Here is a 122094-nt window from a genome sequence, read left to right as displayed (position 1 = left end):
ACACGTATTATGTAGTGAGCTTAGGTGAAATGCTGAAGAAGACACAGAATCACACCTAAGACCCTGCCCAATTGGAAGACAGCCAAGAATTACCTGCACCCCAAATGGGGCGCCCTACAAAGGCCACAGAGAAGACCGGTTCCCCTTAGAGACTGCTACTTATTTCCCACATTGTGGGGGGTTCCTAACGAATAAACCAATAAATAAGTGTCTTTATAATTTTCTATGTGATTCAGAATCAGTGAAAGAATAAGCCTTTGGTGCTTATTTATGGAGGACATATCACAAATATCTGGTGTCCCAAACAGCTTTTCAGAGGAAAGAACATTGAACAGTTGTTCTAAGGCCTCTTTCACTGACCTAATCTTCTCGTACGATTCCAAAAACATTTTTTTTAAAGATTTCATTTATTTGAGAGAGAGAAAGAGAGAGCGTAAGCATGCACGAGCAGGGGGAGGGGCAGATGGAGAAGCAGACTCCCGGCTGAGCCCAGGACCCTGAGATCATGACCTGAGCCGAAGGCAGATGCTTAACCCACTGAGCCACCCAGGTGCCCCAAAAACATTTATTAAAAACAAACCTAGATGTGAGCAGAAAACTGCTTGAGTCGAGGTGGATAAAGAAGAAAATGGGAAAAAATAAGAATCACAGATAATCCCCAAAGCTCATTTCAACCATTAGGATTCTCCCCGTTTAGATATTTTGTGGTTAATAATATAGATAGGATGATATAGATGGATAGATAGAACGCTAATGAGTTGTCAACGATTACTTTATTGAGCATTGCAAGGTGCACAGCATTGTACATAGCCTGAAAATGTCAAGTTGACTTCTGTCACACCCTCTGTAAAGGCTTCCCTCATTTCCATGGTTTTGCGGGCTTTCTTCCCGTGCTCCAGGGAGCACGCTGCTAGGATTGTTCTTGCAGCGCTCACCATGCTGTGTTTCAGCTTTCAACTGCACCGTGTGTTCGCCCCACTAGATTTCTGAACTCCTCCAGGACGGGATCCACATATTGCTGATCTCTGCAACCTCGATGTTCAAATACATGTTTGACAGATGAATGACTGAATGAATGACGAGTGCTTCATTCTAGGTCTTTCTCCCAACTCCCTAGTCTGCGTTTAGGTGGAAGTGCTGATGGTGAGTGAGAAGCCAACATTCAAAAGGCACAATGGAAAAGAGGAGTGTCCAAAGGCATGGCTCATCCACAGACTAGAAATTAGCTCCATAATAATGAACAGTTGACCTCCCCAGGGCCTGAGAACATAACAGAGCCACAGAAAAATCTTCAAGCTACAGACAGTGTTCATCAGTCCAAATTGTCACCTCAAAGTGAAAGTAGCTTATGGGGGCGGGGGGGGGGGGGGGGAGCAGTCCAGCCACCTGCTGGAGCCAGTTCCAGTAAATCAGGCTCAACTAACCCTATTGGTCCAGAGCGGATGGGCTCAGCCACCTCACCTTAAGGATCTATCTTGCTTTATTACCCCTTCCCAGATTTCACAAAAGGCCACACAAGAATAAATAAATAAAACACTAAACAACTCGAAGTGAAAAAGAAGGCATTTCCAAGCGGCTCTCAAGAAGCAGTTTGGATGCCCTGTTCCTTGCATGGTGCCAAGGGGTTCAAGCTGCCGTGGATGCCCTCTCTGGGCCTATCAGCACGAAAATACATACTGTGAGGGAACAAAGATTCTGTGGGGGGCAGGAAGCATGACGCTGTGCATGGATGGCTAATGGTTTCATCACTTGGGCTCAATCCATCCAATTGAGGAGTCAGGGCCTAGACTCTGTTTGATGGACGATGGAGAAAACCCAAGGAGGCAGCTGAGTGGTAACGCACACACCACATTATCTGACATCCCAGGTGTGATGGGACATGTGCAAAAGACCTTGGCTCCTGATCTGCCATGAGCCAGCAAAGAAACTAAAGGCAAGACTGGTGCCTCCCTGTGCCTCAGTTTCTTCATCAGTTGGGGGTCTGGCCAGACCATCTCTCTGGTTGCTTCGAAGATTCTCTTCCTTTCATTCAACAGGACTCTTGACCCCTCAGTCCCAAGGCGAACCCTCACCCTTCCGTGAACCTCCACGCTGCTGAGATGAAGGGAAGGCCCACTACAGGGTCTCACTCACAAACAGAAGCATTGCTAAAAGACAGCTTAGGATTCTTGGATAAATCTAGTGCATATCCCCTACCATGGACCAGTCTGGTGTTCATAATCCCCAATATTGCCTCACCAATTGACCTTCTACTTTGGGTGCAATTCAATTATTTTTCTGCAACATGGAACTCACTACACTCACATTTCTTGTCTACCAACCCACTGGAAGTATTATTTCTCTCCATTATTCTCTCCTTGTTGCCTTTCTGGATCCCAGGTGTTTACAACTAACTTTCAGATGAATGGTACTCTACCCCCCCAAGGACAGTATTTTACACGTGGCCCATTTCTACCTCACGGCAACTCTTGAGGACACTCAGAAAAATCCAGATGATTCCATCTCAGCTGTGGAAGGTGGAACAAAGTTTGGAAGATACTGCTTTCTCTTTCAGGGCAAGATTTAAAATAAATTGATCAGAAAAATGGGGGTTAGCTCTCAAATCAAACTTGCATTAATGGGAGAGTTATGCTTTCTAACCTCAAACACACTATAAAAGTAATTTCCTAAGACATGGTGATTCTTAATCAAGTTTATGCCTATATAAACATATATGGATATGGATTTTTTTTCTGAGATGGCTAGAATAGTTTTTTTTCTTTTGTGGCTCTTCTGTATACATTCATACCAAAACAATCATTTAAGGACAGAGGTCAAAGATTTTACTGTAATGGGTACTTGTCTGAAGAATAACAAAGACTGATCTAGAATGTTGGAGGGTACAAATTTTCATATTAGCTAAATGTCAGTCTTTGAGTTCATTCTTGCCAGCCAGGGATTTAATATACATCAAGTTAATCCAAGCTTAGCTAAGGATGTTCTCAGACCTATAACACCTACTCACAGCAGGGCTCTGACTCTTGCAATCTCTTCTTTATACCTGAGAGGACTGTGCTACACTGTTCAAAGGGCAAACAATTTGCCCTTGCATTCAAACTTTGTTATGCCACATTTAAAACAAAATGCTTATCATTACCTAAAAGAAAAATGCAGCAAAATTCATCTTGGGAGGAAAAAAGACAAAAAACAAAAAACCCAAGCAACCTTACAGGTCCTTGGAAGCCATGGAAAGCTCAGGGATATTAGCAAATTCTTTATCCCTAAGAAAGTTATTTCAACAGGGAAGCATGTCTGCACTTCACCAAGGTCAGATGAGTTGGAGAGGAAGAGAAACAAATGAAAACGAATCGACCAACAGCATTTATATAGGTCTTGCCTTACATCTCATAACAGAAACAAGATTCCTTTCCCATTCTCTCTGAAACTCTTTGGATTAAGGTTGTCTTCTTCCTAATTCTTCCCTTCTCTGTAATTCCTAGTTATCACAAATGAACACCAGCGTATCTCAGGCGGTCCATCTAGTAGCAAAGTGAAGAAAGATTCTAATGGTTTGGAAGTTTGCCCATATCCCACAGATGACCTACACATAATCCCACTCTCAACATCCCTCTTTGCTCAAGTCTAAATTATACCATCTTCGTTTGCAAAAACATGCAAATACCCCTACCAAAGGCCAAGATATAATGGTAATTGACAGTGAACACAAACCCATTGTAAAGACAAAATATTCCAGCTTTCTCTATTAAAAAAAAAAAAAAAAATCAAATTCACTGTAACTGGACCCTCCTAGTTTTTTTTGAGTTCTATAACTCCCCCGAATTGTCAAAAGTAACCCTGTAGCCAATCCTCTTGCAGATACTAAAAATAACCTGAAGCAGGCTACCCATAGTGCCAAAAGCAGCATCAAAGAGCAGAGAGATGGTGCCACCAAGGCCCACCGCAATGTCCTTGCACACAATCGGAACCGCGCTTATGGTGTGCATGGGGAAAGTGGCCACGTCCACGAGGACTCGGACCGGAATGCCCAGAACGCGGCAAATGGCCTTCAGCAGACAACAAAGGATCCGGAGAATGGCCCTGATGATTTTGACCATGACTTTGAGTACCTTCCAGGGAATGCTCGCCAACTCTTCCCCAATGGCCAAGAAGTATGAGATGGTGGCTGAACCCAAGCGGTAAAGGCAACTTTCTAGGCCGTTAAACACCTGCTTGGTAACAAACCACAGGACATATATAACGTTCTTCAGGATGCCTACGGCAGCGTAATAAAGTAACTGGAAAAGCCTGATGATGGGGGTGGCGAGGAAGCTCCTCAACTTGCCCAAAAAGCTCCTCCTCTCCTCAGATGGCTCTGGAGGTAGCAGAGCTGACCCCTGGTCCTTGGTGCTAGAGAGGGGACGAGTGCCCTCTTTCGCCTGTACCATTCGCTCTTCATCCTGGACTTGGTTAACCACTTCCAGGATTTTTTTCATTCTCTCCGTGTCCTGTTCGGTTTCGCCACAGTTGTCCCGGAAGAGCTGGGGGTTGAATGGAAGCAGCTTCTCGAGCTCTCTCACCATCACGTCCTCTATGACGTCACCGTCCTGGGCGTGCTGGACAAAGCCCATGGCCCAGCCGCCCCCGGGCGCGGCGCAGCAGGCTGCCAGCCAGACAAACGCAGGGATGGTCACTCTGTCCTTCAGTCTGTGGTCTGAGGGCACAGCGCCTGTGATGATATACAGGTCTGCCCCGCTGCCACACTGCGGGGTCAGGGCCCGCTCCATCAGGCTGTTGAGATTCAGGTACCACCGCTCCCGGAAGGACGGGACCATCGGAGCTGCGTTTGTGAGAGCGAACGTGGCCACTTCGAAATCCTTGCTAAGGGAGAACGGGTACAGCTGTCCTCTTTGGTAATCAGAGTCCAGGTAATCTGTACTCAGGGCTTGCTTGCTTCCCAGGCCACTCACAGAAGTGATGGCATCAGCTTCATCAATCACCTCCTCGAGGGGGCTGGTGGGGTCGTCGATCTGAAAGAAGAGAGCAAGTACTGAGATGCATCCTGTTCACTGGAGAGAGGGTACACTGCAATCACTTGCACTCGAAGCCAAGGCTCTAGAGAAGTCCCTAGGGCATGAACCCTCCCAGCGCCCAGGTGTGGAAGGGCTTGGCTCTCTGGTGCACACACACATCATTCTAATATCCCAGGACCCTGGTGTTTGGAAGCAGGTGCCAAATAGGCTGTTTCCTATTCTACTCCCTGTGTACTCCGCCCCTCCTCTGTGCTAACAAACCCCCCTCAAACACACACACACACAAACTGGGTATTCCATTATGAAGTCACTCTACCATATCATTTATAAGACATTAAATCCCAGGGTCTTATAATAGCCTGCTCACTGACCTCCACTGACAGACATGCCCATTATGATTCCTGCTTCCTGTCTTAAAACCAGTTTTTTAACCTATGACAAAACTTTCTTCTGCTCCCAGGCTGACGGGTATTTTAATGTCATGCATTAAAGAACCATCTGAATAGCTAAATAAAATCAGAATAACAGCTCCCTGTCACCACCACCCTTACTTAACTCTACAGAACAGCCCTGTGGGTCTTGGTAGCCTTCACTTTCTGAAGGAATGTCACTGTGTATGTAACTAAAATACCAAACTCACCTATGGGAAACTGGACTAAAAATAGTAAGTATTTGATTTAGAAAGTCTAATATATTCTTTGAAACATGGTCACGTAAAGGGCAGATGTATTTTTCCATGCTCTCTGCAGACACAGTTTAATGATCTGGTTATTGCCATCATAGTAAATTACTGACAATGCCACACCCTGAAGACAAAAATATGCCTGTGACGTAAGACGTAATTTCAGATTACATTTCTGGGTTACACCTGCCCTTCTGCGAGCACCACTAATCTTACTCTTTGGTTTCCCAGCGGAACCTCTGGACGGAGGGACAGGTACAAAGCCCTCTCTGTGTACTCTCCCTCCCTGCTGACCTGGTCCCCCTGGGCAGCCCATGTCATTTGATACAGTTCCTGTGTTTAATGGAAAATTTTTTTCCTAATCACAACATGCTAAGTAGGTTTTAGAAAAATGAACTCTCGGGGCGCCTGGGTGGCTCAGTTGGTTAAGCGACTGCCTTTGGCTCAGGTCATGATCCTGGAGTCCCGGGATCGAGTCCCGCATCGGGCTCCCTGCTCGGTGGGGAGTCTGCTTCTCCCTCTGACCCTCCCCCTCTCATGTGCTCTCTCTCATTTCTCTCTTTCAAATAAATAAATAAATAAATAAATAAATAAATAAATAAATAAATAAAAAGAAAAATGAACTCTCTCCCTCCACCAGCATCCTGCCCCATAAATAATCTTATAATAAATTCCTTTTCGAATTCAGTACCAAGAAAAAAAAATGGTTTCTCTCAATGAGTTGGTCTCTATATCGGACAGTAAAAGCTATTTAAACCCATGGGGTTTCTTTTTGTTTTGGAATTAAATGAAAGCAGACTTTCAGTTTTCCTGCCAACATGCATGTAAGAAAAAGAGACTGATAGAAAATTGCAAAGGACGGCGCCTGGGTGGCTCAGTGGGTTAAGCGTCTGCCTTTGGCTCAGGTCATGATCCTGGAGTCCCCAGATGGAGCCCCACATCGGGCTCCTTGCTCGGCGGGGAGTCTGCTTCTCCCTCTGCCCCTCACCCCACCCGTGCTCTCTTTCTCTCTCAAATAAATAAAATCTTAAAAAAAAAAAAAAGAAGAAAATTGCAAAGGAGGACTGTAGGGGAAATACTCATCCATTCAACAATATTTATTGAGCAGATATTACGTGTGACCAGTACTGTAGAAGGAAGCATTCGCATTGGTAACAACCACCACCCCCATCAACATTTCTTGAGCACCATATGCCGGGCACTCTTCTGAGAACTTCACATGTATTAAATCAGTAAGTGGCTATGCTAAGTCTTCACTCATTCAAGCTTACCCAAAAACTAGGTACTATGGTATTATCACCTTTTTGATAAATGAAGACACTGAGGCACATCAAGATTAAGCAGCCTCTTCTAGGTCACAGTGAGGGGTGGGTGGCATCACCACACAAACATGGCAAGTCCAGCCCCATGGCTGGTGTCCTTAATCATTGCTTTATGTGCCTCAAAATAGGCCTTCACAAGAAGAAATGAACCGTCTATTTGGGAAAACAAGACACAGATACAAAGTTAAATAGGAAGCCAAGAGAAAGATAACAGTGCCATGCAGGTTACCCCAAATGCTGAATAAGTGATATAAAGAAAAAGAGCACACGAATTTCAAAGGAAGGAAGGGCACCATGAATGCAGTCATGGATGATGTCTCACTTCTTGGAGAAGACAGAAGCTGAGGTGGGATTAGAAGGATGTGCAAGACTTCGATAAATGTAGAGACACAGAAAGGTCAGTAAGGCTTAACAAGACTTCTACACCAAGGCATGGGGGCAGAGACCAGCAGCCTGTGAAAAGGGGATTCTTTCTCTCTCTCTTTTTAAGACTTATTTATTTGAGAGGGGACAGGGCAGGGAGAAAGAGAGAATCTCCAGCAGACTCCCTGCTGAGCACGGAGCCTGAAATGGGGCTCGATCTCACGACCCTGAGATCACAACCTGAGCTGAAGTCAAGAGTCGGATACTCAACCAACTGAGCCATCCAGGCGCCCCCGAAAACAGGATTCGAAGTAAGGAAAAGTGAAAAGCTTAATTGGAAAGGACAGCAGGAAGCAGAGTATAAATGATCTGATATACAGATAACTCATCATGGGATAATTATCACTACCAGTGAGTGCTCACTATGCACCAGGCACCACGGAAAATGCTCTACATAAAGCATCTTTTTAAATCCTAATAGGATCCCCATCACCTCAGATATGGCAAAAATTGTAAAGCAGGTTTGCAAAGGACTACAATTCAGAAAGCACTGCCCTGCTGCATTTACTCTTCACATAACCCTCTGGGCGAGGGATTATCTTCATTTGACGCACAGGAAAGTGAAAACTCACATAAGCAACGGATACAAGGTCACCCAATATGTAATATGGCAGGGCCAAGGTTTATAGCCAGCTTCTCAGACTCCAAAGCCCCAGCCCCGCGCCTCTGGGTGAGGAAGGGAGCACGAGAGCCCCAGGGTGGCCATGCTGGAGGACAGGTGGAGGACTAGAGACACCTGGGCGACACGGAGCCGCAGGAGAATCAGGCACCTGGGGTCACATCAGAAGTCAGGGGAGGAGAAAGCTTTGGCTAGAGAAGATCAACAGCGTGGCACCCGCTGCAGAGAAGAAAGAGAAGGATGGAGACAATGACCAAAGCCTTCGATGATTTGAGAATCCTTAGTGACACTTCAAAAGGCGATTTCCACTGAGGGTTCGGGAAGGAAGGCTGATGGTGAAAGTGACTGGATATGGGCAAGAGTGGACTGCAGACACAGACGGCTTGTTGAAGTCTTTAGGTAAAGGCAGGAGATGAGCAGGCCCTTCGCCGAGAAGCAGGGCTCCCAGGGATCAGCAAAGATGGTCTTCAAGCCCCCACACACGGCCCAGGGCCAGGGGCATTGGGAGGGTGGAGCTGCTGAGTCTCTGTGCATGCAAGGAGTATTTTGGGGCTCGAAGGCATCTCAGGGGCATAGTGCCACTGAGCCCCGGCCCAGTCCCTGAGCGTTTCTGGGCTGCGAAGTCCATGCAAACCTTAGGGACCTGAGGCAGCTGGCACAGATTTGCCACAGCAGAGTTTGTCACTGAGTGGGGAGGAGGAGCTATTTGTCAACAGTGACAATGGTCTGCAGAACTCAAACACGAAGCTTCAGCACTCGGCAGCAGTACTCAGCCCCCTTCTTTCCTCCTTCCTCTCGATCTCTTCTCAACTCCTCTGGGAGTTCACAAGCACCTTCTCTGTAGCAGTTCAGAGGCCTGGCAGGTACAGGGGAGACCCCTAAACCTCCTTCCCGGTATCAAGACTGCACAAGGATTTTGACGAGACAGATGACCCCACAGGGCCAGAAGACCAGAGGGTCCCAGCCAAGACCTCCAAGACCAGTTGGGGGACTGCGCCATGGGGCAAGAAAGTGGCAGCAGAGGGAAAGTATGTGTGTGCCCTGAGAGTGTGCACAGGCACAGAATGTTCCAGAACACACAGCTGCACAGAGGCTTTGCAGAGGGGTGGGATGCCAGGTGAGGAGGAGGGGAAGGTGGGAGACGCTCATAACTAGTCACCAGGATTAGTTTTAAAGAGCACACACAATGGATCCAGCAGAAAGAGATATCGGGGTGGGGGGATGGAGGTGTCTGCATGTGGATATCGGGCTCCTGTGCATTTGCTTCTTATATTTTTACAGACTGCAAGTTCCACAGACACCGGGATCGCCTCATACTTTCGCCTGCCTAAAACACGATGAGGATGCTGCATATGGTAGGTTCTAGGTAGGTGGTGGCTGATTAGTATGCTGGTGATCACGAGCACTGACGGCACAGCAGGGTGGGACAGCAAAGGGAATGCTACTGGGAGCATGTGGAGAGGAGTCAGCCGGGACGAGAGAACCTCTGCTGAGAACACAGGGGAAGAGGAAAGGGTCCGTGGGGAGTTGGGATTGGTGAGTTCTCTGCCATCATTGGGGACATGGAGGCAGAGCCTAGGGAAGGTCTGTAAGCCTCTGGAGGTCACTGTGCCGGGGAATTCAGGAGAGAGGCAAGGAAAGATGCTGGAAAGAAAGGGAGGCTCCGTAGAGGCCAGCCAGGATTAATGGGACAGGCCAGCTCTGCTTAGGCCAGGATTGTCGTTTTTGTACTTATTTTACCCACAGCCACGACCCATACTCCGAGAACAGGTTCAGAAACAGGATGAAAGGGACAGGGGGGCCTTGGCATCAGAGGCCAGGTGGGCAGGGGCCAACGGTGGTAGGTGACAGCTACGGGCACTGCTCATGAAGAGACTGAGTGTGTGCGGGTGAGGAGCAGGACAGGCTCAGAGGACGTGGACCAGGGGTCATCTAGGAGGATCATCAAAACAGTTAAAAAACTTTGCAATGATTCGGGAAGGGTGGAGTTTCCTCCCCCAGGAGAATCTGAAGCTGGGGCTAGACAGGCACTTGCGGGGCTGCTTCAGATACGATCCTATCATCAGGAGAGACCTAGTGGGCTCCTACCTAACTGGGGACAAAGAGGCTATTTCGTTTGGGGAGTTGTTTTATTTTCAACAAGAGCTAAGTCATCGAATGGGCTGACCCGTTGGTGTTCCAATTCTGTTTCTGCCCTGAATTATGACAGACAGACAGACAGACAGACACACACACACACAGACACTGAAAAGATGCTATCATCCCACTACCCACCATGGAACAGTCAGAGGGCCCCTCCTACAGGGAACAGTTGGAACATCAGATGATCTTATCAGACCTGGAGCTGGCTGGCGCAAACAGGCCCTCTCCACAGTCGCACACGGGAGAATAAACTAGACCTGAGGCCTTGGGTGAATCCTGAGAGAATGCACTCACCACGGAAAATACCCAGCTTGAGGAAAGTGCTGCCTTTCAGAAAAGGAGCGGGAGGCTGGTGGGACCACGAGAGCAGATGAAGGGTATTTGAGGAGGAATAACCCATAAGGCCTTGCAGCTCTCGGGAAAAGGAAGAAACAGAATTCCGACCCACCCACTGAAGAGAGAAAAAAAAAAAAAACCTCCCTGTTTGGCATCCAAAATATTCTTTATCCTCTTGGGAATAGAAACAGCTTTAGAAGACTTAGCAGGATTTTTTTTTTTTATTTTAATTTTTTCTTTTCTTTTCTTTCTTTTTTTTTGAAGGAGAAATGCAGGGCTTTCCACTTCCTGACCAGCCCTTCAGCACTCAGGCGGGCTTCCTGGTCCTCTTGGCCTTCCTCCCCGTGAATCACCCTTCCTCTGGGCCCCCAGGGCCACTCACACACCTTCCTGTGGCGGGGCGCAGCAGGCATTTCTACCTCCGGCCGCTGTGCGCCCTGTAGGTGCCCAGCATGGGTCCCCCGACCCCAGAGGTGTGAAGGCAACCCGGTGAAGGGTTCTCCCCTAAGTCAGAGGATGACAGAGCAGAAGAAAGAATACAAGGCTGTTCCAATTCCATCTCAGACTTTCCTTTGCCTTGGAAATTAAAAAAAAAAAAAAAAAAAGTCAATAAAAGGGAGGGATTAAAAAATGCACCAACCCTGAACAGCAATACCTGCTGGGAGGGGAGGCCTGAGGGGAGGCCAGCCGGTAGCCTCAGTGGCCTCGGGGACAAACTCCCCACGGGACTCCTCTGGTTGCTCCTTCTCGTACAAAGCGCCAAGTTTCAAACTCCTTCTGGGAGCCTACAGAAGTGTGCCGACTCCTTTAAGACCTTTCCAGAAGTGCAGTACCTTCTCAGGTTACATCATCCCTGCTCTTCTTGGTTTCCTTCCCCGTTACTCACTGAAGCCTATTTTCCACTCTCTACTCTGCTTTCTTTTCCAGAGCAATTATTCTTAGCATGTGACTGTGTGGTACAGAATTCCGAAAAGTCTGTTAAGCTGAGACATTTCCATTTCTAATTTTTTCCACCTTCTGGGTTCAGACCAGATTAGCGGTGCTCAGGTCCGGCTGCAGGTCATAATCACCGGCTGCAGGTCAGAAAGACCCTGAAGACTGTGAGACCATTTGGCTTCTAGAAGTTTCCCAGCTCTGGTTTCTTGGAGGCCTGTGTGTACCTCGGTTCCTATGTCTGTGAATCTACCAGTGATCTGTTACAACAGCCCTGCCCTTCACCTGAATGCACCTGAATGCCCTGACTGCACCCGACGTGCAGGTCAGAATATGTCTAAGCCTCACCCCGGACCAATGAAATAGGAATTCTGGGGTCGGGAGAGGGCTAGGAATCAGGATGTTTTTAAAGTTCTCCTGATGACTCTAAATTGAGAACCCACTAGGCTAGATCTTATCAGATTCTCTTTTATCCTATCAGTCTCTGGTGGAATTAACTCCTGCCCAGATGGCCACTACCAGAAATTAGTGATGTCCCATTAAATTAGTTTTCAAAATTCAGTTTATATTAGAAGCACCTTGGTCCTTGTTAAAAATGCAGATTCTTGTGCATCACCCCAGAGCTATATTCCGTAGGTGTGGAGTGGGGCTCAGAAGTGCATTTTTACCACCATCCCAGGTGAGGCTGATGCGGGGTGGGGGGCTCCATGAACCCCACACCTAAAAACAAATGTTTAAATCACCTTTGGGTAGTGCCCCCGCCGGGCTTAAGTGATTCACATGATACTTGTGATTTGTGAGAGCATTATCCACAAACTGCAAGAGCTCCGATGATAACACCAAGGGAGAGAACAAAGGATTATAGGGCCATTTAAGTCTGCCTCCTATCGGACCAGTTAGTGTTCTGATCATAAACATGTGTAAACGTGGATTTCCTGCCTTATTCATATATGGAATGAGAAGTCCATTTTTGCTATGTATACTCTTTTGAGCGTATCTCACTAGTCTAACATCTTTGATAGAATCCTATATTTCCTGGGTAAATGACAAACAGGCATATTTGTAAGTCCCCCCCCCCAACACACAAAACTCCTCCAATCTCTTCATTCAAATCTTCCCTTACATTCAACCAAAATAGGCCAATCTGTCCCCAACCATGTGAGTTACATGGATGTCATGTGAATGCTTCCCTGGTTCCCTCTGCACCTGTGACCTCAGGGGTGGGGGTGGCGGCGCCTCCACCATTCCTCCCCACTCCTTGCCTTCCACCTGGGTGCTCGGGCCCAGCCCCAGCCTCACAGCCTCCCATGCTGGGTGGTCCCCTTTGGCCTCCCAGATCCATTCTCCACTCTTCTCCGCCCCGCTCTGTGCCCCAGGAGGGTGACTTCTAGGGACCACATCATCTGAGCTCTCGTGCCCTCTGGCTCAGCCAGGGGGCAGGTGGGGGAGACAGCGACCGGAGTATTTATTCTTTTGCTCTCCCTCCAGCCGGCTGCAGTGTTTCCAGCTCTGGCTGAGTTTTTCTGCCATCATGGCTCCCACCAGGCTCCCACCTGATCCCACAGCTTGGGATGGTGACAGCTTCCTGTAAAAATGGCTGGGCCCTAGCAGCTTTACCATATCTCGTTGACTCTCTTAATTCTCTGTAAATAATTTCTTCATTCAATTCTGTTGGTTAAGCTACTTTGAGAGTTCCATCCAGTTTCCTGCCAGGACCCTGGTTGATAGAACCTTCAGTGAGTGCTTTCCCGAGATCGGAACTCACCCAGTCTTGGGAGATTAATTGCACCTTGGGGCCTTCGTGGCCTGAGTTACACACAGAGATGGTACAGAACCAGTTCTGCTGACTAGTGGAGGTCCCTTGAGAAGTCAAATATGGCTGCGCAGGCTGGACTTTCCCAGACCACCCCCAGCCATACCAGCCCTGGTCGGTCAGTATGCTATAGTTAACTTCCATTTTTAAATTAACTATTTCAGATACTATCTCTGGAAGAGCAGCACTTCTTACCACATGATCCCCTCCTACCCACCTCCTTGCCAGTCACATCTGGCCAGCAAGCAGTCAGATGGCTCTCTCCCGGGTTTTCAATCCAAGAAACTCAGAGACTGCCAACAATCAGTGTGAAGGCTGCCATGTGCAGTTTAGGGCTGGGAGCCAGGCTGACCCATGGGAAAGCAGGAAAACCCTTAAAAGATCAGGAGGGTAGGATAAAGACCCTGAAGACTGTGAGACCATTTGGCTTCTAGAAGTTTCCCAGCTCTGGTTCCTTGGAGGCCTGTGTGTACCTCGGTTCCTATGTCTGTGAATCTACCAGTGATCTGTTACAACAGCCCTGCCCTTCACCTGAATAAGCTTGGGTAAGCGTGTGATTCATGCGCCAACTAGCCTGAAGCAAGTGCCCTGTGGGAGTTGGGGCAGGAACCTTATAGGCATGGAACCTTCCAGACACCTGGATTAAATTTCAGGAGCAAATGAAGAGATAAGGCTGTCTTGGTTCCAGAAGTCTGGGAACAGACCGGAGGGGCACCCCATGGAGCAGAGAGAAGGAATTTCTACTGAGTTCCCCAACAAAGAATGTATCAATGGGCAAAGTAACATGGAGGACAGTGTACAAGCCACCGAACTCTGTGAAGAAGCTGAGGCCAGTCATAAGAAAAGTAGCAATGGAGGGGCACCTGGGTGGCTCAGTCGGTTAAGCGACTGCCTTCGGCTCAGGTCATGGTCCCAGGGTCCTGGGATCGAGCCCCGCATCGGGCTCCCTGCTCCGTGGGAAGCCTGCTTCTCCCTCTCCCACTCCCCCTGCTTGTGTTCCCTCTCTCGCTGTGTCTTTCTCTGTCAAATAAATAAATAAAATCTTAAAAAAAAAAAAAAAGAAAAGTAGCAATGGAGCAGGAGTATGGGTTTTTGTTTGTAACCAGCTCAACAGTTTTATTACAGAAATCCAGGATTACACAGCACTTTAGAGTTGGCATTGGGACCCTTCTTTTTGCCAAAGGTGAGCACAACACTGACGAAGCACTGGTTTTGCATCTGCTTGGCCTCACCTGTCTTCTCCCATTTGGCCACCTGGAGAGTCTGACCTCTCACTTCCTCAGCACAGGCCAGGAAACGATTTGAGCAATAATACTCAAGGCAAACATAGGAGCCTGGGGACCCTTAGCCTGGTTGTCTCCAAGGCGGGCATGGTCGGGGAAGCCAAGGGCACTTGTTCGTCCCACATGCTTAATATACACGTACTGAGTGCTCATGTTACAATGCAGAGGACCTTCTGCATACAGTGTGACACCATCTTCCTTACTCCCCTGTGGAATAGGGACAATTTCTTAGCCCATGTCACAGAGAGGGAACTGAGCTCCACGAAATTCAGTAACATTTCCAAGGTCACACAGCTGGTAAATGACAGAGTTAGGACTCAACCCAATTTTGTCCCTCTGTAAGACCCACCTTCTCAACCACTCTGTGTGCTCGCTCAGTCCTTGCCCCTTTGGGCCTAACAGTCTAGTAGGAGAGAATTCAGTCACGGTCACGATCTGCCTCCCTGCCTTAAGTAACAAGACACCTGCGGGAAGGGACTGGGTCTTGTTCCAGGGCCAGGTCTGAGACTCCTATTTCTTGGCTTGGTGCTGAGAACTCAATAAACGGTTTTGATGTGGATGAGAATGGCAACACCGATCACAGTGTCCATCAACAACTGGATGTCAACTCCTCCACCCCTCCTTCTTTGCAATGCTGAAACTCTAGACCCACTGACCAGGAATAATAAGTAAATGAGCAGATAATGAACAAGATGGACTTGTTTCAACCACTGCAAACCCCTATAATCCCACACCTACCTCTTAAACCCCAATTCACCGACAGAGAACAAATTTATGATACACCCTGGCCTCTGGTTGATTGTGATCACATTTATTACGTACGTAAATGGGAGGAAATACTCAGGGGCTGGCCTGTGGCAAGAACGGAGGCACAGAATGGGACCCAGTACTGACAGCAGCAAAAACAAAAAAACAAAACAAAAAAAAACAGTACCGCACCTGGTCCGTGAGCAATATAACCACTGTCAACCCAATTACGGAGTTGCCCTCATCGGAAAACTGGGAAAGGCTCAAAGCCTGTCTCCACACAAACTGAGAGCTATAAGAAATAGCCTTCCTCTGAAGCCAACTGACAAATTTACCCTTCATTTTGAAGATCATTAGAGAAGGGGACCTGACAGCCCCTAAACCCTTTCCCACAGCATAGTAACTCTTGCTATTGGGAAATGGCTTATTTGCTTCCAACCTAAACCCTCCTCGAACTATTAAATCTTACCCTGTGTCTTCAGCACAAAAAAGACAGCATGTACTTCTCAATGTTGTGTAATAAATATGATTTGAGGCTAGTAAATTCTGCCCTCAGGCAAAATCATTTCCATTTGTTCAAACTTTTCTCCTGGGCTTTATGAATGTCATTTTTTTTTAAGATTTTACTTATTTATTTGACAGAGAGAGACAGAGAGAGGGAGAGAGCACAATCAGAGGGAGCGGCAAGCAGAGGGAGAGGGAGAAGCAGGCTCCCCGCTGAGCAGGAGTTCAATGCGGGGCTTGATCCCAAGACCCTGGGACCATGACCCAAGCCGAAGGCAGACGCTTAACCGACTGAGCCACCCAGGCACCCTGAATGTCGCTAATCTTCAAGTTCTTCTAAATGTGAGACTATATGGCAGCAGGGCTTAGGAACAGAACCAGATTAGAAATGAGGAGACTGGTCAGCTCTGCCACTGACTGGCTTCCTCACATTGGGCAGGCCAGTGAGTCCCCCATAAGAGGACAAGGATCACCACTGCCCAGGAACACAGGAAGGGGCAAGAAGGTAAGATTATTTCAGGCCACCCATGAGTTATCTAGACACTGACTTGAATAAATATGATGAAGTAGACTTTGCATGTGAGGGCCCCAAGCATTCTGTCTTTTCTTTTCTTTTTTTTTTTTTTTTTAAAGATTTTATTTATTGATTTGAGAGAGAGAGAGCAAGAGCAGAGCAAGGGGCACAGGGAGAAGCATACTCCCCGCTGTGCAGAGAGCCAGACATGGGGCTCCAGGATCATGACCTGAGCCGAAGGCAGACGCTTAACCGACTGAGCCACCCAGGTGCCCAGGCCTTCCATTTCTAAATTAAATAAATTATTTCTATTCATGTGCAAATCCACTCATCAAGAGCCCCTTCACTTTCCCACTCCATGGGTATGGTTAGCTGTGGCTTGGGGATCCAAAAGAGTGTTGAACCTTGTTGACTAGAATCAAGGGTCTGAGAGCCTATATGTGTCTCTATGTGAACAGAAATTTCTGGAATGTTGGGGCGCCTGGGTGGCTCAGTCATTAAGCGTCTGCCTTCGGCTCAGGTCATGATCCCAGGGTCCTGGGATCAAGTCCCATATCGGGCTCCCTGCTAGGCAGGAAGCCCACTTCTCCCATTCCCCCTGCTTGTGTTCCTGCTCTCACTGTCTCTCTCTGTCAAATAAATAAATAAAATCTTAAAAAAAAAGAAATTTCTGGAATGTTAGCACATACACATACACAAACTGTAAAGGTTAGCTGTCTGTGAGAAATGAGATCCTTTTCTTTATAGACTTCTAAAATGCTCAAAAAATATTTTTACCATAAGCATATATTACTTTTCTAATTCTAAAAACCCTTAGTATTATAAATAATGGCCATTACTATATATTAAAAGGGTTAGTTGAAAATTGTCTGTAGGTCTAGATCTAGGACTGCTGGGCTGCAACAGGACTAGGATTGCCCACGTTTCAAATTTCACTGTTGCTGTTCAGTCCATATTTGCTAAGTGCTCCACACTGAGCAACATTTCTTCATCACTTATGAACTGCTGGCCTGAAGCAAGACCAGGGGCTGGCAAGCTACAGCCTGTGAAACTAAATCTGACCGACCACCACTTTTCATAAATAAAGTTCCCTTGGAACACAGCCACGTTCACGTTCATTCATTTATGTATTATTCTCTGGGGCTGTTTTTGTGTGAAAACAGCCCAGTTGAATAGTTGTGTCAGAGACTTTATGGCCAACAAAGCCTAAAATACTTCCTATTTGGCCATATACAGAAAAAGTGTGCTGGTCCTTGTGTTAGAGACTGAGGCTCAGACAGTGAGCAACGAGAGCCCTGCACCTTCCCTCGTGGAACTTCAAGTCTCACTGGGTGGCACTCAGTTACACAAATACATGTGTAACTGTGACACACTAGCAAAGAAAGGTGAGGTCTGGTGCTACTAGAGAGTATTCTGGGCAGTTGCCCTATTCTGAAATATCGTGAAAGACAAAATGCAAAACAAAACAGCAGATACATAGGTCCTTTGATGGGAATTAGGAAAACAGCGGCACCACCCTCATAGAAATGAGCCGAAGTGGCTGGAGGTAAAGGACTCGCAATGTGTGTGGCCCCAGGATAAGGCTGGGTGGGGAGTGGGAGATACACATGCAGGACTCTGGACATCACGATAAGGACTCATCTTTATAGGAAGAGAAATGGGGAGCCCTGGAGGCTTTCCAGGGAGGCTGTTGGAGGCACGACAGGATTGATGATCTGAGAGGATTTCTCTGGCTCCCAAAGGGAGTAAGTTTAGAGATGTGGGTAGGAGGAATTAACCAGGGAGGAAGCTGTTTGTAGAGGCCTAGAGGAAGATGAAGGGAGCTTGGACCTCTGCATGCAGATGGCCGGGATCACAGGGGGGAGGTCTGTCCAATGAAGGAAGTGCAAGAGCAAGTTCATCAACCATCCCGAACAGTGCCCTTGGCCATGAAGGAGGCATCTGTCATCATGGGTGGTTCGTAAGCTCGCCTTTCCCTTCCCCAGGCTTCCGTGCATCCTGAGACTATGGTGGATGACCAGTCTTTCAGAAACATCAACGGTGGCCATTTCCTTACCTGGCCCTGTTCAGTCATGTGTCCTGGTCAATTCACTCAAAACACTGATGTGATATGGGTCAACTTCTTCCCTCAGTTATAAATATTAAAATGATGATAAGGGGACTTCCTGAAACCAATGCTACCATCTCCCAGACACAGCGGGAAGGCTCATTTACCAAGCTGGGTGAATGCCAGGTTACCTAGGACATAAGGGCAAAGGTAAGAATGTGCACTGGGGAGAGGATGTCAGTTTACTAACAGCCATAAAGGAAAAGGGAATTTCTGTCCTTTCAAGGACGTGGGGTGTGCTGAGTTGGAGAGAAGGTCCTCTCCTGGTCCCAAAGCAGGGTGTATGACATTACCGGGGTATGAAGTTTCAGAATGTGCTGGGTTCAGCTGCCTTTCCTACTCTGGGGAACCAGGCTGGGGGCATTGGAGGGACTCGAGCTCTCTAGGCTGAAGGATGGATGAGTGGGTCCTCCCTCTCTGTTCCAGAGGTGGGGCTCTGGAGGGTGTGCTTTGCTTGCACCGCCCCCCCCCCCCCCGCCCCGGGGCAGCTGGCACCTGGTCAGGAGCTGGGCTCGCCTCAGGCTCATGCATGGCACCCAGCCCACTTCCAGCAGCAACAGCTCCACACCCCCACAGATGCAAGAGCCCTCCCTTATGCTGGCCACACTCACTGAGATGCAAGGGACAATACTTGTTGCCAGACAGAGTTTTTAGATGATCCCCCCCACCCCACCAACCCTATGGAGAATGTCTGTCTGCATAATGGCCATGGGCAGTGCTCACGATGGATGGACAGATCAGAACAGAGCACAACTGCAAAAGGGAGCCAACAGCACCCTCCACCCAGCACAGCGCTTACGGCTCCGGTAACCTGCCGTGGTTTCAGCATGAGTGTGCACCTGGAGGCCGTGAGCATCACGGTCATCGGCACACGGCCGTGGGGCTGGGAACATGCTCTGGTCTATGAAGTCCTGATAAAGGAATCTGTGAGCTTTGCAAAGAGGAGCTTCACTCAGAAGAGGGAAATAGAAACTCCCCCGTATGTTAACGGGTTTGCTAAGAGAGGCAACTCCATGGGCTCTCTGATGTCAGAGAGCCCCAGTCCCACGCTTCCTAGCTGTGTGAGCATGGAAGAGTAACCCACCCTCTCTGTGCCTCAGGAGCCTCCTCTGTCCAAGGAGGATAATGACAGCCCCATTTCCTATGGCTGCCCTGAGGATTACATGAGCTCACACGTGAATCAGGCCTGGAAGAGCACCCAGGGTGGTAAGTAAGCATGAGTGAGCACCATCCTTCAGCCCTACCTGAAGCTCTGCAGAACACCGAGAGGCATCTCGTACTTAGCACGTCTAACACTCCTTCTCCGGGATCCTCGTCTTATTCACGGCAACCCCATTCTTCCAGTTGTTCTGGCCAAAGTCCCTGGGGTTGTCTGCCACTCCTCCCGTTCTCTCATTCTTGGCTCTCCCTTCAAATTATACCCAGAACTAGACCGCCACCCCCAGTGGTCCAAGCCTCCACCGCCTCTTGCCAGATATTGAAAGCTCCCATCTGGCCTCTCTGCTTCTGCCTTTGAACCCACATGGTCTGTTCTCAATGCAGCGGCCAAAGTGATCCTATTAAAATGTAAGTCAGAACACATCAAACCCCACCCCCCAAAGTCGGCAGAGTGGCGTCCCGTCCCACATGGAGTAAAAGCCAAATCCCTTACAAACAGCCCAGAAGCCCTACATGGTCTGTTATCTCCCACCCCACCTCTCTGACCTCATCTCCTGCCTCTCTCCTCATTAATCCTTCTTGTGCCACATTGGCCTCTTCCTCAAACATGAGGAACACTCCTGCCTCAAGGCCTTTGCACTTACTGTTCTCTCTGCCTGGAACATCCTTCCCCCAGATACCTGCATGACTGGCTTTGTCCCTTCCTTCAGGTTTGTACACAAAGTCACCTCCACAGTGATACCTTCCCTGAAAACCCTTTGAAAACTTCACCTTTTCCCTGATAGCTCATATCCTCCTGCCTTGCTTTACTTTTCTTCTTAGCACTTTCACTATTTAACATGTTATGTTTTTTATTTATTTATTTTATCGCCTGTGTTCTCTGTTAGATAGTAAGCTCCACGAGAGAAGGTATTTTTGTCTGTTTGATTCACTGCTCCATTCCCAGGGCCTAGAACAGTGCCTGATACACAGCAGATGCTCCAGTAAATATTTGTTGACTTGGGGAATTCATTGATAGAGGACCCAGGGCCTTATTAAAGCATTAGGCGTTCCTGCCAACTGAAACTCAATCAAAACTCAAAACCAATCATCCCTAAAATTAAGGTACAAGTCGACTGGAACATGTAATTTAACTTTTATCTTCAAACACTATTTCAGCCACCTGTTTACTCTGCAAAATGAAATGTACCCATATTTTTCATCTTGATTCAAAGTATAGGATGTCCTCAGCCTGACCTCTTTGGATGGAGCCACACTCTGTCCAGCACTGGGTCAATAGAGGCATGACTGGAATACTAATGGTGCTTCTATTTTTGGTTCACGCCATGAGTCAGTTTCTTTTCTATTTCTCCTTCCTTTCAGTGGCTAACTAGATATATCAAGAGGCAACAAATTATGGCTGCCACAGATACCACGTTCCATGGGGCCGATAGGTTACGTGGCCACTCTGGAGACATGATATACAACTTGAAGGGGGACCATACTCTTGAATGAACGGTAATTCTAGGAGAAAGACCAGATCACAGGAAGCGAAAGCTACTGGCGAATGGGAGGATTTATTTTCTCATATTCTTACTTGTTAAAAGTTTCACTGACAGTTTAAAAGGAAGAGAAATCTGAAACCCAAAGAATAAAATCTTTATTCAGGGAAAGCTCCATTGAATCACCATGAGCTCATAACTGAGCTAAGAATAATCTGAAGCCGAGATTTTCAGAATGGCCCATTCCAAAGCAAAGCCACAAATCATCCAAAGAACTAGATGAATTCAGTAAAATGAAAATAAACTAACAACCCTAGTCAGTCAATTTGGAATCTGGAGAGAAAATACGAACACCGTCACTGGAAGACCTCACACTCGAGTGGAAAGGAGAGTAAGAGCTTGGGAATCGGGCAGCCGTAACTTCCAATCCAGGCTCTGCATCTAGCAGCTGTGTGACCATGGGTAAGTGGCTTCACCACTCTGAAGCTCAGTTTCTTAAACTATAAAACATGGATCACAATATCTAGTTATATGAATGGGTTAATTTGTGAAGACCCTTGTCCATAGTGAGGGAATCAGTAAATGACATCTCCTTCCCTGGACTGTCCAAATTTCAGTCTGAACTGAAAGAATGGTGTACAGCGATGTCACCCCTGAACTGTTTCAGGACAAAAGGGCCCTAAAATGTTCTGCCAATGTAGGGCAAGTCCCTTAACTTGCTCCTGAGAACGACCACAAATCAAACAGAAACACTGAATTCAAAGAGGAAGAAAAACCTAGAAGAGGAGAAAAATGCAAGGAAAGAGAGCCTACGTGACTTCTGTTTTTGCTATGTGCACCCCAGTGAGGAAGAAATTGTGAGTGATTGACTTTGGAATCATCCCTTTGAGTCAGCCGCTTCCCAGACTTACCCAGACTCAGCGCCATCGATTGCAGTGCCATTGCCATTGCTCACTATTTGTTTTGTGACAACACACCTCTTGGTGACTCAGCACAAGGAGGGTGGAGGTATCTCTGGCACCAATTTTATTTTTGTTCTTTCAATCACCCAAATCCATCCATTCATCCATCTATCCATTCAGTCTCTCACCAAAGCTCTTTCTAAGCACCTGTTGTATGATATGAAATATATGCGGCCCAGTTTGAGAAGATACACAGATGCTTTACATTTTAAGAGAGCTGTAGGACTGTAAGAGTCACCTGTCTAATCCAACATTCCATTTGTGTGTATTTGTGTATGTCTTACACCTATATATTATGTGACTCTTGATCTCGGGGTCATGGGTTCAGGCCCCACAATGGGCACAGAGCTTACTTAAAAAAATTAAAAAAAAAAATTTTAAAGGTAATAAAAAAGGGGGGCTGACTCAGTCAGCAGAGGACGCAACTCTTGATCTCAGGGTTGTGAGTTCAAGGCCTATGGTGGGTGTACAACTTACATATATTTGTTTAATGTAAAAACACCAGGGCACCTGGGTGGCTCAGTCAGTTAAGCATCCAACTCTTGATTTCAGCTCAGGTTGTAATCTCGGGGTCATGAGATCGAGTCCCAAGTCAGGCTCTACACTGCGTGAAGCCTGCTTGGGATTTTCTCTCTCCCTCTGCCCCCATCCCCCGCACTCTCTCTCTCTAAAAAAAAAAAAAGTACTAATACCTATTAGAGTAAGACCTTAGTAAAGTAGACACATTAATATTTCCTAAGACCTTACCAGATTCCAGGTACCATGCTACAGGTTTATGTGTGTTACTTTGGTCATTTGTCACAACCACTACATGAAATTAAATACTGTTGTTGCCTCTAATGAACAGATGAGAAAAACAGGACTGGAAGAATTTAAGGTCACCATAGCCTATAAGCAGCAGAGCAGGAGGTCTGAATTCAAGTCTCCTAACTAGAAAGTATGTATCAGAATTGTCCTGTTTGCTGCACAGGGATTTAGGTGTATGATGTCTTCGATGTATCTGTTCTCTGACACAATGACAAAGGGACTGATGTTAGAATAAAGGCCTGTCTAACAGTTTCAGGGTGTGTGTAGGCGAGAAGCCACTGATAGAAATTAAAGATCCAGAACTTAATCAAGGTTCTAACTTGTGATCACTGTTCACAGGCATTGACTAGGATTTGAAATATGGCCTCATGGGCGCTTCAGGACAATGCTTTTGTAGTTAACCAGAATCTACCCTTCATTCCAGAGCCACTGGCACCTAAGCAACATTTATGTGGCCAAATTTGTGCTCCCACTTGCCCTACTAACTATTGGAACGAGAAATGAAGTAGAAATTAAGATCCCCATATAAAAGATGAGAATTAAAAACCTATGGCCATTAATGCAGTGGATTCCCTATGAAGTCAAAGAATCTCCATGATATATTCAAAGAGCACTGGACTAAGAGCAAATAGTCATGAGTTCAAACCCAAGCTGTGTGACCCTGGGCACATCACTTAACCCCTCTGAGCCCATTTCCTCATCTCTACAGTGAAGACAATGACATCTACCTCAGAGTATTTTTGTAAGATTAAAGAAGTGTAAGCTGAATACGAAGCCAGATCCGTTCAGCATTCATCTTTATAAAATGGTAGAGTCTTCTATGATGGCCTCCAGCATGAACTGACAATGCACTTTGGTAACGCATCACTTAGACTTCACTCAAAAATTCTTCCATTAAATGGAAAGGAATTGAGAGACTAAAAGGTTTGAGGCTCCCTGTACTAAACCAGAACCCAGTTCTCAGGTCTCTGAAGTCTTGACTAGAAATCTTCTAAAGCATCTCCACCATGCTAATGGGGGAACATTTTCTCACCTTTTTTTCCTTTTCCCCATTCTCTATTTATTTATTTACTTATTTATTAAGATTTTATTTATTTATCTATTTGACAGAGAGAGAGAGAGCATGAGCAGGGGGAAGGGCAAGGGGAGCGGGAGAAGCAGGCTCCCCACTGAGCAAGGAGCCTGATGTAGGACTTGATCCCAGGACCCCGGGATCATAACCTAAGCCAAAGGCAGACATTTAACCAACTGAGCCACCCAGGCACCCCCCATTCTACCTACTACAGCCCGCTGTTCTCTGCTTCCTCCAGAGTTCTCCTTCTGTCCCTCAGAAGATTCCATTTAAATTCTTCCAGTGTGGGTGGACATGGGATCCTGTGTCTGACACCAAAGAGCTATTGTCCAGAGAAGAGATCCAAATCATTTGGGGTCATTCCAAAGGCCAGAGCTGGGACTAATGGGGTGGACTTAGAAGAAAGTTCCAGCTCTGCATATGGAACATGATTGTATGAGCGGCTGCTGGCCAGCTATGGGGCAAGCCTCTGAAGCAGTATATGTCCCAGCAGGAAAGCTCAAGCAGAGCATCGCACCCGCTGCTGCCTGACCTAGCTCAACAGCAAACTATTTTGTTCAACCCTTGTTGAGAGACTCTCTGTGTCCCCGGAACTAGTGACATAAGCATGATGAGTGAGGTGCAGCGTTCACCTCTCAGGGTCACACTGAGGAGACCGACACACAAGCAGGTAATTATAAAACAATGTGGGCAGGGACGCCTGGGGGGCTCAGTCGGTTGAGCATCTGCCTTCGGCTCTGGTGATGATCCCGGGGTCCTGGGATCGAGCCCCACATTGGGCTCCCTGCTCAGTGGGGAGCCTGCTTCTCCCTCTGCCTGCCACTCCCCCTGTTCATATTCTCTCTCCCTCTCTCTGACAAATAAATAAATCTAAAAAAAACAAACAATGAGGGGAGTACAAAAAAGAAAGAAATTATCAGAGTACTGAGCCATGGAGCTAAATCAGGTGCGCAGTTCTTTCTAGAAGAGATGGTACCTCGGCAGGCTTAAAGGATGGGGGAGGGGAAGAAGTGAGGGGCAAGATGGGGCAGTACAGAAAGGGGATTCGGAGCAAAAGGATTGAGCATGAGGACAGAAGCAGAAGTGACAAACAGTACAGTTTCTGAGAGGCATGCCCGGCAGCGGGATAATGCTAGAACATAAAATGTGAGGGCGTGGAGGAGTGAGAACCAAGGCTGGAGCTGGAGACAGGAGCCAGGACGTGGAGAGCCTTGTTAAACTGCATCCTGCAGGATAAACTTGGTCCGGTAGGTGTTGGGCAGCCAACACCTAGAGGTTTTAAGCTCAAGAGTGACTAAGTTTCTGTGATCTTCAATTTTGGTGTTTTTTCCCAAGGGAAACTGCAGGACAGCTGTGAAAGCTGCTGAACTGGGCTGAGGGAGCCCCCAGGGCCAGCACAGCCCTGCCTGACTCATCGCTCAAAGCAAGTACTGAGCTCCTTTGGCCTCCCGCCTCTTCCTTCCCTGTCTGCTGGGCCTCTTGGTAAAGCTGACTTCAAAAAAAGGTGATGTGGGCACAAGGCAGCTCAGCATTACAAAGTGCTCTGAAGAAGTCCACAGTTAGCCCTGAGTGGGGACCTTGGCTGGGAGGCAGGCCTTGGGATGCAGGCTGCAGGGGAGAGGGGGGGGTCAGGTTTGCTGCAGTGTGTTCCAGAGCCCGCCTGCATCTCATCTTGCAGCTTTTCCTCCCTCTCTCCTTCCACCCCTCCTTCCTGATATCCTCTGGCTCCTGACTGAGGCTGGGGTAGGAAGGAGGCGGACATGAGCCCATCGTGCGGGGAAAAGCATCAGCCACTGCCACCATTCTGACCTCCCCAGCTGGGAACTCAATGGCCTCCTGTCCTTTTCTAAACCACTGTTCATCTCCCCTCTCAAGCTGCCATTTGGAACAATGTCCCCCCTCCCTCCCCATCCTCTTTTACCTCCCCAGTGCCATTCCTCATTTCCTGCCCCCAGGGGCCCAGGGTCTCCTGTGCCTCTGTAACTTGGTTCTACCCCCAAAACTTGCTCCTTTGTGACTCCTTCTGTAACTGCATCAATGGCTCTGCCTCACGAAGCCTTCCTTGATTATTCCTTCATACCTGCCCTCTCCCTTCCGTTATCCCCCTCTGTTTGCAACGCTTGAGCAGACTGTCACCTACATACTTCTACTAGTTCAGGAGCTCCAACCACTCCCCATGCACTAATCCCTGAATGTGCATTTCTCACTTTTGGTGTTCCCTCCAAAACATCAGGAGGCTTGGAATGTCCTCCTCCTCTTTGTCTCTCTTCTGAACTCTCTGCTTCCGCCTCCAGGCACAACACAAATGTCACCCTGACCCCAAGGCTTTCCCCTCTCACCTCCAAGAGAGATTAAATCTAATAGGACTTTGTTTACCTTTATGAAAGTATAGGCTTTGCTTATGTCCTAATAATAGGTAGGACTTATGTGCCAGGCATCTCTCAGAGAACTTTATATAGTAACTCATTTAATCCTCAAGGCCACCCTGTTATTAGCTCCAGGATAGCCTGCCCAAGTTTACAGCTCGTCAATAAAAACATTCTCGAACCCACATTGCTTGGCTCTAATCAGTTGTTTTGCTCATCTCCACCCAGCAGGCTTCTTCACCTGCACACCAGGAAGCCTTGGAGTCCAAGAGCTACCCTCTCTTCTCCTGGTTCCCTATGTGCCTGGCACCCAGCAGGTGATTACTAAATGTGCTCTGAATTCAATGGAAATTTAGCACGCATTCCTGTGTCTTCCTCACTTGTATGTTCTATCTCCTTGAGCCGTCCAGAAGATCCTCAAGGAGAAAGGCCTAGGTCATCTGTTTCTTGACAGGCCCACAATTGTGATGTATAATGAATTGCGGGATACGCAGAGAGCTTGAGGGGTGCAGCTGGGGACAAACTAATTGTAGATTAATATATGTCTTACATGTGTACAGTTTACAAAGGCTTTTTCACACATGCCTGATCTCCTAGGTCCTGACATCAAGGAGACAGCTATGGATTGGACACGGACAGGAAGAGAAGACTGAGGTGTAAGATGACGTGAGTCCCGGCCAAGCTCTCAGAGCTAGAAATACCTGGATGACATACAGGGATTACAACCCAGGGCTCGGAAAGAAGCACCTGAAAGCCACAGTCTGTTCACCCATATGGTTTTAGCCAGCTTTGGCCATCAGGAGTGGGTGGGCTCAGTGAGTAGCTCTGCCCCCTGCCAAGGTGGTCTTGACGGCTGGGACAGGTACAGGGTGGGAGGAGGCGGGTGAGAGGCGGAGAACACACCCAAGGGGAGCCTGGCTGGGTCTGCAGAGAGGAGGCCAGCTATGCAGAGGTGGGGCAGGATGCGTTAAGGCAGGTTCAGCAGGGCCCCTGGGGACCTTCCGCAGTGTTTGGTCACCCTCGCCAGCCAGTACAGAACACTCACGACATGGTTTCCAAGTGGTCTGATAATACAGATATGAAGAGTCGGGTAAAACTAGTTTGCCCTTCCCACTAGCTGGAGATGGTCAGTTTCCCTATTTCTAACCATCCCATGGCATTTCTAAAACTATGTACCTTGATTGTCCTAACTCAACAGAACTTCAGGTCGAATTTACTCCATGTCCTGTGCACAAGGGGTTTTCAGGTTCAGGTGGCCTCTGCAGAAGAGCAGCTTTTCCATAAGTAGAAAGGGCAGTGAACCTCTAAGCCAAAACACCTGCCCCAACTTACCAGCTGGGCAGACTTCCACAAGTCTCTTCACTCCCTGGGCCTTGATCGCCCCTTCTGCAAAATGGGCACGAAAACGCCCACCACCTACCCGGGGGGGGCCCAAAGAACTATGGCAACGACCTGCGCCAAGGCCTGTGGGCTCCCAGCCTAGGCTTTCCGCTGATCTGAACTGTCCATCTCACGCTCCTCACCGGTCAGGAAATGAATGAGACACCGCAGACGTCTACCCCGAAATGTAGGGGAGAACCACCTCCCACTGGGGACCGCGGGGCCCCCGCGGCTTAAGCGGAGGCTCGCGGATCGCCAAGCCCCGGCTGCGGCTTAGACAGGGGTGCGGCGGCGTGGCTCGGAAACCCGGGGTTCCCGACCTGGCCCCGAAGGCGCGGGGGCTGCCTTTCCCCGCCCCCGGGGGCCAGCCCCGCGCCCGGGCTCGGGCTCGGGCTCAGCTCGCTCACCTGCGGCTCCACCAGCCAGCGGGGCTGGGCGCCGGCGGCCGCGGGGCGCGCGGCGCGGAACGCCGAGTACACGGGGATGCGGTCCCGGCGGCTGTACAGGGTGGCGAAACGCTCGGCGCCCTCGAAGCGCTGACAGACCTTCACGTGGGCCTCGGCCGCCAGCCCCGCCGGCGGGGTCCCGGCGTAGAAGAACCGGTCGCATTCGCCGAAGCCGGCTTCCTCCTCGCCCACGAGCCGGCCTTCCAGCAGCCCGGCCAGGGCGAGGAGGCTGCCCAGCGCGAGGCAGCGCGCGGGCCGCATGGCGGCCTCTGCGGGCGCGGCGGGCCGAGCGGCGGCTGGGGCGGGGTGGGGGGATGGGGGTGGGCGCGGGCTCTGCGGGCCGGGCGGGAGGGGAAGTCGGGACCTGGGCGCGGCGCGGCGGGAGGAGCGCGCGGAGGCGTGGGCGCGCGGCGGGGCGAGCGCTCGGCGGGGCGGGGCTGGGCGGCCCGGCGGCGGGGGCGGGCCCGAGCCCGAGGCCGCGCCTCCCTCCCTCCCACCCGCCCGCGCCGAAGGTGGCCGCGTCGGCGGGGGGCCGGGGGCTCGGGGGTGCGGCGGCGGCCCCGGCTCCCCCACCCCGCGCCTGTCGCCGCGCCGCCTCGCCTCTGCAGGCCGCGGGGACGCGCCCCAAGAGTGGGAGGCCCGAGTCGGGTGGGCCTGACCCGAGGGGCTGGGAAGGGACGGTCCCCTGGGCGGGGCGCCCGGAAGCCTCTGGAGCCAGCGCGCTCCGGGAGCCGTCAGGGATGCCGAGGGGCGGCGGGAGATGTGCGCGGAACTGTGGCTCTTTGCGGCGAGTGGGCAGAGACCCGCCTCTGAAATCCAGTGGAAACTGAAAGGCTCCACCAGGCGCACACGTATAAAGCTTTGATGCCCTGTTAGCGGATCAGAAGCCCCGAGCCTCAAACTGAGAAATCCTGTTATAGCAAGTTCCTAACCAGGCAGACAGGAGAGCCCTGCTGTGGTTTACTTGGCGCAAGGCTGAGAAACAAAACCAAAACCAAGAAAGGACACCAGCGGGCATCCTCGGTTAATGTGTTTATTTGATTCATTGTTTCATTCACCGCACCGAGTGCCTTCACGCTAGCCTAGGTTGGGCACAGGGGTAAAGCCAGAACAGGGCTCCCGTGGCATGAAGTCAACAACCTAGTGGGAAAGCTTGTCATTAATCACAGAAGCATGCTATTAAAGGAATAATTAAAAACGGAATATGGAACTTTGAGAAACTGACCCCTTCCAGTCTGTTCGCTTTCCTTCCAAAGGTAAAATTTTGTTACAAGATTGACCTGCTGACTTTTGTAAATTACACATGTCCTCGCCCCAAGAGTCTGGAACAAACTACAGGGTTGTAGTGCCTGGATCTAACTAAAGATTTTGCTGCCGGCTCATTCCAGGCTATGGCCCTTGTTAGCTAGCTGCGTGTTTATGTGCGGTGCCCAGTGCATCCACCCATCACTGCTCTCTCCCCATTTGGTCGCTTCTGGCCCCTCTTTTCCACTGACTCTCTTCTCACAGGGGAGGGGACTTCAAGCCAGATCCTCTTGGGCTTCTGCACTCATACCCCATCAGTGGAACATCAGTAGATAGCCTTCAGCAAAGGCCTGAAGAGGAAAAGTGACGGCCGGTGTGGAATAAAATGACATTCTACTTATACTTCTGCCAGTTGGTTGGTTTTTTCCCCCAGTTTGTTTGAAATCGGGAGGCAAACTAGACACTTCAACCTCCATGCTCTGATGACAATTCATCCCCCGCCCCCCCATCACCACGTTAGACCAAGCCAGCGGAGGCTCACACCCAATTTTTATCCCTTCATCCCCTCCAATCCATTCTCCAGCTGGAGTGACTTCCTAAAATAAATCTGATGATGTCACTCAACTCTTAAGAGCTGTTCAAGTGGAGACTTGCCTGAGGATGCCGCTTGACTCCCTGCCTGACCCCATGATCACTGAGATCTGGCCCTCCTGATTCCTCAGCTCTAGTCTCCCACCAACCCCCTAAACGCTAAGTAGTATTGGATTCTTTGCAGTTCCTCAAATGACAATGCTCTCTCTTGTGCCTGAGACTTTGCGTCATAAACTACTTCTGCTCCCCTGGATTTCTCACCACTCATGCATTCCTGTCCCTTCACCCCTTTCATTTAGCCCCCCGCCAATGATCCGGTTAAAATTAGTTCCACAAATCACCCACTTTCCTGACAAGCTTACCCTTCCCCCTCCTCCCCCACATGAGGTTAAGGGCCCCATCTGATCATGCCTGCCAAGTCCAGTATATCCCCTGTATCTAACGGTTATCTCCCCCCTTAGAAATTCACATAGTGCCTGTCATAGGGTAATGATTCAGTACAGTGAGGGAGTAAATGATTGAGTGAAAGAAAAAACACGCTTCTTCCATGAAACTTTATTTGGATTCTCATTACTCTAGTTCCTTCATTCATTTTCAAATGTTTTTAAAACATCTACCATGAGCCAGCCATTGTGACTAGATCAAAGTCAGACCTGGTACTTGCTCTCGTGGCGCTCAGGCTAGCACCTCGAAGGGCTGCACAGGTAATCAGGATAGAAAGCAGAAGGATCCTGGGTACTTGCTCTGCCTCAGACCAGAGAAGGCACTGCTGGGAACTTTCTGGAACGTGGACTTCATTCCAATGCAAGACTGACACGCACTGGCCTTCGCACAACAGAACTTAAATAGGCAGGGAAGACAGATAAGCAATTACAAGACAGTGGGGGAAGTGTGATGTGCTATGAGGGGCGAGAAGGCTAATCTGGGAAGAAGTTCTAGAAAGACAATGCATACAGTGGAAAATCCCACTTCATGATGAGACATGTTGAAACAGTGGCTCACAAACTAGCACAATAATTTCTAGCCAACGTCTTTGGCTTTTCTCTCTGTGGATCATCTAGCACTTGTACAAAATTGACAAATAATGAGGAAGTTAACCTCTTTCGGATCACTAGGAGCGGTGAGGAGGCTGAGAAGTAGCTCCTCTTCGGGTTAGAATGCTCAATTTATTTTCCTAATGATGACTACACCCAAGAAAGCAGGACTGGCTCACCACTCCAGTGAGCGGCGGAAGGCCGCTGAGTCAAAAGGGCTGTTGACACCCACACCAGCAGGAGACTGAGTCATGCTCACCTAGATTGGAGGCAGAGCTGTCTTCTTTCTAGCAAAGCTAAACTTTGAATGATGTCTAAAAGTAATAATTAGACAACTTCTGTTCTCAGAGAAGCAGCATCCGTGGGGCGCCTGGGTGGCTCAGTCAGTTACGCATCTGTCTTCGGTTCAGGTCATGACGCCGGGTTCCTACGATCCAGCCCCCCTCCTCTGGAAGACTGCTTATCCCTCTCCCTGTGCCCCTCCACCCCCACCCCACTTGTGCTCTCTCCAGCTTGTCCTCTCTCTCTCTCAAGTAAATAAATAAAATCTTAAAAAAGAAGAAGCATCCATGTTTGCACATACACATTGGCTCCCCATTAGCCTGCACCTGGCCCATGGAACTGCTGGGCACTTCTGGGTTATTCAACTGCCTTCTGGGTATTTGTCCAGACATTAAAGGATTAGTTCAGGCAGGAAAAACTTTGAACCCATCAAATGGAGAAATATTTAAAATAATTTATCTGATATATCTCAATAAAAAAATGGATAAAATAAAAGTAGATTTTTCTGAAACTTTTTTTGGCTTTCCATATCTATAGAGAGAAGAGTGTAGTGGTTATGAGCTTGAACTCTGGAGAGAGACTGTCTGGCACCTACCTCCTAGTGTTAAATGTTAAATGCATGAATACACCATGTTTCATTGAGTGTAAGTCATGCATATGCCCACTGAACATTTCTGAAGTTGAGGTGCATTTTACAATTGATAGTGTGGCAGAGTTTAATTGTCTCAGGGCTATGTAAAAATAATTGTGCATCTTTTTTTTATTATTATGTTCTGTTAATCACCATACATTACATCATTAGTTTTTGATGTAGCGTTCCATGATTCATTGTTTGTGCATAACACCCAGTGCTCCATGCAGAACGTGCCCTCTTTAATACCCATCATCAGGCTAACCCATCCCCCCACCCACCTCCCCTCTAGAACCCTCAGCATCTTATAATCAGTGTTGTCTTAGATGTGATGAAAATCAGGATACAAAAAAGAGCTTAGAAAAGTGCATAGCCAAAAAAAAAAAAAAAAAGTGCATAGCACACAGAAAATACTATATAAGTATTTAATAGATTATAGATAAAAAATATAAATATAGTTCCTCTAACTTCATCAGAGCCAGTCAGTATGGCTCATTTTAAAACAGTCGTCCATGTTGGCAATGGCAGATAATGACATGACTGACCCATTTGCCAGGAAAGAGAGAAGCTGCTCTTAACACCTGGCTTGGAGTTGGAGGAGACATCTGATATCCATCCCTGTGTCTTAGCAAGATCTCAGAAAAATATGTATCTGAGAGCTGCTGAGACATGGGCACCCTGAATGGGCTAATAATGTGGCACCGCTCTAGGTCAATATTCTTTATCTAATTATTTATTGGAGAGACTGGATGCTCTGACACACGGCAGAGAAGTAGGACCTCTGACAGTGGGGCTCAGCAATCCAGCTGTGGCCCCAAACCTGCATGTACCAGGGAACACACCAAAACTGTATAGCTAACCACCACCTTTAGAAGGGTAGTGACCATCTGACTACTCAAGAGGGCCCTTTGGAGATTTTACACCCTCCCCAAGGGGCTCATCAAAGTATTGCTTTCCAATCATATACAGCATTCTCCCCAAGAGAAGGTTCAATAAATATATGTATTTTTAAATATCATCACATTTCTGGTAATGCTTTAGCAAACCTTGGAGACTCATCCTATGAGTGACTCCCATGCCTCTTCCCATCAGCCATAATTCAGCTCAACTTCTGGGCCTCAAAAGGCCCAGATGACAGGCAGGCAGACGTTAAGTGGGTGTTGTATATTTAGAGAGGGGATCAAAAGCAGCTTCTGTTGTCTTTTGTTTCTTGCTGATTACATGTTCTCTTTTAAAATGTATTCAACTGTCAATGTGAGAATGCAGAACATTCTGTGTTAAACTTTCATTATTTTTCATTTTCTTCATTGTGAATAATTCGTATATTTCTACTTATCTAGAACAAATATATATTTCCTTTGTATTAAGAAAGTTAAAAAAAAACTTTCCAACAGCAATCAGAAAAAGGAAATAAAGGCATCCGAATTGTTAAGCAAGAAGTAAAACTCACACTGTTTGCGGATGACATGATACTATATAAATGAAACTCTAAACACTCCACCAAAAAACTACTAGAACTGATAAATGAGTGCAGTAAGGTTGCAGGATATAAAATCAACGTACAGAAATCCGTTGCATTTCTATACACAAATAATGAAGCAGCAGAAAGAGAAATTAAGAAAACAATCCTGTTATAATTGCACTAAAAATAATAAAGTATCTAGAAATAAACTTAAGGAAGGAGGTGAAGGATCTCATGGACTGGAAAAACCAATATTGTTCAAATGTCCATACTACCCAAAGTGATCTACAGATTTAATGCAATCTTTATCAAAATACCAACAGCATTTTTCACAGAATTAGAACAATCTTAAAATTTGTATGGAACCCGAAAAGACCCTGTATCACCAAAGCAATCTTGAAAAAGAAAAACAAAACTGGAGGTAACACAATTCCAGATGTTAAATTATATGACAAAGCTGTCATAATCAAAACGGTATGGTACTGACACAAAACTGGGCACATAGATCAATGGAACAGAGTAGAAAGCTCAGATAAAGCCACAATTATATGGTCCATCAATTTTCCACAAAGGAGGCAAGAATATAAAATGGGGAAAAGACAGTCTCTTCAACAAATGGTTTGGGGAAAACTGGACAGCAACATGCAAAATAATGAAATTGGACCACTTTCTTACACCATACACACACACACACACACACACAAAAAAAAAAACCTCAAAGTGGATTAGGGACCTAAATGTGAGACCTGAAACCAAAAAAATCCTAGAAGAAAGCTCAGGCAATAATTTCTCGAACATCGGCAGTAACAGTCCCCCGAGAAACAAAAGCAAAAATAAATTACTGGGACTACATCAAAATAAAAAGTTTCTGCGCATCAAAGGAAACCACCAACAAACTAAAAGATAACCTACTGAATGGGAGAAGATATTTGCAAATGACATATCCAATAGAGGGTTAGTATCCAAAAGATATAAAGAACTTACACAACTCAACACCAAAAGAAACCAAATAATCCAATTAAAAGATGGGCAGAAGACATGAACAGACATTTCTCCAAAGATGGCCAACAGACACATGAAAAGATGCTCGACATCACTTATCATTGCAAATCAAAACCACAATGAGATATCACCTCACACTTGTCAGAATGGCTAAAATCAAAACCACAAGCAACAGCAAGAGTTGGCAAAGATGTGGAGAAAAAGGAACCCTCGTGCACTGTTGATGGGAATGCAAACTGGGGCAGCCACTGTGGAATAGAGTATGGAGGTTCCTCAAAAGGTTAAAAATAGAATTACCATATGATCCAGTAATCACACTACTGGGTATTTACTATGCCAAAAAAAAAAAAAATACAAAACACTAATTTGAAGGGATATATGCACCCTGTGTTTATTGTAGCATTATTTATAATAACCAAATAATGAAAACAGTCCAAGTGTCCATCAATAGATGAATGGATAAAGATGTGGAGATATATACAATGGACTATCATTCAGCCACAAAAAAGAATGAAATCTTGCCATTTGCAACAACATGGATGGATCTAGAGAGTATAATGCTAAGCAAAATAAGTCAGTCAGAGAAAGGCAAATACCATATGGTTTCACTCGTATATGGAATTTAAGAAACAAAACAAGTAAAAGGGAAAAAAGAGACAAACCAAAAAATAGACTCTTAACCCTAGAGAACAAACTAGTGGTTACCAGAGGGGAGGAGGATGGGGGGATGGGTGAAACAGGTGAAGGGGATTAAGAGTACACTTATTGTGATGAGCACTGGGTGATGTATGAAATTGTTGAATCACTGTATTGTACGTCTGAAACTAATGTAACACTGTATATTAACTACACTGGAATAAAAAAAAAACTTTCCAGGGAAAAAAGAAACTGAAGTTCTATTAACATGTTGATAATAGGAAGAAAAATTAGAAAACAAGAATAAACAATTGTATACATGAAATGATCACACTGTGTGAACATACGCAAAAATAAAAGACTGAGAATTCACTAATTGTCTCCGCGTGATAGGATAAGTAAAATTATTTTATTCTATTTTTGCATATTTCAAATTTTAAATAGAGAAAATATCTTACAAGAGGAAAAATAAGAAAACACCTTTTTTTTTTTTTAAAGAGAGACAGATCGATCTTGGAGGGGTGGGGAGGGGCAGAGGAAGAGAAAGAGAGGGAGAGAATCTTAAGCAGACTCCACGCTGACCAAGGAATCAAAATCAAGAGTCTGACGCTTAACCGACCCAAGAAAACACATCTTTAAAGCAAATAATATTAGGGGCGCCTGGGGGGCTCAGTCGGTTGTGTCTGACTCTTGATTTTGGCTCGGGTCATGATTTCAGGGTCATGAGTTTGAGCCCCCATTGGGCACCATGCTCAGTGTGGAGTCTACTTAAGATTCGGCCCCTCCCCACCCCCCACTGCTCCTGCACACCCATGCCCACATACTCTCTCTCTCTCTCTCAAAAAAATATAAATAAGCAAAGCAAGTAATATTAAATTTAGAAACCACTAAATTTAGTAAGTATAAATTTTTAAAAATCTCTCAGGAGGATTTCCTTTCCACTAGTTGTTCATAGATCACCAAGGCACCTGGTCATTCTTCTCTATAATACAAACATGACTTGGAAGCTCTGATGAAGCAAGAAGACCCAAATCCACACTCTGCAGATACGGATAAACTGCTAGGCTTGGTTGTCTTACCTAACAAGACAATTCAATATTATTACTAAATTGATATTAGTGTTACTAATGTTAATATTACCTAGTATTTGAGGTAGTCTGTTCAGGCTGCTGTAACAAAATACCACATACTAGGCGGCTTATAAACAACAAACATTTATTTTTCACAGTTCTGGAGGCTGAGAAGTCCAAGGGCAAGGTGCCAAGAGATTCAGTGAGTGAATTTCATCACATCCAAGACACCACTGATTATCAGATGCACCACTAAGGCAATTAAATTATTCCACATTCATGCTAAAACCCAAGAGGTTCGTGGTATGTCACCACCCTCCTTTGATTTGTCTAAAAAGGCTTTATTGAGAAAAATGGAAAGGAGCAATAAGAACCATGACATTGGCCATAGTCATTGAACTGTCTCCCTTGGTTTGTTAGCTAGTTCCCCTAGGTCCTAAATTTGGCCACCAGTGGTGATTAGGTGGCATCATTTTTACCAGACAGTATTATTGCTTGTCTCGATGTGGAGATGCCTCTTCTTCTTCTTTTTTTTTTTTTAAAGATTTTATTTATTTATTTATTTGAGAGAGAGAGACACAGCGAGAGAGGGAACACAAGCAGGGGGAGTGGGAGAGGGAGAAGCAGGCCTCCCGCTGAGCAGGGAGCCCGATGCGGGGCTCGATCCCAGGACCCTGGGATCATGACCTGAGCCGAAAGCAGACGCTTAACGACTGAGCCACCCAGGTGGCCCGGAGATGCCTCTTCTTGATGCTTTGTGCCCCTGCCTGCATCCCCCAAGAGCTCTGCCTCCACTTCCAGTGGCATTTAGACTGTGGATTCGGATCCCAGGTCTCTCATAGGCCTGTCCCTTCCACCTTGCCCAACACTGTGTGAGCCCCTTGCTGTTGCAGCAAGTCCTGCTATTAAAGTCGCTGGGCATTTGAGGCCTTGTCTTGGCTTTATTAATCTGTGCCACATGGACCCGTGGCCCAACAATGAGAGCATGCATCTGTTGCAATTCTAATATTAGCAACAAACACAAGTCACATCATCTTGTATAAAGAGAATATTGAGGGAGAAACATTTGGTCACTAGCAGAGATGTGGCAACATAAAACAAGGACCTCTGTCAACTGCTGGGCTGTCTGTTATTCAGGGGGGGAGAGATGGAGGAAGAGAGAAGAGTTGAGAGGATAAATCTTCCCCTCCTCCCTTCTGTTCTGCTGTCCTAGGGAAATGCACATACTCTGAGCAACTCCTGCACCGTCTGGCCCCAGGGCAGGCAGAGAGGAGCGCTGCCACCCTAGGAGGACAGAGGTCTGAGATGATGAGTCAGAAGCAGCCGTGCTTAGGTGTAGGAATACGGAAGGTGTGCAGACGGTCTACTGAGCTATCAAGTCATCTGAATTAGACACCTCTGGTCACATAACTTAGAGGACTCCAAGCATCTCACCTTTTTACCAGCTCCAAAGGTACCACAATTTTGTACTCCTGCCACTGAAATGAAACTGGGGGGGTATGGGGAGGTTGTCCACACATCATTTAGGAGAGTCTCCCTGACTGTGGGATCTCTGCAACCCAAACTGGCTGTTTAAAACAGGGAGCGTGTCTCAGATATCAATGGGCCAACTCCAGAAATGTTTCATTTGGCCTTTAGGGCTTTTAAATTTTGTAATTAGCTGCCAAATTTTAAAAACCTGAAGATTTTTTTTACTGAAATTGCAAGTTGCCAGCTACTCTGGAAAATTCGGAAAATGGCAGCCCCATGACCCTCATTCCCACAAAAACGATAGAAGGCGGGCCCCAGGGAGAGTCCTTGGTCTTACTGCGGGGCATAAACCAACATCTCGACAGTACCACTCACTTAAATAACTCGCATCAGCCCCGTAGGAGGGTGGATTTTCCACCAGGGGTCAAGGGTCTCACGGGAAAGGTCAGGAGATCTCTGGCCAGGTTTTCTCCAACTGAGCAGCCTGTGGGTGCCATGAGCAGTGGGCAGGAATGGATGGAGAGAGAAGGACCCCACCGCAAAGAAATACAAACTCCCACAGCTGAAAAGCCAAGCCCCCTCCGCACAGTGACTTGAGTGAAGGGGACAGTAGGAGCCAACACAGCCAGGACACCCGTGAGTCGCAACAGAGAGAAACAGAAACGTTGGCCAAGAAGCCTGCACAGAGCCTTGTCACATGTGCTGTTCCCTGGAATGAAGACGGGAATGGCGGGGGCAGGGAACGAAGAATGTGTCCTCTCTGTGTCCCTTCCTACTTCCACCAGACCTGAAGAGAAAGAAGACAAACCAGAACTCACTGGCACTTGCCGAAGAAACTGAACTCCCATCCACCCCTGCAGCCGAACTCCCCACGGACCGAATGCTAGATGGGTGAGCCTCATCTTGGCTGCACGTGGGCGTGGCCCAGGGAGCTTTCAAAATTTTGTACTCCTGCCACTGAAATGAAACTGGGGGGGTATGGGGAGGTTGTCCAGACATCAATATGTTTCAAATATGATTCCAAAGGGTTGAGAACCAGTGCACTGGAACTTGCTTGTCAGCCTTAAACTTGCCCATGACTCACCTGGGATCTAGTTAAAATGCAGATTCTGAGTCATAGGTCTGGGCTGGAGTCTGAGCTTCCACATTTCTGCCACGCTCAAAGGCCATGTCCATACTGTGGATCCAAACCATGCTTTGAGTGACAGGAAGCCACAGCCCTTTTCCTCTGTCATTCTGTTTCAAGTATTTTAGCAAGGGAGACTGACAGCCTGTCACCTCCAAGTCTGAAATGCAGGTAAGAGCAAAAAAATGAATAAAGGTAATAATAATGTTATTAAAGTAATACAAAATAATAATAAGAACATCAGTAATAGCAAGACTTTGTTGTGTGCTTTTTTTTTTAAGATTTATTTATTTATTTTAGGGTGCCTGGGTGGCTCGGTTGGTTAAGTGTCTGCCTTCGGCTCAGGTCATGATCCCAGGGTCCTGAGATCGAGCCCCACATCAGGCTTCCCTGCTCAGCGGGGGAGTCTGCTTTCCCCTCTGCTTCACACTCTGTCTCCTGAATAAATAAATAATATCTTGAAAAAAATAAAAAAATAAAGATTTATTTATTTATTTTAGAGAGAGAGAGAGCACACAAGTGAGCAGGGAGAGGGCGCAGAGGGAGAGAATCCTCAAGCAGACTCCCTGCTGAGTGGGATTCCCTTCTTCAACCTCGCCAGGCTTGATCCCACAACCCATGAGATCATAACCTGAGCCAAAACCAAGAGTCGGACACTCAACCGACTGAGCCACCCAGGAGCCTCTGTTGTCTGCTTTTTTGCCAAACCCTGTGCTGATGTTACACTTTTTTAAAATGCATATATTCAACAAGAAGTTGTGAATAGCTTGTTCTTAACTTTGAGCTGGTTACTACTGAGTGTTTTACTTACGGTGACTTATTTGATCTTCCCGACCCCTTTTGTTGTGGTTACTGCTATGATCATTTCCATTTTCGGGAAGAGGAAGCTGAAGCAGAGACAAGGCAGCTCACCAAGGTCACACTGGGTAAGCGCAGTGCGGGCTGTGTGCTGTTAAGCACTCCGTTAGACCATCTCTCCAGGGAGCTGGGGCCTCAGAGTTGTGAGTCACCTGCTCACGGTCACGCTAATCAGTGGCAGAGCTCGGCTTCAAATCTCCATCTGCTTGACTCTGCAGACTGACCTCTTGGAAGGAAAAATGAATAATGTACATATACTGCAAGTCAGTGTTCTCGGCACACTCCCAATATGGTAGCTGTATCTGCCTGTCTCTTTAGCTCTTTCTTTTACCTTTCTCCTAGACAACCAGGGTGAACTCTAGACAAGCAGTTTGGGGGGGGGTGTCTTTGTCCATTTGGGCTGCTGCAACAAAATATTATAAACTGAGTGTCTTAACCGTTATTTCTCAGAGTTCTAGAGACTAGATGTCTGAGATCTGGGTGCCAACATGGCCGTGTTCTTGGTGAGGGCCCACTTCCCGGTTTCCAGACTGCCACCTTCTTGCTGTATCCTCAGATGGTGGAGAAAGAAATCGTCTCGCTCAGGTCTCTTCTTAGAAGGGCATTAATCCGTTCATGAGTGCTCTACCCTCATGACCTAATCACTTCCCAAGGCCCCACCTGCAAATATCATCATACAGGGGATTCGGGTTTCAGTATATGAATTTTGAGGGCATGCATTCAGTCCATAGCTGGGTGGGGATGGGGGGGCAGATAGTGGGAAGACAGAATGGAACACAGGAAATGGAATTTAAATGACCCAGCTCTCTAAAGGAGCCAAGGAATGTCAATGCCATGGGCAGAGGAAGGGAGGGGTCTGACAGTAAGCCACATTCACTTTCCAGAGTGAAGCAGCCAGTGGGGAAAACTCAAAGCCAGCCCCCTTCGCCCTGCAGAACCAGGGAGAAAGGAAAAGAGATGTCTGGTGCAGTCATCATTCCCCCCCAAATGGTGGCAAGTGTCCATTTGCCAGGCACCATTGAGAAAAAGCAAGCAAGAGGGCTACCATGCGCCCAGGAACAGACAGAAACAGCTCTGAGAGCCCCACGGGGCTTTGGCCCTGAGCTTGAGGCTGTGCACCCCCCCCAAAAAAAGTTCCATCTCTCAAGGAGCTCTAAAACCAGCGGCTTGGGGAGAGCCTGGATATTGTTACGGTTGCTGAGAAGAAGCTGTGGCATGGAGAAACTGCTTATTGCTTGTCTCTGTCTCCAAGAAGATCGTAAACTCCGCATTATGTTGTTTTCTGAGCACCTACTTAGTACAGTGCCAGCCGGTGATGGTGCTTAACAGTGTTTGTCGAATGAATGAATGAGTAAATTGTATTTGGAATATGAGACACAAGAGTTTAGTCTCTGGCTCTGCAAGTCATTTCAACCACCTAGCTTAGAACTGGATATCTTATTTTAAAACATAATCAAAATGGAAGCAATAATGCTATCATAGAGACTGCTTCTTTATTTTAGCAAGGCCCCACCTGCAAATATCATCATACAGGGGATTCGGGTAGGAATCCCGAATCACAGTTCCTACTGTGAGTCCAACACACGCCAAGTGAGTGGATACAGCAGGGAACCGAAACCTCTAGAGCTCCTGCTCTCAGGTTTCTTATGATGCTAACCCTTTTCTCAATTCTATCGATGGTTTTGAAGCATTTATTCATTCAACCAACGATACTCATTGAGTTGCCACCACACAGAGAAAACCAAGAGAGATAATAACCAACTGTATTAATCTGGTGTAATCCACAAGATAAACCAGAGGTAAAATAAAGTTCTTCCAGTCCTAGAGGGTCATGGGTAAGTACAGTGGAGGTGATATCACCACAAGAGGAGGAAGGTTAGGCCAACTGGTTCCTAAGGAGTTGCTCAGGAAGGAGAAACTTACTCAGTAGACCTTTGACATTCACAGGGAATGGACCCCGACACCTTCACCAATTCCTAATGCTGGTGCTTTCCTGAATATTAACCTTATCTGGACCTGGGGTTTTCCTGCGCAGAGCCTCACTCTAAATCTACCACCTGTTCAACTCTCCCACCGGATCATCCACCTTCTAGCTGTTTTGCTAGAAAACTCCTGCTGTGGGTGCCCTAGGAGCAAGGGGTCTCCTTCCTTCACACTAGCTTCATAGCCCTCTGCACTATTCAAATATGGGCCTCAGCAAAGCTCCAGAACAGTGACTGCACGCCATTCATCGGCGTTGCTCATAACTAGCTGAAATGGCTGTTAACTTAGTGAATGCCAGGGACCCGCTGAGTCTGCCGGAGTCCCTGCTAATGACAGTACACATTTAAAGTTCCTACTGTGAGTCCGACACACGCCAAGTGAGTGGATACAGCAGGGAACCGAAACCTCTAGAGCTCCTGCTCTCAGGTTTTGCATTTGGTAGGAAAGACAGAACCGTTTCCAGTGATTTCAAAGGCTCTCTGGTCCCCAAATTCTTCTATCCCCAGCTCCCCTAAAACACCAACCACCACAATCACTTGGTAGTCTTCTAGAGCGGTGTGCATTAACTCAGTTAAGATACTCTGTGCCTATTCCCCACCCCGATCTCCTCCGAGGCTCCCACTCCCCCACTTCCACTCTCCTGATCCGTAAGCACATTGAGGATGCTCCCACCTCAGGGCATTTACACGTGTTGTCCCTCAGCCTGTAAAGAGGCCCCCACGTGCCCATGGCACACTTGAAGACCACAGCCCCAAGAGACCTTCTCAAAGTCTCTTCCTACATCCCTAAAAATGCCACCCCATCAACTATAGCAACCCTGTCACCCTCTAACCCCCTAACTCTGCTTTTTTTCCCCCTATAGCCCTTAGGACTACTTGACGTGTTACTGTATGTCACTTTTTATTTATTTTAAAGATTTTATTTATTTATTTGTCAGAGAGAGAGCATGAGTGGGGAGGGGCAGGGGGTGAAGCAGGCTCCCCTCTGAGCAGGGACCCTGATGGGGGTCTTGACCCCAGGATCCTGAGATCGTGACCTGAGCCAAAAGCAGACACTTAGCCAACTGAGCCACCCAGGTGCCCCTGTATGTCACTTTTTATAATGAGAATCTTAGTTCCAGGAGAGTTGAAAGTTTGCCTTTTTCACCGTTATGTTCTCGATCCCAAGAACGGTGCCTGGCACACAGTAGCATACTGACTGACTGAATGAATGAATGAATGGGCCTGAAAGGGCCATTCACACAGGATGTGGATCTTTGGAGAAGAGGCTGTGAGAGATGGGACAGAGAAAAGACGCTCTCTGAGGTCTACAGGCCTGGATGTAGAGCTGGTCCGGGCGGGAGACCCTGAACATTCGGGCACAAGGATCCTGGAGGCCAACAAATCAGAGATGAGGAAAGAAAATGCAGAAGCCCAACAACACAAATGTTAGGTCTGTGTAGGGTGGCCCCTCCAACCACACATCCTTCCCCTGCAGAGCTCAGCTCTGCTCCTTCCTAGTCCTCCCTGAAATCCCCCTGTAATCCCCGCCACTTACTGAGGGTTATAATGAGAAGGGTAGCACTATCACCCCGCGGTGAGGGGCAGGAGGGACAAGAGCACGTGAGGAATTTCAGGGTGACAGGCTGGTGTGCAGCACGGGACGGCCAGGCCCCCGGAGAGAGGGGCTTTTCCTCACCCTGGTTCTGTTCAACTCTGATAGGTTTCCTTTCGGCTTATCTCTGTGGCCAATTCCTCACAACAGTTTGTGGTTTCCTACTTCTAGTGATGACAGGTAACCCAAACACTGAGGCGGGGGGGGAAGCAACTTCAAATCCATATATAGCCACAATCCAGTGAAATAAATATCATGCTGCAGGTCGTTCTGAATATCTGGAAAGGTCTCCATTCACACGCGGAGACTGAAACGGTGTCGTGGCTAATCCTTCTGAATAAGGCAGAGTGTCCAGATAGACAAATCCATAACTGAAACATTTTAGTAAATCTTACGGGAGTCCCAAGACCCAAACACCAACTTCTACAAGTAGTGGTCAAGTGGTTTCTTCTGTCCGTCTCATAAGTTTGGGCTTGTAAGTAACAACGATACCAGCTAATATTTCTCTAGCATGAGTTATGTTTGCACTGGTCTGAGCTGGTTGTGGGCGGCCTCCAGCGCGGTGCAATGTGCTAACAGCCCCCTTTGCCTAAGGAGGGAAGCAGAGAGCCAGAGGAAAGAGCCGATTCATTGACAGATTACTCAATACATCAGTGTAGGGGTCTGAATAAACATTGGGTCTTCTGGTTCATGAGCCTGGATGAAATCTTGACCTTGCTTTGGTAACATTACAACAAGGCCAAACATGACAAGGAGTGGAATTCGCAAACAAGCATATGTGACCTTTTGTACAAATATGTGGGAGATCATGAGAAAAAAAATAATAAGTTTTCTACCAGGAAAAATAATGGGAGGAGGAGAGTTGGGCATTTTCTTACAAAACTAAATATATTTTTACCATGTGATCCAGCAACTGCATTCCTTGGTGTTTACCCCAATGAGCCAAAAAAGGCCATCTACACAAAAACTTGCACGAGAATCTTTAGAGTAGTTTTATTCATAATTGCCAAAACTTAGAAGATGTCCTTCAGTAGGTGAGTGGGTAAATAAACAATGGCATATTCATACAATGGGATATGATTCGGCACTAAAAAGAAAGGAGCTATAAAGCCACAAGACACGGAGGAAACTTAAATGTATATGACTAAGTGAAAGAAGCCAAATCTGAAAAGGCTACATACTGTATGATTTCAACTAGATGACATTCTGGAAAGGGCAAAATGATGAGGTCAGTACAAAGATCAGTGGTTGCTGGGGGTTTGGGAGGAGGAAGAGAAGAAGAGGCAGAGCAGAGAAGTTTTAGGCAGTAAGACTATTCTGTGCAGTGCTAAGGGTAGATACACGTCATTATACATTTGTCAGAATGAACACCTCCAAGAGTGAACCCTAATATAACTATGTAACTATGGACTTTGGGTGATAATGATATGTCAGTGCAGAGTCATCAATTCTTTTTTTTTTTAAAGATTTTATTTATTTATTTGAGAGACAGAGAGAGAGCATGCTCATGAATGGGAGGAGGGGCAGAGGGAAGGCAGAAGGAGACTCCCCGCTGAGCAGGGGGGCTGACACAGAGCTTGATCCCAGGACCCCGAGATCATGACCTGAGCCAAAGGCAGACACTTAACCGACTGAGCCACCCAGGCACCCAGTTTCATCAATTCTACCAACTCTACCACATTGGTGTGGATGCTGGTGGAGGAGGCTGGGAAGGGGTATATGGGAGTCTCTGTACTTTCTGCTTCATTTTGCTGTGAACTACTCCAAAAAATAATAATAATAAAGTCCATTAATTAAGAAAAAGAAAAGTCATGGGTAAGCCTGTGAGGGTGCTGATGAGGGAAGCGGTGGAACCAAGCAGCTTAGAAAGAGCATCCGAGAGCGCGTCCTTGGCCTCACGCTTGCCCTAGAGGCCGCGAGGGCGTGTGATGCACATCCAGGTGAACTGAGCAGCGCAAGGACATCCCGCAGCATTGCACAGAAACCTTGCTCTGTAATGTTGGCACAGAGAACATCAGTGAGTGCTTGCTGCAGGTCGCCAACTAGAAGGTGGCAAAGGACAGGTCCAAATGACATTCTCTGACTCTAAGACCGGTTCTCCCCTCTCAGTCACTGCCGGCAAGGGAAAAACAATGACTAGGGAGAGGTTTGCTTTACCAAATACACCATGCTTCAGAATCAGCTTTGCACAGATGCAGCCGGAGCAGGTATATCGATGAGCTGAGTTTGTGGATGGAGGGAAAACATAAAGCCACCTCAACAGCATGATGGTTTCTCTCCTTTACCATCAAAAGAAAAGTCAGAAGCTACAGGGGCGGAGGTAGGGAAGAGGAATGGATAGAGATTGATGATTACTCTCCAGAGTGACAGCCTTCCCAGAATTTCCGAGACCAAGGACAGAAGGCCATTTGTAATGGACCAGCAGAGTCCCGACGTTCCCCGGAGTCGCCCTGGGGAGTCACTGTCTGTGGTGGTGAGGAAGACGAGCGTCTGCAGGTCTGGAGTCAGGCCACAGCGACGCCGTGCGGAGTGGCCCAGGCAACCTGGCTCAATTGTCACAACCAGCTTGAATCAGCCTCATGTTCCGGGTTTACTGGTGGGAGGGCTGAGGGGGCCATCAGGTGCACAAATGCAGAGGGGCAGGGGAGGCAAGCAGTGGGAGAAGCCGGAGTAGAAAGCGTTATGCTGTCCAGGACTAGGGTCTCACTGCAGTGCCTTTCATTTGCCAGCCGCCTGCCTGAGGTCCAGTCCAGCAACTCCAGCTCCCTTCTTGGTGTCCTCACTGTAGTGCTTTTATCTTTTAAAGTTGTATGTCACATGCTGCACGATGTCCTGTGTAACTCCAATTACTACGGAATTTTCTCTACCCACAGGACCGACCGTCTTCCTTGGCCAACAGCAAGTCTCAGGGCCCCAAGATGTTGTGTCACCCACTGTCCTGGGGCCCATCTTACACCAGAAGCCCAAACAGGAGGCAGGCAAAGCCCACACAGCCCCCCACACCGGGCATTTCCAGACACCAGAGTCTCACTCCACAGTTCTGGTTGTATGTTTAGAGAAACAAGTCCTGCTCTGAATGTCCTCGCCAGCATTTGATGAGGAAAAGCAGAGCCTTTTAGTTTAGTAGCTTAGTTTAGTAGCTAAGTTTCCCAGATCCCTCTAGACCCAGGCAGGCTTCCTCAAGTCTCCTTTCTTGTCTTCCGTGCATCCCAGGGACTAAGGCCCATCTGCCCGCCTCTTCATGGCCACACCATCTCATCCTTCTGCCTCCAAGCCTGGCTGGAGAAAATCTCCTACCTCCCTATTTCCTAGCTGCTCCAGGAAAACAAAGGCTTCACTCCTTAAGGCTGCAGGAGAGCAGAAGGAGGCAACACACACACTCACACACTCACACACACACACACAAACTCACACACACGCTCACATGCATTCAGTGCCTTACAAAGCTCTTGTCTTAATGTCATTCGTCTGACTTTCCCAGATGGTAATTATAGGTCTCCTTTGGACTTTCTCTTCTATTTTTCTTCTATTTTTATCTATGAGTGCTCACCTAAAATCTTTCTTATTCTGACCCAGACTTTTCCAAAGGTGATGCAGAACCCGTATTCCCAGGTGGTCCCTACAGAGGCAATCAAGAGAAAATGTTAATTACTGTTAGTTGCGTCTATGGTAGTATATGGTAGGCGCTGTTAAAAGATGGTTTAAAGCATTAGCTAATGAGATTCTCAGGGCAATCTGTGAAGCCTGACGCTCTGAGAGGATGAATTAACTTGCTCAAGTTCCATAACTTCTAGGGAGTGACAGAGCTAGGATCTGAACCTGGTTGATGCCAAGCCTAATCTTTTTGACCACAACAAGCTCAGAGGTGCAAAGGAAATCAGGAAATTATGCTACTAATTGCCAGGGATCCAGACTTCAGCAGCGTTCAGGAGCATTTTTGGAGAACTCTGTCAGAAACATAATAGCTTTTTGCAAACTCCACTTTGGCCCAGAGCTGGAATGAAAATGTTAACAGCGTTAACAGGGGCCGTTCAAGGACTCTGAGCTGCGGAAGCCTTAGCACGAGGACAGGTTGCAGGGCTCAGGTCCCCAGCGCTGTCCTGGGGTGGGACCAGCCTCCGGGTTCCAGAGCTGTGCGCACTGTGCCCACCGAGGCGCATCCTGGCCCCGGGCCGGGCCGGGCCGGGGCAGCCTACTCCTGAGCCCCTGTTCCCGAGGACGATGACTGACGACGACCCTGTCTGCCAGTTGGGTGGCTGGGTGGAGATTCGGGGCAGACCTCCTCCAGGCGCTCAGCTCCTGGCTGCCGCACTCCCGCTGGTTCCCAGCTTTCAGAGTTTTGATCATATAAAGACACTGGGAAGGGTATGTGCTATGGTGAGCGCTGTGAATTGTGCAAGACTGCTGAATCACAGATCTGTACCTCTGAAACAAATAATGCAATATATGTTAAGAAAAAAAAAGAAGATAGCAGGAGAGGAAGAATGAAGGGGGGAAAATCGGAGGGGGAGACGAACCATGAGAGACTATGGACTCTGAGAAACAAACTGAGGGTTCTAGAGGGGAGGGGGGTGGGAGGATGGGTTAGCCTGGTGATGGGTATTAAAGAGGGCACGTTCTGCATGGAGCACTGGGTGTTATGCACAAACAATCAATCATGGAACACTACATCAAAAACTTATGATGTAATGTATGGTGATTAACATAACAATAAAAAAAGTAAAAAAAAAAGGGGGCGCCTGGGTGGCTCAGATGGTTAAGCGTCTGCCTTCGGCTCAGGTCATGATCCCAGGGTCCTGGGATCGAGTCCCGCATCGGGCTCCCTGCTCAGCGGGAAGCCTGCTTCTCCCTCTATCTCTGACTCTCATGAATAAATAAATAAAACATTAAAAAAAAAAAAAGCCGCTGACTTTTAATGCCATAATTTTGGTCGTTTGTATAAGAGTTTCTTCAAATATTTTCACTCCAAATCCTCATAATCCACCTATACCTGGATTTGATACTTGAGCTTTTCCCCTCCAGCTGGCAGGGGTTTCCCACAGCCCTGCCTTTTCTTTCCGGGTGTTTAGTGAACAGACTCCCCTCCCCCGCGCCCCCTGCTGGACAGGAGTGGCTATTGCAGCGGTATAGGACGTTTCTGGTTTTTTCCGTTTCTCGGCCAGGCCTCTTCTGGGCCTGTGTCTGGGCTGCGTGTTCCACGTAAGCAACGTATTTCTGAAATATTGAAATATTTTTCACCACTGGATGAAATTTCATTACTGTAAAGCTTAGATTCTAGATGCCATGTTCCTGAGATGCTATGGTTTCAAATGAATAAGTATCGGAGTCCTAAATCCCAAGCTCTGTTCTGGATATAGCCGAAGTTGCTGGACATCCACATGAAACCACAATCGTATATGGGGCGCCTGGGTGGCTCAGTCATTAAGTCTGCCTTCGGCTCAGGTCATGGTCCCAGGGTCCTGGGATCGAGCCCCGCATTGCATCAGGCTCCCTGCTCAGCGGGAAGCATGCTTCTCCCTCTCCCACTCCCCCTGTATAAACATAAGAATTATTTACTACAATAATAAAACCTCTCATATATGTCACCAACCACCACCAATTCTAACTTGAACTCTTTAAGCAACAAGAATACCTCCCAGCCTGCCAATTCCTTCAGGAACTAAATCCTATTTTCAGCAGTTTCTTGCACAAAGGAAATGGGATATTTTTTGACTGGCATTTCAATCAAAAAATATTATTGAAGAGAGACATAATTGAAAGAATAATTTTATTCAATCAGCTCCAATATAATTCTGTTGTCAGCAGACCCATCAGACTCCAAAATGTTCTTTTTCACTGCTAGTAAATCTCAGTTTGTTATCATCTCACTAAAAAAAAAAAAACTATTTGGGGTAAAAATATTTCTTTCAAACCTGAAGATGAAAAGGTACAAAAACCCATATACCTTAATAGTGTGAAGATTTGATAAAGAAAAAAATTTTTTTTAAAGATTTATTTATTTGAGACAGAGAGAATGAGAGAGAGTGGAGGGTCAAAGGGAGAAGCAGACTCCTGCCGAGCAGGGAGCCCGATGCGGGACTCGATCCAGGGACTCCAGGATCATGACCTGAGCCGAAGGCAGTCGCTTAACCAACTGAGCCACCCAGGCGCCCTTGATGAAAAAATTTTAAAATGTTCTTAATCACCAAAATAAAAAGTAAAGATTTAAAAATTTTAAACATTTCAAATGTAAATAGTTCTTGCCTTAATCTCTTACATGTTTGTTTGTTTGTTTTTAAAGAACAAAGGTGGAGGAATAAACAGGCAATTGTCCAATAATATGCAATCCTGATTTCACATGAGCATTTTCCAAGATCCAGAAATATGCTTTCCTCTTTGAATGCAACCTCAAAATATGAAGCAGCATGAATTGATGGCTCTGTGTGTTCTATCAAAAATTGAATTCACTCAGCACTCTTCTCATCCAATCCCTCAATATCCTTCAAAATCATTCATGTCAAACTCTGGTCTACTCCTTCTAGTTTCCCATAAAATAAAGACTGCCTGATAAATCTGTCTTTAAAACTTTTTTAAAAAGATTTATTTATTTATTTATTTTATTTGAGAGAGAGAGTGGGGAGGGGGGGCACAGGGAGCAGGAGAGAGAGAATCTTAAGCGGGCTCCACGCCCAGCACAAAGCCAGAGGTGGGGCTTGATCTCAAGATCCTGAGATCACAATCTGAGCCGAAACCAAGAGTTAGGCATTTAACTGACTGAGCCACCCAGGTGCGCCTGTCTTTAAAACTTTTAACATGACAACATAACAAAACTAGTTACCACCCATAAGACAATTACTTAATGTATATATATATATATATATTCAATGTTATTTATTTATATATATATTCATTTTTAATCCAGGAGAAATAGAAACCCCATCTATAATGATTTCCAATGCAAAAATTAGAAAATGGTTCCACGACTGAAAAGCAAAAGCTTTGAACTTTTAACAGAGAAAGTTCTCCCTTTCCATCAATTTCACACATTTAACAAGAAAAAAAAATAATACATATCTTATCTTCCACTGATCTGAAATCCTGATTTCAAATAAGATATTCCCAGACCCATAAAGTGCTTTCTCACTGGAGCCATTTTGAAAATGAAAAGGAATGGGGTGATAAGCCAATAACATTTTATTTATTTTATTTTTATTTTTTAAGTAAGCTCTATACCAAAGAGGGGCTTGAGCTCAGGACCCTGAGATCAAGAGTCACAGGCTCAACTGACTGAGCCATCCAGGAGCCCTGCATTAACACTGTATCCTAGTCTAATCCCATGACTCCTCATTGTAAATCAAGATAGAATTAAAATTAAAAGCCACTGGGGTGCCTGGGTGGCTCAGATGGTTAAGAGTCTGACTTCGGCTCAGGTCGTGGTCCCGGGGTCCTGGGATCGAGCCCCACCTCGGGCTCCCTGCTCAGTGGGAAGCCTGCTTCTCCCTCTCCCACTCTCCCTGCTTGTGTTCCCTCTCTCGCTGTGTCTCTGTTAAATAAATAAATAAAATCTTTAAAAAAAAAAAATTAAAAGCCACAAAAAAGTAGAAAGGTAAGGATCCAGAGAAATTTTTGATCAGGAGAGAGATGAAAAACTCAAGCTAAATGACTTCACTAAATCAGTGACTCAAATAAATATGAATTGAGGGACTACAATGCTTAAGGTATCAAGATAAGTTCAATGGAGAATGCAAAAATGAATCAAAAGATGTTTATTTCCATGGGGAAGATAAAACAAGTGCAGAATTAACACTAATTGACAGGTTGGATTTGAATATTGACCCCAATATTTACTAAATGATGACCTTAAGTGTTTTATCCAAGTTTTCTATAATTTTATTTCTTCATCTATATAATGAGAATAACAATACCCTCTACCACATAGGGTGATTTTGTGTATTAAATGAACTGCTGATCTTGATGCTTGGTATGGTTCCTGGCATATTGTCTGTGCTCAGTAAGCTATTATAGACTGTTGCAGAAGTTCCGAGATAATTAGGGAACCTTCATTAGTAAGTAGGGATTAAAGTCATCTGCCTAAAAATGAGAGGAGTGATAAAATGGAAGTTCTGGAAAAGGTAGAAAGTTTAAAATACAGTACACCTTTGAACAATGTGGAGTTTAGGGGTAACAAACTGTTGAAAATCTGAATATAACTTTTGACTCCCCCAAAACTTAACTAATAACCTACTGTTGACCAGAAGCCTTACTGATTACATAGTCAATTAACAAATATTTTGTGTTATTTGTATTGTATACTGACTTCTTACAATAAAGTAAACTAAAGAAAATGTTTTTAAGAGAATCAAAAGGAAGTGGGGCGCTTGGGTGGCTCAGCTGGTTAAACTCCTGACTCTTGGTTTCAGCTCAGGTCATGATATCAGAAGTCAAGTTTCTCTCCTTTTTGCTACTCATTTTAGATGAACAACAAAATTTTGATTGAATTCTTCTCCCAAGAAGCAAATCTGGGAGCACAGAGCCTTGCTAAGGTAAAGTAAGAGGGGGAAAAAAAAAGATTTAATTAGCCTCCTCCTTGGGTTTTCCAGGTATTTAATCATACCTAATTAAAAAAAAAAGACGAATTTTGTCATTTTCCTTCTATCACTTAAAGTTCTAATATTTTGCATTGGTTTATACCTCTAATTCTATTTTAATTGCTGGTAGAAATGTCTCAAATATTTCTATCTTCAGTAAAATGCTAGCTTTGGGGCTAAAATAGCTAACTAGATAGAGAAAATGCTTTCATTTTAAGGAAGTGTTTATTCATTGATTCATACGTGGGGGTGTGTTAAAACAAGATGGAGTGTTAAATTTTGTCAAATGGGTAACAGCATCCATGAAAATGGTCATATAACTTTTTTTCTTGGAACTATTAACAAGGTAAGTTATATTACCAGATTTTCTTATTTTAAACCATCTTTGCCTTCCTACAATAAACCCTATTTAGTCATTATGTTATTTTTATAATGTAGTTACATTGTCTTACTTAATTTTAATTTAAAACTTTTGCATGGATATTCATAAAGAACATCTGCCTATTATTCGCTCTCATCATGCAATTTATTAGGTTTTTCTATCAATGTTGTGCTTGTTTTAAAACTTTGAATTTTTTCGGGGCATCTGGGTGGCTCAGTCGGTTAAGCATCCACCTTCAGCTCAGGTCATGATCTAAGGGTCCTGGGGTCAAGCCCAGGTTCAGGCTCCCTGCTCAGCCGGGAGCCTGCCTGTCCCTCTGCCTCTGCCCCTCCCCCCAGCTCGTGCATGCTCCGGTGCCCACACGTGCGCTCCCTCTCTCTCTCTCTCTCAAATAAATAATCTTTAAAAAAAAACTTTGAATTTTTTCTTCTTTTTGAATGCCTTAGGAGATATGGAAATATCTGCTTTGTAAAGGTCTCACCATTATGCTGTGAAAAATTATCTGGCACTAATGATTTTTGAAGAGGCAGATTTTTTGATATGTTTCTTTATTTCCTACATAGAAATATATGTTTTAGATTTTCTTTCTTTTTTGAAATCAGTTTCAATTAGTTTTTCCTAGAAAATTATCCACATTATCTGATCTTTCTGTTGATTTATTAGTTATTTTATATTTTTCAATTAATATTATAAATTCCTTCTTGCTACTTCCTTCGTTTTTTCTCTAACTTTATGAGACTGATGTTTAATCCAGGTATTTTTTTCTTTCAATTTTATTGATAAAAGGGCACCTGGGTGGTTCAGTTGGTTGAGCGTCTGCCTTCAGCTCGGGTCATGATCCCGGGGTCCTGGGATTGGGTCCCGCCTCGGGCTCCCTGCTCAGTGGGGAGTCTGCTTCTCCTTCTCCCTCTGTCTCTGCCCCCTGCTCGTGCTTGTGTGCTCTCTCTCTCTCTCTCACTGTACTCTCTCTCTCAAATAAATAAATAAAATCTTAAAAAAAAACTCTAAAAAATTTTTGTTGATAAAAATATCTAAGGCTGTAAATTTTCCTTAATACTATCTTAACTGAATCTCACATATTCCTATGTGTATTTCATTCATTTTTAACTAACAACACTCCAATAATGATTCTTGGGTCCCAGGCATCCATCTTAGCACTTTACAAGTATTAAGTCATAGAACCAACATACCAATCATATGAGGTGGGTGCTGTTAGTGTCCCCGTTTTACAGTTAAGGAAACGGAGTCATCACCATTAAGTAATTTGCCAAGGTCACACATTGTGGTAAGAGTGAAGCTAGGTTTCAAAATCAGGCAGCCTGACTCCAGAGGTCATATAATTAACCAATATTTATTCTGTTTCCTTGTTCCCTGGAAATATGGCTCAGATCAAGTCATTCAACTAAGAATTTTTAGCTTTCCAGGAAAAAAGACCTCTATATTTTCTGATTTAAAAAATTAATTTCTAGGTGTTTTGTTTTTTATTTTAGAGAGAGAGCATGTGAGTGGGGGGGGCGGTTTAAATGGGGGTTTGTTTAAAATAAGAAAGGGAAAGAATTCTCAAGCAGACTCCCCACACCCAGCACAGAGCCCAGTGCGCAGCCACATCCCAGGACCCAAAGATCACCACCTGAGCCAAAACCTAGAGTCAGATGCCCAACCGACTGAGCCACCCAGGCACCCCTAATTTCTAGTGTTATTGTGTGATAATCACTAAGGGTTTTTTCTTACTTTGTTTTTGGAATGTGTTGGTGCTTTTTTTTCACCTTAATATATTGTCAATTTTTGTGATTCATCCATTGGCACTTGACAAAAACAAGTATTCTCTATTACCAGGTACATAAGTTCTGCCTATTGTTAATGCTGTTTAAGTTTTTGACATCCTTACATTTGTCCATTTTTTCTGTCTTGCACTAGCTAAGGTAAAGGGGGTTCTGAACACGCAATTCCAATGTGTATTCCAGTTTCCCCACACCAGCGCCATCACTAATGCTCAGAACACCAACAGGATGTCGGAGAACTCAACTCAATTCTGAAACTGTTAGGAGTCAAATGAAAAGTTAGGGAGTCAGAGCCTGGGTCCCCAACAAGAAAATACAGAGTCGGGACAGCTAAAATAAAACAGCACTGACATCCTCTTTTGCAGCTTAGACAGGACTACATGGGCATTCCGCTTTGCAGTCTTTGCAGAAATGACTTTTGTAAAACCTCCTAAAATAAGACAATTAACCACAAAAGCATCTGTCAATGTCACGGGCAAGGGGCAGTTAAGACATAAGCCCCCAGATGTCAGCAAAAAGGGGCCATCAGCACGTGGACATTAACACAATAAGTAGATAGATACGTGAATAAAGCCCTGATTGGCATGACTCAGAACACCCTGATTGCTTAAGAAAGTTCTTCAAAAGAGCTCATAAAACTCCCTAAACTTAGAAACTCCAGGGGCAACCCACTCGGGTTCCCCTCCCTCTCTGGGAGCTTTGTACTCTTGCTCAATAAGCTTTGCTTTGCTGTCCACCACTCTTTGTCTGGTCTACCTCTTCATTCTTTGAAGTGACGCAACGGAGAACCCAGGCACTAAGGGAACAAAAATCCTGTAACAAAAAAACTACTACCTGGAGATAACATCAGGTCCTACAAGTTAAAGGGTCAAGACTGCTGCACTCCCTCCCTTACCCCCCCCATCCAATGCCCCGCGCACTTGCCTGTACTTCTGACCAACTAGCTATAAACCAGAGGTTCCCTCGACCCCTTCCTTTGGCTTGATTAATTTGCTAGAATGGCTCACAGAATGCAGAAAACATTTTATTTACTAGGTCACCAGTTATTTATAAAACGATATGACTCAGGAACAGCCGGATAGAAAAGATGCATAGGGCAAGGTATAGGAAAGGAGTGCAGAGCTTCCTTGCCCTCTCCTAGCACCCCAAAGTATTCACCAACTCAGAAGCTCTCCAAACCAAGTCCTTTCAGGCTTTTAGGGAGGCTTCATTACCTAGGCCTGATTGGTTAAATCATTGGCCACTGGAGATTGATTCAAGCTCTAGCCTCTCATCTCCTCCCGGGAGGTCAAGCTGGTGGGATTGAAAGGTCCAACCTTCTCATGACAAGGTTGGTTTCTCTGGTTAAACACATTGAGGTGACCTAGGGGCATTCCAAAAATCACATCACTAACGTAACAAAAGACACCTTTATCATTCTTATTTCTTATGAGATTCCAAGGGTTTTAGGAGCTCTATGCCAGAAACGGGGATGAAGACCAAATGTCTATTTCTTATTATAAATCATAGTATCACAAAATTCTCCTATTTTGATGTGATTTTTTCAACCTGTTCTGTTTTAAAATCTGCTTTTCATCTGAAAAGTAATTTACAGTTTGTCAAAGTTGCATGGATATTCATGACGGCTGTATGTTCATGGTGAAATTTAGCCATTGGCATGATAAAAAGCCTTTCTATGTACCCTTTAGTTTTGATTCTACTTTGTCTGATATTAAGACCCATGACTCCTGCTCTCTGCTTGTATTTTGTTTGGCGTAGTTTTGTTTGTTCTTTTAACTATTCTGAATCACTCAGTTTCAGACTGTTAAAAGAAAAACAGGCGTGGTAAAAATTTTAAGGGTTTATTTGAGCAGAAATCAATTCAAACCAGGCATCATCCAATCTAGCAGATAGAAAGGAGCTCTGAAATGAAAGACTTTCAAAGGCAGAAGGGAACAGGAACAAGGAAGTTATACTAGGCAAAAAATTGGGTTGGGTATTGCAGGGATACTTAAAGGATGGGGGAGTCTAGCAGGCAGATAACCTAACTAGTACTGGTCAGGCGATTCCTGATTAGCTGGTTTAAACCTCCATTTCTGAGACAGCTTAAACTCCAATTAAGTCTCTGTTTCGTGATATGGGGCTTAGCACAAGACCCTCCATTTTGGACCTGTTGTCTTGTTTTAAATATATTTTAAAATATATATTTTAAGGATTTTAACATTTCTTTGCTTTGCAGATACACACTATAGATAACAACTTTAAGACACATCAACAAAGTTAAAAGCATCCCTGAGGCCGAGTTGGCTGACAGACTCCATGAGGTCTTGTTGCAACATGAGCAGTGGCCTGGGAGGTGGGGTGTGCCGGAGCTGCAGAAGCGTGAGAAGCTCCCGGGGCTCAGTTGTGGCCGTAGCAATGCCCAGTGGAAGCCACGATCGGCGACTCGGAAGCCCAGATGCAATATGAGGACCAAGGGGCTCGGTCAGATTCTCAGCAACATCCAATGTTGCCCCAAATTACTGTAGGGGCAGATACCCTGGGGGTGACCTCAGAAACAACCAGCAACCGTGGCATCTAGGCCAAGGCAGAGACCACAGAACTTTAGTGTTCAGGGGTGGGCTGAGATTCCCTGAAAGCTAATACAACATTCTATGGGCAGCTGTTGGGAGCCACTCGCTGGGAGTCCTGGTTGTCCTAGCAGGAGAAAGTCTCCAGCATCTTTGGTAACGTGTCTTTTCTAGGAGACAAAGCACCTGTACTCTCACAGGCCCAGCCTGGAATTGTTGCTAATCTGGAAGCTTCTGTGCTTCCTGGGGTTGAGGGTCAGATACAGCCATATTGGGCAAAATCTTTAAAAGTCAACAGCTAGAAGGCTGAAGTTCTTCCATCAGGGCTGAACACAACCCAGGACTCAAAAAGGGCAGCAGTCTCTGGCTTCAACCCCAGAGGATCAAAGTCAGGGATGCAAGAGATGCTGGCAGCGGGAGCTGGGGTCGGCTTCACAGAGGCATAAGTGTGGTCCATCATTACAACCTCAGAGAGGGTCAGAGGGGCGCCGCAGTCCCCATCAGCATGCCTGGGGAATCTTCTCTGAGTTCCATTTGGAGGAGCCAGAGGAACACTGTCAGAGAAGCTGACTATAATACCGTCCCGGGATAGCAGGCACGGGCCAGGGTGCATCGGATTATCAGGATCCAATGGGGGCCCTAAGGTTTGAAGATCAGGGGCACAACAGCACCCAGAAGCCTCAAAATAAACCTGGAATCCAGGGCTCGGTGGTGCGGGCTTGTCCATCCAGCCTCCATCCACAGGAAGGGGCTGAGCCTTGCAGTGCTGAGCTGCGTGCCCTGTTCCCACCGACAGGCGCCTCTTGGCCCGGGCCTGGATGCTAGGCCCCTGAGCACCCTGTTCCCGAGGACGACGACCAGGACCACACCTGCCAGTGGGGGGCTGGAGATCTGGGGCAGAGGGGTTGGGCGGCGGTGGCCGGGTGGGGCCAGACCCCCGGGAGGTGCGGGCGGGGGCAGCCCCGGACTGGGCATCAGAGGAAGAGCTCTGCGCGGGCAAGGGGCGCGCGGAGGCCGGGCGCAGAGGGGTGCGGCGGCGGGTGCCCGGGCCAGCGGCCACAGGCCGCAGGGCGCGCGGGGCGCGGCGCGGAGGGAGGTGCCTCAGGCCCAGCGCGGCTCTCCCGGGGGCGCGCACCTCCCTCCAGGCGCGCAGCTCCCGGCTGCCCGGCGCCGCGGGCTCCGTGTGGTCCACGGCAGCCCGGTCCTGCCCGCGCTTCCACAGCTCATAGCGCTCGGGCTGCAGGATGCGCACGAAGGCGTCCATGGAAAAGGTGACCCGGGCCTCCCCGCAGCTGCACTGGGAGGCCACCTTGCCATAATCGATCCAGCGCGGGGTGGCGAAGTTGATGGCTTCTGCGCAGTTGAAGCCATGGTTGAAGCCGGAGTGGTAGCCATAGGGAAACGTCACCATGAACTCGCCAGCCTCCTGCGTGATCCGACTGAAGGGGATCCCGTTGTCCTTGAGGACGGTGGGCGAGATGAGAGCCACCTTGTGCCGCAGGAAGGCCTCGCAGGCGCGGGCGCTGCCCGGGAAGAGCTCCGTGGCCAGGCGTTCCAGGCGCTGGCCGTGCTCTGGGGGCACCGCGTACCAGGTTTTGGGCTCCCCGAAGTGCAGGTAGTTGATGCTGTAAAGGTCCATGTCCTCCGTGTGCCAGGCGAAGGTGGTCTTCCACATGCCAAAGTACAGGTAGGGGGTGTTGACGCCCTCGATGACCACGCCGCACTCCTGCTCCAGCAGGTCCTGAATGGTTCCCAGGTGTCCAAGGTTCCACTCCTTCGTGTTTTCGTCAAACAAGGAGCCGCTGATGTCAGCGCCATAGATCGGAGAATCGTAGAGACGGGTTTTCCAGTATTTTCGCTCCAAGTCCTCAAAATCCGAGTGTGGTGGAGTCCGATACTTTCTGCCGTTCGCCAAATGGCAATACTCCCCCACTGTCATGGCTTTCTTCTTTTTATGGTACTGAGTAAACACACCTGCCTGCCCGGAGACCACCTGCTGGAGGGGAGTGGCTATTAAGATGTCACTGATATCATCGTAGGTCTGTCTGGCTTTCCATTCCTTGGGTGGAATCACCTTGGCGAGGCCGGCTCGGTGTGCGCCTTGGGATTCCACGTAAGCAATATATGTGTTGAAATCCTTAAATTCTTCCGTGGTTGGGTGGAAGGTCCTGACTGTATAACTTGGGTTCTGGGGACCATCGGGCTTAGACTTCATGGCTGCAATATAACAAGCAGCCAACTCTGGGTTTTTAGGCAGGTTTTAGATACCTGAGTCGGTAGGGGATTATCATCTTCTCTATTCTTTCTTTAAGAAAAATGCTGTGGTACATCTGTGAGGCAGGAATTCAGGCATGAACTTTTAAACAAACGGAAAGATATTTCTTCCAGGCTCGCCGGTTCACCAGGGGGACGCCACTCTGGTCGGCATTTTGTGCCCAAAGAAAATAGAGTATTCCCCAGTGGGGCAGGCACTCTGCATCAAGTTCTAACCCAGCCTGCAGTTCTGTGAGATTCCTCAGTTGGAGTTGTGTCTCTGAGGCCTCTCCTGATTCACCGGGGGCTCCTCACTCCACCGGATAGCAGAAAGTCTCTTCAAGAAAGTTTAAAGGCTAAATCTAAAGAAAAGAATACAGAATCTTTGAAAATGAATAGATGACAAAAGAAACACTAATACAGCAAGTTAAAGAAAATTGGTATAACAATGTTAATTTCAAAATTGGAAAAGCAATGCAAAAATTGCACTGTTGGTAGGAATGTATATTGGTGTAGCCCCTATGGAAAACAGTATGGAGGTTCCTCAAAAAATTAAATAGAGCTAACATATGGATCCAGCAATTCCACTTCCCAGTATATACCCAAAGGAAATGAAAACAGAGTATCAAAGAGGTATCTGTACTCCCGTGTTTATTGCAACATTATTCACAATAGCCAAGATATGGAAGCAACCCTAGTGTTCATCCATAGATGAATGGATAAAGAAGTGGTATATATATAATGGAATATTATTCAGCCATAAAAGGGAATGAGATCTTGCCATTTGCAACATTAATGGACCTAAGGAGTATAATGGTAAGCAAAATAAGTCAGACAAAGACAAAGACCATATAATTTCACTCATATGTGGAATTTAAGAAACAAAACAAAAGACCAAACAAACAAAAAAGAAGCAAAGACAAAAACAGACTCTTAAATACAGAGAACAAACTGAGGGTTACCAGAGGGGAGGTGGGTGGGGGATGGGTGGAATAGGTGAAGGGGATTAAGAGTACACGCATCTTGATGAGCACTGAGTAATGTATAGAATTGTTGAATCACTATATTGTATACCTGAAACCAATATAACACTGAATGTTAACTAAACTTCAATAAAAAAAATAATTTTCAACTTCTCTATTAAAAAGAAATATGTGGTGTATATATATACAAGGGAATACCATTCATTCCTGAGAAAGATGGAGATTCTACCATTTGGGACAACACAGACCTTGAGAGCATTATGTTAAGTGAGATAAGCCAGATAGAGAAAGACAAATACTGCATAGTATCACTTATATATGGAATCTTAAAAAAAATTTTTTTTTTAAGTTGAAACTTACAGAAACAGAGGGGGAAAAGTGGTTGGGAGGGGCTGGGGGCTGAGGGCAATAGGCAGAGGTTGGTAAAAGGCTACAAAATTTCAGCTATAAGATGAATAAGTTCTGAGGATCTAATGTAAAACATAGTGACTATCCTTGATAAAACTGTGCTGTATAATGAAACTTTATGAGAGTAGAACTTAAATGTTCTCACCAAAATATAAAAAATAAAAAAGTAAATACGTGAGGTGATTGTTGTATTAATTATTTAGATGGGGGGAATCATTTTACAATGCGTACATCCAACAAATCGCCACAATGTTCACCTCCAATAGTTTACAATTCTTTAATGTCAGTGATACGTCAGTAAAGTTAAAATTAAAAAAAAGAATTTTAGGGCAAATCATAAGACAGAAAAAGAGAAACATTGAACTGAACTAAAAGAAAAATTAAGCTAGTTTGTAAATAAATGAGAGAAGCACTCAACTCAAGAAACTGAATGAATTAACCTCAAAGGTAAATTAAGGAAAGGAAAACAAAGATAAGCTAAAACAATTGCAAAGGGAGCATAACACCTAACAGAAATGACCACCAAAACCTGATTCTTATAAAAGACCATTAGAAGTGAAAAGACAGGGGCGCCTGGGGGTGCAGTCAATTAAGCGTCAGACTCTTGTTTCAGCTCAGGTCATGATCTCAGGGTCATGAGATGGAGCCCTACCTCCAGCTCCCCACTCAGCATCTGGCTTCCCATTCAGCAGGGAGTCTCACTGAGATTCTCTCTCTCTCCCCCCTTCTGCCCCTCCCCACCCCACACTCTCACTCTCTCTCTCAAAAAATAAAGAAAATCTTAAAAAAAAAAAAAAATGAAAAGACATAAGCATGAAAAGCGCAAATAGACCACATTATGATAAAATAGGCGATATAGCTGAAAATCTATCAGAGAATTTTTAAAAAAATTATAATTGAATATTTTAAGTAACTTAGTGCTACTAATTTTGAAAACTAAAAAAGAAAATTTTTTCAAAGTACAACTATCCCAGAGTGGTCCAAGGAAAAAAGTAGAGTGCTTATATATACTAATAAACCTAATAGAAATATAACAACTGTAAATATGACCCATAAAAACCTAAAATGTCATTTTATAAGTGGATTCTAACTCATACTTCATACAAACTTTTCTAGGGTTTGATATTCAGTTTCTTTTCTTTTTTTTTTTTAAGATTTTTTTCACTTATTTATTTGACACAGAGAGAGAAAGCCCAAGCAGGGGAAGTGGCAGGCAGAGGGAGAGAGAGGAGGAGACTGAGCAGGGACCCCGACGTGAGGCTTGATACCAGGACCCCAGGATCATGACCCCAACCAAAGCCAGACACTTAACTGACTTAACTGAGCCACCCAGGGACCCCTCAGTTTGTTTTCAAGCATAACCTTGAAGCTAAACCCAGAAGGGCCAACACTGGATACGCACTCTATAGGGTCAATGATATCTAGGGGAAAAGTTGCAAAAACCTTAAATAAAATTTTATCAAATTTTTACCACAACAGGGCATTAAAAGAATAACACATCATGATAAATTACTGCAAGGAGGCTTTAAAAACTAGCAGTGTTGGGGCATCTGGGTGGCTCAGTCGGTTAAGCAATGGACTCTTGATTTTGGCTCAGGTCATGGTCTCAGGGTCCTGGGATCGAGCCCTGCATCAGGCTCCACGCTCAGCTGCAGAGTCTGCTTATCCCTCTCCCCTCCCCCACTTGTGCTCTCTCTCTCTCTCTCTCTCTCTCTCTCTCTGTCTCTCAAATAAATACATAAGATCTTTTAAAAAGTTAAAAAAAAAATTCTAGCAGTGTTACTGAATACCGTAACAAATGAAATGGAAAAGTCATCATCTTATGTCATGCAGAAAAATATCTGAAATAACTCAACGTCTATTTCATTATTTGAATACATGTTTTCAAAAAAAGAGGAAAGAGGTCCCATAATAGAAAAAAGTGCTATGTAAACTACAAGCAGGCAAAAAATACAGAACATAAATGTACACATTTACTGTGCACTTAATGTATACACTCATTATCCTTAATGGGTAAACACTTGAGGCAATCTAATTAAAATCTAATCATGTCACACCAAAAGATGAATTATTAGAAATAATAGGGTTCAACAAACTTTCTAGACACAGATTAGCATCCAGAAATCTAGAGCATTCTGCACACCAGTTAACAATCAATTAGACAGTAGTCTCCCCTTGTCCTCGGGGGATACATTCAAAGACCTCCACGGGATGCCTGACATCAAGGATAGTATCGAACCCTGTATGTGCCATTTTTTTCCTACACATATGTACCTATGCTAAAGTTTAATGTACAAATTAGGCACAGTGAGAGATTAACAACAACAATCATAAAATGGAACAATTATAACAGTACACGGAAATAAAAGTTATGTGAATGTTATCTCTTCCTCTCTTCCAAAGGATCTTATTGTTTGTACCCATCTTTCTTACGGATGTAAGCTGATAAAATGCCTACATGACGAGTGAAGTGAGGTGAGTGATGAGGCACTGGGAGGTAGCATTGGGCTACTATTGACTTTCTGAGCAAACGTTAGAAGGAGGACCCTCTGCTTCTGGAACTTGGTTGACCATAAGTCATTGAAGCAGAGGAAAGCAGCACTGTGGCTGGCGGACTACTATAATGTGGGATAGCAAAAAGGCTTCAATCCCTTTTAGCAACAGAAATACAAGATCCCAATGAAGAAATCTAAAAATGATAGGCACGTAATAGTTGTACTTTGAATGCATAAATAAAGCATTTTACCAGGAAAAAGTCGCTCTCTGATATAAAATGTCATTGTTTCATCTGTTTTATGCTTTAAAGGAAAAAACAAAAGCAAAACCAAAACAAATGCTTGCTTTCTATGACTTTAAGATCTTGATTCCAAATGATCATACATTAGGACTAAGAAAATGGTCCCCCCTAACGTTTCAGCCTCTAAATGAAGCATGCTTTGCTCAAGTTCCAGCTATATTGTCCCACCCGAATTCTAATTCAATCAGCGCCGTCCCAATTCTGCTACCCCTATATCCAATCAAGGTCTTTAATTTAGTCCACGTATTTTCCAGTTTCCTGACTTCTTTAAGATTTTATTTATTTATTTGAGAGAGAGATAGAGGGAGAAAGCACAGAGGGAGAGTGTGAGGGAGAAGCAGAATCCCCACTGAGCAGGGAGCCAGACATGGGGCTCGATCCCAGGACCCTGAAATCAGGGCCATAGCCCAAGGCAGACGCTTAACCACCTGAGCCACCCAGGCGCCCCTCCAGTTCCCTTTCACTCCTTTGCCGGTTCTAGAAAACCATCTTAATTCTGTTGGATACCAGCCTGTTAAATGCAGTGCTTTTTCCTGAAAATCTGTGATTTTTACCAAGAAGATATTAAGAAAAGAAATTAACTCCACAAGTCTGAAAACAAGTTTAAAAATAAGAAAACTTTTAACTCAAGGAAATGATAATCCCAATGCACGTTTCTCGATTGTAAATATATATATTCACACACACACATATATATATAAAACTACAGTTACTTTCTTAAACTTGTAACAGAAAAATAACTCTTTTGCTCACAAGCACAAATAACAGAAAGTGACCTACCTTCCACCAACGAAATGCTGATTCCAGGTGAAGTTACTCCAGGACCCCGAGAGACCGTGTCCTCTAGCTAGCTAGCCTCCAAGTGTAGCCTCAAGTCCTGATGACTCTGGTTCTGTACCTGGGCAGTAGCCTCTTTTGATTTAATCAGTGCCCATCCAATGTAATCATGGGTCTAGGGTCTTGGGTAGTTATCCGACTTCCTCGAAGCTCTTTTGTTCTTTAAAACCAATCTTTAAACCAAGCAAACTAAGAGGTTGAAAATAAAGGAGTGGGAGAGTCACACCAGGCAAATATTAGACAAAAGATAGTAATTAACATCAAAAGCATTTATAGCATAAAAGAAAGACATTTTATAGTTATCAAAGAGAAAAACTCACTAGAAAACTATCACAGCGATACACTTTATGTACCTAACCACATAGCAGCACGAGACATAGAATGCAAAGTTGGAGAATTATATGGAAGATGCTTTTCAATACATGTAAAACATTTATAAAAATTTACTGATATAAGACCACAAAATAAATAGCAATGAAAATTCCATAGAATCAACACGTTGAGCACAATCTTGACCACAATGAAATAAAATTGCAAGTCAACAATAAAAATCTGCACACAACTATATTTATTTGAAAATTGATATCCATCTAATATCTACAATAATATCCATATAAAAATCTATTGATTTTTATGTTCAACTCAATCAGTTAGTAAAAAACAAACAGTATTATGCAAAAGAAAAGGAAAAAATCAAAATAATGATAGCATGATAAATAAGCAGGACAGAGAAATGAACATATACAAAAACAGAGGCCATTGGGGCGCCTGGGTGGCTCAGTCATTAAGCATCTGCTTTCAGCTCAGGTCATGATTCCAGGGTCTGGGATCGAGCCCTGCATTGGGTTCCCTGCTCAGCAGGGAGTCTGCTTCTCCTCTCCCTCTGCCTGCCGCTCCCCCTGTTTGTGCTCTGTCTCTCTCTCTGTGTCAAATAAATAAATAAATCTTTATTAAAAAATAGACGTGATTGATAAAACAGAAAACGGATACTTTTAAAGAAAAATAAAATAAAGAACTTGTGAAACCAATGAAGGAGAAGAATTTTCTAGGACTGGGGCAGGAAATAGACCACAGGAGCCTGGAGCTTCTTGCAATGCTTGAAATTAAGGACGTACTAAAGGAACAAACACATTGATGGGGGCACCGCCAAGGAGCACAGGAACCACAAGAAAGAGTTCCTAGTGGCCAGAACTCACAATTTGGGCAAGAAAATAATTAAAGTACTATTGAATTTTAGCTCAGATTATAAGATGAGTACCTATGAGTTCACACTGATATAATGATTAAGTAACAAACTGAGAAGAGACAAACAACTCTGTCCTGCAGAAGATTCCAGATAAATTACATATACTCCACCCCAAAGGAGGAGAGCATGACACCCTGCTACCTGAGTGTGCGCTGGGAATCCTGAGTGCCTTCAGGGGTGCAGGGTGGCGAGTGAGGGTGGGGGGAGTACTTTGACAATGGAGTGCCCTGACAAACACTATTTCAGCCAAGTCAACATCGAGAGTCATCAGTTATGTTGATAGTATTCGCCCTTGATAAGATGTGCTACAAATGGCCTTGGACCTCTGTATTCTTCCTCCAAAGAACACATAAACCAAGGGTAATCATAAGAAACACAAATTCCGACAGAGGTCATTCTACCATAGAGTTGACCAGTACTCCCCCAAATCGTCAAGTTTCTATATAAACATTTTTTTTTAAAGATTTTATTTATTTATTCATTAGAGACAGAGAGAGAGAGAGGCAGAGGGAGAAGCAGGCTCCCAAGGAGCAGGGAGCCCAATGCGGGACTCGATCCCAGGACCGTGGGATCATGACCTGAGCCGAAGGCAGACGCTCAACCATCTGAGCCACCCAGGCGCCCTCTATATAAACATTTTTGTGAGAAACAAGGAAAGTCTGAGAATCTGTTACAGACGAGAGAAACCTAAGGAGACATTTAAAAACTAAATGTAATGTGGTAGCTTGGATGGCATCTTGGAACAGAAAAAGAACATTGGGTAAAACCTGAGGAAATCCGAATAAACTATGGCCTTTAGTAAATAATAACATTGATATTCATTCATTCATTGTAACAAATGCACCATGGGAATTAAGATGTTAGTTAGGGGAAAAGAGGTCATGATCGCGGGGTCCTGGGATGGAGCCCCACATTGGGCTCCGTGCTCAGTGGGGAGTCTGCTTCTCCCTCTCCCTCTACCCCTGCCCCCTGCTCATGCTCTCTCTCTCACTCTCAAATAAATAAAAATCTTAAAATAAATAAATACCTCTGAAACAAATAATACATTATATGCTTAAAAAAAAGAAAAGAGGAAGAGAGCAGGAAGGGAAAAATGAAGGGGGGAAATCGCAGGGGGAGATGAACCATGAGAGACTATGGACTCTGAGAAACAAACTGAGGGTTCTAGAGGGGAGGGGAGTGGGGGATGGGTTAGCCTGGTGATGGGTATTAAAGAGGGCACGTACTGAATGGAGCACTGGGTGTTATGCACAAACAATGAATCATGGAACACTACATCAAAAACTAATGATGTAATGTATGGTGACTAACATAACGTAATGAAATAATAAATAAATAAATAAATAAATAAATAAATAAATAAATAAATAAATAAAACTGTTCTAAAAAAAGTATTACTAAATATAAAAAATAAATAATAAACAAAAGAAGCTATCCATAAATGATATTAGAATGAAAAATATTAGAAATATAATCTAGATTTTTTAAAGTCTACAAAACAATATAAATCAAATGATTTTATGAACCACTGCATGACTTAATTTTTTTAGAGCAGAAAGCAATTTTTTTAATATTTTAAAATTATGAAATACAGAGTGCTTACAGAAATTTATAAAGCATATATGTACTGTTTAATGAACAATTATAAACAAAAATGGAACTACCACCCAGGTCAAGAGAAGAGAACATCACCAGGCAGCCAGGAACTTGCCTTGCATTTCTCCTCTGGGATTACAGCCCACACTGCCTTCTAGACTAATCCAACCCTGACGACAGGCCTATTGATTTTGGGAAGCAATATAAAATTAAAATTGTGCCCATTTTTGAAAACTTTATATAAACATATCAAAAGAATCCTACTTTATGTACCTTCATGTATTCTTCTCATTTTTATGTTGCTGCACATAGCTGGACTCTGTTCTGTTTCAGGGCTGTCCAGTATTCACCATATACACATTTATGCTGTGATGGGCCTGTAGGTTGCCTCTGCTTCTGGTCCCTTACAAACAGCGTTGCTCTGAATTCTCCAACACATCCATTGGAGCACATACACGCATTCATACCTAAAAATGGATTTCTTGGTCATAGAATGTGAATTCACCCTTTATCTTGCCAAATTGTTTTTTTGGTCATTTTTGCCAATGTACACACTCACTAGCTGCATATGAGGGTCCTGGTTGTTCTTCACTCTTGCAAACCTTTGATGATTTATCAGCCCTTTTAGTTTTAGCCAATCAGATGGTTGGTGTAGGAGTATCCCACTATGAGTTGCATTTCCCTGACTACTACGGAAGGTGAGCGATTTTTTCATATGCTTCTTGGCCACTAGGATTTGCTCCTGCGTTAAGTGCTTAATCAAGTATTTTGTCCATTTTTCTGCTGGGCTGTCTGTCTTTCCTTGTAGCAGTTCTTTATATATTCTAGATATTAGCTCTTTCTTGGATATGAGCAATACAATATCTGTCTCCTCTCCTTGATTTGCCTTTTTCATATATATATATTTTTTAGAGAGAGAGAGAGTGCTGGGGGGAGGGGCAGAATGGAAACCCATCTCACAACCTTGAGATCATGACCTGAGCCGAAATCAAGAGTCGGATGCTTAACCAACTGGGCCACCCAGACCCCCCTCTTTTCCATATCTTTTGATGAACAGAAGTCCCTCTTTACCTCTAATAGTACATATATTATTAAAAGTAGCTAACACATATGGTGACTCTCAAATGCCAGACACTGTTCAAAATAGTCTGCATAGAATAATTCATTGAATCTTCATAATGACCAGATCAGGGAACTCCTCCAAGTAATCCTCAGGTTTCTCAGGTGAGGAAATTGAGTCAAGGTGACATTAAGTGGTGGAGTCAGAAATTCAAACAAGAATCTCCAAGATTATTCCTTAAAAGGAGGACAAAGAAGGGTGACTTCTCCATTATCAGACTGTGACAATTGAATTGCAATGAACAAATACATCTACGTACAAGACAGAGAGGCCAGACACAGATACTGTACAAGTGGGAATCTAAATATAATGGAGTTGGTGCACTAAACTGGTGGGGGGAAATGTACTATTTTTGAGAGAAAAAAAATAGAACTCTACCTCATACCACTTACATAAATTTGAGGTGGATTGCAGACTGAAGATTCAAAACAGAGCTTTAACAGAGAAAATATTGAAGAATGTCTTTTTGAACTCAGGGTGAAAAAAATGTCTTAAAGAACCAAAAGCGCTATGATAGAAGTATCAGGTATATTTAACTGATTCCGATGTCATGACTCTGATGGTTAATTTTATGTGTTGATGTGATTGGGCTAGAGATGCTCAGGTAGCTGGTGAAGAAATTATTTCTGGGCGTGTCTGTATGTCTGTCTCAGGAAGAGATTAGCATTTGCATCAGTAAACTGAGTAAAGATCACCTTCACCAATACAGGTGGGCTGATCCAAGCCATCAAGAGCCGGAATAGAACAAAAGAGCAGAGAAAATGTAAATTCAGTCTCTCTGCTTGAACTGACACATCATCTTTGCCTGACCTGGGACATCAGACATAGGTCCTTCTGGCTCCCAGGGTTTTGGACTGTGAAAATTAGTAATGGGAAACCTCACTAAAATGGAGTCGGGGTGGAGCTGGGGGGAAATTGGCAGGGGGAGCTCTCATGCCCTACCACTCATGTCAATTACAGACCCAACAGAACAGACAGACTTGACCTTATAGTCCATCTTGCAGGTGGGTACTACTGCATTCTAGCTGGGAGAAGAGACACTTTCCTCATCTCAGGCAAAAGCTCAGCCAATGAAAAGCCACCACATTTGAAACTTCCAGTTTATTCCAGTGCACTTTTAGTTTATAACAGCTTTCCCAACTTGCCCTTTCTCCTTAAAAAAGCGTGTCTCTCCATTGTTCCCGGACTTGCCTATGGTTTTGCCCCGGCTTGTTTGTCCCGGACTGCAATGCTCTTTTACTCCCAAATAAACCCATCTTTTGCTGCTAAAATAACTGGTTTTTATTTTTAAGGTTGACAAGACCCAGATTCAGTCTTAAACCATTAGCTCCCAGATTCTCAGGACTTTGGACTCCTGCTGAATCACACCACCGTATTTCTGGTTCTATAACTTGCAGAACATCAATCTAGCAGACACAGGATTTCTTGGCCTCTGTAACAACATCAAATCCTATAACAATAAAAACTCTTCATATGTGTATTTATGTGTTTCTCTTCAGAACCTTAACTCAATGACATAAAAAAATTAAAAAGAAATTACAGTCTAGAAGTTTTTCACCATAAAAAAAAGACAATGAATTAGTATCCTGAATGTCACAAAACTTCTACAAATCAATAAAAATAAAAGTCAACCCCCCAAAATTGGTAATAATACATACACAGACACAAATCCAAATGGCCAATAAATATGAAAAGATGTGCAGGATTACTAGCATTGAGAAAAATACAATGAGATACTAGTTTTTACTCATCTATATTAGGAATAATAAAAGCATGTGATGATTTTTTAAATGGGCCAAGATATGGGGAAACCAGAACTCTCCCACACTGCCAGTGGAGATATAAATTGGGAGGCCAATCTGACTGTTCTAAGAAAGTTGAAAACGAACATAAATACAACCCAGTAATTCTATTTCTTTGTACAAAGCTGTTCAGTAAAGCATTGTTTGAATTAACAAATATTTGGAAATAATCTTGTTGTCCATCAACAAGGGAATGAATAAAATAAAAATCTATACCAGATCTAGTTTACTTTGTTGGCCTGACTAAGATCTACATATAGCAATGTCTTTAGAGTTTGTAAATGTCATATTGACTTTTTAAAAAGGTAATGGGATAAAAACCACATGTGCCATGTTACCATTAGCTGCATATGCTTTTGTCCATAAACTTGAATATACATTGAACTCATGATTGTTATTTCTCAGCAGTGAAGAGAGGCCTAGGAGAGATCATGGTGTGAGAACAAAAGTGGTATTATCCTGGCCTTTATACAATTGTTATGATGGATGCCCCTGGTTTTTCCAAGATTGAGTATAGGAAAAACTTATTGGACATGGAGAAACAGCTGGAGAGGGGTGTCTTTTATTGAGAAGAGTGGTCCAAACTGAGTGTCCAGATTGAGTGCGTTGACAAAAAATAAAATAGAATTTTGAATAAAATTGCTTGAAGAAGCCCCTTCAACACCACCCAGCTCCCAGTCCTTTCACGAATACTAGTTTAGAAAACAGTATACCGATACAGCTAAATTATATTCTTAACATTGCTCATCCTTATTGAGCCAGAGAAATAAAAATATATGAAAATAACTGAGTGAAAACATAGGAGTGCAATGGGAACAATATATTCTGAAAATCATTTTTGTTTCTTCCCCTTCTAACTGTCCCCACCCTTTTTAATGTTAGGCTTCCCAGAGCATCTATCTGCCAGGGGAAGAGATTGTGATATTCCTGAAATATTATGAGAATTTCAATTTCTAAAATTAAAAGTAGGAATATGAGCCAGGTATTGACCTTGGACTTTTTAGAATTCTTTTCTCTGTACTGCTGTACCCATGATTGATCTATGCTGAAAGACAAAAAACCCTCAAGATCTGAGTTGCTTCTCACGTAGAAGTTTATTCCTTGCTCATGTAAGATCTACTTCGGGTCCAGTTGCACTCTCAGGCTACTCCCTTCCCAGGGGTTCTGGTCAACCTCCATCCTGGGCTTCTACTCTCTCAATACCTGCCTTCAACTCCTTTCCACTCAAGCATCTCCCTCCCATCTTCCACCATGCTGGGGCTCCCCAAGTTCAGCCTCTCAGCCTCAGTTTTCTAAAGAGTACACTTCCATCTCCTGTGACATTCGGAAAGACAAAGTTGCCTCGCTGCCTGGTGTAGAAACGAGACACGGCTTCTTGCTGCTCTTCGATCCAACTTCAAACCAACACTACCTTGTCATAACTCTGGCCTTCAGGTTTATGTGGGGCTTCAAATTCCAGAGCTCTACTGAAATTTTGTGGGGGAGAGCTAGACGGAGGGGAGTGGTGGTTTGCTTCTCTGAAATGTTTCCTTCTGTAGCCAAGCCATCATTTTTGACTTCTAAGATTTATCCTGAGTTTTTCCACTTGTGTATTTTCAATACTGACATCGAAATGATCACATCTCATTGCTATTACTTAGCTCTTCTACTTCTCCTGCCCCCGCATTGTCACAGAACAACTAAGCTGATTGTTTAAATATATAAAGCACAGCATGTCAAGGGCTGTTTCAAACTTCCAATGCCTTCTCATTTCAAGTTGAAAAAAATTCAAATTCTGGATATGAACCATGAGGGCCTGCATACCCTGGACTCCGCCTCTCTCCTTCTTCCACTCTATGCTCAGTCACAAAGAGCTTTCTTTCTCTCCCTGAGAAACCTTAAGTTCCATGTTAGGTCAATTACAAAGATGGCTTCCTCTAAGTGAAATCAGCTCCAGCTTTCCATTGAGTCAATTGGGTCTTGGAAAAGGTCTACTGCTTAATGCAACTTCCCCTGACTACTGGAACCCAGGCCACTCCTGCCCATTCTGCTCTAGCATCCCATCCCCTTCAGTTTCTTCACAGCATAGAGTACCAGGTGAAATTATCTTGTTCATTCATTTGTGTGCATGCTTACTGGGATGAATCAATGAATTTGCTATGTGAAATATGCATACAGCATTGAAAAGGCAGTGTAGACTTGGGGGGAAGATATTCGGATGATGGCACGTTAGTCCTTGGCATGCTTGTGTCCCAGGAACTCGGGTGCTCCTACCCAGCAAAGCACCAGGTGCTTCCTACAAATCATCCTTAAGGTAGGGCTGCAAACCAAATCCCCTGCACCCACCCAGTCAGCTAGTGCCCAAGAACCATACACCAAACTCATTCATCAACACCACACAATGCAGCCAGCCAATAAAAATCAGTCTTGCTTAAAATGTTTTAATATAATTATCAAGAAAAGTACAGAAGAGAATAACCTCCACCCCTCAATTGGTTGAATGGACAATATTTATTAGAAACAAAGTCAGATTTGAACATTTTGGTTATCTTTAATATATTTGTGAACAAATACTGGTGATAACACATATTGAATACATCAAAGACTCAGAAAGATGATAAATTATTTTCCGAGCCTCTACTGACCCATTTGGTCAAAAGAGCCTAGTTTTTCAAGGATGGGGTAAGGGAGGTGGGAGAGGAAAGCGGGGGAGATTGAGGAGAACCAAAACCCAGCAGCATTCATAGTTGACCCAGAGGATAGGAGTCTGGGGGAGATGAGGCTCTGGCCACCTCGGCAGGACCCAGCTCAGAGACACAAGAGTGCCTAGTGGATGAAACCTCAGCTGGTGACATGGGATTCAGCAGTGTCCAAAGACATTCCAGGGTCTGGCAGAAAGAACAAACTATGGCGAACTTGGTAAAGAACATGGACTCAACGCATCAGTGGCAACATCATAGGACTCTCAAGCAAGACCAGCGACCTGCAAGCTCGCCCAAAGCTCTGACGTAAATGTGGCCAGTCTCAAGGAGCCTCCACACACAAGAGCAGTGGGTTACAAAGGTGTCCCCTGCGATTAGGGGACAAGGGCACAGCTGGACCCGGAAGCCTCAGCCGCTCGCCGGAGCCCAGGGCTTGGTGGTGCCGGCTTGTCCATCCAGCCTCCATCCACAGGAAGGGGCTGAGCCTTGCAGTGCTGAACTGCGTGCCCTGTTCCCACCGACAGGCGCCTCTTGGCCCGGGCCTGGATGCTAGGCCCCTGAGCACCCTGTTCCCGAGGACGACGACCAGGACCACACCTGCCAGTGGGGGGCTGGAGATCTGGGGCAGAGGGGTTGGGGGGCGGTGGCCGGATGGGGCCAGACCCCCGGGAGGTGCGGGCGGGGACAGCCCCGGACTGGGCATCAGAGGAAGAGCTCTGCGCGGGCAAGGGGCGCGCGGAGGCCGGGCGCAGAGGGGTGCGGCGGCGGGTGCCCGGGCCAGCGGCCACAGGCCGCAGGGCGCGCGGGGCGCGGCGCGGAGGGAGGTGCCTCAGGCCCAGCGCGGCTCTCCCGGGGGCGCGCACCTCCCTCCAGGCGCGCAGCTCCCGGCTGCCCGGCGCCGCGGGCTCCGTGTGGTCCACGGCAGCCCGGTCCTGCCCGCGCTTCCACAGCTCATAGCGCTCGGGCTGCAGGATGCGCACGAAGGCGTCCATGGAAAAGGTGACCCGGGCCTCCCCGCAGCTGCACTGGGAGGCCACCTTGCCATAATCGATCCAGCGCGGGGTGGCGAAGTTGATGGCTTCTGCGCAGTTGAAGCCATGGTTGAAGCCGGAGTGGTAGCCATAGGGAAACGTCACCATGAACTCGCCAGCCTCCTGCGTGATCCGACTGAAGGGGATCCCGTTGTCCTTGAGGACGGTGGGCGAGATGAGAGCCACCTTGTGCCGCAGGAAGGCCTCGCAGGCGCGGGCGCTGCCCGGGAAGAGCTCCGTGGCCAGGCGTTCCAGGCGCTGGCCGTGCTCTGGGGGCACCGCGTACCAGGTTTTGGGCTCCCCGAAGTGCAGGTAGTTGATGCTGTAAAGGTCCATGTCCTCCGTGTGCCAGGCGAAGGTGGTCTTCCACATGCCAAAGTACAGGTAGGGGGTGTTGACGCCCTCGATGACCACGCCGCACTCCTGCTCCAGCAGGTCCTGAATGGTTCCCAGGTGTCCAAGGTTCCACTCCTTCGTGTTTTCGTCAAACAAGGAGCCGCTGATGTCAGCGCCATAGATCGGAGAATCGTAGAGACGGGTTTTCCAGTATTTTCGCTCCAAGTCCTCAAAATCCGAGTGTGGTGGAGTCCGATACTTTCTGCCGTTCGCCAAATGGCAATACTCCCCCACTGTCATGGCTTTCTTCTTTTTATGGTACTGAGTAAACACACCTGCCTGCCCGGAGACCACCTGCTGGAGGGGAGTGGCTATTAAGATGTCACTGATATCATCGTAGGTCTGTCTGGCTTTCCATTCCTTGGGTGGAATCACCTTGGCGAGGCCGGCTCGGTGTGCGCCTTGGGATTCCATGTAAGCAATGTATTTATCAAAATCATTAAACTCTTCTTTGGTTGGATGAAATATCATTATGGTACAACTCGGGTTCTGAGCACAGTTGGCCTTAGACTTCATAGCTTCCATTAATAAGCACCAAACTCCAAAGGTTTTTAGTATGTTCTAGGTAGTTGAGGATGCTGGAAAATGCTACTTTTTAAAAAATGCGTTTGAGTATCTGAGTCACTAAGAACCACCAGTGGACCTTTATGCAAGTGAAATGATAATGTTTGTTAGGCTTGCTGATTCACCAAGGAACAACGCTCTGGGTAGAAGAGTTGCCTAGAACTAACAGTGGCTGAGCCTGTGATGCTCCTCAGTCGGTACCTGGCACTGTTCCTTGGAGGTCTATTGAATCACTCAGTCTTGGGGTGGGTGTCCTAAAGGTTATATCTTCAGGGCAGTGTTTAAACAAAGCCTAAAAGGAAGAACATAAAAAGTTTGAAAATTAATGTTGCAAAAATTATTAGAAAGTTACAAATAAAATACCACTATGGAATATTATTGTACACTCAGAGGAAGGCTAAAAGTTTATAAGATTGACAAAACAAGAGGTGGTGTAGACATGGAACAATGGGAAAGGTCATACTCTAATAAAGAGAATGGAAATTGTTAGATTCACCTTGGAAAACTATTTGGACAGTATATACTAAAATTGAACATCTGCATGTGTAAAATTGAACACATACATGTGATATGACTGTTACCACATGTCTAGGTAATGTGTATGCTCTGCACTGAAAGTCACCTCCAAGAATGTTTATAACAATATAATTTCTAGTAGCCAAATACTGGAAACAACCTATAAGCCCATCAACAGTAGAATGGATAAATACATTATGGTATATTCATACAATGGAATATAATACAGCAATGAAGATTAAAAATTACACAGAAATATAAGAATAACTTTATAATCATTATATTGAGCAAAATCATCCAGACTCAAAAGAATAGCTATTCCATGATTCCATTTTTATAAAGATAAAAATGAGGCAAAGTAATCTATATTAGAAGTCAGAGTAGTGGTTACCTTTGGGAAAGAGAGAGGTTGTGAGTGGGGGCATAAGGAAGCCTCTAGAGTATGTTAATATTCTTGTTTTGAACCTAGGTGCTGGTTACATAGCCATCAGAAGAGCTAACTATGATAATTCATCAAGCTATGATGATTTCCCCAAATTTCCATATGGTTATCTAAAAATAGAGTTAAGGTGCAGCTCAGCCACAATAGTAGGATGCACAGAGCCCACATAGTAGACACCTCTGAAGTGCCTGGTTCTAGTGAACAAGAGGCATTTTGCTATAGGGCACCACAGGACCTCTTCTTTATAGGGTCACCACTTTCCAAGATCAGGAGACATAGCTGACTTTCCTAATACATAGAAAAAGACACAGAGAATTTGACAAAATGAGACAGAGGAATATGTCCCAAATGAAAGAAAAGGACAAAATCTGGAACCAGAAAAGACCCCAAATAGCCAAGGAATGTTGAAAAAGAAAACCAAACCTGGTGGCATCACAATTCCAGACTTCAAGCTCTATTACAAAGCTGTCATCAACAAGACAATATGGTACTGGCACAAAAACAGACACATAGATCAATGGAACAGAATAGAGACCCCAGAAATGGACCCTCAACTCTATGGTCAACTAATCTTCAAAAAAGCAGGAAAGAATATCCAGTGGAAAAAAGACAGTCTTTTCAACAAATAGTGTTGGGAAAATTGGACAGCCACATGTAGAAGAATGAAACTGGATCATTTCCTTACACCACACACAAAGATAAACTCAAAACAGATGTAAGATCTAAATGTGAGGCAGGAATACATCAAAATCCTAGAGGAGAACACAGGAAGCAACCTCTTCGACCTCAGCTGCAGCAACTTCTTCCTAGAAACATCGCCAAAGGCAAGGGAAACAAAGGCAAAAATGAATTATTGGGACTTCATCAAGATAAAAAGCTTTTGCATGGCAAAGGAAACAGTTGATAAAACCAAAAGACAACCGACAGAATGTGACAAGATACTTGCAAATGTCTTATCAAATAAAGGCCTAGTATCCAAAATCTATAAAAAACTTACCAAACTCAAAATGCAAAGAACAAATAATCCAATCAGGAAATGGGCAGAAGACATGAACAGACATTTCTCCAAAGAAGACATACAAATGCCAACAGACACATGAAAAATGCTCCACATCACTCGGCATCAGGGAAATACAAATCAAAACCACAATGAGATACCAGGTCACACCAGTCAGAATGGCTCAGATTAACAAGTTAGGAAATGACAGATGTTGGCAAGGATCCGGAGAAAGGAGAATCCTTTTACACAGTTGGTGGGAATGCAAGCTGGTGCAGCCACTCTGGAAAACACTATAGAGGTTCCTCAAAAGTTGAACATAGAGCTACCCTATGACCCAGCAATTGCACTTCTGGGTATTTATCCCAATGATAAAAATGTAGTGATCCGAAGGGGAACGTGCACTCCAATGTTTATGGCAACAATGTCCACAATAGCCAAACTATGGAAAAAGTCCAGATGTCCATCGACAGATGAATGGATAAAGAAGATGTGGTGTGTGTGTGTGTGTGTGTGTGTGTGTATAGTTAAAAGTAACTCTGGACAGTTTGTTTCTGTTCCTTTTGCCTGGTATACTGCAGGTACTCAATAAATATTCAGTAATTCAGTAAAAAAATAAAATAAAATACCACTATGGAATATTATTGCACACTCAGAGGAAGGCTAAAAGTTTATAAGATTGACAAAACAAGAGGTGGTGTAGACATGGAACAATGGGAAAATGTCACACACACACACACACACAATGGAATACTACTCAACCATCAAAAAAATGAAATATTGCCATTTGCAACAATGTGGATGGAACTAGAGGTTACTATGCTAAGCGAAATAAGTCAACTAGAGAAAGACAAATACTATATGATTTCACTCATATGTGGAATTTAAGAAACAAAATAGAGAATCATAGGGGAAGAGAGGAAAAAATAAAACAAGACAAAATCAGAGAGGGAGACAAACCATAAGAGACTCTTAATCATAGGAAACAAACTGAGGGTAGCTGGAGGGGAGGGGTGTGGGGGGATGGGGTAACTGGGTGATGGACATTAAGGAGGGCACATCATGTAACGAGCACTGGGTATTATATAAGACTGATGAATCACTGAACTCTACCTTTGAAACCAATAATCCATTATATGTTAATTAACTGAATTTAAATTAAAAAATATATAAAAAAATAAGGGACGCCTGGGTGGCTCAGTAGGTTAAGTGTCTGCCTTCAGCTCAGGTAATGTTCCCAGGGTCCTGGGATGGAGTCCCGCATTGGGCTCCTTGCTCAGTGGGGAGACTGCTTCTCCCTCTGCCTGTGCTCTCCCTCTCTCTCTCTCTCTGACAAATAAAATCAGAATTAAACACTTAAGATCCTAAAAAAAAAAGAAATAAAGAAAGGGACAAAACCACAGCAGAACAGCTCAATGAAATGGAGATAGGCAATATGCCTGATAAAGAATTCAAAGTTTAGTGATCATAAAAATACTCAAGGACTTGAGAAGAGAGTGGAGGATCTCAGTAAGACCTTCAACAAAGAGATAGAAAATATAAAAAAGAACCAATCAGAGATAAAGAACTCAATACCTGAAATAAAAAAATACACTGGAGGGAATCAATAGCAGATTAGAGGAGGCAGAAGAGCTGATCAGTAACCTGGAAGACAGGGTAACAGAAAGCAACAAAGCTGAACAGCAAAAAGAAAAAAGAAAAAGAAAAAATGAGAATAGGTTAAGGGAACTCCATGATGTCATTAAGAGTAATAACATTTGTATTATAGGGACCTCAGAATAAGAGAGAGAAAAGGGGGGCAGAAAATTTATTTGAAGAAATAACTAAAAACTTCCCTAATCTGGGGAAGGAAACAGACATCTAGGTCCAGGAAGCACGGAGAGTACCCAACAAAATTAACCCAAAGAGGTCCACACCAAGACATGTAATAATTAAAATGGCAAAAAGTAGGGATAAAGAGAGAATTTTAAAAGCAGAAAGAGAAAAAAAAAAAAAAACCTGTTACATATGAAGAAAACCCCAAAAGGCTATCAGCTAATTTTTCAGTAGAAACTTTGCAGGCCAGAAGGGAGTGGCATGATATATTCAAAGTACCTAAAGAAACAAACCTGTAACCAAGAATACTCTACCTAGCACCATTATCATTCAGAATAAAAGGAGAGACAAAGAGTTTCCCAGACAAACAAAAGTTAAAAGAGTTCATCACCCCTAAAGCAGGCTTATAAGAAAACTAAAGGGAATTGTTTGAGTGGAAAGAAAAGGCCATAATCAGGAATACAAAAATTATAAAAGGAAAAAATTTCACAGGCAAATGCAAACATATAACAAAAGTAGTAGGTTAATCACTTATAAAACTAGTATGGAGGTTAAACCACAAAAACAGTAAAATTAACTAAATCTATAAAAATCAGTCAAGGGATTAACAGAACAAAAGTATATAAAATGTGATATCATATACATAAAACATGGGAGGGGAAGTAAAAATTTAGTGCTTTTAGAATGTGTTCAAACTTAAGTGACCATCAACTTAATATAGACTGCTATATGCAGATGTTATATGTAAACCTAATGGTAACCAAAAATCAAAAACCTGTAATACATACATAAAAATAAAGAGAAAGGAATCCAAACATATCACAAAAGAAAGCCATCAAACCACAAAGGCACAGAGCAAAGGAATAAGAAAGGAACAGAGAAGAACTACAAAAACAAATGTAAAACAAGTAGCAAAATGGCAATAAGTACATACCTATCAATAATTACTTTTTTTCAATAATTACTTTTTTTCAATAATTACTTTAAATGTAAATGGACTAAATACTCTAATCAAATGACATAGAGTGACTCAATGGATAAAAAAGCAAGACCCTATCTATATGTTGCCTATAAGAGACTCACTTCAGACGTAGACACATGCAGATTGAAAGTAAAGGGATGGAAAAACATTTACCATGCAAATAGAAGTGGAAAAAAAGCTGTGGTAGCAATACTTATACTGGACAAAATAGACTTTAAAACAAAATCTATAAGAAGAGACAAGGATAGTACATAATGATAAAGGGAACCATCCAATAAGAGGATATAACAACTGTAAATATGCACCTAATATGGGAGTACCTAAATACATAAAGTAACCATTGATTGACATAAAGGAAGAAATTGACAGTAATACAATAATAGCAGGGGACTTTAACCCCTACTACATCAATGGATAGATCATGCAGACAGAAAATCAACAAGGAAACAGTGGCTTTGAAAGGACACATTGGACCAGATAGACCTCACAGATAAATTCAGAACATTCCATCCCCAAACAGTGGAATACACATTCTTTTCAAGTGCACATGGAACATTCTCCAGAATAGATAATAATAGGCCACAAAACAAGTCTCAATAAATGCAAAAAGACTGAAATCATATCATGTATCTTTTCTGACCACAACAGTATGAAACTAGAAATCAAGAAAAAATCTGGACAAACTAAAATACGTGGATGCCAAATAACATATTATTAAACAATAAATGGGTCAGTGAAGAAATCAAAGAGGAAGCCACACAATACATGGAGACCAACCAAAACAAACAAACAAAAAAACAACAATCCAAAATCTTTGGTATGCAGCAAAAGCTGTCCTAAGAGGGAAGTTTATAGCAATACGGGTCTACCTCAAGAAGCAAGAACAGGGGCGCCTGGGTGGCTCAGTTGGTTAAGTGACTGCCTTCGGCTAAGGTCATGATCCTGGAGTCCCGGGATCGAGTCCCACATCAGGCTCCCTGCTCAGCGGGGGGTCTGCTTCTCCATCTGACCCTCTTCCCTCTTGTGCTATCTCTCATTCTCTCTCTCAAATAAATAAATAAAATCTTTAAAAAAAAAAGAAGCAAGAACAATCTCAAATAACAACCTAAACTGACACCTAAAGGAGCTAGGGAAAAAAACAAAACAAAACAAAACACAAAGCTCAAAGTCAGTAGAAAAAAGGAAATAAAAAGAGCAGAAATAAATTAAATAGAGACTAAAAAAAAAAATAGAACAGCTCTATGAAACTAGAATAAGATAACCAAAATTGATAAACCTTTAGCCAGACTTATCAAGAAAAAAGAGAGGACTCCCAATAAATAAAACAGAAACAAAGGAGAAGAAATAACTGACACCCCAGAAATAAAAAGGATTATAAGATAATATTATGAAAAATTATATGCCAACAAATTGGTCAACCTAGTTGGATAAATTCTTAGAAATATATAATCTTCCAAAACTGAATCAGAAAGAAACAGAAAATTTGTACAGAGCAATTAATAGCAATGAAATTAAATCAGTAATCAAAAAGCTTCCAAAAAAGTCCAGAACCAGATGGCTTTACAGGTGAATTCTACCAACCTTTTAAAGAAGAGTTAATACCTATTCTTGTCAAACTACTCCAAAAAGTAGAAGTGGAAGGAAAATTTCCAAATTCATTCTATGAGGCCAGCATTACCTTGATATCAAAACCATATAAAGACACCACGAAAAAGAGAACTGCAGGCCAGTATCTCTGAAGAACATAGATACAAAAATCATCAACAAAATATTAGTGAACTGAATCCAGCAACACATTAAAAAAATCATTCACCATCATCAAGTGGAATTTATTCCCGGGATGCAAGGATGATTCAAAGTTCACAAATCAATCAACATGATACATCATATCAACAAGAGAAAGGATATGATCATCTCAATAGATGCAGAAAAAACATTTGACAAAGTACAACATCCATTCTTGATGGATTCAAAACAGATTTATTTTGACCATAATAAAGGCCATATATGAAAAACCCATAGCTAACATCATACTCAATGGTGAAAAATTGAGATCTTTTCCTCTAAGATCAGGAACAAGACAGGGACATCTGTTCTCACCACTTTTATTCAACACAGTACTGAAAGTCCTAGCCACAGAATCAGATAAGAAAAAGACATAAACAACATCCAAATTGGCAAAAACTGTCCTTATTTGCAGATGACATGATACTATGTAAACAAAACCTTAAAGACCACCAAAAAGCTGCTGGAACTGACAAATGAATTCAGTAAGGTCTCAGGATACAAAATCAATGTACAGAAATCCATTGCACTTCTATACACAAATAATAAAGCAGCAGAAAGAGAAATTAAGAAAACAATCCCACATACAATTGCACTAAAAGTATTAAAATACCTAGGAATAAACTTAATCAAGGAGGTGAAAGGCCTATACTCTGAAAACTATAAAACATTGATAAAAGAAATTGAAGATGACACAAACAAATGAAAAGATATTTCATGCTCATGGATAAAAAGAACCAATATTGTTAAAATGTCATACTACCCACAGCAATCTATAGATTTAATGCAATCCCTATCAAAATACCAACAACATTTTTCACAAAACTAGAACAAATCATCCTAAAATTTGTATGGAACCACAAAAGACTGAATAGCCAAAGACATCTTGAGGAAGAAAAACAAAGCTGGAGGTATCACCACCCCAGATTTCAAGATATATTACAAAGATGTAGTAATCAAAATAGTATGGTATGGGCACATAAGTCAATGGAACAGAAAAGAGAGCCCAGAAATAAACCCATGCTTCTATGGTCAATTAATCTATGACAAAACAGGCAAGAATATGCAATGGGAAAAAGACAGTCTCTTCAACAGATGGTGCTGGCAAAACTGGACAGCTACATAAAAAAGAATGAAAATGAACCACTTTCTTATACCATACACAAAATAAGCTCAAAATATTAAGGACCTAAATGGGGAGACCTGAAACCATAAAGTTCCTAGAAGAAAGCATAGGCAGTAATTTCTTTGATACCGGTCATAGAAACATTTTTCTAGATCTGTCTCCTCAGGCAAGGGAAACAAAGGCAAAAATAAATGATTGGGACTGCAGCACAATAAACAGCTGCTGCACAGCCAAGGAAACCATCAACAAAACAAAAAAGGCAACCTATCAATGGGAGAGGGTATTTGCAAATGATATATCTGATAAGGGGTTAATATCCAAAATATATAAGGAACTTATACAACTCAACAACAAAAATAAACAAACAGACAAAACCACACACAAATCTGATTAAAAAATGGGCAAAGAACCTGAATAGAAATTTTTCCAAAGACCAACATTTAGATGGCCAATAGACACATGAAAAGATGCTCAACATCACTCCTCATCAGGGAAATGCAAATCAAAACCACAATGAGATATCACTTTACACATGTCAGAATGGCTAAAATAAAAAGGAAGAAATAACAAGTGTTGGCAAGGATGTGGAGAAAAAAGAACCCTTGTGTACTGTTTGTTGGTAGACATGCAAATTGGTGCAACCATTGTGGGAAACTGTATAGAGTTTCCTCCAAAAATTAAAAGCAGAATTACCATATGATCCACTAATCCCACTACAGGGTACTTACCCAAAGAATATAAAAACACTTATTTTCAAAGACATATGCACCCCTATGTTTATTGAAGCATTATTTACAATAGCCAAGATACAGAAGTAACCTAACTGTCCATCAATAAATGAATGGATAAAGAAGAGATGGACTATTACTCAGCCATAAAAAAATAATGAGACCTTGCCACATGTAAAAACATGGATGGACCTAGAGGTTATAATACTAAGTAAAATAAATCAGACAGAGAAAGACAAATATTATATGATTTCACTCATATGTGAAATTTAAGAAACAAAATGAACAAACAAAAAAGAAACAAGAAATACTTTTTAATTTTTTTTAACTTTTATAATTTATTTTAATTCCAATATACTTAACATACAGTGTTATATTAGTTTCAGGTGTACAATATAGTGATTCAACAATTCTACACATTATCATGTTGAATACTGGATAATAAATAGAATTGTTAAATTATTACATTGTATACCTGAATCTAATATAAAATTGCCTGTTAATTATATCTCAATAAAAAAAGAAATATAGAATTAAATAGTGCACAAATCTAGTAATACAGTAGAAAAAAATTTTAAATCTCTAAAGAGAAACTTATTAGCATCTTGACATCAAAATTTTCAAAAGATAATTATTTTCTACAGAGGAAACATATCCAAAATGGACCCAAGAAAAACTAGAAAGCAAAAACACAAAAATATAAGAATCCAGTTCAAAGTATGACCCCTAAAAGCCCAAAAGATACATCATATGATAGGTGAATCTAGCAAATTTTTAAGAAACAGTTAACTCTTATTAATGCAAATTCTTTCAGAGTATAGAAAAAGTTAGAAAGCTACTCAGATGAGGCTATTATCTCTGGTAACAACATCAGAAAAGAACAACAGAAAATTAAGCTATAGGTCATCTTTAGTTATAAACATAGATGAAAGCTACATAGGATGTTATCCAACCAAATAAAGCAATATATTAAAAGAATAATACCTCATGACCAAATGCAATGTATCCCAGGAATGCAAGGACAATTCAATATCCGAAAATCTAATGATATAATTCAGAATATTAACAATGAAAATGAAAAATATCATCATCTTGTAGGTTTCAAAAAACCATTTGATGAAATTCAACACTCATTCATTATTTTAAAATTCTTTACTTGTAAACCATTAAGAAATTTTCTATAGTAAGATAAAGGATTTCAATGTAAATAATAAATAGCAAGTATCATTCTTAACAGTGAAACAAAAGAAACATCCTTAACCAAAAAAAAAAAAAAAAGCACCACTGCATACGTGCTCTCTCTCAAATAAATAAAATCTTTAAAAAAAAAAAGATACATAAGCTAACTACTTCATTAACACAATCTCAAATCTCAAGAGGTCCTTTAATACTGTTTACTAATCCTTTTATACTCCTAATTTCTTAGTTTTTCTGTTTTATCTTCCCCATCTTCAAGTTTGGGCATGCCTACCCCATCCCACTTAGAATCCTTCAAATGTCCTAAAAGTCCCTCCTTCCATGATCTGGCCCACCATTACCTCTGTTTTTTTCCCCCCAAGATTTTATTTATTTGAGAGAGAAAGAGAGCACGAGCAGGGGGGGAAGGGGCAGAGGGAGAAGCAGACTCCCCACTGAGCAAGGAGCCTGGCCCAGGGCTTGATTCCCAGGACCCTGGGATCATGACTTGAGCTGAAGGCAGCCACTTAACCAACTGAGCCACCGAGGTGCCCCTCACCATTACCTCTTGATGCTCAACATCACCGCTTTCTGCTCTACCCCTTGCTCTTTCAGTTCCAACCACATTCCTGTGTCTCAAAAAAGCCTGGAGTGGGGATGCCTGGGTGGCTCAGTCAGTTAAGTGTCTCCCTTTGGCGCAGGTCATGCATGATCTCTGGGTCCTGGGATTGAGCCCCACATCGGGCTTCCTCAGCAGGGAGTCGGCTTCTCTCTCTCTCCTTCTGCTCCTCCCCACTGCTCGTTCACTCTCTCTCTCAAACAAATAAATAAAATCTTCAAAACAAAAAAAGCCTGGAGTACTCCTGCCTGATGGTCTTTGTACACAGGCAACTCTTTTACCTTCCTCAAGTCTCAGCTCAAATATCACCTTCCCGATAGTCTTGTTTTGGATAAGATAGTTTTGCCTCAAGAAAACATGTACTTTCTCAAAAAAAAAAACAACTCCAAATAAAACATGAACTGATGATCAGGACTTAGTCTCTTCAAAATTCTAATCAAATTGGCCCCACCCCAACTCCATCATCCCTAGTCCAATCACAATTGAATCCAATCAGCTATCCATCCATCTCTCCAAACCTAGTTTTCAATGTTACCAGTCCACAAAGCATGAGTGTTTTGCCTGAATTTCTTTTTTTTCTTGGAGATTTCTTACAAGACAATAAAGAAGGGAAATGACTGCCATCCTTCAACAAATCTGAAATCATATATTTTTTTAAAGGTTTTATTTATTTGAGAGAGAAAGAGAGAGTGCGCGTGCACATGCACAAGCAGTGGGGAGGGGCAGAAGGAGAGGGAGAAGCAGACTCCCCACTGAGCAGGGAAGCCAAATGCGGGGCTCAATCCCACGACCCCGAGATCATGACCTGAGCTGAAGGCAGACGCTTAACCGACTGAGCCCCCCAGGTGCCCCCTTAATATTTTAAAAATAAAAACAATTTGTAAGCTCAAACAGCTTTCTCCACAGTCAGATCTACTGTGGCGGGAGAAACTGCTAAGAAGATAGCATGTAAGTGAGTCAGGAAGAATGACTGCAAAATGATATGGAGGGAGAGGTTAATGCTGGGCTTTCTACTATAAGATAAACCTAGACTTACCTACTGGAGGGAAAAACAAGCCTACTCCTATCTTAAGTTGATGTGTGAAATCAGAGCAGACCTCCTAGAGATTCTGAATCCACTTGGAATCACCTACAAAATCACTGGAAATTTGTGAGTGACTGTTTCTGGACAGATTCCCTGGAAGTTTGCCAGACACTAAGAGCACATTCACGTTTTGTGGGGTCTGAGGGTTCTACAAATTTTAGGGTCCTCCTAGGAACAGAAAGATTTTGCTGGGAACACTGCCAGGATGGGAGGAAAAGTACTATAGGAAAGCTAGCACAGTTGACAGAGTGCAAAACACCATTAGCATTTGGGTCTGCACAAGAACCATGGGGAAGAAAAGAAAACCTTGCCAAAGAAATGGGGTGAGGAGGAGCTCCTGGGAAGGAGTCAGCCACGTTATGGCTAGAGATCAAGGCATTTACTCTTACCCTGCAGTCTCCCCAATAAGGCTACAAGCGATCACCTTACCTGCCACTGCTCAAAATAATAGAAACCATCCACATCTTCCATGGTTCCCAAGAGTCTTGGCACCAAAGGTCCCTCCACCTTATTCTAGGTCCATTCAGACAAGAGGAAGAGGGCTAGGGCCCAATCCTCTACCATCCCCATCCCCCAGGGAGGTCACCACAGTTTGGCTTCTTTATTAAACACAAATTCTTTTTCCTTTGGGTCTGGGGTCTGAGGCAAAAATAGCCCAGGACGGCCTTACTCTCTGTGACCTGGTGGCTTTTGTAAAAGTGTACCAAATGTTTGCTGCAGACTCAAATGCCAATGGCAGGGGCACTTTGAATCAGCGATGGTAGCTCTTAGCACCTCTGCTTTCAATGGACCCTAAGGCACTAAAGAAATCTGCAGAGGTGGAATAAGGAGGATCAATACACTCCTCTCCTTTTCCAACTTTCGTGTCAAAGGACAAAAAAAGGGTTTACAGCTGCTGAAACAATCTCTAGGTCTCTATAGAACTTGTTGCTAATAAATTCAGGTGAGGGGAGTAGATGACAATCTGGCTCATCCTTGAGGGAGCAGGACAAATGTAATTAATTTAGACTCTAAAGGTAATTGGGTGGAAGTCAAATAACATCTCTCTCTTCCTATTCCAGATATAACTGATGAGCACTCAAGAGTCTTGGGGATTGAAGGTTATAAAGGAGAAGCAATGTCCAAAAATGACCCCAGATGTTCACCCTAGAATGCGTGAACCATAGGCTAGCCCAGACCTCTTCCCCTAGCTGGATGGGAATTGCTCTTCCCATGGCTGGAGGACTATACCATCCAAAAGGACTCAAGGTCCCCAGCTGCCTCCTTAAGTGCAGGGCCCAGAAAATATTGTAAATGACTGGTATGACATCTAGGCAGCTTGATTCACCAAGCAGTCTCTATGTATCTCTCCTGATAAAGTTGTTGTCATTGAAGCCCTCTGTGAAGGAAGCGCAATGGGGGAAGGAGCCCCTTCACAAGAACAAAACCAAAGTTGTATCCAGCATGCTTCCTGAACATGAGATGCCTCTCTGTGGAGATGCTAAAGAAACAGGGAGGCTGTGTGTGCCTTGTTCTGGATGTGTTTCCTTAACTCATACTGTATAACTTTGAGGTATTTGTCCCCAAGCCTTGTACAACTGGTGGCCGCCTATCCAGCATGACAAAAATCTTCCCCATGAAGAAGGGGCATTCAAAAGATAGGGAGAAAGCAAATAGTAAGGTTCCATCAGGGTTAGTGTTTTTCCAGGCAAGTATATCTCAAGCAAAGAGGGACACTGATGGGTTAGGTGGAGGTACAAGAGAGTGATTGTAATCATGGGCTATTAAATCTATCCTGGGTTTAAACAAGAAATGAGAGCATGTGGGTGGTAATGGAGAATGAAATGGGATTCGATTTGTGGGCTGAATTTCTCAAATAATCTTGTTAGAGCACTAGGAAATGTAAGCTAGAAAGAGAATGGGATGCTTGAAACAGATTTTTTTTAAGTTGGGCATTCTTTGATGTCTTGAAATCTTTCTTGGTACTTTATATAGTGTGCACTCCAAAAAAAATTTTTTTTGCACTCCAAAAATTTCTTAAAGAAATAATCAAGTGAGGCCATTTGGTATATACTTGCAGCCTCTCTCCTCCTCCCATCTTCCTTCCTGTGCTCCTTTCTTAAGAGGATATACTCCTTTCCATGGCTAATTGCATTTAAACTCCTTAAATCAACACCTCTCACTTGTTCCAGAACAGTCAATCCAATAATCACTATCATCTTTGTCTTTCTTAAATCATCAGTCATCCATCTCTTTCCTAATTTAAGCTACTGTCCTTTCTCTCACTTTCCTTTCAGTGCCTAATCTGTCAAAAGCTTAAAAATAGTCTTTGTTCACAAACCCATTCCCTTATCTTTCTCTCTCCTCCTCTGATTCTACCCCCTCTCCCCCACTGATATTGATCTCTGTAAATCATCAGATTGCTTCCTCCCAAAGGCTGCACCAGGGATTATGCTTTATCTCAACACATCATTGATTCATGGAGCACCTTCATCTTCCTTCCTCCTAAAACTCTGACCTCTCAGAAGCTGCTATTCCTCTTCATCCTGGTTCTTCTCTTTCTACCTGCTTCCTCTTTCTACTACACGAATGCAAACTTACCTCAAAGCTCAACTCTCTTAACTCTGTATTTCTTTCTCTCTTTAAATTTCCCATTTATGTTCATGCTTTCCTTAGTATTGCACTCTCTCTCTTCAAAGGTTTTTGTTGTCATCATTTTATATAATACTGACCTAACTCCTAACCTTGTTTGTCTTCTTTATCTTGGGACAGCCCACTGAGCCCTTGGAAATCAACTTCTTTAGTACAAATTGATCATCTTTCTCCTAAAACTAATTTCCTCCTTTAGATTTCTTTATTTTATTTATTTATTTTTAATGTAGGCTCCATGCTGGGTTTGAACTCAGGACCCTGAGATCAAGACCTGAGCTGAGATCAAGAATCCAATGCTTAACCGACTGAGCCACCCAGGCAGCCCTCCCTATATGTCTTTATTTCTGCAATACAGTTATCCTAGTCACTGTCTGCCTCAGACATTAGCCACTGTTTCTGCTGATAATATCTAAGTTCTGTGTTTAATAAAAATTTCTTTTTGAGTTAGAAAATCTACCTACCATTCAATGAAAATAATTTATAACCATGGAATTTGATGGCTAAATAAATTCTGTTTTATAAGTGACTCAACTTTCTCCCTATTATTGGAGTTAACTTTGTTTTCACTTTCCTAACAATAATTACTTATAAATATGTATCCTATATTTCAGTACCTTCAACAGTATATACAGTAAAATATTGGTTAAATTAATGAAATTCCTTAGGTACGTGGCATTGTAGTATTTAAATACCTTAAGGTCCTTAACACATATTTCCAAAACTCTTCAGAAAGAATGCATCATTTCACATCCTCACCACTGAGCAACTTTACTTTGGGGGAAATAAAAGGGAAAAGAAACTACTAATTTGGTACGTGAAAAAACGTAGCCCAAGTTCTAATTTACATTTCTTGGAGTAATGTGAAGGTTGATTTTTTTTCTTTCATGACTATGAGCCGTTTGCATTTCATCATATGAATCGGTTCATATCCTTTGCCCATTTTTCTCTAATAGGGTCCAAGTGTTTTTTCTCATCTGCCTATATGAACATTTTACCTATTGCTTATATGAAAATTTTACATATTAAACCCTGTTAGATATGTTCATAGGTTTTTCCCAGTTTTCCATTTCTTTATACTTCTTTAATTTTATTTCATCTGAAGTACTTTTGACATATATTTCAGTGTTTTATGTTGTTGAGTCTATCTTTTGCTTTGTAATGTCTTTCACATCTGTTTAGAAAGTTACTTCCTCATCCAGAGGCAGATAAGTATTATCTTTTTTTATATGTTAATTGTACCTCTAACTCTGATTTGAATTATACCTTTAATTCTGTGCTTTTTAAAAATCTGTTATATTAAGTTGTTTTATTGTTTTGTAGGGTTGGTGTGAGGAATAAGGCAGATGTAAATCTGATACTGGTCCTTTAAATATGCCCTGTTTATTGTGTGTTTTCTCTCTTTTTCTCAAGTTTACAGGAGCTTTTCTTTATTCTACTGGTCTTAATTTTTTTTCAATCTCAAAATTCAGGTTCTTTGGTTTAAGGGAAATTTTTTTTTTAAGATTTTATTTATTTATTCGACAGAGAGAACACAAGCAGGGGGAGTGGGAGAGGGAGAAGCAGGCTTTCCGCCGAGCAGAGAGCCCGATGCAGGGCTTGATCCCAGGACCCTGGGATCATGACCTGAGCCGAAGGCAGACGCTTAACGACTGAGCCACCCAGGCACCCCTGGTTTAAGGAAAAATTTTAAGTTATTTCTTTGATGACTTCCTCTACTTTTTTCCTCTGTACATGACCTCTGTTATTTGGATATCAGACCTCATGGATTGGACCTTTAATTTTTGTAACCTTTCTTTTCCTAGTTTTCTGTCTTTTTATCACTATGCTCTCTCTTCTGAAAAAGTCCTTATCTTTACCTTCCCAAACTCCTTCTGTTGTCCTTTCCAAATCTCTCAAAATTTTAATTTCCAACAGGTCATTTTTTTATCTCTTTTTTGTGTGTATGTAGCTTCCTTTTTTACCCCCCTTTTTGTGTCTTATTATCCTGTTCTTATTTCATGGGTGCATTTCTTCTATCTCTTTGAAAATATTAAAATGTCAATGGCTTTGGAAGGTTTTTTCCCCCCTGCATGGTCTGTTTCTTTGAAATTTCCTTTTATTAATTTTTTTTTGTTTCAGTTTCTATCTTTCAGGTTTAAGGCTTTCCTCAAATGTTTGGTGATCCGTAGTAGTTGGCTCATAGGGGAATATAACACAAAAAAACTGTTTAGAAGCTCAGGGTGCATGGTGATTGTTTCCCTATCTGAAGATCTGTCTGGGCTGTTTCTTGGGTGAGCCTCTGATGCTGGTATCTGGGTGGGGGGCTGGTCATAGTCAACAGTGATGGATCTTCCAATTTTCCTCTTGGAGGGGACAGGCCTGGCTTCCCTACCACATGGAAAAAGGGTTCTGAAATTTCTAATATCCAACTTGTAAAGTTCACTAAGTCAGCTTGTTTTCTCTGTGACAACCACACTCAGCGGATGCTCAAAATGTCCAATCCAGAGACCATCTTTTTCACTTAGTCTAGAAAATGAAGCTTAGTCTCCCATTAGGGTAAGAGTGGAGCAGTTTAGGAAGGGAGGGGATCTGAGGCTCTAACTGCTTCTTAGACAGACTTTCAAGAAATCCTAAGCCTTTTCGGTTCTGTAGAGACAATTGCATTGCTTCTTGGTTTTCCTCACTGCCAATTTAGGATTCAACTTCACAGGGTTTGATAAATCAGTTTCTACTTGTCTCTGTTTTTAAATTTTGCTACTATGTTATCTCCTTTACCATTTTCTCTGTAAATTATTTTGTAAACCAAAAATCCTGTTACTGTTACTTCGTTGGAGTTTTGGAGGGAGCAAGGTAAATGATCGCACTTAAACCACTATCTTTATATCTTTCCGTTTCCCCAAATATATCCCTCAATATCCCTAACCCAAACCCTGGGCTCAGTCACATTCTTTGTCATTGTCCCTCTATGCTCCTCCTCCCTCACTTCTCTAAGTTACTCCTGCCTTCCAGACAAACCTCTTCCTTGAGAGATCCTTCCGCACCAACCCTACGCCTCCCCACCAACTATATGTCTGGGCCATTTATTTGGTGTTTAATACAAACTGTTGAAGTGGGAGCTCTCCAGAATGTTTTACTTGACAGTTAGCTTTCACCTCTAATGAGTACTTGTCTAAAGTAATAAATCTCTTCCATGAGATGTGCTTGCTTCTCTTTCAAGATATTTGTATGTTTCTGCCCCACAAATTTCAACATTCTCTTCTTGATAAAGTGCATGGAAAAGAGAAGATAAGAAGGTGAATTTTCCTGTACACTTTGTGCCTCAAATGCCAATATTTGGTGTCTATGTCCTATTTAGGAATATCAGGAGCTTGGATATAGAGAAGACACATGGTAGGAAGTGTCAGGCATGAACAGCATAGATTAAATTGTGACAGATTGGGACTTGGACTTTATTTTATTTGGGGGGAGGACTTGGCATTTACATCAACTTAAATGTCACATTATGAAAAAAAGTCACATTATGATATCATTGTGACATAAGTTGAGCATGAGAATATTAACTTCCTTAGAGTATCTTCTGTTTACTTTCCTCTGTTACATGGACACCGTGGCAGTCGCAGTGCTATCTAACAATGTAGACGGGCAGGAGCCAGAAGTCTTTTTTGAACGCCACATCTCCAAGACATAGCCACTCTATGGAGTTTTGAGGCAAACATGCTTCTTTGAACTGCCAACAAATTTTAAAAACTTTTTTTTTTTTTTTTGAGAGACAGAACAAGTGGGAGAGGTAGGGAGAGGGAGAGAGAATCTCAAGCAGACCCTGCGCTGAGCATGGAGCCCAACAGGGGACTCAATTTCATGACTGTGAGATCATGACCTGAGCTGAAGCCAAGAGTCAGAGGCTTAACCGACTGAGCCACTCAGGCACCCCTAAATACATTTCTTGAGTAGCATATAAGTCTAGTTCTTGGACTTTCCCCAAGATTCTAAACCACTTAATGTTTGGGGAAAAAAATAACCTTTGCCTTAAACTAGACTGAATTCTATATTATGCACCTAAAGAACCTGAGCAGTACACTTCCTCTCCTTCATTCCCACTGCCCCAAAACAATCACTATTTAAATATTTTAGCTGTTTCTTGTGTTTTCTTTTTCCAATATTTCTAGACTTTTCAGTTTTAGATATCGTAGACAGTCATACTATAAAAGATGTAGATTTAATTCTCTTATGCTCCATCCCAACACATACCTACCTTACCCCATCCTCTTGTATAGCTATATCAATTTTTGTTGGCTAAATCAAGTCTGTATTTTTACCAAGCAAAACTAGTTACAGCTGAGTCATGTACTACACTATGATTGCATTTCCACGTAATTTTATTTATTGGGGAGTCAATAATTGTCTCATTGTTTCATTTGCTTGGTTTTATACCTATTTATTCATTCCCAAATTCATTTCCAGTAGTATAAATATCTTCTAAATACATAAAACACATCAGGTACTAAGTCAGATTTCTCTCTTCAGAAATATTCTTCCTGGAGCCCTCCATATGCTTACTTGAATATGGACCGCTTAGTCTTTAGACCACTGCATGCATAGTCTGCAGCCTGGGGTTTCTATTTATCATAATCCTGGGGATTCTCCTTCCCTATTATGTTAGATCCCTGGTTCCTCCCATCTCAGTCTTCTTTCCTGGTTTACTCCCTCGTGTTGGTGGGGCATACCCACCAGGAGCATCCTTGGAGGTTACGTTAGAAATTACTAAGTAGCTCACACAATCTCCAGAAGGACCAGAGAATAGGTTTTGGAGACTGTGCTTCTAGGAACAAAACTCAAATTATCCAACAATCTATATTAAGGTATTCCTATACTGTTTTTGCTCCGAGGTACTAAAGACCATGAGCAATGGACCTTTACCAACTACAGCCTATAGTGCTGCTGCCTCTGAAAGCTCACGGTCTCTCACCACCTACTCCAGGAACAGATCCTGTGCAAAATCGACTTTCTCACATTTCTTCAAATTGAGGTCTTTGATGGGAAGAGCCTAGGTCATATGTCTAGGTCTTTGCTGAAACAGATGCTGGATAATTGAGTTCTGGCTTCAACCTTGGCAAGGCAGGGGTCCTAATATGGGCATTTCTCCAAATCTAGAAAGGGAATTCAAAGTTGGTCACAAATATAACAACTGTCTACTAAAGTTTGCATACCTTACTTTTTTCTTTCAGGATTCTGAAGATGAAATTGTTCCATTGAGTTCTAGCTTCTAGAAATCCAAAACCAATGTGCTTTCTGATCCTTTTTGTGCGACCTGTTTTTACTCTCTTGACACTTTTAGGATATTCCTTTGCTCTTTATTTTCAGAGATTTGATTACAATATGATTTGTAAGTCTTTTTTTTTTTTTTTTGTCAACTATTGAGCTAGCTAGCTCCTGATACAGAAACTCATGTTCTTCGTTGCTGTGAAACTTTCTTATAACCATTTCTTTAATATATTCCTTCCCACTATATTTTCATTCTCTCTCTCTGGAAATACAATTAGTTGGTTATCAAACCTCTTGGACTGATCCTCTAATTTTCTTATCTTTGTTCTCCTATTTTCCATCTTTTTGTGTTTTTGTTATATTTTACTTTCCAAATCTTTTAGCAATTATTTTTAATATCCAGAAATTCTTTTTTGCTCTCTGAATATTCATTTTACTATGGGTTTCTGATATTTTCCATGGCTGTAGACTTTCTCTTCTCTCTCTAGAAGTATTAATTATAGGGATCTTTAAAAAGTTTCATTTGCTTTCTACATTGTATGTTTCCCCTGAATTCACCCTTCCAGGATGTTTGGTTTCTGTCTTTCATGTTAAGTGCTTTCCTCATAGTTATTCTTGGCTTATGTTTAAGAGTCAGCACTGAAGAGTTGCATTTGCTATGTATGACTGGTAAGCTTCACTGAGAATGCTCTGACGAGGATTCAGTCATTTCCTTTGGGGATGGGGGCAACTGTCAATACCTGGAGGTAAGAATATAATGAAAAAACTTTAAATTTATGTATCTATTTCATTTGAAATTGGGGCTCAGGAATTTATGGTGTCTTAATTTTCTGTTTTTGAGAAACAATTAAATAACAGAGAAAACTGCATAAATAAGAAAAATCTGCATTCCAAAGAGTCACAATTGACATTCTTAGTATTTTGTCATATTTGCTTCAAGTGGCTTTTTAAAAAACAGCTTTATTGAGATATAATTTACAGAACAAAGATTTCACCCATGTTAAGTGTACAATTCAATAATTTTTGGTGTATTTACAAAGCTGTGCAACCATCACCATAATCTAGTTTTAGAACATTTCCATCACTCCAAAAAGAAACCTCATGCCCATTTTCAGTCACAACCCATTTCCACCCCCAGATCCAGGCAACCACTAATTTGTCTATAGACTTGCCTATTTTGGATATTTCATATAAATAGGACCATACGAAGTTTTTTGTGTCGGGCTTGTTTCACTCAGCAGGTTTTGAGGTTCATCCCTGTTGCTAACATGTATCAGTATTTTGTTTCTTTTTATGGTTGAATAATATTCCATTGTTATGAATATACCACATTTAGTTATCCATTCATCCGCTGATAACATTTAGGTTGTCTTCATCTTTTGGGCATTATGAATAACGCTGTTATGAACATTCATGTACAAGTCTATGTGTGGACATGTTTTTATTTTTCTTGTGTAGATACCTAGGGGTGGAAGTGCTGGATCATATGGTAACTCTTATGTTTAATGTTTTGAGAAACTGTTACACTGTTTTCCAAAGTGCCTGCAACATTTTAAATCTCCACCAGCAATATAGGAGCATCCTTATGTCTCAACATTCTCACCAACACTTGTTATTGTCTTTTTTTTTTAATAGTACTTCTAGTTGGTATGAAGTATCTTGTGGTTTTGTCTTTCCTTAATTTCTAATTTGATGCTGAGCATTTTTTCCTATGTTCATTGCCATTCATATATCTTTACTGAAGAAATTTCTATTCAAATTCTTTGCTCATTTTTTGAGTTGTCTTCTTACTATGGAGTTGCAAGAGGTCTTCGTATGTCCTGGTTCTAAGTCCCTTGTTGAGTATATCATTGGCAAATATTTTCTCCCAGTCTGTCATTATCATTTCACTTTCTTATGTCTTTTGAAGTGGACAAGTTTTGAATTTTGATGAAGTGCAACTTATCTTGTCTATTGCTTGTGCCTTTGCTGTTGTAGTTAGGAAATCATTGCCTAGCCCAAGGTCATGCAGATATATTCTTGTTTTCTTCTAAGTCTTCTATAGTTTTTGCTTACATTTAGGTCTATGATCAATTTTGACTTAATTTTTGTATATGGTGTGAGGTTGGAATCCAAACTCATTCTTTTGTATGTGGATATCCATTGTTCCAGCAACATTTGTTGAAAAAACTATTCTTTCACTGTTGAATTGTCTTGAAACCTTTGTTGAAATCAACTGGCCATATATGTAAGGGTTTATTTCAGGCTCTCAATTCCATTCCATTTAATTGTGTGTGTTAATACACACTCATACCAATGTCTTAATTATAGCAGCTTTGTAGTAAGTTTTAAAATCAGTAAGTGTGAGTCCTCCAAATTTTTTGTTCCAAGATCATTTTGGCGATTTCAGGTCCTTTGTGTTTATATATCAACTTTAGGATCAACTTTTAGTTTCAGGGGAGGGGGGAGCCAGAAGGAATTATAATAGGATTGCACAGGACCCATAGATCAATTTGGCGAGTACTGCCATCTTAACAAAATTAAGTCTTCTGATCCATGAATATGGAATGTCTTTCCATTTATTTAGCTCTTCTTTAACATTTTGTAGTTTCCAATGTAGAAGTCTTGCACTTCTTTTGTTAAATTTATTCCTAAGCATTTCATTCTTTTTGATGCAAACGGAATTGTTTTCTTAATTTCATTTTCAATTCAGATTGCTCATTGCCTGTGTACAGAAATCGACTAATTTCTATATAATGGTCTTGTATCCTGAAATCTTGCTGAACTTATCAGTTCTAGTAGTCCTTTCGTGGTTCCTTAAGATTTTCTCTATATAAAGTCATGCCATCTGTCAATAAAGATAATCTACCTTTCCAATTTGGATGCCTTTTTTTTTTTTTCTGCCTAACTGCCATGATTAGAATCTTCAGTATATGTTGAATAGAAGTAGTGAGAACAGACATCCTGAAGGGCCTTGTTCCTGCTTCAAGTACTTTTAAATAGAAGAAATAAATGTTTCAGATAATGTAAACCCCAAATCCTAATCTCCTTTTCCTCTCCGGCCCCATAAACAACAACTATTATGAATTTGGTGCATTTTTGATTGGTAGATGTCTTTGCATTTCTATGTGTGTATGTGTTGTGTATCAACTAATAATATGAAGTATTGTGTATCTGCTATTTTTATTTTATATGATTTCATAATATGCTAATTTTTTTCAATTTTTAAATTCAACGTTGTCTCAATTCATATATACAAAAATACATATATATATAGTCTGTCATAAGAATATATTTAATGCATTTCTCTATTAGTGGGTATTTAGATTACTTCCAGTGTTTTTTTTTTATTATTATTATAAACAATGCTGCACTAAAAACCTTTTACATGTGTTCTTGTGAGAATTTACCTAGGGCACATATTCTTAGGTGATAAAGAAACTACATTTTGTATTTTATTAGGCATGGTCAAGTTGCTTTATCTAGTGATTTTCCTAATTAACACATGCACTAGCAGAGTAGGAGAATTTCTTTCTTCATACCCTCAGATGCACTTGATAATGTTGAGTTTTTAGCTAACTATTTGATTGGCAAAATAATATATTCCCTTTTATAGTATAGTGTGGCTTGTTTCCTGATGAGGTGACATGCTTTTTCATTGATTATTGACCTTCTGTGGGTTTCAGTTTTATGAATTACCAGTTATATCCTTTGCTCATTTTTTCAATCACTGTTTTTTTCTACTGATTTGTAAGAATTCTTTAAATGTCTGTGATACTAATTCTATGTCGATTGTATTGTTATAAGTATCCTACCTCATCCTACCATCTCTATTTAAATCTGTTTATGGAGTCTTTTTAGTTATTCTGAAAAATTATATGTAATCAAACTTGTTAATCTTTTCCATTATGATTTGTTTCCTTATGCCCTGTTTAAGTAACCCACTGTTCCTTTAAGTCACTAAGATTTAATTTTCTTTTGTTTTCTTTGTGTTTCATCTTTATCTGTTTCATTTATTTAGAATGTTGTGTCATTGCTGTTGGGAGCTAGGGATATATATTGTTGTTTGGGATTTTTTTTTTTTTTTTTTTTTGAAATCTAATTGTCTACCACCATTTTCCCCATTGAGTTGGAATCCTCCACTCTCATATGCCAAGTTCCAATATAAGCATGGATCTCTCTAAACTCTCCATTCAAGTCCACTGATTGGCCCATTTCTGTGCTGAGTCTATACTGTTTCAATTACAATAGCTTTATACTTAGTATTGATAATTGGTAAGGCAAGTCCCTATGTGGTTTCCAGAATTAATTTGGGTAGATTAATAGAGTTAAATTTCAGTATTAATTTTAGGACACATTTTTCAGTTTCCACAAAAATCCTGTTGATTTGAATCGAAATTATATGAGTTAAAGAAAAATTTGGAGTATACATAGCTCCCATATTGGGCATTCCCATTCACTAACTGGTATTACTCCATTTATTCAGATTCTGTGTGTATTTCAAAAAAGTTTCAGAATTTTATCCATAAAGGTAATGTATCTGTTGCCTTAGATATATTCTTAGGGCCGTCTTAATTTTTTGAGTGTATTGTGATGACACTTTTTTCTATTAATTTTCATTATTTTTTATCTATATATCTTTTCAAACTTTTACCTCTTTTTCCTATTAGTTATACTAGCCTGACCACTGATTCTACAGTTTTCCATATTTCCATACAGATGATCATGTTTTCTGAAAAAAAATACAAAAATTATTTCTCTTCTTTTCCAGTAGTCATAGCTTTTTTCTTTCTTTCTTTCTTTCTTTCTTTCTTTCTTTTTTTTTTTTTTTTTTTTTTTTTTTGAGCTGGGCAGGAATGGAACTCTTATATAATTAGATATGATCTCTAGTAAAATATTGAATATTTACTGATTTAGTAGAAATTCTACATTCATTTCAGATTTTATTAAGAGTGGTTCTAAACTTTAAATTACACCATATCATTTATCACCTAATCTGACACACTTTTGAGAATGACAGGGACCCAAGGAAGATAGACATAAACCAGGACTCTACTAATTGACCAAGTATTTGAATATTTGAACAATGCAATATAAAATATTAGAACAATGCAATCTAAAAATTGACCCAATGGATATATATTGAACTTTATACTCCCAAACAACAAAATGTAATTTTTTTTCAAGCACTATGGCAACTTTACAAAACTGACCATAAAACTGTGGCCATAAAACAAGTTCTAACAAATGTCAAAGGGCTAAAAGCAGGCAGGACATAATTAGAAACAATAAAGTTAGAAATTAATATTAAAAAACCTAGAAAACCCTCACTTTTATAAAATTAAAAATAAATTTCTACACAAACCTTTAGTCAGAAAGAAATAAAAATGGAAATTAGGAAATACTTTATGGGTATTCTACATTTCGAATCTTGTGGGATGCTAGTAAAAGGTATTAAAAAGAAGATTTATAGACTTAAATAAATATCTAAGAAAGGAAACAAAAGAAGTCTGAAAAATTCCATCTCAGAAAGTTAGGAAAAAAGTAGAAAAAAGAAAATAACTAAAATACAACCAGAAATTGATGAAATATAAAACCAATATAAAATAGGATGAACAAAACCAAAAGTTGGTTTTTTGAAAAGTCGAATAAAATTGACAAACCTCTGGTGAAAACAGTAAAGACCAAAAATAGAAGGCACAAATAACCAACATCAGAAAACATAAAAAGATCATTACTATAACTGCTGTAGACATTAAAAAAAAAAAAGATAGTATAAACAACTTTAAGCCAATCAATGTATTTTAAAATTCAGATGAAACAAATTCTTAGAAAAACATAATAACAAAATGGACACAAGAAGAAATAGGACACTGAGGACCTCTATGACCATCAAGAAAAGTGAAACAGTACTCAAAACTGTCTTCACAAAGAAAATTCTAAGCCCAGATGACCTAACCAGCAAATTCTACCAAACATTCAAAGAAGAAATAATGCCAACTTTAGACAAATTTTCCCAGAGAACAGAAAAAGAATATTTTCCAACACATTTTATGATACAAATTTTATAATACAAGTCTCCAATGAGGACACTATGATAAAGGAACATAATGGGCTAATCTCACTTAAGAACATAGATGCAAAAGTCCTAAAGAGAATTTGAGTAAACTGATTCCTGCAATATATTCATCATGATCAAGAAGGGTTTATTTCAAGAATGAAAGGTTGACAGTTAAGCATATAAATTAATACATAACACACTAACAGACTAAAAGAGAACCTCGCTAGATGTAGAAAAGTGTTTGATAAAATTCACCATCCATTTAGCAAACTAAAAATTTTAGGGAAATTTTATCGAATATAGTGCATCTACCCCAAACCTTCAGGAAATATCATACATAATAATGAAAAGTTAAAGCTTTTCCTTTCTGCTCAGGAAAAAGACAAAGATGCCTGTGATTTCTCTATTCAACATTGCCCTGGATGTCCTATCCAACATAAGACAGCAAAGAAAAAAAAGAGAGGGGAGGGGAAAGATTGGAAAGGAAGAAACAAAGCTGTCATTATTCCCAGATATCACTGCATATGTGAAAAATCCAAAAGATCTATAAAGAAGCTATTTTAATTAGTAAGAGGGCTTAGCAAGGTCTCTGAATTTAAAAGTGATATGTAAAAAATGACTTATATATACCAGCACCAAACAATTAGACAGTCAAAATTTAAGAAAGAGGCCATTTACAATAGTATTAAAAATTAAGTGGCACCTAAGGCTAAAGCAGACAAAATCTTGCAAGTCTTCTGTAAAGACAATAATATAAATTTACTTAGAGGCAATTAAAGTAGACCTAAATAAATGGAAAGACAATCTATTAATAGATTTAAAGATTATTCAATATTGTATTGTCAGTTCTTCTTATATTGATCAATAGACTCAATGTTATTCTAATCAAAATCCCAAAAGTATTTTTGTAGAACATAACATTTTACATTTTATATTGAGGCACAAAGGGCCAAGAATAGTAAAGCGCTCCTAAGAGAGGGGCAAAACTAGAAGACTTGCTTTACCAGATTTCAAGCCCCCTCTATCACACTATGCAGAAAAATGAATTCCTGGTGCAACTGTGAAAGATATAACTACAAGACTTACAGAAAATAATATCCAAGAATATCTATACAACTGCAAAGTCAGGAAGAATTTCTCAATCAATAAATAGCATGCACCAAGCAGAAAGGAAAAGACTGATCAATTGAACTACCCAAATATTAAAGACTTTTTGTATATCAAAATATGCCAAAAGGAGGAGCCAAGAAATGGAAAATATACACGTGGCACAAACAAGTGACAGAACTGGTGCCGAAGGTATTAAGAGCTCAGAGAAACCAAGAGAAAGAAGACTTGAATAGATACTTCACAAAAGAAATCCAAATGGACATTAAACATATGTAAGGTGATTAGTAATCAAGAAAATGCAAATTCAGACCTCAATAAGAGATTACTATCATCCACCAGGTGAACTACAATTGAAAAGTTGGACAATATCAAGTGTGGTGAGACTACAGAACGAGAACTCTCATCTTGCTGATGGGATATATATAAATGAAATGTGCACACACGCATCTCTGCACATTCATAAGTATGTTCATAGTGGCATTATTTGTAATACCCATACTGGAAAACATAATTATTAGAATAAATAACATATATTGTGTATCTTTACACAATAAAATTCTACATAGTATACTACAGCTACACAATATACATGATTCATTTATATAAACATTTTGAACATTTATATAAAGCTCAAAAATTGGCAAGACTAAATATTATCATTTAGAAATATATACATAAGCATTTACTGAAACTTATTTGGGGGCATTATATTTGATTAAATTTTGTAGATCTCAATGTTTATTAAAAATGATGTGTATTCTCTTGTTTTAAAGGATTTTTCTATACCTATAAATGCAATATACAAATATATATGCATATATAAATGCAATAAGGATATTTATCTATGCACACAATGCATCAATGTTGTTGTCTGCTTTATCTATCAATCTGAGAAAAATTTACATTAAAAAAATTCCCATTATAATTGTGGATGTCAGTTTTTCCTTTTAATTCTTTATTTTTGCTTTATATTTTTCCAGACTATGTAGTTAGTTGCATACATTTTCATGACTGTAATATTTTCCTACTGAATTTTTCTTTATGACTCCATAAGATGGCCCTATTCATGTCCTTGTTAATGCTATTCTATTTAAAGAATCCTTTTGATAATTCATGTCGCTACATAGTTTTTTGTTGGCATTACTTAGAATTTGCCTGGTATGCTTGTCTCTTTATTTTCCCCCATTTTAGTTGCTTAGTTTTAACTGTTTTTTAATATGTTCATTTTTAACTGTCTTGGTAATTATGGGCTGGCCAATTAATGAGGTAGCCATGTGCTCAGATTATGTAAGAGGTGGTTAAATTAGGTTATTATCCAGTAAGCTAGTCTGGACCATCAGCAAATTTCATTCTGAAGCTGTCTCCAGAAAATCATCTCTCTGGGCCCCGGAGCATCTTCATTTCAAACCAGGATTTTGTTGATGTAAGGCAAGCTACTTTGTTCCCCTATTCTTGTCAAAACAAAGTTTCAGTTTTTTATCTTAGAAAATTGGTCATTTTCAGGTTAAAAATTTTAAACAGATGCCATTATTTATGTTTATTTTTAAATGTGATTTCTGACTTGTGACCATTGGGGTTTTTTTTCTTCATTTTCTTATTAAAAGCCTCAAAGAAACATTTTCAAGCAAAATTTTCAGTTTGTGGGTTGGAAACTTTGTAAATGAGAGGGTTTACTGGAATTGGGGAAAATGATTCAACTGAAAGAAGAGGGAGGTTGGATTAGAGTTGTGACTGGACTGGGGGTGGGGCTGGCCAAATTAGAATTTTGATGAAACATATAAAGCCTGATAGTCACATGACATCACTTAGTGACTTCATTTAGTGATTCTTTCCTGAAAAGAAATCATCTTTCTGGGTCTTGGCGTATCTTCATGTCAAACCTGGATTTCAGACTAGCAGAATGTAAATTACTTTTTTCTCCTTTAAAATATAAAAGAGATTAAAGCAACAACTTTTTACATCAAAATGTGATTCTTTTTCCTCTTAAAAATCATTCATTCACTCACTCACTCATTCATCCATTTATCCATTCATTCATTTACTCATTTGGAAAAAAACTGTGTGTACCTCTTGGTGCCAGACAGTTTTAGGTGCTTGGCTGACATCACTGATATAAACAAAGATTCTGCCCTTGTAGAATTTATATCCTACATGGAATAGGTAGATAAAGAAATAATACACATAACTAAATTATACAGGATCATGGAAGATGATACATGCTATGTAAAAAAGAAAAGCATAGCAGAATAAGGGAGATAAGGACTACAGATATTGGGGGACCAAAAGGGAGGATGGTTGCAATTTTAAACAGGGCTGTCACGGTTGGGTGACCTCATTTAAACATAGACCTGAATAAGACAAGTAAGAGTGCTCTTGGCCAAGGAAATAGCTAATGCAAGGGCCCTAAGGCAAGAGCTATGATCAAATAACACCAGGAAGGCATGAGCAAGAAAGGAAATAAATTAGGTAGGGGAGAGTCTTGTAGGTCATTGTGAGCACTTTTTATTTTTACTGTGAGAGAAACAGGGAGCCAATGCCTATTGTCTAACTAGATCCCCTTTTCTCCCAATCCCATCCAACTGTATTGATAATTTTAAAAAATTATTGCCGATCTGATACTATAATGCAGTAATTCATTATTGGTTTACTTTCATTTTCCTAATAGGGAGGTTGCATGTATTTTATATTTATTGTTTCTTTGGATCTTTGGAATTGCTTTCTCTGAATGGCTGGTTTATATTCTGTGCCATTTTTTTTTTATTGGGTTGTTTGTATTTTGTTATGCGTAGTAGTAACCTTTTATATGTTATAGGCATTACAAAATTTACCTGTTCATCTAGCATTTATCTTTTGACTTTGTTTTGAGCATCTTTGGCAATAAAATTAAAATTTTGTAAAGATAAATTTTTACAATTTCTTCCTTTATAGCTCTTAGGTGTTCTGCCTTGCTCAAAGGATCTTTACAAACTCTAGGTTGTACAACTAGTCTCTTAAGTTTTCCTCTTAGATTTTAAGGTTTCTTTTTTCCTTTTGGATATTTAACTCAGCTAGCGGTGGAAGCTTTGAAGCTGGAACTCCTATATGGTGCTACAAGAATAGTCGATTTTGCAAACATAGTTATTATATAAAACATCCTTTTCACATTGAATTAAAATCCTACCTTTGTCATATTAAAATGAAGGAGCATTTTTTAAGGTTAAGATATATTACATCATATCCAAAACCTGTTAAGAGCGATCTAGAAGGGATGGATTCATAGATTATGAGATATAGGATATATAGCAGGATGCCAGTTACTAAGAAGGTTGGGGGGATTGGGACCCAGACCACAAGGGAGAGGACTTAGGTCACCTCATCTCTACCAACCCATAGAAAAGCTGAGGGTATGGCCACAGTCACAGGCAGCTTGCTAGATCTGCTGAAGGCACATGAGAAATCCTTATTTAAGAGCTTTTATTTTCCCAGAGAAGTCAGAAGATCATCCACTCCTTAGGAAGAGGATGAGAAGGGAAAAGAGGTGGGAAGAGGTGTGTAGATTTGAAGAAAGAGGGGAATGTGGGAAATCCTATCGTTGCAGATTTGTGCCAGCAAAGATAGCAGATAAGGTGAATTTTAAGTTTTTAGCAAACTTTTAGTTTCTTTTGCTAATCTTTTCAAACCATTTAAGTCAAAAGCTTTTCGTTTCATTTATTAGTACTTTAAAATCACTTAAGGAAAAACTTTTTCGTTTGTTTTCTAGTTAATACTTTCAGACCATTTAAGTCAAAGCTTTTCATTTTGTAGGCTGATCATATTGTATGTTGGTGTTAATAAAATTACAGGGGTGATTATTTAATCATGGTGATCCAAAGATTAGGTGGTGGGCTAAGAGCTAAATGAATCAGGGTGACTGACTCAGGGCTGATAAGGGCAGTTGGAACATCAAAACCAGGGGTATTTTCTATAATTCTGTCCCCACCTTGCCATTGTTACTTCATTCCTCCACCTCAGTGTATCAGCCATTCATTCATTCAACAAATACTTACTCAGCACCTATTATGTGCCAGGCACTGTTCTATATGCAGAGGATACACCAGTGAACAAGAGAGACAAGGTTCCTGCTTTCCTGGAACTTACGTTCTAATACAGGAAGATAGACAATAATAATAAAAATAATATTAATAATATTAATAGCTAACATTAATTTAGCAACTACTGTTTGCTGAGACTGTCTTAAACACTTTACAAGTATTCGTTCATTTAAGCCTTATCAAAACAATAAGAGGTGAAGACTAGAATTATCCCCATTTTATGCAATGGACACTTGAGGGCACAAAAAGGAAAAATAACTTTCCCTTTAGGGCAAGGTTCAACAGCCAGGAAAAGGCACACCTGGAATTTAGCACCAAGACAGGCTATAGATCCCTTTCTCTGAATGACTTCTGTGCTGTCTCTCAGGCAAGAAACAATAAACAGAATAAATTTGGTAGAGTTCAGTACTACAAAAAATAAAACAGGGCGACACGATGGTATTTGCACGGCAGGGTGTGGGGGAGAAAATGAAGATGTCAGGGAAAGCTTCACTGATGCAGTGACATTTGAGCTGAGTGAGGCTTAAAGGAGGTTAACACAGTTATCTTGAGGCACAGGAAACAGAGATAACCTGGTGCAAAGGAATCTTATCCTTGTTTGTGAAACAGAAATGCCCTGCTGGCTGTGGCTAGAGTTTAATATGTAAGAGAGTGTCTGATTAAAAGCGAAGTCAGGGAGATAGGCAGGAACCAGACCCCATGGGGTCTCAGGTCACATTAAGGAATTTGACTTTTATTCTAAGTGCAGTGGGTTTTTATGCAGGAGAGTAACACTCCCCGATTCATAATTTTCAAAGATCACTCTCATTGCTGTATGCAAAATTAACTGTATGTAGGGCCAAAGTGGAAGCAGGAAGATCCATTAGGGAGCAATTACAATGCAGGTGAAAAATCCTGGTGGCTTGAACTAGGGTAGTGGCAGTGGAATGAAATTTAGGGTATTATTTTGAAAGTAAAATTGGCAAGTCTTGCAAATAAACTAAATGTGAAGAGTAAAGAAAAAGGAATTTAATTAGGAGCCTTGAGGTTTTGGTTTAATAACTCGTACATGGTAGTGTCCTTTACTGAGATGTACAAAACTAGGGGAGAAATACCTTCCATAAGAAAAATTAAGATCTTCCTTTTGAACTTTATAAGGGAAGGGGCTCTTTCTACTTTTCTAAAAAAAAAAAAAAAATTTTTTTATAAGTTTCAAAGAAAGAGTTCTGAAAATAAAGCTTTTTAATGTTCAACTTTATGAGCTCTTTACATTTGAAACCAAGTTGGAGGAGCTGAATTTTCATTTGTTTAATAAATATTTATTGAGCATCTACTGTGGCCAAAGACCACGTGATGAGATTCCGAGAGGGACTGAAAAAACAAGATCCCTGCTCCCAGTGCCTTTTGGGAAAGGGAGGAAGGACGATAGGTGATTTTTCCCCCCGTTCGTTGTCTTATTAAAAGTTCACCTAACGCTTGAGTAGCCATCTTATAACTGCATCTCGTGCTTCTGGCAGTTGGGCCCACCGTTCTAAACGCTCATAATCGGGTTGATAAATGAATCTCTAAATAGTGACATCTCCCCTCCCACTAGAACTTAGGCTTTTTTAAAAAATAGAAGTTTTAACAAACAATACGAATACAACCTTTGCTTTGAAGACTAATATTTTTGCAGCAATGGTACCTTTATAAAGATCGTGGTTGCCCCCGTACATATTTGTTCTTTCTTCATATCCAATTAAATGAAAACACTAGTTTTTCCGTAGCCCAGCTCTCTAGGCTTGTTGGGTCTAGCTCAGGAGAGAGGAAGCAGGCGCCGTTGGCTTTAAACAGTTTGGTGTAATCCTTCTCTACGCTCTCTCTCGCTAGCCGGGGACGTGGTGTCGGCTACCCGGGGCTTTCCGTCCACGCAGCACCGGAATGAAGGAGTCTGGGAGGGGGTCGGGGAAGGGAAAGACGGAGGAGACATTAAGTAATTGGTTCTTGAAGGTATAAAATGATGTTTAGGGTCTACTCTAAAGCACTGATTTCAAATGCCCGCCCCCTGGGCCGTTTCGGCCCCGCCCCTTGTTGTCGTCACGCCGACTTCCACCTTGCCTGCTGCGGATTGGTCTCTGCCTCGGCCTCTGAAGTGCGGCGAAAGAGCTAGGGTTTTGCTTCCGGGTCTTGGGCCCTGGCCCTGGGCGCAGAGGTTTCTGGGAGGTAAGAGTCGTAATGGTGTCTGTATGATTTCCGGAGGCTGTCGCCTTAGACCTCGGCCGACGTGAGCGGCAGGAGGGTAGCAGATTGTCTCTCTTGTCCGAGGGGGGCGGGGAAGGGCGGCTGGGGTCGGAGTCGACGATAGAGAACCGGACGCGGGCGGTGGAGGCCCCGGAGCGGCGGGCGGTGGTAGAGCCCAGCGAGTCCCCGGCCGGCCGCGAAGCGCGGAGCGTGGAGGCAGCTTTGCAGGCGGCGTTAAACAGGGTTCACACCCCTCCATCCCCCAAACCCCCTGCGAGTCGGGCCTTTGGGTGAAGAGTCAGCGAGTTTCTGGTAACAGCCCGAAGGCGAGCCCCAGGGAGGCGGGAGTGATAAAAATCCGGGAGTATGTGGGAGGCGGCGGCGGCGCCCCCAGCGACAGGAAACCCAAGTTTCTCCCCCTGCATGGACCCTTTTTCCCTTTTTGAAAAATCTGGAGAAGTATACCAGTTCCCCCAGCTTACCCGCACTCTTGCTTTTCGGACGCTTAACGGGACTTCAGTCGCCACATCTGCTAGGCACTACTCTTGGCAGCCCCAAACCAAAAGTAACATAAGGAATGGGTCCCTGAGTTTTGCTTATCAGAATCCTTTGGGGGTGAGTTTCCTGTCTTGAGCATGGTAACCTACAAAAGATCTGATTTACATTATAATGATTGCTATAAAAGAAAATTGGACCAACAGAAGGCTGTTGGAGAATTTTGCACATGTAGCTGTCATTAAAGTTTAGCACACTTTTCTCCAGGACACTCAGTATTTGTCAGTGATTTTAAAACAACTTTTGTTTTTGTAGTTACTAGCCTATTTTCTGTTGTATGAAATTTAGATAAAATGCAAACCTTAGGGCGTCTGGTGGAGTAGGGTTAAATTAAGAATTTTTAAAACTCAGTCATGGCAGTACTAAATTTTACAGGGCCTTGACATTTCAGTTCTCATAATAATCCTGTGAGGGACATTGCCCATTCCACAGAAACTTAAGCTGGATGACTTGTCTGGGGCCACAGAGACAGAAGGAGAACAGGAACACAAACTCAGATCTTCATGAGAGAATTTTTTGCATGAATTAAGAGCTGCCTAAGAACCTATATTCCTTATGTACCTTGGGCTTCATTATTTGTTTTCTTTAGAACTTTTGTTTGAGGTTATTTAAGTAATTTTGGAGAATGAGTTTTGGAAATTATTTCACAAGGATCAATATTTATTAATACTTTATGAAATGAGGGTTTGTCATATTGGAAATAACTTGATACAGTTTTTCTTTAAAGCATAAAAGATGACAACAGCAGCTAGGCCAACTTTTGAACCTGCGAGAGGTGGGAGAGGAAAAGGAGAAGGTGATTTGAGCCAACTCTCAAAGCAATATTCAAGTAGAGACCTACCTTCTCATACAAAGATAAAATATAGGTAATGAAGACTTTTTACTTTCTTGTTCAGAAGACAAGACTAAGAAATCTGTTAAATGGCATGCTCGTGAGATTGTAGCATGTTTGGGGCCGCCCAAACAGTGATATATCGTTGAAGTTTCTGTTTTCATAGGAGTAGAATGCAGTAGAGTGTTTGACATTAAAATTGTGTTCTTTATAAAACTCTTTCATATATTACTTATGCAGAAATTCCTGTTAACTGAGAATTTCCATATGTATATGGCACAATAATAATGACTCAGAAGGCCCGTGCACCATCAGCACTAATCAATATGAGATTAAAAGTGTCGTAGTAAAGAGCCCTGAGTTGACGAACTAACAAAAAGTAAAGACATTTTAATTAATCTGCAGCCTTATGGGAAAATGTGTGACTCAGTTTGGGCTCTCTGAAATATTGGAAACATTACAAGAATGCCTGTTAATAACCTTCAGATTAGGGGAATGATCTTGTTTAGTTCCATGAACCTTGAGGGACTAAAGGACAGAGTTGCTTTTTGTGAATTGTCTTCCATTGTTACAGCCATGTATTTTCTTAGTAACATTTTTGCCTATTTTTTTCTACTTTAGACAAACTACTCAGGATGCTCCTGAAGAGGTTCGCAACCGTGACTTCAGGAGAGAGCTGGAAGAGAGAGAGCGAGCTGCTGCAAGAGAAAAAAATAGAGATCGTCCAACACGAGGTACCAACACTGCCCCTAGACATTTGTCTCATGAAATCATGTTGACAACAGTTTTTTCGTGTGCTAATTGGAACTGATTAATATTTTTGTTTGTTTGCTTTAAAATGGTGTAAACAATTTATTGTTTGCTTTAAGATATTGGTAACACTTTCTTAAGTGATTAGATTAGAGGTGATAACAAGGTTGAATCCAGTTCCATCTCTCTGCTGCTGTAGTAGAAGGAACAGGATGATCTTGGCATATCTGGCAGCTCTTGTTTCAGTTTACATAAAGGTGTTTTTTTGGTTTTGTTTTTTAAGATTTATTTATTTATTTTAGTGAGAGCACGAGCGCACATGTGCCCATGAGCAGGGTGGGAGGGCCAGAGAGCAGAGGGAGAATCTCAAGCAGACTCCACACCAAGCCCAGAGCCTGATGCTGCTTTGTGGGCCTTGATCCCAGGACCCTGAGATCATGACCTGAGCCGAAATCAACAGTGGACGCTCAACCAACTGAGCCACCCAGGCACCCCTAAAGGTTTTGACTGTTCACAGCAACCAGACTTTTTGAGGCCGTGCATTTTCTGTCTATGAGGGTCTCCAGTTTTTGTCACTGGCTTTTGGAAGGCATCGAGGGGCATAAGTTATAATATCTTTTTTATATTTTCAGTATATATGAACTCTTCCCTAAATTTCCTCAGAGAGGCTATGGTTCCCATATTAAAATCAATGCTTTCATTAATTCATTGAACAAATGTTGACCAAGGGCAAATGCCAGGCACTGTGGTTCCTGTCTGTGCTATCTTGATGGTTATAATCTAAGCTTTTTGTCCCCACAGGTCCCTAAAATGTTACAAGAAACACAGTGTTTCTTTTAGTAAGCTAAATTATGTTTGTTTTCCCCAGAGCATACAACTTCCTCATCAGTGTCAAAGAAGCCTCGGTTAGACCAGATTCCTGCTGCCAACCTTGATGCAGATGATCCTCTAACAGATGTATGTTTTATTTCCTTTGTTGATCTCCACATAGTAATTCATTTATTATGTTTTCTGAAATGCTTGTTTTATTTTTTGGCTTTAAGAAGTGGCCTATATTTTTACTTACTGTTATTCAAATGTAGTCCTGACTTCAATGCTAAGCTTTATGGTTGATTTTTAAAGAAAAAGTATTATTATTATTTTGTTTAAAGATTTTATTTATTTATTTGAGAGAGAGACACAGCGAGAGAGGGAACACAAGCGGTGGGAGTGGGAGAGGGAGAAGCAGGCTTCCTGCTGAGCAGGGAGCCCGATGAGGGGCTCAATCCCAGGACCCTGGGATCATGACCTGAGCCGAAGGCAGACGCCCAACGACTGAGCCACCCAGGCGCCCAAAGCAAAAGTATTATTAATCACAAGAGTAATTAAATTTTAAGAGCAAGTTTGATCTCTGGAGAACCAAATAAGAAAGTGATCTATTAAAATATGAGCTTCCAAAAAAAATAATTCTCCATACTAAACCCTGGAGGTTGACCATGTTCTGTACCTCCAGGGGGCGTTCTTCATTCTAGGGTCTTTATCAGTAATAGCACCCCCAAGAGCTGAATTCAGAGGCCTTTCCACATTAGATACCAAACATGCCCCCTCTAGGTGTGCAACTCAACTTATTGGTTCCTTCTGCTAGGAAGGGGGCAGTGTTTTAAGTGGAAGTTCTTTTATGATTAGTGCTTCAGTTAACATTAAAATTCAGTGGGGCCCTACGGTCTATAATTAACTTGCAATTTTGTACATTCAGTGGGAAAACGTGACTGGCCTTTCATCAGTTGCATCTAAGTTTATATATCAGCAATTAATTCCAGAGTTGACAGATTGAATTAAATAATTAGCTCAGTAATTAAAGGGAGCCCAATTTTAAATGGTATTTAATATTGTTTGAAATTTTTCTGAGAATGTAGCACCCTTTTTTTGTACTTTTGATTATCCTTACTTCCTTGATTAAAAGTTGTCTTGAGCTAGTGAAATTATTTGACTCTTAGGGTGATACACTGTATATGTATGTACTGTGTGTATCAGTGAAAAGTGTTCCTTGTCTCATTGTAGAAATATTTTCATATGAAATCCCCTTTTGACTATGTAAATTTGAAGAATACTTTGTTACACTTTTTGCTGTTACAATCTCTCAAGCATCTCAGGGACATTTTAGTAAGAATTCTGTAAGCTTGTTTGTGGGGTTTCATTTTACGTTTTAGTTGATGGTTGACTTTAATCGTATTTAGGTGCATTTATGTTTCCCAGTGGGAAAATTAATCCTGCCCCAAAGATATGGTAAGTGTAATTTTCATGGGAAAAATAATGAATAACATGCATTTTCTCCTGGGCTATCATCATTCTTTTTTAGGAGGAAGATGAAGATGAAGATTTTGAAGAGGAGAGTGATGATGATGATACTGCAGCTCTTCTTGCAGAACTAGAAAAAATTAAAAAAGAAAGAGCTGAAGAGCAGGCCAGGAAGGTAAAATCAAAATATTAAATATTTGCATCTTATCGCCTATTCTAAACTAGGAATATTTTTTAATTTAAGTAATACATCTTATATTAGAAATCGTCCTTGCCATATCTAGATATTACAGCACCTATAGATCTACAAGTCTGATTATTTTTGCGACATCCTGATTTTCCTGGTTATGTTAGAAATTCTTTCCAAATAGTTCAGGCATGCTTCATAGTGCTTATCAATTTGTTTTTCATTCACTTGTTCATGTGTTCAACAGACATTTAATCATTGTTCATTAAGTGTCAGAAGAATTAAAGATGAGTATGATATAATCATGGTCTGCGAAGAACCCAAGGATATAATGAGACCATCTTTATGTCTTTGTCTCCTGCTTCCAACCTTCTTTCCAGGCATTTGTTGCAGTCTGTCAATAGATTTTATATAGCCTAGGGTAATTTACCTAGCCAGTCTCTTCGTTTATACAATGGAAGAAAAGAATGTCTATCTCAAAAAGAGTTACAGGGATTACATAGGATCCATAGTACATACCTTTAAACTTTGGATGAACAAGAGCAGGTCAGAACAGTAGAGATTCATAAACCAGTGCTAAAGGAGTTTGGACTCTATCTTGAAGGCCATGAAGAGCTAGTTGATTTCAGGAGGAGTATGATAAGATTGGATATGCATTTTATTTTGGGGTTTTTTTTCATTATGAAATATTTCAGTAATACAGAAAAATATGAATAATAAATTTAATAGTCATCTACTTGGATATGCATTTTAGAAAGATTACTCTGGCAGAAGTATGGAGGTTGGATTGGGAAAACTGTTTGAGAAGGCTGTTCCAATAATCCTCAGATGCAATTAAGGTAATTCTGCATAATAGGAATTAGAATTGAGAGAAGTAAATAGATGCTGATGGAGCTGTCAAGGAGGTAAAACTGATCAGATAAAGTGACTGATTAGATGTGGCAGCAAAGATGACCCCCAATTCCTAGGTAGATGTTGCTGACATTCCTTAAGGCCGGGGGGGAGATGGCAGAAGGGTGCACATGTTTAGATGGAGAGAAAAGAGATGATGAGCTCTGTTTGGAACATGTTGAATTTAACACATTATGAGATATTCAGATGGAGATGTCTGTGTCCACTTTCAAACAGAAGAGCTCGGCTTTTTTTATGAGCTTCTGTGTTTTCATTTGAACCAAGAATTGTTCTATTTAAAGAGTGGAAAAAGACTGACATGGGTTCATGTGAGGAGTCTTGGGAAGTAGAGGATTGCTGGAACTCAAATTGGAAGAAGAATATTTTAAATATAATTCCCATCGAAGTTTGGCATAGGATAGCGTAATTCCCATAATAGCTTCTACTTGTTCTAATTGTTCCTATCTAATTAAAAATCAATTATAAGAACTGTCCTAATTTCACTTGCACACCACTAGAGGGCAGTTGTTCTATTCCTGATTCTTTTGGCTTGCCTAATAGCTGTGGATTCATAAGGGACAAGCAGTTCAGGTGCATTTGGTTGACCCTTAGGAGGATAAGCATTTTAGACAAAAGGTCGTGGAATTTTGTAAGATTACTCTCTTTGTACAAAAATGTATTGGTGTTTCTAGGGGTTGAAGGATAGTTTTACTTTTGTTCTTATTGCCCATCTGGTTTTCTAGTGGCTCATTTTGAGGTGTCCCAAAATATTTTCGACCAGTCAGCCTATGTCAGGGGCTAGGAAGCTTTCTGTAAAGGGCCAGATGGTAAATGTCTCGGGATATTTCAGGTTTACAGACCATGCTGTCTCTTGTGCGGCTTGTCAGCTATGCTCGCTGTAGCACAGAAGCAGCTGTAGACAATACAGAAATGAATGAGTGTGACTATCCGTTCCATTAAGATTTTATTAACAAAAACGGGGTGGTTTGGGTTTGATCTGCAGGCTGTCTGATTATTAGTCTATGTTTGTGAACCATAATGTGCCTGGTACTTTTTTTTTTTATTAAAGAATTTATTTGTTTAATTGACAGAGACAGCGAGAGAGTTAACACAAGCAGGGGGAGTGGGAGAGGGAGAAGCAGGCTTCCCGCCGAGCAGGGAGCCCGATGCGGGGCTCAATCCCAGGACCCTGGGATCATGACCTAAGCTGAAGGCAGTCACTTAACCAACTGCGCCACCCAGGCGCCCCATTGCCTGGTACTTGAATATGGAAAGAGTTGGCACCTTTTTTTTCCAGTGCTGTGCGTGGCAGGCAGCCAGGACTCTAAAGGAAATAATATTGCAAATATAAAATGGCCAGAACTTTATTATATCACACACGTTATTATTATAAGTTGGATACATTGTATATTTGAGCTTTTATTTTTCTAGCATCTCAGAGAAATGTCTTTTCACTTTCAACATCAATATAAATTGTTAAAAATACAGTTTTTAGAAAGCTATCTATTCTTAATCTGTAATGGATGTTCCTGATTTTGTTTGCTTAAGGTCTGAGCAGTGACCTGAAGGAATTTCCCTGTTTATTTCCCTGAGCATTGCATCTTCTCACTTCCCAGTTATTTGGCCTCTTAAAAATGAAATCTGTTGTTCACCTTTGGATATTAAAATGAAATATCATTAACTCTGTGGAAAGTTAGGTTATTTTTCTAAGTGATCTAAAACGATTAGGTTCATTTTATTTATTTATTTATTTATTTATTTTATTTTTTTTAAAGATTTTATTTATCTATTTGAGAGAGAGAATGAGAGAGAGCACGAGAGGGAGGGGGATCAGAGGGAGAAGCAGACCCCCCGCCGAGCAGGGAGCCTGATGCGGGACTCAATCCCGGGACTCCAGGACCACGACCTGAACCGAAGGCAGTCACCCAACCAACTGAGCCACCCAAGCGCCCTTATTTATTTGAGAGAGAAAGAGAGAGAGTATGAGTGGGGTCGAGGGAATGACAGAGGGAGAGGGGGAGAATCCCAAGCAAACTCCGTGCTGAGGGGGGAGCCTGATGTGGGGCTTGATCTCAATCCTGAGATCGTGACCTGAGCCAAAATCAAGAGTTGGCTGCTTAACTGACTGAGCCACCCCGGTGCCCCTATTAGGTTCATTTAAAATTGAAAGTCTCTTTTTCCTTGATTCAGTAAGTCATCAGTTTTTGTCCTTCCTAAAATACAATAAAGTGGGGTTTATTTTTTGTTTTTGTTTTAAGATAGCATGAACAGGTAGATCTAGCAGTTAATGGCTAAGAATTCTAGGCATTTTATATTTCTAATTCTAAGAATGAAACGTGAGGGTGATTTGAGTTTAAAGAGGTTAATGCTAATTAAAAGTGAAGAAAGACAAGCTTGTAGACGAGCAGTATAAAAATGGAAAGTTAGTAACAATAAAGCATAACAAAATGAATAAAGCCGGGGTAGATTACTAGAAATACATGTTAGCTGAATATAATATGTTACATGATAGTTTATCTTAGGACCTACTTCTTGGCTAATAATAACTTGTCACTAATCCTAGAGGTACAAATTTACATTGTTAATAATTCAAAATAAAATTATTTTTAATCATAGTTCTGTATAGCCCATTTTTAAAAATCAAGGTAATAGCTTTGCTAAATGTGTCTCTTTGATGTTTAATGTATTCTCAAATTACTAGAATATATTTATTGATGTACTCTTAAAATAGCAATTAATTTTATATGTACTTCAAGAAAGAAAATAGATTTAAATATGCATTCATAGAATTTCTGAGTCAGACTAATGAATGTATGATGACAAGCATGAAGTATTTATAATAAAAAGGCCAAATTATTTTGTTAAGTGAGACTTTTCTGGTATATGTTATATCTTAAAAAAAATAAACACCTACCTTGATGCTCATTCCTTCTCCCTCATAAAATCCTCACAGTCTTTTAAAATAGGAGTTATGTAAGAAGATTGGCCCCAGAATTAATGTAAGTAAATGAGTCCTCCTCTGTCATTGACAGGAACAAGAACAGAAAGCTGAAGAAGAAAGAATACGTATGGAAAACATTTTGAGTGGAAACCCTCTCCTTAATCTCACTGGCCCATCCCAGCCTCAGGCCAACTTCAAAGTTAAAAGAAGGTACTTTACACTAACGAGTTGGATATATATTGCAGATTGTGCGTTTTATAGCAAAATATATTATGTAAAAGCCCCCTTTTCACTGATACCCTTCTCCATCAGATATGGGATTAACGGAAGAAGGAGAATGAAAGAAAACGTACTTACTTTTAGTAGATATTTATGATAACCAGCTGTGTGCCAGATACTATTCTAAGGACTAGGGATGGAGCAGTGCATTGAGCCATTGGCTCTCCAAAGCTTAACATTTTAGATGTATGTGTGAAGAGTCCCCAAGATCACCCTTCACATTCAGAGACTCACTAAAAGGACACCGAGGACTCCACATAGAGTTGTACTTGTGACTAACGTAGTAAAGATACACAGCCAGATAGATCATAGAGGAGAAAGCTACACTTCCTTATGCTCTGTCCCTCCTGTGAGGGGTCACCCAGCACATTCTTTCCCCCAGACTGAAATGTAGATCTGGACCAGTCTATGAACCTTAATGGTTATACCCCAATAGTTTCTTCTCCTTTGTTGCCATAAAATGCAAATACTAGAGTGGATGATTGCTAAGTGGTAACTGATGAGAGAGTATAAAATCCTTAAAAGCATGTAATCTAAACTACAGTAAACTGGTCGGTTATTATCATCTAGAAGTATCTATGCGAATCGGGGTGCTGCCTCTTTTAGACCTGAAAACATTAAATATGTAATTAAGCCTATGAATTCCTACTTTCTAACTCAAAGTTCCTCATACAGGAGAAGTAATAAGAATGTTTGTATGTTCTAAATAGGAATTGCCCTTCCTGCTGTAATAAAGCAAGATTACAACCTATTAAGAATTACTTTATTCTTTTGGGTGTAATTGCGTCAGATGCTATACATATTGAGCATCTTTCTGGGTAATGACTAAGCTTTGCAGTTCACTTGTTCTTGTCTCCTGATACAGACATATAAGAGCGTTCTGGTTTCTTTTTTCCCTTTAGGTGGGATGATGATGTTGTTTTCAAGAACTGTGCAAAAGGTGTAGATGATCAGAAGAAAGACAAAAGATTTGTAAATGATACGCTGCGATCTGAATTTCACAAAAAGTTCATGGAGAAATATATTAAATAGTACAGTTTTATGTGCTTAAAGACTGTAAAATGTAAACGATCATTCTCACTTTGTTTTTTCTGTTTTTCTCTTTCCCCATCTAAATTGTGTATAGGCTTCCCTAATTTTAAGTTCTGAAATAAGCTCTCCTTTATTGATACCTTATTTGATGAGGACTTGGGAATTGGTTTAACTAGTTTCCACCCTCTGAATATTTCCAGAAATATGTTTTCCTTTTAATATGGGAAAGGGAATCTTCTTGTAATAAATATTTTCAAAAATCGAAATAACTAAATCTGTGTCCCCCAATTTTTTGTTGAAATGTATGCAGCTTATAAAACATTGCATATTTTCTTTTGTGAATTGTATTTCTTTGTACATTAACTTCTCATTTCTTTGACATTAATTTAAGGTCAGTTAATGTGTGAGATAGTCACTGTGTGTTTTTAAGAGTGTGATGGAGGATGAAAGGCATTCAATTTTGGCCCACATGTTGGTATGGAAGAGTGTCATCAACCTTTCTGCTCCCTGAGTGTGTGTCTGAGGACGCATGGGGTATCCTTCACTTCTGCAAGCGCTCCTTTCTTTTTCTCTTGGCCCAAAACTGCTCCTTAAGCATGCCTAGGAAGCATGTGACACTTACCTGTGTTCTGGATACTCAACTGCCATGTCTCTTTTGAATGAGATAGAGTTTGCACACTGACATAACGTTAGATGCAGAGCCTAGGAAAGTTCAGCATCAAATAATACGTGAAATAAAACCTTTGGAAATAGGATTTTGTTTGTTTGTTTGTTATCTTGGATGATATGTATGTGGGAAGTGGGAGTATCTCTCTGCAGCTGGGAAATGAAGTTTTCCTAAGCCTGGACTGTGATTGGAGGGTGTCACTTTGGTAGAAAAATCGGGCCCAGAAATTGAAGCATTTACAGAGAGTCATAGGATCCCTCAGTTGTAACAGATACTGAGCTTGATACGGTTAAAAATAAAACTTCAAGCAAAAATAACATGCTTTTATCAGTGGCTATTTCTTTAAACCCTTTTCTCTAAGAGCTCATTCACTATTCCAGCACTTCCCCAGTGGAAGCTGGGACACAGATTATGTGGCGCCTGAGTCAGGAGTAAAGCTAGACATGGGGCCCAGGTCTTGACTCCACATGCATGCTCTGTATTGTTTCCAGTTGATCCATTTACACCAAATTTTGAATACTTCACCTAGTGGTTTTTAAAAGCCTTTAGTAATATTTAAAACCTTGTTTTTTAAATGTCTCCTTGGGGCACCTGGGTGGCTCAGTCGGTTAAGCGTCCAACTCTTGATCTCAGCTTGGGTCTTGGATCTCAGAGTCCTGAGTTGAAGCCATGGGTTGGGCTCCATGCTGGGCATGAGGTCTACTAAATTAAGTAATTAAAATAAACTCCAGCTTTACAGTTTATAAAGTGCCTCTACATTCATTTTCAAGTTTCTAAATAGCACCACTGTTCCATAGTTTGGAAGTCCTGGGTGCTTCCAAGTTAAGGACAATGAAACCTAGACCAAATGACTGGATCAAGGTTAATACATGAAGGGACATGTACAAGTGCCTTCAAACTACATGAAAATGTGATTCCAGATGTGACATTAGATTTCCAAAACTAGTTCTTGGGATTCTGGGTAAAGTCTTGAGGAAAAGAGGTGGCAGCACTTAATCATAGGATCTTTTCCTTTTTAGCATCTGAAAGGCGTACCACGTATCCAGGGGCCTGATGCAGGTGCACCATTATCCCACCCCTCCCTGTAAAAGGTGGACATTATTTTCCATTTTATAGGCAAGGAAACTGAACTTTGTACGAACTTTGAAAGCAAAGTCATAAACCTTTAAGGGGGTAGGGTTGAGAGTCAAGCCTACAACTCTTTATTCTAAAGCCCATCCTCTTAATTGGTAGGCTTCACTGCCTCTTCGTGTTACTTCGCTCTGACTTTGCTCACCTACGAAACCACAGCAATGAGATAATGGAGTTTGGTGGGCCCTGAGTAGTACAGCAAGGTGTACGTATCTGGCAGGCACATAGTCGGGATTTCATACCTGTTCTCTATACGAGCATATAGGGGCCGGCTAACACAAAGTCTTGTTTCGTTCTATCATAATGCTCTCATTTTGAATCAAGAGATTCCCTAACCCTCAGAGCTTGGGTTGGGCAATAGATACGGTGATTGCTTTTGCTTGGTGGCTAGGATTAGAAACCTAGTCACAGAAACGCAGGTGAAATAGAGGTTTATCTTAAGGATACTTAAAAAGGCACCTCCTCTGCCTAGCTCCGCCTATGCGTCTGTCAATTCACCTGCCCCACTTCCTCTGCAGGACTAGATTTCTGCACCAAAGTACTAAGGTCATTGCTTCATGCTCCTGGCTTCCCTGCCCGGTCTGGGTCCTGCCGGATCCCGGAAGCCCCAGCACCAGGGCGCAGGGCGGGGCTGGGCTTGTCTTTGGGAGGACGACTTGGATGAGACCACTCTGGAAGAGGAGAGAGGCTGGAGCGAGTGAAAGGGAGAGGAGCACAGCCGGCCCTTCTCGGGGCCCGCATGTGAAGCCAGCCCCTCTTCTCAGGGGCGAGGGCTGCGGAACATGGAAGGCACAGCACCAGCCTTGGGATCGCCCTTCCACAAATGCTGGGTGCCGTTGGATCTGTGCTACTGTGGAGGTGTGGCTCTCACACCTTCCTCTAAGTCACACTCCTGCGGAGACCCCTACTCCATCCGAGCGACTGGAATCTTTTTATATGGAAGCTCTTAGGTGTTTTTCGTTTTCCTGTTTGAAAGTGTCCTGCTCTCCCCTGGCCTAGATGTCAGGTGCCTTAGGAAGGGGAAGAGCGAGAGGCGTTCACCGCCACCCTCCCATCCCCACCAACCCCCCCAGGCAGGGGACCTTTTCATCCAGCCACATTTTCAAGCGGCCTCCTGAGAAAGAGGCAGAGAAATGGTCCTAAAGGCCCCAGGCTAATTGGAAGCCGCTTCCTGGGAGCTCAGCCATCTCTTTGTGCCAGAGTCTGAGGAAGGAGGGAAGAGGACGAATGGGGCTTTAATTCTTTTGACTTCAGAGGGAAGGGTTCTAATGTCATCCCGAGATTTCCTGAACACTCGGCGACCTTGAAAGTCTAACTCCCGGCCCCACAGGCCTATTTCCAGAGGGTGGGTTAAATAAGGGCTGGGACTTAGTCACGCTCTTGAAGAGTTTATTATGAAGACGCCACTTGGGGAAAAAAGCTGGTGATGAGGAGAAAAACGGGTAAGACCACTGGCCACGCTAGGGAAGCAGCCCTACACACTCACAGTGCCCTGCCCCCCGCCCCGCCACCTTTCCCCCTCTCCCCCCGCAGCCTTGGAAGAGCAGAGCCCCTGTCACCTCCCTGCTTAAACCCCCACAACAATCACAATAGAAAACAATCCCATTCGTGACAGCTACATAAAATGTAAACACATGGTCACAAACTTAAGAAAGGTGCAGGACGTCTCTGGAGAAAACTCCAACACCCTACTGTGGGGCAGCAGACAAGGTTAATAAATGTGGAGAAATACCTACTGCTGGATGGGAAGACGCAGTAGTGTGAAGCTGTCAGTTCTCCAAGCAAAAGAAACTATTATAAAATTCCAGGAGGTCAGGATTTTAAAATTCATTTTATTATTATTTTTTTTAATTGAAATAGAGTCAACAGGGGCGCCTGGATGTCTCAGTCAGTTAAGCGTCTGCCTTCCGCTCAGGTCATGGGCCAGGGTCCTGGGATGGAGCCCCGCATCGGGCTCCCTGCTCAGTGGGGAGGCTGCTTGTCCATCCCCCATGCTGGTGCTCTCTTTCTCTCACACTCTCAAATAAATAAAATCTTTCAAAAATATATAGTTGACACACAAGTTGGGTTTTTTTAAAATCGATGTTTTGACCAAATTATTGAAAACTTTTCTGTTAAAATGAATTTGTAAGAACATCCTGGATAAAACAAAAAAGTTTGTCAAGGAAGAAGACTGAGAAGGGTTTTCTTCACCCACTTTATTTTTCTTTTCTTCCCCCATTTTAAAACGGGTTATAAATGTACACAGATTAATGTGGTTCTGGCACCAGAAGAGATAGATGGGAAAAAATGGAACATAATGAAAAGTTAGAAACAGATGCAAGTACATAAAATACTCTCACATATAAGAAAATCTTTTAAAGGCAACGAAACAAGAAAGAAGAAAATCTTTGGGGGAAGAATGAACTGTCAGTAAATGGTGTCAGGAAACTTTACTAACCATTTGGTAGAAAATACGTTGCTACCGTCCAGCACAAGCGCAGGGTAAGACCCATGGGTTTAGCCAGTCAAGAAACACGAAGCCCTTTTTAGATGCGGAAAGTTCAGTACTTAGACAGGCAGAGAGAGGAATAACCAAAGGTGCTAGGTCCCTGTGGCCCTTGAGCAGAGCGACCCTGAAACCACGTGGGCACTAATCACAGGACACGTGGCACAGAGGATCCCGTGTCAGGGGGCAGCGAAGCTTCATAGCTTCCTGCTTGTACCCCAAGGGAGGGAGGCAGAAAGGCTCAAACCTCATCAGAATCAGGAGGCCGTGGGAAGCTGTCTCTGAATCCTTGGGAGCCAGTGAAGCCAGGAGCAGCTCCTCTCAAGTCCCCCATTTTCCCACATTCCAGGAAGATCCCAAGGCGTTCTGCCAAGATTCGTATCATATGCGTTCAAGTCCTGTTGGCCCCAGGTGGACTGTGCAGGTGCATCTCGAAGTCCCGGGTGCCCGCACAGAGCTGTTCCCCAACAGCACCCCACCCACGAGTCCTCCGGGGGCAATTCTCTATGTTTTAAAGGTTTAAAGGAAATGAACAAACAAATGTACTAGAGAAAACCATAGGCAAATGTGTGTTTAATTCTGAGCTGAGGGGCGCCTGGGTGGCTCAGTCGGTTAAGCGTCTGCCTTCGGCTCAGGTCATGATCCCAGGACGCTGGGATCGAGCCCCGCATCAGGCTCCCTGCTCAGTGGGAAGCCTGCTTCTCCCTCTCCCTCTGCCCCTCCCCCAGCTCATTCTCTCTCTCTCTCTCTAATAAATAAATAAAATCTTTAAAAAAAAATTCTGAGCTGAGATGAACTTTCTTTTTTCTTTTTTTTTTTTTTAAGAGAGAGCATACAAGCTCAGGGGGTGGGGGTTGTGCAGAGGGAGCAAGAGAGAATATTAGGCAGGCTCCAAGCCCCAGGCGGGGCTCGCTGTGAGGCTCCACACAGGAACCACAGGGGGCTAGATCTCATAACCCTGAGATCATGACCCGAGCAGAAATCAAGAGTCAGATGCTTAACCCACTGATCCACCCAGGCGCCCCAAGGGATGGCCTTTCTAAGCATGATATCAAAAGCAGAAAATACAACAAAAAATAAAAGAGATAAATTGATTACATAAGAAGATTTCATAGGTCAAAGAATTTAAAATGCCAGTATTATGATTAAATTCCCTTGCTTAGACAGCTTTTCTATTTTCTTAGAGCTTCTGATTACCTTTCTCTTCTTCTTTAGTATTTTCATGTATCTTTATTTTTAAAAAAGTGATTTCATTATATGAGATTAGCAGTCAAGTTCTCTCTTTTCTGTACCCTTTCAGATGGAATAGTGGTCCCCACATGAGTGTAATTATAGGACTGCCGTTAATGCTCTCCCACGTAGAATGTCCCATTTTCAGTGCCCCATGTCTTTCTCCTTGATTTGTTCCTTTCTTCTCACAG

General features: G+C 42.5%; 4 protein-coding genes across 10 annotated transcripts; 1 reads left to right on the top strand and 3 right to left on the bottom strand.

The window, feature by feature from the left end:
• Window positions 1-754: 754 nt before the first annotated feature.
• On the bottom strand, window positions 755-28440 carry ENDOD1 (endonuclease domain containing 1). The gene is made up of 2 exons (XM_045894648.3): window positions 28068-28440; window positions 755-5006 (listed from the first exon to the last, which is right to left on the bottom strand). Exons 1-2 carry the CDS (start codon window positions 28365-28367, stop codon window positions 3804-3806), a joined length of 1503 nt encoding a protein of 500 aa, XP_045750604.1. The 5' UTR covers window positions 28368-28440; the 3' UTR covers window positions 755-3803.
• Window positions 28441-56666: 28226 nt separating this feature from the next.
• LOC135362238 (lysine-specific demethylase 4D-like) lies at window positions 56667-58586 on the bottom strand. The gene has a single exon (XM_064575859.1). The coding sequence runs from the start codon at window positions 58581-58583 to the stop codon at window positions 56667-56669; it is 1917 nt and encodes a 638-aa protein (XP_064431929.1). The 5' UTR covers window positions 58584-58586.
• A 13263-nt stretch (window positions 58587-71849) lies between these two features.
• On the bottom strand, window positions 71850-106394 carry KDM4D (lysine demethylase 4D). Of its 2 annotated transcripts, XM_064577171.1 has the most exons (3): window positions 106108-106394; window positions 104400-104493; window positions 71850-74374 (listed from the first exon to the last, which is right to left on the bottom strand). In XM_064577171.1, the coding sequence occupies exon 3, from the start codon at window positions 74041-74043 to the stop codon at window positions 72466-72468; it is 1578 nt and encodes a 525-aa protein (XP_064433241.1). In that variant the 5' UTR covers window positions 74044-74374; window positions 104400-104493; window positions 106108-106394; the 3' UTR covers window positions 71850-72465. The 2 variants fall into 2 exon arrangements, with proteins under 2 accessions (XP_064433241.1, XP_064433242.1); XM_064577172.1 differs by lacking the exon at window positions 104400-104493.
• Window positions 106395-106514: 120 nt separating this feature from the next.
• On the top strand, window positions 106515-116734 carry CWC15 (CWC15 spliceosome associated protein homolog). Of its 6 annotated transcripts, none has more exons than XM_045894644.3 (7): window positions 106515-106625; window positions 107926-108064; window positions 108652-108764; window positions 109649-109737; window positions 111119-111232; window positions 115168-115286; window positions 116258-116734. In XM_045894644.3, exons 2-7 carry the CDS (start codon window positions 107934-107936, stop codon window positions 116385-116387), a joined length of 696 nt encoding a protein of 231 aa, XP_045750600.2. In that variant the 5' UTR covers window positions 106515-106625; window positions 107926-107933; the 3' UTR covers window positions 116388-116734. The 6 variants fall into 6 exon arrangements, with proteins under 6 accessions (XP_045750600.2, XP_045750603.2, XP_045750599.2 ...); XM_045894647.3 differs by having other exon boundaries at window positions 106619-106701; XM_045894643.3 differs by lacking the exon at window positions 106515-106625 and adding an exon at window positions 106632-106955.
• The last annotated feature ends 5360 nt before the right edge of the window (window positions 116735-122094 follow it).

Source organism: Mirounga angustirostris, unplaced genomic scaffold (genome assembly GCF_029215605.1).
Source record: "Mirounga angustirostris isolate CCGP_5_RB_7025 unplaced genomic scaffold, mMirAng1.0.hap1 SCAF_13, whole genome shotgun sequence".
NCBI classification, from domain to species: domain Eukaryota; kingdom Metazoa; phylum Chordata; class Mammalia; order Carnivora; family Phocidae; genus Mirounga; species Mirounga angustirostris.
The sequence above is the reverse complement of the archived record's forward strand: the minus strand, read 5'-3'. Positions and strand labels throughout refer to the sequence as shown.

What these genes read in the sequence shown, in the direction of transcription:
- ENDOD1 (XM_045894648.3), bottom strand. Translation starts at nt 28,367, where the DNA reads ATGCGGCCCGCGCGCTGCCTCGCGCTGGGCAGCCTCCTCGCCCTGGCC. An exon ending in GCTGGCTGGTGGAGCCGCAG is followed by an intron (nt 5,007 to 28,067) that starts GTGAGCGAGCTG and finishes CTCTTCTTTCAG; the next exon opens with ATCGACGACCCCACCAGCCC.
- LOC135362238 (XM_064575859.1), bottom strand. Translation starts at nt 58,583, where the DNA reads ATGAAGTCTAAGCCCGATGGTCCCCAGAACCCAAGTTATACAGTCAGG.
- KDM4D (XM_064577171.1), bottom strand. Translation starts at nt 74,043, where the DNA reads ATGGAAGCTATGAAGTCTAAGGCCAACTGTGCTCAGAACCCGAGTTGT.
- CWC15 (XM_045894644.3), top strand. Translation starts at nt 107,934, where the DNA reads ATGACAACAGCAGCTAGGCCAACTTTTGAACCTGCGAGAGGTGGGAGA. An exon ending in CTGAAGAGCAGGCCAGGAAG is followed by an intron (nt 111,233 to 115,167) that starts GTAAAATCAAAA and finishes TGTCATTGACAG; the next exon opens with GAACAAGAACAGAAAGCTGA. An exon ending in AACTTCAAAGTTAAAAGAAG is followed by an intron (nt 115,287 to 116,257) that starts GTACTTTACACT and finishes TTTTCCCTTTAG; the next exon opens with GTGGGATGATGATGTTGTTT.